Below are 144,179 nucleotides of genomic sequence, written 5' to 3'. Positions count from 1 at the left end.
ATAAACATCTTAATTTTATAAAAGACTTTTAAAAATATGAAAAATGCATATTAAAAATGATTAGAAAATGAAGTAGATTACCATTCAGGAAAATATTAAGCTAATGACAGTAACTTATTTTATACATTAAAAAACCCTAAATAAATGTAATTAAGTAGCAATATAAAGAAAAGAAATTCCAGTCTTAAACACTAACACCTTGAAACAGACAAAATAAGCAGTTTATACAATTGCATTTGCTTTGGCAATTGTATTTGCTCTTTTGAACAAAGGTTGAAACTAGGTGGCTTTTAAGAGTTTATGAACTTATGTTTTTGCAGCAAGTTTAAACTGATTATATTAACTCCATAGAAGGAGACTTCATTTGATAAGTTTCCTTTATTGTTAATATTCTCTTCCCACCAAACCTCAGCTGTAGCTGTATTAAATAAAAATACAGAAAATGGTATAGTAACCTCACCATCTGCTGTACAGCTTTGGTTTTTGTTCTGGAGTTCGAATTGAAATACATTACTTGAAATTGTGGGTTAAGTCGCTGAAATTAGATGGGACCCCTGCAGTCTAATCCATAGGAACTGGCCAATTCTTTTTAGTTTTTGTGTTTGATTAGTTGTACTGTAATTAAAGAAATTACCAATAGTCTTCTGTCTGGAAGTGATTAACCCACCAAGTGCTCATACCTATATTGTCTAAGCATCTTCAAATAATATAAGGCTTCATTTATGTTCCTTAATAAGGAAACAAATGAAAATCGTCTACAGCCTTAATACCGTGGCTTGTGTGTTACAAGCTGTTCTGTCTTGTGCCTCTGTGATGTCTGTTCAATTGTTTCTGATTATGCTGAATTTTAATTAAAGAACTAAAATGCTATTTGTATAAATGGAACGTGCTTCTTGGTACAGCCATTAACCATGGAGAGAAAGAAATCAGATAATGATGAGAGCTACCTAAGCAAACAGAATCCGGCATGTTGACCCTGCACACTCCTGGAGATGTGGATATGATTGCTTGAATTATGGCTAAATTTCTTGTGGGCTCTCCAGAACCAGAGTTTTCATTCATTGAGGTACAAAAAGCTTAAAAAAAAAAAAAAAAAAGCCTCTCTCAATCCTGACGTGTTGGTGATGATAATGATTTTTGCTATTAAAAAAATGCAGATTGAACTGTTTTGTTAGATTTGCAAACTGAAAGAGCAGCAAAACGCAAATTCATCCTTATGTGGGTTCCCACTGGAAGGAGGAGATTCACAGACTCTCCTCCCAGAAGAATAACAATCTTATGCCTCGTGCAAAATTCTCCCTGTGCAGGGGTCTAATCGCTGTGGGCTCACGGGGGGCGAGTTTGGCAGCACTGAGCTGGTCTGCAGTGCCTGGATTAGGAGGTGCAGATCCTAACCGCTGGCCATTTGCCACTGCTCGCTGGGGTCACGCAGAGCCCTGTGCCACGGGCCAGCACGGCCCTGCCATGCTGGGACACGCTCGGCCTCTCTGCGCTGGGCTACCTACCAGTGCTGGAGTTCAGCCCCCAGATTGATTTTGCCTTCCTACTCCCCTTGGACTCTTAACGTCTCTCCAAGTTCTTCCTAAGCGTGAGCAGCGGAAGGCATCAGAGGAAAAAAACCAAGTGAGTTTTCCCTGGGAGAGCGGTGCAGCACCTGGTGGGATAAGGCACAGAGTGCAGCTGCAGCACCGCTTGGTCCCTGCCGGGCACCGGCTTTCCCCAGCAGCCTGCTCCCTGCTGAGAGAACACAACCAGTAACCTCGCGACACATTGTATTAAAAATAATCTAATTTTCTCCAGAACAGGGCAGAGGAGGGCTCGTGGAAAGCAGCAAATGAGGAGGGGCCCATAAGGTGGTTTTGTCTTGTCTGTCAAATATGTTCTAGGAATATTCCTGCGTGTGTTTTCACTGTAAATGAATTTGTGCATGGGCCTAGATCTTGAGCTGTGCCCTGCACGCTAGGGAGGGAGACACAGATCTCTCCTGTGACATTCCGGCACTCTATCATTTAACTGTTTCTACCCATAAAAAATGAGCTAAAAGCAAGATAACCTTTTAGAACATGCAAATTAATACAACTTGCTTAAAATAAGTAGCATCGTGTGTCACGTGTCTATATATAAGAGAGAGATGACATAGGACGCTTCATGAGTTTCTGAAATGTTCTGCACCATTTTGGGTGAGAGCACAAAGTAAAATCCACTGTTATAAAATTCCCACATTAAAAATTCTGTAAGTGGAATTTTTCCTTTTGATTCGGTAAATTGTATTGTTCTCACAGAAGCTTTTCAGTGGTTTCTTAAAAGTGATTATTCTTGTGGAATCTTTATTTAACTTAAAAGTCACCTAAATGTTCAGCCACCTTTATCAAAACTAAAAAATCAAAAACCAACAAACAACACGATTAACAAAGGAAGACTTAAAAGTCGGTACCAAACTGAGTGTGTATAACTAGGTTCTATAGATCTGTAATAAATCAGATGTTAAAAAATTGCATTAAATATGGATACTGACCCTGTATCAGTGTTGCTATTGATGTGTCAACCGGATATCGCAAGAGAGAAACTGCAGAAGTGAAAGCTTTGAAGAGAACCATTTGCTGAGCCAAGGTATTTCATCTGCAGTGTTTCACAGCACAAAAAGGTCTGGGTAGGCTCGTTTATTCTGAGAAATAGGAGTATAAATGCTGTGGGAGGTTTTGATGTACTTTTAGTATTAAGGAAGAGCCCAGAGATGAACCGGGTCCTGGTTCACCCGTACTGGGAACCTAGGCACAAATCCCAAACCTATTTTAACCAACTGATGCATCCCCTTGATTTTCATGGACTTCAGATGGAACACACAGATCCCAAGGAAGTGGCATTTGGAAAGGCTAAGACTTCAGGAAAGAAATAGGCAGTAAAAATGGAAACTGTTTAAAAATGAAAATAGGTTCCTTGCATCTTGCTGTTGGCATGATTGCTCTAGCACATTATGGGGAGAAAAGCAATGGGGGTAAATGAATGCTTATGTACCAGTTCTAGAAAGTTTTTCAGAAATAAATGAGTGGCTTATAAATAGGATTGGATTGCATTTACTATTAGCTACTAAAATAGGTATTAAAATAGTCACTGAGGTATTTGCAGAGGCTTTTATAGTTGATCTCAGAATTATATTTATTACATTTTTATATTTGATCTCAGAAGTTTTCCATGTACAAACCCTATTCTGTCTCACCAAAAAAAAATAGTTGGTAAAATAATCACCCATCTGTGGACAGCAGCAACATTTTCTTGGGATTTAATATATCACACTGTCCACACTTCCATAGCTCCTCTACAACCATTTGCTGCAGTGCATTTTAGTTGCATGCATCAGAATTTGTGTTAGTCTGTAATATGATATATAGTAATGGGCTTTTACAGTAAATAGAATTTATGGCTTCATTTACTGTGGCATGCGAATTAAAGTTCTGTGTAGTTTCATACAGAAAAAGCTGCTTACACGGCGTTTGTCATTGGCTGTTGATCGTCCTCAGGCTGTAGAAATAAGATTAACATATAAGTCAAGTAAATTTGTGTGGTAAGTATTACTATATTGTGTAAGATAGCACATTATGTATCTCCTCTTAGCATTACAATAATTGAAGGTTTGATAGAATTCAAAAACTGGTGGGGTCCTGTAAGGCGGTCATAAGCATTCTTTATCTGCTGTGGGTTTGAGCAACATGTATTGGCTGAGAAGTGAATAGAACAGAGATGCTGTGGAAATAACATGAATTTTGGTGGGCTCTGAAGTCCTGGCGGTGTCAAAACTGGAAATGCGATGGTCTGATTTGCACCACAGAGCCTCTTCTGTGACCACCCAATGGCACCTAATACACCCAAATGCTGGAGAGTGAAAAAATCAGAGGTAGGGGAAGTCGCTATTGGATCTAAGGTGGCCCTCAAAAGAGCTGCAGTTGGGTGCTTTTGCCAAAACCTCCCAGTTCGTAGCAAGATAGTCAAGGCAGAAGACACTTGTGACTGAACAGGGAGTAGAGTTTAAGGTCTAGAAAGACTGATGGCTTGTCCTGTCTCACACAAAACCGTGTGACAAAGCTGGAAACTAGGGAAGATCCCCTGCCTGCAAAACAGACTTCTCATCCTCTTGTTTTCTCTATTTCGTCTGTTTTGATTGTAAATTCTCAGGAGGCAGAAGCTGTCTCTTACCATAAGTTACACAGTGCTTAGAACAGCGTGTCTTCATCATGGCTGGTACTTCTAGGAATTATAGTTTTTCCAAATGAATACACATCACGGAGAAATAATAATAACTCATCCTTACTGAATGTCCTTTCCAACATCACAAGCACTAAATGGAAATAGAGAATAAAGCTACTTTTCTGGTTCTAAAAATAATTCTTCTGGGTCATGTGGAAAATCATTGTGGAGGTTATTTGTGGGAGTTCAAATGTTCAGTTGTTCTGCTTTACTTTTTCTAGGAATTACTGCATGGCTGAGTGTCAGCCTCTGCAATTCTCAAAAAGCTCATGAAAAGAACTGCTGTGTTTCCTTTGGAAAAACTGGATGGCAGTGTAAGGAGAGGAAAAAAAAAAAGTGTTAGAATGCATTACAGCTTTACTGGGATTTGGAAATACAATAGAGAGTTTAGGATGTACCTATTGGTGTCACAACTCAAACTGGACAAGGAATTCATTTGGGGATAGACTTTATTTTTCTTAATGTGTTGTGACCCACTGTGAGGACAGAAGTACTGCTCAGCAATGGAAATGTGTCAGTGGAAAATCATGAGGTTTTCCTTGAGAAACAATGAAATTCCTCAAAGGTTAGTAGTGTGCAATAAAGAAGGTTGATGAGATGACTGTTTGGATCATCTTCAAAGTTGAGGAAAGGCTATTTGATGTGCTTAGCCAAGGGGGCACAGCCATGCGTGAGTGTTTGTATGGGCCCTGGTGACAATAGTAACCTGTAAAGTTTGACTGAAAAAAAGATGGCTTTCCTGAAAGCCGCTGGCAAAGTCAGGATGCTGAAATAGCAAGACTGCTGACCAGCAATTCCTGCACTCTTAACAGTTTGTCAAAATGTAATAATTTTTTTTTATAGTCAAAGGCTGAAAATAGGAAAAAATAAAACAAAACAGTGTTGGCCCGGTGTAGAGTAAGTCATTTCCTGATCCTAAACCCGTTGTCAAACCACAGGTCATCAGTACTACAGTTTGCAATTCCTTCTCTTGAGTAAAAGGAAATCAGAACTGATTAAACAGCAGATTGGTTGCTTCTAAGTACACCCAGACTTTTAAGGGCTACCTTGTTCTTTTTAGCTTGTGTGCCAGTGTATATTTTTATGAAAAAAAAAAAAAAAATCAAGACAGGAGCTTCCATCCCTTCGCCCTCTTTAATCTTTTTTCATCATAAAATGTCCTTTTGAGTCAGAGGAAGTAGTTGTATCATATATGGGAATTTCTGTGTCCGGGTAACAAGGAAGAGAGATGTAGGGAGGACAAACTTAGGAAGAAAGCGAATGGTGGGAAGCTCTATAGGCATTATTTTATTTTCTCTGGCTCCATCCTGTCTGTTGTGTCATATGTTAATAGAAGTAGGGCAAAAAAATTGGTTCTGTAGCCTGTACATTGCATGCCTTGTAATCTGTATGCACAGAAGAGAAAACTCTGATGTTCATGTAAAACTTCTTCATGTCAGATAAGGGAAGAAATCAGCTCACCTGTCAATGCTCATCTTGTTTCAAGATCTAACATCTTCTTTCATGTTCTCTTGCCATGTGGTATGCAAGGATGAGGGAGGAGGACACCACAGCACTGCTCATTTGTAGAAGAATCTGTTGTACAAAAATTGAAGGGATCTTAGCCTGAAATTTTAAAATCTACTTCTTGATATCTGTAAACTTCAGGAGCACAGCATTAACACGTCTCCCTCTCTTCTGTCGTGTCAGCAGACTGAGAAGATGCTGAAATATGAGCTGATTGTCACCTTCTTGAGAAGAATAGAGGCCTAGCCAACCAGTAACAAACACAGAAATCTGAACAACTGAAAAACTGTGTCTTCTGCCTTATTTATCTTACTTGGCTCTAATTTGTAGTCTGCCTTAATACATGTTTAGCAACAAGGCTCACAGAGCTGAAAAATGTTTGCACTGTGAAACATAACTGTCTAACATGATATCAAATCCTGATAATAAATTTAACTCCCTGGGAGGCAGAGGTCTGGGTCAGAGGAAAGATGACTTAATTCTAAGTAGAACTAAATGCTGAAGGGATTTTGGCATAGTAAAACTGCCGTAGGCAGGAGAAAACGAGGACTTTACCGAAGAAATAAGGGGAGAAAAAAGTTTTACTACTGGCTTTTAATCTTGTTGGCTTCTCAAATATATATAGCAAATGGACAATAATTACTGAATAATTTGTAGCGAGAATTGGCTGTGTTCTGTCGCGTTAGATATATGTGCGGCATTTACTTCAGTACCTTCAGCCAAAACTTCCCTTCGTGCTGCTGCTGTTCAGGATGCTGAGTCCCGGGTGACCGCTGTTCATGGTTCCAGGCATGGTCATTTGTAAATGCTATTCTCTGAATTAGGCCCAGTCCTGCTCGAGGAGCTCTGGAAACTCGGGCAACCTCGCATACGAGCTCATCGGGGCCTTGGGCTGGTCGCTGGAAATTCTCGTTTCCATGAGCAGTTTAAATCCTGTGGAAAACTCCCACTGACTTTGCAGGGATTATCCATTTGCGGAAAGTTATTTTGAGGGAGGCGCATTCCTTTGTAAAATGGCTGGCAAGAGGTCTGGGCAACACTTAGGTCTCAGTTCTGGCCGTATATTTTTGTTGGTCTGAATTTGTCCTGTGCCTCGCACAATGGGAATGTACTCCATGACTAGAGCTTGCACTTTCCATTTTAGTCTAATAAAAAGTAATAATAAAAAAAGAAAGCAAGGCTCGAGTGCATAAGTGTTTTCAGATATTGGACCCCTTGGGCTATATCATGTTTGTGTCTTTGAACAACTCTCTATAGAGATCAGAGTGCAATTCTGCTTGAAAAGCATAGACCCAGCATGACCTACCTTTTCTCAGGGCCTTTGGACTCCCAAGTGAGGAAAGTTGCATTTTAAATGGAAAATAAAATTAGGTACAGTGTTTTTCATTAATTTTCTGAACATTGTTATTATTTATACTCTTTTTATATTTTCATACCTTCTATTTCTATTTATAGTTGTTTTGTGATCTCATTTGTTTATGTATTTTCAAAAATATTCCAGTATTTAATTGGAAGGTAAAGGAGAAAAGTCCCCATGCTGGCTTGTTTAAAGAACATGTTAGCTGCCGTCTGGTCAACATATTTTCTGTGATGCTTCAAGAGAGAGAACCCTGCGCTGCATTTAAATTTAAGAGTTTGCTAGTAAAAATACAGTTCTTGCTGAGGTTATTTAAAATGAGGACCTACATTTCTCACATCCTACTGTTGTCTGAAATACAAAATCCCATCCTATATTGCTAAGCCAGAAAATGTTAGTAGATAAAGTGCACAGCAGGTCATGGTATTTCTAATTCAGATTAATGACCCCATTCAGCTTGTCTCCTTAGCAGGAAATTAGAAAGTGCTAGGAAGGAGAAAATAGTGATTCATAATGCGTGACTCTCTGTATTGGCAGTTGCACTCATTAAAAGCTAAGATATTGTTTTGATATAAAATAATTGAGTCTGACTTATTTATGGTATATGGCTGTCTGAGCTCATAGAGGTTCCTTGAGAAGACTGCTGGCTCGATGCCCAGAGCGAGGAAGAAGAGGTGACTGATGGCTGTCAGCAATCCCTGGCCGGCTTAAGTGCACAACTCTCTTCTCCTACTGCAGAAATGACCACAGCTGCTCTTCTCAAAGAGTCTAAAAGAGTAAGCACCTTCAGGAAGGATTTGAGCAGTCAAGGAGAAAGCAATGAGAAACCACCTAGGAAAGCACCTAATGTTTGTTGCATAGTTTGATATGTGCAGTTACGTTTCCGTGCAGGGGTTGTAGCTTGAGGATCGTAGAAGAGACAATTATGTCAGCAGTCAGCATGGCTCCTCGACATCCTGGGCTAGATTTTGCCTGCAGAGGCTGGGGATAAAAGAGGTCTGATGTTCTGTGCACCTCTGGCAGCCAGAGTCCAGGATACAGCTACACACTCAGCTTCACTCACCAGCCACAGCCTTCCCTTCGTTATGGGGAGGCAGCCTTCCTCCAAGTTCCCGCTCATGCAAAATGAATTTGTCTTCAAAAGAAAGTAGAATTTTTGCCTGGAGAAACGGTCCCAGTTCAAGAGCATTTAAGTCCAAGCTAGTATGGAAGTGTGGGATGCGTCTTCAGGCAGCAATATTCGTGCACGTCACATGGGCATGGCGTAGGAAGACGCTGTGTGGGGCAGTACACAGGATTTGCAGCTCCTTCCTTCTGCCTCTCTTCTCTAACCTGTGTGAAGGGCAGTATGACTTGGTTCTTTCTGGAACTGTATAATCTCTGCCCCTGCAATGAAAGCTTTGCTGTTGGGCTGGAGAGACAGCAGAGCTTTTCTGTTGGGTAGGTGAGGTTCTCAGGGGTCACCAGAAATGCTTGAATGATCCTGAGAAGGAAGGACCAAACCTGGTCTCCAGGGGAGTGCTTAGCTCCCTGATATTACGGTTTTGCTCCTGTATTTGAGTTCTTTTCCCTACCCAGGGGCATGGCACCACTTTCTGGCAGATACTGATTTGAAAGGTGGCAAAAAGGAGAAATGATTGTGGCAGTGTCTCTGACATGCTAGGCAAATCCTTAACCGGCAGCCTGTTCAGACAGTGGCACCACCCTCGGCAGTGGCCTCAAGAAGAGGGACCACCAGTACTGTCATTTTGTGAGAAGTTCAGCTCAGTTTGTGCCTGTTAGTTTGGAAATGTGCAGTAAACTGAGACCCGATACACAGAAAAGGACTTCTGGATCCCAGGGGACCAGAGGGTGTGAAATGTTAGGGTATAGGAGGCTAGGCTTGTCAGAGGCTGGGGTGCATAGGATCTTGGATTTTCAGATTTTCAGCACTGACATCGGTAATCTACATTCTGCTGAAATCCTGTATTAGGTGGGGGTTTGTATGCTGGGTTTGGCTTGTAATCTTTAAGAACTGTAGTTACTAGATACTAAAAGGTGGCACCGTGCACGGCTTAGTGTTGTCTTGATTGAAACACTGAGGTCAAAGGCCAGCAGAAGTCAAAGGTCCCTGCAAACTAACCATATGCATGGGCTCGCTGAGCTCTTCTCTCTCTGTGTCATGAAGACAAATGGCATTTTTTAAAATTCTCCCAATGAACTAGCATTCATTTTCTGGCGTCTCTTCCTTCTTTATTGCTTCCTAATGAGCTTCATTCCCATCACCTCTAGCCTTCTGCTTTCCAACCTGCATTTACACCCATGCATAGAAGAGAAGCAAATTGAACAAATTAATTAAGTTGGCCTGTCCAATGAGATGGGTTTGGTGACTTCTGGGGTTTTGCCTCTTGCTTTTTACAGAAACCTTCTGCAAATCTTTGATGGTCACAACTGCCGGGCTTTTTCTGTCCGTAGGGTTGACAAGAACAACAAATTTTCTTTGTCTGGTGTCTCAGATTTAACTGAGAACATTTCTGTCTATATCTATATATATTACATACACGTGTATATTTTTACTCTTCATTTGTATATTTATGGTGGTCGTTTTACTTGCTTATTTTTTTTAGCAATGGAATTTTCATGAAAGTGCTTTTCAGGAGCTTTTTGGAATAACAGCTGTTACCTAGGGGAGGGGTTCTGTGCTATAACAGTCCACAAAACTTCCTCTCAACCCTGGCCTGGTTGGAGTTTATTTTCTCTCCTGTTCTTCCCATGCTGCTTTGTTTGCTCTTGGACAGGTCAACTGATTCAGAATCAAGTGTTAGCTAGATTTATTTTTTTTTAAACTCGCTAAAAGCATGTGTGTGTTGGCTGGCACCTAATATTGCCTCCTGCAATGTTCCTATTGAAATCTGCACCCAGATATAGTTGTGCTTATACTGCTTTTGTTTTTCCCAGCAGTATCACTTCTTTGCACTGGAGGAAGGCAGCTGTCTTAAACTGTAAAAATCTGTTAATTTCAATGAATTGTGGATAAACCGAGGATCTGGCTGCACACATGTTCTTGTTGCTCATTATCACTGCTTTCCTCTTGGCCTCGGGTGAGGATCTTGACCTTTGTGCTGCAAGCTGCCTAGGTATAAAATCCATGCAGCAACTCTGTGTGCAAATACATTATTATCTTTACGTGGCTTTTAGAGATTCTGCAGAAGCGTGAAGGAGCATGGTGAAACTGCTGAACCTTCAAAGGTTAAGTGTGGATCTAAGAAAGGACTTTTCCACTTTTGACCATTTACTAGTATCAGCTGTTGTCTGCAAACACCCGCTGCATATGAAGCAGTGGGTGTGATGAAGCTGTTCTTTCGTATGATATCAGGTGTTACCGTCAGGCAATCCAAGCTTACCCTTGGAGAAGGCAAATAATGCCAGCCACATTTCTGGTTTGTGTCAGGAATACTTTTCATTCCTCCTAACATGTGCCCTTTGCTGCATGTCATTGCAAGGGTTTAATTCTGGTTGTAGATGACTAGGACTAATAGCCTCCACCTGATTTTTACAAGATAGCTATTTAATCTGGAATCTCTAAGTGCTGTTTCCTAACACAGTACTACTATTACCAGATGAAAGTGCTATGGATTCTTTCCAAGGAATATGTGAATAATTTTAAATTCCTCTGCTGAAACTGCTTTTACTGAACCTTTTCCCCTTCCTGTCTGCACTGTGTTTTCACTTTGAAGTAATAAATACATACAGGCTTTTGGTATCTAGATAGTTATCTTGGCCATTTTCTTCCTTTTTATTCCACACTCATCACTTCATTATACCTGAAAAACAGTGATGCTCCTGTGAAGTGAGGGTTATATAAAACACTGTTCTGGTATGGAATAGCACCTGAAACTTCAATAGTGGTTAATGGAAAACCAAAAATGTTGTACGTTGAAATGTCAGTGGGAATCTGAATGTGATTCAGCTTTCAGTGTTGGTGCTCTCTTAACTTTAGTAGCATTATTACACAGTGAGAAATAACATTTTTAAACTCATCCTTCTGCACCTCTTAATTCACTGCACGTAAGTGTGTCCAAGAGGAACAGCACAAGCTTTTGTTCCTGCTTCTTCCGTCACACAGTTTATCATGCAGTATTTTACCATTCTCCAACTAGAATGTGTGGAGATGAATTATTTTAGATGCTTGCTACTGTATAGTCTGGATGATGGGTTTATTTCAATCCCTGGATGTGAAATTGATAGTGCAGTCTCAGAAGGAATGAAGGTGATCCAGAATGAAGCAATCAATTGGGAGTTCATACTGAGAGAAAGAGGTTCTCAGAAATTCCTTCAGCTACTATTCTTGTGGGTTTTTGGTGTCTTTATGTGTTCCTACTACCCCAATGATAGAAAGGCCATAAATGGCTCTCTGTGGGGGATTTAAAATGCCAGAAAGTGCTGCTGAAGGCGTAGGCTTGGTCTGCGTTGCTAACTGTTAGCCTTTGGGAGTCGGACTTGCTCCCTAAAAAGCTGTGTATCAGTGGCATTTTTATTTGTATTTTTTCTGTGCTGAGAAGAGTGGCAAGGGTGACCTCTAGGTGAGATTTTGGACACTTTCATTAGTCCTTCTGCATTCAGATTCACTGGCTTCAGCTTTCATAGTTTGAAGGATGCTCTTCCTGGCTGGAATTTCCTGCGGTCAAGGCAGTAAGAATTCAGCTTATTTTAGAAGGCAAAAGTTTGTTGTTGACCATGAGGATCAGCATGCCTCAGATTGTTGCAGTCCTGACAGAGGAGCTGTCGCTACAGAGATGGAGGGCTAAATTGGATGGGTTCTAATTGTACAGTTTACTTGCAGAACCAGCACATAAAATACATATTAAAATGGCCATGTCGGTTTGTGGTTTTTTAATTTCTTGAATGCCCCACACCATTTTATGTAAGCTACAGTTCTTACAATTTTTTCACTGCTTTGAAATGGACCAGAAGCTTGTGTAAAACTTTGACAGAGCTGTTGCCATTTGTGCTTAAGGGAGGTCTGGATTGAAATTTTGCCAGAGAGAAGGAACAGGGCGGTGCTATCGGAGCAAGCCCGCTCACGCTGCCTTACCAGCGCACCGCTGCTCCACCGCATAGGCATCGCTGTTGGGAATTCTATGGACAATTTTCACATGAACGCAAAAACTGGCACTAGGGCTTAATATAGGAAGCACCTGATGGTGTCTCCTGAGATCAAGGCTACCTCATAACAGAAACAGAGGTGAAATAGCTTGTTTAAAGCTGTACTGCTGGAGTAACGGGCCTGGGAATTACCCTAGGCCAGTGTCTTAATTGCTGAATGATTCAGCCTCGTTGTGATGCCATTTCTTCCCAATGCCTTCCAGTCTAGAAATGAGGGTACTAGACCACACAAAGGTGCATAAATTCAACAAAACCTTCTAGATTTTTTTGCCACATACTTGTCACGCCTGAGGAGAAGCAGTTCCCTCACTTCTGCCTTGGAATGCCTTGGGAAGGGGGCTCCCTAGGTAATGTTATAGTTTTATAGGGAATAATCCAATTCTTTTGGGTTGAAAGATCTCTTTGGATAGTTAAGAAGAAGCCAAATAAGGAGGGAAACAAAACAAGATGTGCAAAGAAACACAAATAGCATGTTTTCTTTGTCAGTTTTCTTCAGGAGAAGCAGCACTGACAACTATATGCTCTACATGTTTGACGTTAATTCACTTTATGGGAGTTGGCACTGCCGAGATTCTATATTTATAGGGAAGTATTCACACGACTTCTGCTTCACACAGACTACTGATTTAGGTGTCTAATTTAGGAGCACAGGCGCTCTCTGTAGTCAGTGGAGCCTAAATTAATGTCTGTCTCTGAATTACCCCCTGAAAGGAGGTACCTTTCTCCACTGAGTTCCGGGCGACCCGGGGCTCCTAATTGAGGCACCTAGGTCACGTGCCCTGTGTATTAGCCTTGTGTAAACAATACTGTGATTAAGTGTTGGCCCTGGCACTGCTTTCTCCCCCCAGGCAGTGAACTCCTCAGGAGACCACTGCTTTGTCAGAGTTGAGTGTGTCTGAAGGACAGGATGATCTTCCCTAGCTGGATGTAGCCAGATATATGGGCCTTGGTGACTTGAGGGCAAAGACATGCTTGCATACAACTGTGCAATACCGAGATACCTTTTAGTCACTGAGGGAAAAGGGAAGAGGCGTGCACGCTCGGCTTCGGGTGACAGGGCACATAGCAGCAGAAACTGCCTGCAAGATAATATGTGCATATAGGAGCTACCGTGGATGTTACCTTAGGGTGAACAGAGCTAAAAAAAAAAAAAAAAGAAAGAAAACCCCACCTCAAAACAAGGCACGTGTCTGCAGAAGTGGAGATCAATAAAGTGAGGACCAGAAGGGGCCTGTGAGCCCCTGGCTTCTACATCTGCCGCTGCCAAGGGCTCTTCCTGTGACCCTGCACAAATTGCGGATCTCTTGCTCATTCTCCACCTCTTTGCAATGAGAATGATTTTATTCACAGGAGGTGATGTCACGAGATTGTTGTGAGGGGATGTGACTCAATGTTTGTATAATGCTTTGAAGATGAAGAGTGCTAAGTATTGTTATTTGAGATGGCAACAAAATAAAACAAAATATGTTCGGTGCAGCTGTTCAAGCCAAATCCATTTTCAGTTAATCTTCCAAGCAGGAATTCAAAATCAAAGTAAAAAGCCTTGCCAACTGGAACTTTACAGCTTGATGGGAAAGTTAGAAAGAGAATTAATTGGGTTTTAAATAGTTGTAACTGTATTGTGATGGAGCGTGATCTGGAGCGCTCATCTACTCCTGGTTGCCAGTCAGTTTGGAACTGTGAATTAAGGCATGCTCAGGGGAATCTTTTTTTCAGAAAAGAAAAACAGTTGGGCCATCTTGCATGGCATACTGTATAAACTGTCAGAAACGGCCTCTCTGCTCTCTGAAAACGTGTGCTTTTTCCACTTTATGCTGCCTTTTTTCAGTAATGCAAAACAGCAAAAGAGGTGGAAAGCGACAAAATTTCCAAACGCCACCACAGAGCACCTCGGAGGGAATCGCTGTCCTCTGCCAGAAGGCTCAGCCTCTGATGCCGCCCCAAAGGGCTGCTCCAGCTAGGGCAAGTGTTCTCCTAGCACCAGGCGAGCGCTGCCCAGGAGAGCTTCAGGATCGCGTCCTGCCGCTTCACGCTCGGTGCTGGCCCCCCAGCATCTGCTTCTGGTTTGCTCACAGGTGTGTCCATTACACGAGGATCTTCCCTTTGGATCAGGGTTCTTAGTAAGCAGACAGTGTTTACTCTCAGTTAGTACAGAAGAATTTGCTCCCCGGCCTTGGGACTCTTTGCGATGGCCTTTAGCCTCTCTCGCCTCAGTTTTGGGAACACACAAATTATTGTAGTGAATCAGACTAACAGTTCAGCATTCCAGCAGTAGCAGTCAGTGTAGCTGACCTGAAACTCCAGTAAGGACAGCTGTGCTTCAGAATTGTTTCTACCTCGTGGCTGATGTTTCAAAATGTGATGGCAAAAATCTCCTTAATGCATGTTCTTATAAAATGGCCATAATGACACCCTTGCTTCCCAGAAGCATGGCTAAGTCTGGATCATTTGCAAAATGCTTTCAAGTCTCATCCTGAAATTAGCAAAGTTCAGCTATTTTTACCTACCAAAGACCTGTCTCTTGTAAGGAAGGCTCTATGTACACTGGATTTAGATTTTTCACCTGATGTTCAAAGGGACTTGAACATGTCTCTCAGCCTGTTGTGTTTAGTGGGATTTGTCAATATGAAGCACCTATATAAGAGGGTTATTCATTGCTTTCTCACTTTCACTGAAGGCACTGTTTTCTAGCTAAACCATACTGTTTGAATTTTGCTGTTCTGTGTAGAGGTATGCCTTCAGATCCTATTTTTTGTTTTCTTAATACTTTTGAAGTTACTTGTTCCTAAAATATGACTCTCAGTAAACATTTCAGCACTTTAATTTGTCTTAAATTTACACTTGAATATTAAAGTTCCAAAATAGTTTTATGAGCAAATAAAAAAACGATGGCTCTGGGAGCCTTTCTTTTCAATATCTTTTAGTTACGCTAAACTATATACACAAGTAACTGCCTTATAAACAGCTTTATATTGCACTCTATTGCAAATCATTGGAACAAGATGCCAAAATGGATTGCAAATGGCATAACATTATATGCCACAGTTTCTGCAGCCAAAATGAACAAGATCATTGGAAACACATCGTGTTGATAGAAGTGGGCATAGAAAGACTAACCTTAAATCTAAACTCTCTATATCACAAGGAATAGAACAAAGGAAAAAAATACAAATATATTTTTCTTCTCAGAAGCAACACAAGCCAACACAATTCTGCTTGCTGAAACACGTTTTCTATCATATTCCAAGTAAAATTTTTATTTCCTTTAAAGCGATGGTTGCTGTGACAGAAATGCTTCTTTGCATAAATCATTTTTGCTCACCTTTGGAAAACTGATTCTGCAAATCAATTAGTTAGCTGTTAGAAGAAAGTGCGTATCATATATTCACACACACTTAGTGGACAGAGCAGTGTTGAAACACGCATGGCAAACATTCATTACTTGAGCTCTGCCAATAGGAAAAGTGCAGTATAGGACAGACATTTATTTTCCCCCCTTCTGGAGAGAAACCTTTATAATTAGTCAAATGCTTATATTTCATTCTCAAGTCTAAATGCAGCGTTGCCATTTAAAACTGTGTCCTATAATTCTTAGGCGCAGCAAACATTGGACTAGCTTTCCAGTTCCTGTTCCCCGAAGTGTTTCTTAGTGGCACAGGTGTGTGTGACACCAAACACAGAGTGCTTGTCCCAGAGGGACAATCTTGCAAACCCTCTGCGCTCTAAATTTCTGGGCTTCCTCCCTTGGAGGCCACTCCGCAGGATCAAGTCTGAGCTGAGTGCTGTGAGGAGAGACCTTTCAGGGAATGGGTGGAAGACAAAAGAGCCAAGGGCTGCAGTCTTGCTGGGGTGGGGCTAGTACGTTCTGCCTGTGCTCTTCTGTCTTGATCATGCTGAGCTATATATGTGTATATACATATATCCTCCATCAACCACATACCAACCCTCCCTTGGCGTTATGGTCAGCATTCAAAGGCTTGACCAGAGTCCTCTGTGTCTCCAGGTAGGCTGGAGAAGAGGATTAAGGGGAGATCAGTGTCAGTTTTGGTGCTACAACTACTGGGCATAGGGCAGGGCACCTGTGATGCTGAGGAAAATTTTAAGCCACTGGGTTCTCTACTATGGGAATGTTCCTTATGTATCCTGATGTAGATGGAGAGGCTCTATAGGCAGGGGAAAATCCAAGTAGAAAACTCTAGCAGCATCATCTGGGATTTTCTGGTTTTACTCAAACTCCAGGAAATCTTTTAGTTTTGTATGAGTGTAGCAATCAGCTACAAAAATGAGAAATAGAGGAAAAGATGGTCAATACTCGTATGATATTTCACAAAATCTTGATCATAAAAATATCACCAAATCCCTAAAAGATACACATCTTTTCCAGTTATTATCTTGACAACCTTGACTTTTCAAGTGCTTTCTGAAACACATCCAGAAACTCATGAGACCTTGTTCCACATGGTGCAGCCTCTTATGCCCAATGAATAGAGCCACTGCCCCCACTCCACCCTCAAAAAAACCTCAACCAACAAAAACCCCTGCCTGAAAAGTTTTGACAGAAAATAAAGCACTATTAACTGAGGGGCATGTGTGCTTCCTTTGTGTCAGTAGTGTTTTGGGTGTCAGCTGTTTGATGATCGTACATGTTAATTAAGGCAGGGCACACTGATGTGTGCAGTTTTATTTGAGCTTGTTCTTCCTTGTAAGCCTAATGAACTTATTCAGCCCCACAAGCATGAACAAGCCTGTCAGGTACCTCTGCCAGCGGTCTTTGGCAGAGATCCCTGTGCAGATAGTGTGAGGCAGCATCATTCAGTAGAGTGTTCAATTCTACAGAAAACTAACTACTATACTTAGTAAAATAAAATACTTAAAGGGGCATATTTTCTTCCTACCTTCCTGTACAGAAGGCAATGCACTGGGGGAGGAGGGTGTTTCGCAAATGCGTTTCTAGGCATAAATGCTTTTGGAGAGGCTGAGATGGCTAATAGCACACAAATTCTGGCTTTCTTGGTGCTTATTTTATCGTTTGCTTTCAGGAGTATGAGCTGTAGCTGGTTGGGCTGTGGCCCTTGCAGGAAAAGTCCCCAAGTATTTCTTCAGCACGGCTTGAGAGTAGTAACCGTGAGTTACTGCCCAGTAATCTTCATAGGGCACTTCACTGGGCAGTAAAGGCAAACCACTCAATTCGTGTTTTTATTTTGATTTGATTGTATTTCAACAGACTTTCCTGATTGTGTGTGAGAGAGGAAGAGAGGAAGGCCAGGTGGAAGTTTTTACAGTGACAGCCCTAACAGAGCAGCAGTTGGGTCCTTTCCCTGCCTCAGCCGTGGCTGCCACCTGAGGCAATTCACTCATCCTTTCTGAGCCCATGTTCACAGGGATTTCTGTCTGAGGAGTAAGTCTAATAACATTGACTCATGGTGGTGCTGGGGGGAAACGATGTCTTGTAGCTAAAGCAAGGAGTCAGAATCGGGGTCCTGTTCTCTTCAGATTTACAGATGCTTGCTCCAGTTCTCTACCTGTAAGCAGTGCCTGAGCTTCTTTGCTCTGTCCAACGACATTGTAAGCTGTGATTTGTACATTTAAGAGTCACTGCAGCAATCCTTAAACTGCGGGCTGATACCTGCATACAGATGCAGGGCACTGGGCCTACGAAGGGGAAACCCTGCAAAATGGCAGGTGATTCTTGGTAAGCGTGCCTGGTACCGATGGAAGCACCTTTTCCGTGTCAGGACCGTGGTTTCAGAGAAGGTGCAGCCCCTTCTCCAGGGCAGGAGGGGCACAACAAGCCCAGGGCCTAGGGGCACCCCCGGCAATCGCTCTCCGAGGGGCCCATTTTCCCCGGCCCTAGGCCCCGGCAGGGGAGGCCGGAGGCAGGCCCGCAGGCCTTTGGAGCTTCCGAAGGGCGGTTAAGAAGCACGGCCTGAGGGGAAACCCCTTTGTCCTGCGGAGATGGAAGCGGAGGAGGAAAGTCTGAGGCAGAGGAGGAGGAGGGCCTGAGGCGGAAGGCCTGAGGCGCGTGACGCCTGTGTGCGGGCGCCACCTGCCGGCGCCGCTGCCGCGCGGCCCGAGGCCGCCGCGTTTCCCGCCGAGCGGCCGCTGTGGGCTTCTGAGGCCCGGGCGTCGTTTCGGGGTGAGGGGAGAGGCCGCGTCGGGCTTTTCTGCTGGATACGACGGCTCGGAAAGCGCGGGTGGGCGGTGGCGGGCCTCTGCTTCTTCGCGGAGCCACCCTCCGTCACCCTTCTGAGGAACACGCTGAGTGCGAGTCGTGAGGAGATTGGCCTGAGGGAGAGACAAACTTCACCACTGGGCAGTCAAGGGCAGCCGGCCGGGGCAGGCCTGAGGTATTTTGAAATGTGGGCGATTTGACCCATGCTGTGTTACATGTTGCACACATTTGTCCTGCCTTCTATTTTTAGAGTTTCTCGAAGGGAGAGCCAAGCTTTCAGGCGCAGATGACAATTTTAGCTGTATGAGGTGGTCCTCTCTACTTTCTGTGAAGAATTTCTCTCAGGTGTGATGCCCAGTGTCGTGGTTTGAGCCCAGAGGGCAACTGAGCACCATGCAGCCCCTCGCTGCTGCTATCCCTCACTGAGTTCATGCAGGCAGGGATTTCATTTGAAGGGAACCTGCGTTCCGTCAGCAGCTTCACTGTTATCCCCACATAGGGCTGGACTGCCAGTGCTCACAGTGCTTGTCTCTGGTTTGTGGTGCTGGAAGTCACACAGTATTTGAGCTTGCTCTGAGGAGAATATACTTTTCCTAAGCTGGAGGAAAGGCCAGTGTTTGCCCCGTCTAACTAGCCCTGTGGGCACAGCTGGCCTGGGTCAGGTAGCCCCTTAGCCCGCTGTCCCTAGGGTTCCGTGTGCTGAGGACGCATCTCTGGCAGAGCTGAGCAATCTCCTCTCAGAGCTGCTCTCTCCCCATGGAGCACACAGCACTGGTGACTGGCTCCATGCGAGTGCATTCAGGTAGGTGGCAAAAACGAAGGAAGATCAGTCTAGGTCAGCATTTTTGATCAAAGCCAGGCATAGAGAAAGTTTATTTAAGCTGTATGTGAGTTAAGTAGATAAAAGCCAGAGAGGAATGTAGCTCTTGGCTCCTAAGTACAATCATATTTTATTTGCTATTTTATTTCTAATTTCTGTAATTTCAGTGCTAACTTATATTAGAGTTATTTTCGAAAATTTCAATTAATAACTCGGTTTTGCTTTTTTATAAAAGTTCTCTAAATAACAAATCCACAAAATTCGCTAAGCTGGTTGAAGTCATCACTCCACTGCTATTTCTCTACTTCTCATGCAGTACCTCTCATGGACAGATGAGGCCGCTATGCAATTGTTTCTTTGATTTTGGGGAGTGATATTGAGGGGACTGTCCCCTCCTTGCTAAATACTCGCTGAGGACTTTCACAAGCTAGATCTCTGTTGTCTCCCAATAAATCGTGTGGCCGCTTTCCTGGCCCAGTGTGTGCGAGGGTCTGGGGAACAACAGTACCACATCCTATCCGGCGAGCACCTTGCTTTCAGCCAGTGCTCCATGTGACATGCAAGCTGAATTTCCTTAGTTCCCCTGTGTTTGTAAGGCTAATGGGGGAGGGCACCCCTAGGAAAGCCTGAGGATATGAATTCGATTTGGAGGTGAGGCATACAGGAGTGAAAAGCACTGGAGACACTGTGGGGAATCTTACCAGCTCCTGTTGTTGAAGAGGTTGCAGGATTCTGCAGTCCTGTTTTGTGATGTTACCAGCCCTGAATTCCTGGATGGCAGCCTTAACCTCAGTGCAGGTACTTCCAGCTTCGATGGGGCAGGGTTTTGCAAAATTTTCTTTCTGATGCAGGCTTTGCTATAGTTACCCCTGCCTGGCTCCTTTTAGACTAGATTACTATAAAGTGGAATAACAGAGGACTGTTTACCTTTGAAGACTGCTTGGTATCTTTAGGTAATGCTGAAGAGGCCCCACCAATTTTATAGGCTGGTGCTAGCACTGTACCACTGCTTCCATGTTCAGCACTGGCTGTCATTCCACTGCCATGGGCCCATCGAAACTTCGGTTTCCATTTAGAGAGCACTGAGTGCCTGAATGTGCCTCAAAGACTGCCTCTCACCTTTTCTGCCAAAACATTCTTGCCTATCTGAGATGCTCCTCCCGTTTCTACTGGAACATTAAGCTTGTAGATATTAGGGTAAAGCACTGTCAGCCGAAATCCCTGGCTCCACAACTGACTGCCAAATTTGTAGTCTAGCCTTAACCTCAGCATAAGCAAATGCTTACTTAGGTTATTTTCCAAGTATATGCTTTAGTGACATCACCAGACTTCTGCCTAATAAAGAATTTTCGAGAAGCAAACAATAAATGGCAGCAAAGCATGTCCTTGAAGTAGGTTTTGGGTACAAAAATCTGAGCCTTAGCACATCCATCTTTTCAGTAATGAGATAAGAAGAACAGAATCAGCTTTTTGGATTAAAAAACATAGCACATGGTATAGGATGGAGATATGTGATGAACAGCACACCTGACACTGTCTGTGGGTGAGCATCACCATAATGAAAATCACTGTCTCCAGGCAGAACTGTTTTGTACCCTTATAAATCCAAAAGAAAATAAGGTAGGTAGTGCAATGTATTGTCCCGGGAAACAGCATCTCGTTACAGCAGACCAAAATCCTTTTTTCTCCAAGGGAACATATTGAATGAACTATATTATTCTCTAGATAATGGACAAAAACATTCTTTATTATGAAAACTTTATGCTCTTTCATAAGTGTTAATAATGCTGGGGGTGTGTGGGTGGGAGAGCAGGTGGGTAGAAATGACAAATGGAAAAGCAAAATGGGATAGCTATGAGGCTATAATTTCTTATGAAATATTTCTCCATATGATATCTCTTTCCTTTAGAACATTTTTATAAAAGAGAAATACTTTGCATTTCCTGCAGCCTTCAGGTTTTTACTGCTTTTTGTAAGTGCAGTACTTCTGAAAGGCAATGGGAAGGGGGTGGCTTAGGAAAGCCGTTATTTATCCAGATGACGTACAGTACTAACAGCAATGGAAATTTCCCCGTGCCTGAATCTTGTTTAAAAATCATCTCTTGGGCTCAGAGCATTATTCCTCTCCAGTGCTCATTTATTCTCCAGCAACTCTCCCAAGCCTACCGAGATGGGACAGATTTGCTCTTCTAAAAATGTTTTCTTGTGCTTTAGAAATTGGGTGGGTTTTCCTCATTATCTGTTTCAGAGGTGACTGAGCGATACAAGCAGCAGTAGTTGCCTGCACACTTGAATGGATTCCTGGGGTGGGCTCCACGTCAGAGTGCCAGGAATCCTTTCATCTTGTGTTTGCCTGGAAAATTCTGTCATTAAATCTGATTCCTACATTGTAGCAATCAGCTGTTTCAGCTTCAGAGTTCTGTCTCAGTGTGGCAGTAATGGCCCTGTTCTTTTTTTTCCTATTTCAACCCGTTTGCCTCACTATTGCTATTGTAGGATCTTCCTCACAGATACTAGTAAGTGTTTAGGACCGTCCTCCTGGTGACAATTACCAATGAGAATTTCCATTCAGGGTTCAGCAAACTTTATTAAGACAGTTCTTTCTTCCACAGTGTGTATGGAAATGCTTTTCTGAAGTGATCAATTGCATTCTGATTGAAAAGTGTTTTCAAAGTTCTACAGACTTTTCATGGCTGAAAGTAAAAGTCAATGAGCTTGAAATATCACTGTGTAGATCTCACCAGCTAGCTTCTCTCTAAATTAAAGAAATATTACATTTTAAAGAATAATTAAAAAAATTAATTAATACAAGAATGGATATATGCAGCCCTATTAGTCAGAAGCAAATGATGTAATGAGCAAGATTAAAATCAGTGCTGGCCTTTCCTGTTAGAAGTTTGTGGGTATTTTATTAATATAAATGAAAAAAAAATAATCTGATAATTGAGTTATTAAAAGGAACTTTATTCAGCAGGGTTTGAGTGATTTCTGTTGGCTTTCACTGTTGTGTTCCCCCTTCTTTGTCGCCTCAACCTGTATGCTGGAAGCATTAGGCCTATATTTATTTATGTAACAGGGAAAACATGAGAAGATTCCCTTGATTGAAAACATGGAACTAGCACCAAAAAACACAAGTTAGAATGGGTACCAGCTGCTCAGAGGCTACTACAGCCAGCTAAAGAGTTAAGACATGAGCAGAGAAGTCATTTGAAAGAGGTAACTGTATCAGGCTGGATAAATGCTTTTGTCCCTCTACACTTACAAGTTCAGATGTAACGCTTGACAATTACACTGGGGGGTAACAAGAGATTCTTACAGGGAACTCTAGCTGGGCAATTTGCATTGGTCCATAGAGAAAGACAGAGAACAGCAGAGCAAACAGTCTCAGCCTACATATCTAGCCAGGAAAATGCTGCAATAGGAATTAATTTTCATTAAAAAAGTGCGTGAAACAGCAGGAGGACAAACTGAAACTCTCTGCAGATGGAGAAGGCAGTGGTAGGAAGGCATCAGCAGGGAGACCCTGTGCTGCAAATTGTTATGCAGAAAAGGCAAATGCATTTACCCTGTCAGCTGAGGGAGGTTTCTTTTTATTGTAGGCTCTGTGTCACAGCTAGTGTATATGGGTGCTTATGGCTTTGGGAATTTTTGTTTTGTTTGCAGTTTAGTACCTGAAACCCCTTGAAAACTATTGAAAAAATCTAACAACTGTGAGTTATCCAGGCACTCGGTCTGACATCCCAGCACACCAGTGGCCTGCAAAAAACCCCAGAAGGAACTTTTCCCTTCTCGAAAAGGTCAATCTGTTACCCACAAAAACAACAGATGTTGAAAGGAAGTAATTTTAAACTGTAAGATTTAAATTGGCAGCAGGGGAAGATGAGTTGCCAAAATGTGTCTTTGTTTTGTGTTTCTGAAAGCCTCAGTTCCTCCTAGTGGAAGACTTCCATGTCTGGCCCCTGCACAGATATCCTTGCATTACATTTAATCTGCTGTGGCGCAATCAGAAGGCTCAGGCTGACAAAAAAAAGGCCGTGGAGCAGGTCCAGGGCAGTTAGCCTATGGCAAGCTCTGTCTCAGCACTAGCCGTACTAGGAGTGGTGATTTTTGAGGCACATCGGTGAATGCTGCAGTCACTAGGAGTCAGGTGAGAGCACTTGCCACATGGGAAGAAGCAACGGGCATTTGGTCCCTGGAACTTCCCAAATCCAGCTTTTGTGTCTGCGCGTGAGCGCTTCAGTTCCAGGTAACGGCAGCTCCAGTGGCTTTTCCTGAGGAACTTCACCTTGTTCCTGGTGTGGCGTAGCTGCTGTAGGATTGAAGTTATGGCACAGAACCCCCTGTGCATGAGCAGAGTTTAAGAAAAAGAGATTGTGTTAATAGGGGTCTGTGGGAATCTACTAGAAAGGCAGAATTTTGAGGAGAATAAGAGAGCAGATGTAATTTCCCATTGAGTGTATAGAATGGTTCAGAAACTATATAATTACTTGGTAATAAGCTGTACAGAATCCTTTTTAATTATTTCACATACATGCAAAGAAATAAGCATTTTGCGACTGTAGTGGTCAGAGAAGGAGAGTAATTGAAATGTTAATTCTAATCATATGATATGCTCATGCATTGATTTTAAAATTCGTATTATCCATTAATTAGTTAATGCCTGCAAAGTGCATTGAAGATAGAAAATGCTATAAATTACTATGTACTGTTGTTACTATTGTTATCCACTAGGTTTAATTAGTTCTCGTACATTTTAATTGGGTTATTGAGATGTAAACTTAGAGAATATGATTTCAGCCCAAATGCTATCCTCAGAATCCTGGTGAAGTGAGCAGCTGCAGTGCCCGTACCTACAAGTAAGAAGACTAGCTTGTTTATGTGGATTGATACATAGATCTTTTTATATTTGTCCTACATGAAGATGTGCATCTGATGGCTTCCCTCTCCTCTGAAACTATCCCCGTCTAAGACTCTAGGCTAGGGCACATTTGGCACAGCCTGGTGATGGCATTTCTACAGAAGGATGCGTGGCAGTGCTAAGCAGTGATTTATGGCCCTGGAAGACTAGAAACAAAAAGATTATCGTACAAAGATGAGAAGATGCTGAACTTTCCCGTGGGGCCAGCACATTTCTGTTACCCTCTGAAGAAGGGGAGTTGGCTTTAAACCAATAGTATCTAGCAATATCTGGTTGTAGATTTTTCTTTTTATTTTCTGTATCTATAATAATGACGAAACTGACCTTGTCCTTTGTGGTTCAGAAGGATGTATGGAAAATAACTGTTTCTTTTCAGCCTTATTTATTTAGAAATAACTGCTTTTGAGGGCAGCATCAGCATCTGATCCTCTTGGAAGAAAACCTTTGGGAGGTTTTTCCTTTCAACTTGGTCCAAACTGCTTCCCCCTGCCCCCCTGCAAGATCAGGGACTTTCTGGGTTTGTGTAAAGTCGTAGATGGTCTAGTTCCAGAACCTGCTTTATTTCCAAAACAGTAATTGGGCAGCTGACAAATCTTCCCATGTCTGCTTGCAACAAGGCTCTGTGTTCTGCATTTTTTCTGAATGTTTTGGTTTTAGTGCTTGTAAGGCCCCCCCTGCTTCAAAATCCCCTCCCCCCCCACCCCCACCCCAAGCACTACAGTGGAAAAAGGCATAAATTTGCTCTTATTATAAAAGACATCTATCAAAGTTAAATCAGCTGGGATTTTATGATACATGGCTGACTTGCAAAATTCTCTTTAACGTCTTTGCATTTTTGGCAGTGTAAGGAAGTACTTACCATTTGGATTACTGGGACTGTACGGGGATTCCAGTTGACAAGAGAAAAAAGTAGGCAATGTGATTTTTATCTTAATTATTTTTTTATTAGCTATTTCTCTTTTCTAATTTTTTGCTATCACTTTCTCCGTGCAAATGTCAGCCTGCTTCTAATAAGAGATCAGGAATAAGGCTGATAGGTAAGTAATTGAGCAGGGTACCAATCCAGTACTTCTTGCAAATAATGGAGAGTCACTTATTTGGGACAAATTCTAAAACATCTAAAAACTGTCTGTTTCCATAACGCTGTGAGTTCTTGATAAAAAAATACCGAGGTTTGTCCTCTTTTTTTAATCACAGCTTTCTGTTAGTCAGTTCTGGTGTCTTAGGTAGTGGCATCTCATCCCCAGTTCTTCAGACTTTGTAGGACTGAACCCAGCTGTCCCTATCTTCAGTAATTAGGAAGTCAAAATCTTTTATTTAACCTTTGATGAATGTTTGCTGTGTCAGCCTAGGAAATCAAGTTTCTGGATTAGATCCTCTTTTATTTCACATGGTGCTGTAGTTGCAAGAACTCCCTGTGCAATGATCCTGCTTTGTACACATTGTTTATCTAAGGTTACAAACAGAGCAAACACTCGTCCCCTGAAGATCAGGGGGGTTTCTTTGGCCTCTAATATTTCCTCATCAGAAGCAATTGTTTCAACTGCAGCCTATCAGTTTACCTTCAGAAACACTTGCTCTTGGCAATTGTCATACCTCAGTTGTGACAAAATGTACAGCAATTTGATTCTCTTTCCTTTCCTCTCCCTGTATATTCCAGACGTTACAGTGTCTGTCATCCCTAATTGCTGGGAATTGACTGAGGTCAGCAAGATTTTACTGGCAGTTCTGAAGCAATGGTTTGTGCTGTACTCAGGTTAAATGTTATTTCTCGGAATTGCCACATTGCCCTCCCTCCCATTTTACCTCTGTTTAAAATTTCCACTATGGTCTGTCGTGCCTGTGGCTCTGCAAGCCATACGCAGGGATCTTCTCTACCAATGAATTCCTGCTCCGCTTAAAAACCCAAACAAGCAAAAACCCCCTCGCCTCAGTGCCCACCTATTAGTGCACCAGCAGTTTCCAGAGTTTGTGTCTCTCCTCTTGAATTGATTAAATAATAATAGCTAAAAGAAGTACGCTTAGATTAGAAATCCTGGTTTGGGTGTTCATTTTCTTTTTGCTTTTACTGTTCATAAGCAAATAGAACAAAATCCCCAATAATGTGCATATCATTGCAACACTGTGTTGTACAGAACGTTGTGATACAGCATGTAATGTTAAGCTAGCACTAGATAGAATAGTTCACTTACCTAATATATTGAACACAGCTTAATTAAATATTTAATGGATTTTTCCTGCTGAGAGGAATCAGCAGAATTACTAAAGGGTGTGTTCATGGAGATGAAAGTTGCGGAGGAAGGTGATCTGTGGGGATCGCTGCTCATTCAATAACCTCGTGAGCTGCCTTTCCAATTACTGTATACCTTTCTTCTAGGTGTGGTATTGCGTGCGTTAATATGTATAGGCATGTTTCAGCAGCCCCAAACCAGTAAAAAATTTCAGAGTATTATTGCATGACATGATGGTAAATGTTACATTGATTACTGCTTGCAGAACTGGCAATAGAGTTGGAAGCCAATACATCATTTGAACACATTCAGAGTCGGAACAGAACATGCAGTGAAGATGATTTTAGCAGTGATACAGAAGCAGATTGGATGCCTGCAAGCACAGGATTCATGGGCCATTCTCTGCACATTTCACCAACAGTACACTTTCAGAGCGTTTTATAAAATTTCACCGAGTGCAGGCCGCAGAAGTGCCGTTAGGAAAGCCCAGGCCAATGCACAGCGTCATTGACAAGGCCACCTCTGGCACTGCTGCACCAGCTAAACAATCCCTTCAACCAGACTGTGTGAGCCCATGTGAGAACACTCCCTGTTTGAAGACAGTCATCTTTTCTCCCCTGCAATCTCTATGGACCCTGTGGCCTCAGCTCCTGAGGGCAGTTGTTTAGGGCAGCATGCCATTCTTCCCTCAACCATTTCTCATTTCACACCAGCAGATCTCCCGGTGGCTGCCCAGGTTGAGGCAAACTTGCAGAAGGACCACCCTTGCTTTGAGGACTTAAATACTTCTACCATTTTCCCTGTTGCATCTCAACGCCTTGTGTCCCCAATAGTTCTAAGGTTTTCATGAAAATCACCTGCCCAGGCATTTTGAGGTAGTTGTTTTGGTTTTGCTATTAAGGACTTCATAATCTTTTCAGATTACATTATTGGGTTTATAACTGTTTGATATAATTCTCACGATTACTCTCCTCAGAATTCTTCTTTGTCTCTTAATATCCATTTTTCTTCTCTTCATTGCAAACCTTACAATCCTCCTGTTTGACTTTTGCTACTTTAGTGTGGTTTGTTCCTTCATTGGTTTAATGTGTATGTAGGTTTACAGTGAAAAATGACTATATATTAAACAGGACAGTCTTATTTAACCAGTTCTGCCCCTTCCCCTGCACTCTGCAGGAACCAGAGGTCTGAGGTGTAGCTCATAAATTCTAGCAATACTGTCTTTTTATGTACTATATTAAGGACAGTCTTCTCATTTTGTGGTTCTGTAGCTCCAACTCAAAGGGTCATGCTCCATGGCTAGAGGTTGCAGATGCTATTGTAGTACAAATACATAAATAACGCTCGAGGCAACTAAATACACTACAGTGTTTATTCTGTCCTGAATGGCATTGTCAGAACTACTAATTAATTGCTAAAATTGCTAGAGCTGTGTAAGGCTCGAGCAAGTGCAGAGCGTATCTGCTAGCGGACAGCTTCCTTCTATGTTCATGTAATTTCTAACCGATGTGAAGGCAATGACCATATGCTGTAGCTCCAGCTTCAGCTTGCAACTTTGCTAGGCACTGTGATAGTTTCACTGACATATCATTAACTCCCCTTTCTTCTCCAACAGTTTTTCTTGTTTTCCTCATAAAAGATAATCTGTGAATAGCAATTCAGGAAAAAAAAAATGGCAAAAGCTGTCTGCTCACCTGTGTTGCTTTCACTTGACAAACTGAGAACCAAGTAATGTTTTGAAGGAGTCTAAAGGGCTCTGAATGGTGGCTTCTTCATCCATATTATTAGCATGTTCCACCAGATCAGTGTGAGGCATTACCAGTGAACTAGAGACTGAGGGTTTGATCAGATGTGTGATATATACTCTAAAAAATATTACAGAATGTTTCAAACTGCTGTAGCAACACAGGGAGTGCATTCAATAGGAAGTATCGCTTTCTGTTAGATAAGCTCTGAATGCCTTACTTCATAGGAGCCCAAACACTGAAGGTTGCTTTTTGGCTTTTGGTGGGGTTTTTTTAAATTAAAAAGGAATGGAAGAAAAAGCCCAGTTCTGAAGAACAGGGAGAAGGAAACAGGAATTCAGAGCTGCAGCTGGTGTAAAGGCAGTGAATGTTATCACAGCCACATCTGCTAGAGAGGTTGTGTTACCCCTGCTGCTTTTTATTAGATAAAAGTTGAATGTTTTTTGTCCTAGAATTCTGTCTTGCAGAAAGAGCTATACAGAACAAAGCACCCCTCAGATGAAGCATGGGTTTGGGGATGGCAATGCAACACTGCAGGTTAACGCTGAAAAATACTCGTTAGGAAATGAACTGTTCCTGAGTTGCTATGGAAAGCGGCACTCTAGGTGCTGTGGTCTGGCCGTTGGCTTTGAGAAGTGCTGTAGATGAACTCAGAGTTGCAGTGAGGACATGAGACTGATACGGACTGAGGTGCAAATGTCTTCAGTGTGGGTTCTTGGGTTTATGCTTTGCTTTCATTACTCGGTTTCCAAATTTGTACTCAAGAAGCAATGCTTGGCTGGAAAGAATGGTTCTGTTTTATCTGTAAGCTAGTCTAGTACTTAAAGAGAATCTAGGGAAATCTTCACAAGAATCTTATTTTAGTTCTCTGTAAATAGGTAGTCCTAGTAAAGACAAGAACACCTCAGAATGGGAAGTCAAGAGAAGTTGGGAATCTCTGGAGTTGTTTCCTGCTGAGCTCCACTGTGGAAGTAGCAGGAGATGGGGAGAAACTGCCTTTGGCGACAGCCTGCTAGCGTCTCTCTGGCAAAGGGTAAGTGATGAATAAATTACCAATGATTTCACAAAAGCTCACCTTATTGCAGACAACAACTGAATTTGGGGGAGATTTGTTGAAACTGCAGAGTCTATTTACAAAATACCGTCCTACCAAGGAAGGGGGTGGATATAAAATGCGTTCCTGTAGCCGTGCGGCAGCCAGAATGTGTGGGTGGGCGACGGATTTAAATATTTGGGGATAAATGAAGATGATTCTAAATGAAAAGTACTGTGTTACAAACCATTGGAGATCTGTCCCATATACTCTTGTTGTAGATTAGTTTTATTTAAGGATACATAGCTTTAGAAAAACCCAATGAATAATCTCTTTTTCCTAAAAAGGGTTTATTAACAAGTAACAATAATGCCACTGAAGAGACAGATTAAAAAGAAGCTTCTAGCTTGAAAATACAGTCTTTTTGTCTCGTAGATTCAGGGAAACAATAATAGAATATGGAGGGTTTCCTCTTCATTAGATAGATAGTTCGGATCCTGGTTCTTAAGACTTAGGAAGGGTGGCTTATTTGGTACGATGGCTCGTGTGAATGGACATGAAGCCTGTGAGTGCTGGTTTTCGTGTGGTTATCAAGGAACCCACTACTCCAGTCAATTTGTATCAATTTTCATTTGTGGTACCAGAGCTTAAACTTGAAAAAAAGACATAGGAAGGAAGAGGGGAGGCGGGGGAAAAAGCTCATGTGAAGTGTTCAGCATCCCTCAGGGCAAGGGATTTTTCCATGTTCCTCCTTCCAGATAGCAGTGCCTGTCTTCCTGGTGTGGTATTGCTTAATTTCCAGAACGTTTAACTTTTTTTCCGAGGATTTGCCTTGATTTCATTCCAATGCTTGTCATACCTTAATCTCATTCCAGTGCTTGTGCTTACTGAGTATGTTGTAAATGCGTAAAGGTATACTTGACTACAGTTATCTTGGTGTCTTAGAGGAGGACGGAAGATCTCCATCTTCATCCCTGTAGATACTGTGCCAGTATTTGCCACTTTTATGGGGTTGGGGGAAGCAAAGGATTATGCTGTAGGGCATGCACCTTTTCTCACTTCCCACCGCACAGTCATCGACTTTAATTCCATCAGCAATAGTGGAAGGAAGCATCTGGCCCCTTATTAACTCACTAATCAAATACGAACACAGAACGAGGTCCAGCGTTACCAAACTGCGACCAGGAGTACAATTAAAACAAACCCACAGATGCTCTGGTTATGCATCTATGTTGGATCCCAGCCAGAACAAACTGTTAGCTGTGCAGAAAAGTTGCCAAGCTCTTCACGATAAAATCAACCTCATAAAAACGTTACAATTAACGATTTCATTTTAACATCTTTGGATGCCTTTAAGTTATTGTTTCAGATACGTTTTCCACTGAGTTGGAAAGGTGCCTGTTTCTATATTTTATTTCATCTCTGAGGATCAGTCATCTAACCACTTGTTTAACCTTGAGCAGTTATAAAGCGTGTTTATTTACATGCACCTCGCTGCTGTTAACAAACGGTTTAGGAGTATCGGCCAAGGCTTGCGAAAGCAATTTCCGAGTCAGTTAGAGTGATGGTACCTTTTCCTGGCACCTCCTGTGAGTAATCTGTGACCTGGGGATCCCAGGTTTGTCCTGGAGAAGGGCCACAAAAGTCTCCAATCACTTTTCCAATTGAAATAAAAATAAGACCTTTCAGGATTTTTCTCTCTGTTAGAGATTCCAAGATTCCAGATTCAAATCTGGAAGCCTGGCTGAGCCCCAGTCACCACATAAACTGGAGCAGGAAGCACTAATTGCCTTCTGCTTCTCTTGTCTGGGGAATCTTTGGTGGCTGTCCTGAAGGCTCACTGTCCCGGCGTGTTTCATCTGCTCTCAATGCAGGCTGCCATCAACAGGGATGGTCTTGCTCCACCACCACCCCTGGGGTTGTGTGTTCCCTCCACCTCTCTTGCATCCCATATAGCTACTGTGAGCCAGATCAGTGCAATCGCCCACTGGAAAACCAGTCATTATTTTTAAGTGGTTGATTTTTTAAATTTTTCTTTTTCGTTGACTCATGGAGCTGATCCAGCTCACCACACGATTGCATGATAGCTAGATCATGCAAAATGTGTAGGTGGCAGTAGGAGGAGGTTCATAGCAAACTTTGTTTCATGAGAAATCCTTAATTTTAAGAGAAGGAGATAAACTTTTGAACAATTGCAAGAAGAAAAGAAGTTTTTATTTCAATTTTTTCCTTACAGTAAATAGAAACTGTTTATCATAGGTAATTAATTGAAGGGTTTAAAGTTGAAACTGTCTAAAGTTTTAAAAAGCCCAATGACTGACTCAAGCTGAGTTTTTTTCCCCTCTCCAGATTGTTAATTTGAAAACATTTTTTCTAGATTTCTTTTACATTTTCTCATAGCTGGGAATACATGAACCTTTTTCTCTCTGAAAAGTCTTTCTGGGATGAGAAAGCTGCATGCTGTCTAGTTTTAAAAAATGCTTGTAGCTGCACTGGAAATTATATTTGTGGAATTGTTTGTCATCTAGGTTGCAATAAAGCTGAAACATCGTCAAGAGGGTTTAAGAATCACACAGTGGGCCCTCGTGGAGCCAGCCTTGTCCTAGGGCTCTGCAGTCTCGGCTGTTTCTGCTCAGCTTTTGCTTTCTGCAGCTGTTACTGGTGCGTTGGCTTTGCTGCAGTGCTGTGGTTGGTGGCCAGCGTTGCTTGGGTGGAAGCCTCTCAGAGTATGGTGAGAGGCCTTCTGAAATGCCAAGGGCATGTGGTACAAGAGCTTTGGAGAACCACCTGGTATTTTTGAGTCACTTTCCCTTTCACATAATGTACTGTCTTTAATCTCATTTAAAGCTGAAAAGCATGCTGGTGTGTCTATACCTGTCACAGATTTATTGAGAGATAATGGTATAAAGAAACCATGCCTAAGCAATGGGTTTAAGCCAGAGAATGTGAGTATAGTTCACATTGAGTTGTGAACATAATGGAGTTTGGGTTTGTTCAAAGCTGGCTGTTTACTTTGAGCTATCCTAAAGTCCAGAGCAAAAGAGGAGGATTCTGTCTGTAAATGTTTTGAATATGTAGGTGTCTGTAATGAAGGGTTTTGCTCCTGGCCAGCTTTAGCTAGATGGCATTATCCATAATACCCCTTGTGTGATGGAAGTGGCTGTGCGTGAAGTAGAAAATACTATATGGACTGACTAGTATTAGTCTATTCATTTTTATCTGTACTAATACTCTATGAACACTGTATGAGACTCTGTTAGGAAAAGTTTTATATTGTAGTGGAAAATATTCTTGTGTGAAGGGGCAGCCAGGGTCTGTGCTTGTCAGGTTGGAAAATGCAGACTCCTGTGACGGTGAAAGGGTTTGAGGAGTGGATGGATCCTGTGGTCAGCGAGTGCTTGCACAGCACAGTGTGTTGACAACAAAGATTTGGCTTTCATGAGTGTGGGACCCTCTCTGAGTGTCAAGGACTGTTAGGAAAAGATGGGATCCACCTGACCAAATTAGGCAAAAGTGTTTTTGCCAACGTGCTGGCAAACCTGGCGAGGAGAGCTTTAACCTAGGAATGGACCTAGGAGAGAGCTGATGACAAAGCATCCAGTGAGTAAATAGCGGACCGGATTGACAAGCGAGGGATGCAGGGTGACGGGGACAAGGGAGACATCCGAAATCGCACACGGGACTGAAGGGCGCCCACCGAAAGCATACACACCTAAATGAGGAGGTGCTGGGGGGACAGCGTTGCCAGGGAAACTCTACTGCTTTTCCTGGGAAAGAGGCCCAGCTGGGTGCCTCTGGAATGCCTGTACGCTCACGTGGACAGCGTGGGGAACAAACAGGAGGAATCGGAGGTCTGTGTGCAGTTGCAGGGCTGTGATCTCACTGGGATCCTGGTGGCATGGTGGGATAGCTGATGTGACTGGGGTGCTGCCATGGAGGGCTTGGGGCTCTCTGGGAAGGCGAGGAGGGGGCAGTCGTCTTTTTTGTTAGCAACGGGAAGGCAGGGAGCTCTGCCTAGGGACGGGTGATGAGCCAGCAGAGAACTAACGGGCTGGGATTAGAGAGCAGCCAGCGTGGGCGACGCTGTGTTGGGTGTCAGCTACAGACACATGAATGATGGGTAGAACATCTAGAAGCAACTGTAACTAAAATTACTTGAACTTTTCATTTTTAAAGCTCTTTCTACTTCCTTCCAATTTGGGAATGACATTTTTCAAGTCTGAACTCTTCTCAAAAATATTTTTGGAAAGTCTGAACAAAACCAGTTTAGCCATCTTTGTGTAAAATGACTGCTATGAAAGTATTCATTTGCTATGACACATTTTTGGCAGAGAGCTATAGAAGAGTTTTATGGCCTTATTGGAAATGTCCAAGAGTGTTTTTAAAGTAATTGTATAATTATTATTGGTTATAATAATGCTTAGAGACTCCGCCCAGTGATCAGAGACTTAAAGATAGTCCGCAAGTGGCAATGAAAAGCCAGTGCTAGCCCTCAAGGACTTGCAAGAGAATTTGCCAGCAACCATGGCTGCGTATCTGCACGTCCAGGGGTGAGCAGGACACAGCAGTGAAAATGTTACTGAGCTGGCAAACCACGACCAGCTACGGACATTTAATTGGAAGCGGGTCTGCATTGCTGCTAGCATTTGGCGCACGGCATGAAAGAATGGAAAGGAAGGGGACCTGCCATCCGCCTCGCCACTGGCCAAAGGCTGCAGCGATCCCAGCACTGCAGTCCCCGAGCTCATTTGCCTGGTCTCTCCACTTCAGCCTGTGAATGAGAATTATCCATCGGAGTAAGACTGTATGGCAAAAAAAAATCAGCTTCAGTGTGAAAAATAAAGTGTTTATTTCAGGGCGATTGTTGTCATCACCGCTGATGCTAACAGCCCAGCTGTAGGAAAGTACTTGGCTTTTGAGCAGTAAGGTGGACTATCTGAAAGTAAAGTTTTAAAATTGCCAGGAAATGGGAATAATTATGTTGCACTTCCCACTCTCGTTTTGATCTTGTTACGCAAGCATGAGTGAATGTGAAATTAGATCCTCTCCTTATAGAAACATTCCAGATTAGTTTCACTTGATACGTTTTTGGTTCCATTATTACAGCTACATTTGTCCCAAACTTTTGAAGTCTGACTTTATGAAACTATTTCTCGTGGCCGTACTTTATGAATTCTCCTTTCACGTTTGCGCCTGTACAATAAAGCTGTGCCTCCTGAAGGCACACGTGTGGAGGCGTTTCACATCGGTGGAGCATGCAGTGTTCCCTGAAGCTGTTCATCTCAGATCCGTGCTTCCCGTGGCACCCCATGATCAAAAGCTATGAAATGCTACTCCTGAGAAACACCGTTAATGTTGAATTGAGGTGAGTGGACATTCTTTCATGAAGCTTTTCGATTAAAAATTTCAGACATTTTCCTGTCAACTGTTTATTTCATGGAAAGCAACACATGCGAGCTTTTAAAAATCTACCGTCATATGACCTTTCAACTAATACACTGCTGAATTAGAAGAATAAGAAAAGCCTTTATTTATTGCTGCCATTTCCCCAAGCTGTTCTTTTTTAGTTGCATTAAAATGGAATATATTTGGGCATAAAAGATGACAGCTCCTTTTCATGGCCTTTTACTTTATTTTTGCTGTGGCTGGTCATCTGCTTTTATCTAAAGCTTTGTTCTTTGTAGTGGAAAAAAATTCAGAGGATTTAAGAGAGAGATACAGTTTTCAGAGAAAATAAAATTTTCCCACAATACTTAGTGCTGATCAGGAAATGGGATTTCATGGTGGCAAAGCTCCATGCTTTGTCGAAAGTCTTGTTGACAGTGATGGGGTTCACATTCACCTTGCAGCTCAGCAAACAGGCCCATCCTTTTGCGCTTCCCTCTGCGGCGCAGGTACTGTTCGTAGTAGGGCTGGCGGGTAGTTCCCCTGCGCCCCGAGTAGCAGCCTGTACCTAGGGTGGCACCTCGAATGCGACTGCCACGCCGGGAGCTCGGCAAGTGGCTGTTAGGGGAGGAAGCTGGCATGGGCTTTTGGGGCTGCCCGTGCTGGGTTGTCCTGGGACCCAGCCGGATGGAACCAGAGGGTCAGGTGTGGCGCTGGGAAACTGGAAGTACAAGAAAAATGGATCAGCTGAAAGAGCATCTCTAAATGGCGCTTGGGAAGGAAAAACGCGGGGGACTTTTTGGCATGGTGAAAACCCAAAGTGTAGCCCACGATGGGTAGAGCAGGAGAACTTCCATTGTGATCAGATAGGTCAAGGAGGAGATTAGGAATAAGAACAAAGGTGTAATGTTTGATTTATCCATTCTTGTGACAACTTCTCAGTAGGACCAGATCAAAACCCAATCCCTGGCTGGTCTGGTCCTGCGGCCTTGGCTGATCTTCCAGCAGGCAGAGCAGAGTTGCCTGAGGCAGCGAAAGGCCAAGGGAGTTGGCTGAGATGGTGATGGCGGCCGGGCAGGGCAGAGCCAGCCCTGCTCGTGGGGCCACAGCCTCGTGATCTGCCAGTGCTGCTATTAAGTACTTCAAATTTTCCCTTCAAGAACGAGAAATCCTCTTTAATGCTAAGCAATTACAAAATTGCAAAATTGGAGGTAGTAAGGGCCTATTAAGTGAGGCACCCTCCTCTGCCTGCAGGGGATTGTTCAGGGGGAACTAGACGATTTAAAAATGGGAATTCAACCATTTATTCACCTAATAGTTTCAGTTCATCCACTTCTGCCACTGAGATATGTCGTATCATCTTTCTTTGTAAGCAGCATGAATGGATTATCAAGTTTCATTCTCAAATCATCTGCAAGGCAGATTTATGTAGAGCCTTTGTATCTCTAAGCAAATGGGGAAATGTAAGCCTCTCATGACACCGCGACTGAATATTCTCGAGGAAGAAATATGAATATCCCAATCTTAATTCCCGTGGGGAGCTCATTTCACGGCATGCGAGCTCCCGCGCGAGTGAAGGGTGCAGCAGGGAGCGGTGTCGTTCCGCCTGAGCGCGGCTCTGCAGGGCTCCGGTGGGGGTGAGGAGAAAGCTGAGGCGGTGCTGGCTTGCGGTGATGTAATGCGGCCTCTCGCACGCTGCCCCGGCGGAGGGGCCGGACCGATGGCGGCGGGGGGGGCTGCTGCGTTTGTCCCTGCCGGTCCCACATGTCCAACTCAAGTGCTGCCTGGACCGCGGGAGGGCGGCCCGCGCCCGGGGCCTGCAGCCGCCTGAGGGGCGGCCTCCGCGCCCACAGCGCCAGCTCCCGCCCACCGGCCCTTCCAAGGGCCCCCCGCGGGGCCGCCCCCACCAGCGGCGGCGGCGGAGGACGAAGACGCCGGTCCCGGGGCGGGCGGAACCGGGCGGGGACCGGCCGAGCCCCCCCCCGCCGCCCGCGGGGGCCGCCCCTGGCGGGCAGCGCGCGGCAGGTGGCGCCCGCGAGCCGCGCGGGGCCAGCGCCGCCCTCCCTCTGCCCCCCGCCCCGCGCCGCCCGCGCGGGCCCGCACGTGGCGCGCGCCCCGGTGAAAAGCCGCGAGCCGCCCCGCGCCCGCCACTGGCGCCGGCAGCGCCCGCTCGCCCCGCGCCGCTCCGCTCCTCCCGCCGCCGCCGCGGCGGAGCCCGCCATGGTGCGCTGGCCCGGGACTCGGCGCCCTCGCCGCTCGGCATCCCTCCGCCGCGGGGCGTCGGTTCCAGCGCCGGGCAGCCCCGCCGCACGCCGCGACCGCTGACCTGTTGAAAGAGCCGGGCTTGTCGGGGCTTCCTTTGTCTTGGTCCGGTTTTGTGTTTTTTTTTTTTTTGGGGGGTTTTTTTTTGTTTGTTTTGTTTTTTTTTGTGGTGTGGTGGTTTTGATTGTTTTTTACGTTCTCGACGGGGGAAGTTTGCTCCCTAGACTGTGGCCCGGTTTCCTCCCCACCCTTTCCTACTCCTCTTCCTCCGTTTTTCCAGGATCTGCTGCTTGGGGCCAGAAGTCATCTCCCTCGTTACCCCCGGGAGCACCGGAGCCGGGCCCGCCCCCCCCCCCCCGCTCCCGTCCTGCCGCCGGCCCCGGGCTCGCCCTCTCCCCGGCGGACGGCGGGGCGGCCCCGGCAGGGCTGTTGCCCCGTGGCGGCGGGGCGCTGCCCCCGCCGGTGCCCCCGGGCTGCCGGACCGCCACCATGTCGAAAGTGGCGGCGGAAAGTTGCGGTGCGGCGCCGGCCGAGGACTTGTCCAAGGTGTCGGACGAGGAGCTGCTCAAGTGGAGCAAGGAGGAGCTGATCCGCAGCCTCCGCCGCGCCGAGGCCGAGAAGATGAGCGCGATGCTGGACCACAGCAACCTCATCCGCGAGGTGAACCGCCGCCTCCAGCTCCACCTCGGCGAGATCCGCGGCTTGAAGGTAGCGGGGTGGGCAGGGTGGGACCCCCGAAGTTTCTGCCGCGGCCCCCCGCCCGCCCCGCCGGGAGCGACCGCATCAGGTGGATGGGCTGGGAGGAGCCGTTACCGAGGCTCGCATGCGAAGCGAGCAGCGACGGGAGTGAATAGCGTTTGATCCCGCTTGAAAATCGAGTGGCCGATTAAGAGATGCCCAACTCTTCAGCCGTGGAGCACGGCCATCGTACGCTCTGCCCCAGTATGCTTTATGCTGACGAAACCAACCTTGTGTTAGACTTTACTGGTCTTTGTTAGGGTTAAAGGATCCTGGCTGAAGCACACGTGAAAGGGAGCGGGCAGTGCTGTAGACATTCAAAAGGGTTTGTGTAGCTTACGCTGTTTTCTGTCACTGTTTTAAGGTGACATACCCATCTGTCAGGCAGTCTGGTGGGCTCCTGAGAGAGTTGGTCATGTCCAGGATGCAGTGCAGAGTGTGGCAAGTGATGGCAAACCCTTGGGCTCGATTTCGGGATGATCAGAACCAATCCCTAGTTTATTGTCTGAGAAAGACGCCTGATAATGCATCTCTGATCAAACCGTCTCCGATTGTACGCTTCTGCAGACTACAGTCAGAGGCCGACCTAGCCTGTAATGATTTATCCCTTCTTAATTTAACTCTTTTGTTGGACGAGAAGCATAGTCCCTAATGTTTCCTTCCCAGTTCCAAGGATTGGGAAGCTAGTGTGACTCTTTACAGATAATTACCCTGATGTAGCATGTACACGTGTGTCATAGCCTTAGAAACTTATCTTAAAGTAGGCATGGCTACAAAATGTTTTCTGCCTCGTTGCTCTGAGAAAGAACATAGTTTTTAGGAAATTTCTTCAGGTTGGAGGGAAGGAGAGACAGAGATGCAGTGTGGGCTTGTGAAGTATTACGTGAGAGTACAGTAGAAAAGAGTTCGTCACTTGTAGAATGGCTTTAAACAACTAAATTATTGAGAAAGTGTCTTTGATAATAGTGCAGCATAAAATAAATAGCATGTGGGGGAAGACTGTTCCTGTCTCCCAAGTTTTCCTGTTCTGCAAAGTACGAGTGTGTGTGTCCTCTCCCTCTTTTTGACAATATATGGTGTCTAGGGGCAAAAAAGACCCATCCATGATAGTACTTCAGTAAAAATAAAGCTTACATTTTAAATGTAAGTTAAATTGCAACGATAGTATCTTTCTCCCAAGTTATGTGCAAAGGTGTTGCAACACCAGATGGATTCATGCATCTACCAGATAAGTAACAAAGCACACCAAGATGTGTAGGAAGGTGTAACAAATTCCTGTCTCAATTCTGAGCTCCTTAAGTGATGTTTAACTTCCACCTTTTGTTCAGATGCCTCAGCTGGAACTTTTTAGAGGAATTTGGGAGAAGGAGGTGTTGAGCCCTGTGTTGGTGTCTGGACATCTGCCTCCTTTGTCCTGTGTGAAATAGCTGGTCCATGAGTGAGAATGAGCAGCTGCGCCTGGTTTCGGTAGCTGGGTGCCTGCTGCTTCTGACTGATGAATTGTGGGCTTCCATAACTTTTTTTTCCACTATGGGGTCATTTTAAATATCTCTCACCAGCACCAGTGAGGATACCTTGTAGCCTCATGGAGTTTTTTCCTTTGTCAAATGTGGATTGAAGTTGTTCAAGTTTAAAGCTATTTTGAGGCAAGGATCAGACAAAGCACGTGCATGTGTGCACACAAATCCAGTGGAGTTACAAAAACTTCCTTTTCTTAAGAAACAGTGCTAAAATGGTCTTTCCATAAGGCTAAATTTTTAACAGTTGTGGCTAATCTCTACTTCTAATATCGTACTTTAGAAGGAGTAGATATTTAGATGGGAGAAAGATAATGACAAGCCGGTTTAGTAAAACTAGGAGGATAAAATGCTGAAAACATTTACTGTGGCATATTATTCTGCTATAGTAATTACTTGAACATTTTTGCTTCAGAGCATTTGCTTCAGACTGTTCCTCACTTAGAGAAGGGCATGGAATCATATACTTCATTTTGTTAGGAGTGAAAAATCTATTAAAGCAGATTATTTAATTTCATAGTGGTTGAAGCAATTCTGATTAAGTGATGACTGACAAGGTTCTCGTGTGCAAATCTGAAACAAAATCAAACAAAACCTAAATTTTTTTAAATCTCTGAAATGTTCTTCTTTATATGTGAGTATGCTTTAGCTAATAGAGAGTATAACTGTGAATAATTAATTATTTAAGTGAGATTACAATTTCTGATGTACCTTGCAGTTTTATTCAGCAATAACTCGCAGGTGAATATTTCTCAAGGGAGTGAGATCATCATGAGAGTGCTTACGATCTTTGCTCAGTTTGGGAGCTAAATTATTCTGATATTTAGCATGAAAATTAATTAAGAACCTGAAACTTTTATGCTGTATCAGAAGTTAGTCTTTGAACCCTTCAAGATTAGCTCCACATTACAGTTACTTTTTACTGGACAGCAGCGTTGTTTGAAGCCTGATGCTATTATAATATGCCAGATTTACACAGGCAATTCCTTATGCCTCAGTTGAGTGCTTATATGATGGGTTTATAGCAGTGCTGTTCACTGGCTTGTATAATGGTGATGGTATACTGTTAATTCTTCTAGACACTTCTCTGTCATGATGATCTTTCTTTTAAAGGATATCAACCAGAAGCTGCAAGAAGATAACCAAGAACTGAGAGACCTTTGCTGCTTTCTGGATGATGACAGGCAGAAAGGCAAGAAGGTGTCCCGTGAATGGCAGAGACTGGGCAGATACAGCGCTAGTGTTATGCACAAAGAGGTTGCCTTATACTTGCAGAAGCTGAAAGAACTGGAAGTGAGACAAGAAGAAGTGGTTAAGGAGAACCTGGAGCTGAAAGAATTGTGTGTGTTGCTGGATGAGGAGAAAAGTGGTGGAGCAGGCAGCCGGAGCTCTATCGACAGCCAGATCAGTCTGTGCCAGTTAACCACGACGAGTACTTACGTAAGAGATGTCGGTGATGGGAGTAGTACTTCTAGCACAGGAAGTACAGACAGTCCAGACCATCATAAACATCATCCAAGTACTAGTCCGGAACATCTTCAAAAAACCCGGGGTGAAGGAAGCCCTGAGCATCAGAAACACAGGAGTATCAGCCCAGAGCACCTGCAGAAGCCCAGGAGTTCTGGCAGTCCTGATCATCACCTGAAAGGACCAAGTCCGGAACATCACAAAACCATTGTCAAAGCACCTGACCAACAAAAGCACAGCAGCGGCAGCCCAGAAACTCTCCCAAAGCACATTTTGAGTAGTAGCCCTGAACACTTTCAAAAGCAGAGGCCTGGTAGTAGCCCTGAGCATCAAAAGCACAGCAGTGGCAGCCCAGATCATCTTCAAAAGCACACGCCGAGTGGAAGTACAGAACATCTCCACAAAGTGAGGGGTACGAGCCCTGAGCATCTCAAACAACACTACGGAGGAAGCCCAGAGCATCTCAAACATCTCAGTGGAGGCAGCAGAGAAGGTACTCTCAGGAGACAAGTTACAGACGACCTGTCACCTCATCACCGAAGTATATACAATGGAATGAATGGTGGGTCAATACATGTAGTGAAAACTCGCTTTGAAAATTACTAAGGTAGTTTCAGTGCTATTTCTGGGAAAGGAATAATGTTTTCTGTGAAATGAAAGGTAGCAAGTCCGGTGTTAGCATTATTCCATTAGCAAGAGAATTAATTGGAGTATATGTGTTTGTCCGTCCAATGGGCGTTGGGTGGATTGAAAAAGTAGAGGAAAAGTGCATCTTGAGTGTTGGTGTAAGGTATCCAGAAGCATTGATTCTACTTGGTGGTTGGTGGATGTAAACTCTTTGTCCCTCGGTGGGTTTCCATTGATGTTGAAGAGGAATTGTGTATGTTACTTGTCTTGCCTATATCTGAGTCAGCAGAGTGGAGGTGAATGTCTCCAGCTTCATTTCCGCTTTCCTAACCTACCCTGTCTGTAGCTTTAAAGATTTAAAAATTTCCTGTTTATTGATGGAAGGCTTCTTACATCCTTTGCCATAAACTCTGGAAAAGACCCCAGATGAAGAGCTAGACTCAACTGAACGAATCTGGTATCTCCTGAAGCTTTTCAAAGCCTTGAGTTTGCATGTGTTTAGTTATAAGAAATTAATCAAGGAATATCTTAAGTGTTGGGCTTTTTTGTGGTGTTATTGCTGCATTTTAGAAAGATACCCCGTCAACATGCCTAGCTTTTAAGAGCTGCGTATCCTCAATGATTGAAATGAATTACTTTAAGATAGTCACAATTTAAGTATTTCTGTATTTTGAAAGTCAAGTGGTTACAACAGTATCGAAATGAATGAAATACAGCAAATGAAATTATTAAAAACAAAGTTCAAACATCCTACTGTACTGTAGAAATAACTTTTTATAGATGTAGCAGAATTTCCATAGTCTACTTTATTTTGTTTCTTGTATGTGCTTTGAGATGTTTTGATGAAAGATACTAGCGTCATCGTTGAAAAGCCATTTCTCAGACCTTTACACTTAGATTTGAAGTCAAGCTCTGAAGAAGGTGAGGATTTTGACTTGGTAAATTGTCTTGGATGGAGTTCATGTGTTTCCATTTTATAAGCAGCTGTGAGAAGTTGTGTTGACACCGGTGGAACTGACCACTTGTTGTTGGATCTGCTTGTGAGGTGGAGGAGACAGTGAGCTCTGTGCCGGGTGCTGTCCTCGTCATTTATCTCATCGCTCTCTCGCATCGGTCCGTTTGCCTGTCATGATTAACTCAGAGAATGCCTTCAGTTAAGATAACCTGCTCTGTAGGGGTAAATCCAGATTACTTTCAGTGAAATGCATGTGCTTGACAGGGCTGAAAAACCCCAAAGTGGTAAGTGTAGAGACTTCTCTTTTTAATGATTTTTAAATGATTAGTAAGTTGACGCTATGACAACTGTATGAAGATCTGTAATACATAAGTTATAGAAGTTGGTCTTAGAAAATTTCCAGTAAATCCTGTAGTTTTTTCTGTTTATAATTTACCTGGCTGTAAGTAGCGTGAAGTGTGGAGCCATTTGCACTCATGATGTTCATCAATCCAGTCACTGGTTATGTAGAATGGTGCTCTAAGGTTTTAAGTATCTGTTTTTAAAACTCACACACAGACAAAGACATGGGTTTTCTGCTCCCAACATGGTGAGCTTTCAGATATTTTTTTTTTTTGTCCAAATAGTCTTGCTGAGAACTCAGCCGTCTTATTAACAGTGCAATGAAAGCAGTTGTTACTTTAAACCTGAGTTGACTGACGGCCTTTGTGCAGAGTATTTCAACTATCCACAATTTGGACTCAAGCCACAAGATGCTGCAGAGGGCAGCTGGTGATTTGGGAGTCTGTTTATTTACTTTAATCAGAGCTTTGCCTGTCCTACACTTTATATAAGCATTTTTGCAGAGGACTTCTCTCACGGGTAAATTGTCAAACCTCTCTTCTTTCATGTTTATCTAACTTGAAGCAAGCACGAAGTTTAGTTCTGAGATTTGTCTGACCTTGGTCATTGGTAAAACTCTTGGCAGCTTTGCTCTGAGGAAGAGGCTTTAAGCTTGAGGAAAAGACTTGGTCTTCACAGCGAGGTTGTATCGTTTTGGGTTCTTTGTGTTTTGATTTTCTCAGCTACTGTAAAGTTGTGGAGAAGAACGGTTAATATGGAAGTGGTACAAGTGCTGACCATTATCACTTGTTATTGTTGTGAAAGTGATGTGTAAATCTGAATTTGCATGTTCTGTGTATACCTGTGTACATGGACCTGCCAATGGAGTATAGATGGGGAACTGTGCATTGAGCTGTAATGAAAATCCTGGTCTTTTCCATCTGTTGTAAGGAATGGTGAAATTGTGAAAACATGAGTTAGAAAGTGGCATGGAAACCTGGCCCTAAACTCTGGTGAGCAATGTAAAAGGATGCTATTCTCAGTTACTATCCCAAAACAATGTAGCAAGGATACTATATCGTGTTGGTGGAACCTCGTTTGTTTTAAAATTTGGAGTAGATGTTTGATTGCACATCCATGTGATTATTTTGCAGGGCACTTGTAATCTTATTGCAGGACTTGTGGACTGTCATTTGAGCAGCAAGAGTGAAGTGTTTGTGATCCCAAGTGCTGAATAGCAATGACTAACATCTTTTGACTCCTTTGTAAATAAAGGAATAAAATAATAGATTTTAACTATGTAATCAGAACTTAGCAGACTCAGTACAAGCCTGTCCCATCTTCCTTGGACTTAACCGGGCTCTGAATCAGGTCTGAGAGGAGGTTTTCCTCTGCATGGCAAACCTCATTTGAAGAATGTCTACCTGAAATTGCTGTTGCTAACTGGAAAGCGTGTTTGTGAACAGCCGAGCTATTTCTGTTGAAATGACAGCTTCCGTATGCTGTTAACAGCTCCCATTTACCCAGAGTTCTGGTCTTGTCAGCACTGGTGTGATCACAGGGAAGCAATGTGTTCAGTAGTGTACAGTTATCTATACCAGAACGCTGACTGTGTGTGTGGGGAATGGACTTGGAGTATTTGTGGGTTTCTGAACAAACTCTTAAGCTAAAGTTAAAGCAGTTGCAATATAATATGACAATGCCATCAGAAGCATGATGTGTAGCTGTCGTCTGCTTTACAGGATATGGTATGTGCATTAATCATTTGGGCTTCATGCAAATTTTAAGCTGTCATGAGGTATGCGGGAAGTTACTGCAGTCTGAAGTCCATAGGCACAGCTGAAGGAATAAAGGATGAGGTGATAACATTTCCTTTCATAATTCTTCTCATTTCCTATGCTCAAAGGTTTGATCTTGGTATTTTTTCTTGTATGACATGTCAGCTTTCATTTATAAGATTTATAAAGCTTTAAAAAAAAATAATTACTTCAGGGTTCTCCTACATATTTTTTTGAAATGGGTGTCCTCAACCTTTGGAGTGACAGCAAATGGGATGTGAGAGCTAAATTTCGCTTGATGTTTGATAATTGAAAACATACGTATTTCATTTTAAAGGCTCTAACCAAATAAAACATGATAATCTTTTGCTGTGATCACACCTAAATGTTCTGGGTAGTGAGTACAGAGGTATTTGGGATAGAAAGATTGCTGGAATTAGAAGAGAAAATAGCACCGGTTAAAAACATTTTAAAGAGAACATTTATGCAGCCTAGAATAATACACGACAGTTTAACTCTGACACAAATATGTGGGGTGTAAGTGCCTCTATATACATAAATGTGCTTTCAGCATTTGCCATCTAAGTAGTGTTTTTTATTCTAAGCACTTTATTGTAAACTTTCTATTTTAAGAAGTCCTTTGTTTTACTCTGGGCTTTGACTTTTGTGTGAAAGGAAAGTATCAGAAGGCTCTTGTACGTGCTTTTCGCTTCCTGCTGAGGTTATTAATGAAGAGAAGCAAAACTGCTGACTAACACTATGTCTGCTGCTGGAGGTGTGAGGATTCTTACGGAACGAACGCAACAGCACCTCCTTGTACAAAGGTACTTGTAGGCTAAATGGAGACTCAGCTTAAATTCTGCTATAAATGTGCCTCTTAGAAGGAAAATAAAATCGGAAAATACTGCGGTGAGGAAAAAGAGGAAACTGCAGTATGATTTCAGAGAGAAAAAACTTACAATAATGTTACTGAGTTAACTGATACCCTCTCTGTGGAATAGCTCACATCCTGCCGGCCAAATAGTGAAATGATGTCATGTTTCGATGTAGGTTTGCTTACATGTTATGTTTCTTAAAGTTGAAATGGAAATAATTTGCCTGTCACTAATAGCAGTGTACAGTACTTTGTGTGTGACTTTCCTGATGGCACCCACCGCTGTACATCTGCTGTTGGGAGCCTGATACAGCATTACTTACTCTTGAGAGTAACCTGTTGTATAAACAAAAGCTACAGGGTTGATAGAATTTTTTGCTTGCCAGTATGAAGTAATCTACTATTTATTTCAGAAGTTTATTATTTTAAGTGTAGAGCTCCTAAACTTTATGTCAGGGTCTTTCAGCTGAATTCCATAGGTTTTATGTCAAACTTGTACATTAGTTTTAGCTATTACACACTATAAGACAGCTGGGGCATGATCTGTGAATATGTATGTGACTAGAGCATGCTGCATTTATTAGCAAACTCATTTTTTGTGGAGTAATTTATCAAGTTGAAAATGTGGCTTGTAGTATCAAAACAATGAGCCTACTAGAAACTCATGTTGTGGGGCTTTTTGGGAGAAGCTTACACTTACATACCCTTAACTTCATGGGCCAAACCAGTGTTGGTTTGAATGTTTTAGTGTAAGGTGGATCATCCTTCCAGCAAAACTATTGACATGTTAATGGGAAGAGTGCTGCCTCTCCTTATAGAGAAACTTGCCTGGGTTCAAACAGTTCTATGGATGTTCCAGCACTCTGATGACTGAAAAGTTCAGCGGATGGTCAGAGAGGCAAACAGGCTGGTGCTGATCGCAGAGGTTTGCTTCTGTCCCTGTCTGTTTGAGGCTAGATAGGCAGTGGCACTGCACGTTTCGGTGGGAAGTATAGGAGGGATTCAGCTGAGCAACCTCTCTTGTTACAGGAGTATAAATACGCCACCGCCACGTGTGATACACAGCACTTTCTGTGAAGTTACTACTTTCAAGTTTTATACTTTCTCCTTTTTTCCTTAGGTTTCATATCCTGCTACACAGATGACTTTGTTCTGCAATAAACACTTGATGCTAATTCAGTCTTTGATGGAAGCAAGAGTCAGGGTAGGGAATATAGATAGATACATGATCTTTAAGCCATCATCAGTATACCATGTATCTTTTAGAACAAGGTCTGTGTTAGTCCATCAGGAGTGTGTGTGTTAATAAGGTGAGAGGGAATTGGTGCTGACTACAGAGCTTCTGCCAATGAGTGGGTTACTCATCCCCCGATGGGTTCGTGTGGCACAGCACAGTCACGCAGAAATGTTGATAGAGCCCACTCAGTAACTCTCCCCCAGACCTGTGAATAGTGCCCTTATCTTCCAAGCATTTAACCAGTATGAAGTGGAGCTTGGCAGCTCTGCTGGCTGGCTGATTAATTTGAGATGGGTGGCCACGTCTCTGGCTTTGAGTGTCTGTTGGAACTTCACTGACATTTGACCAGAGGCCTCCCGAAGCGCAAGCCTAACAATAAATCACAGTGCCCTTATGGGCTGTGTCTTGACAAACACCCTGCAAGCCAGCGCTTGTGTGCATCCCCCGACATTGCTGAGATGGATCTGACGTACTGATTTTTCTTTTGTTTTGTCTATTTGCTTGTGTGTTTTTAAAAATAATGTATTTTCTGAGTAGTGAGTGGGAGTTTTGTTTTGGTATGTACAGAAGACAATAGAAAAGCTTATTTAGTTTTCACAGAGATTGGGTCAAGATGTGAGACATTTGCCTTTACTGCTGAGAGCTCATCAGGGGCTTGCATGGTTGTTAGTGTTGTCTGCCTGAAATAGGTGGGCGGATTTTTATTTTATTTTATTGTTTAGTGCCAGAGTGGAGAGTCCTCATGTTAAAGCCTTGTGTGAGTCCTTGCTTGGAGAGAATACTTTTAACATGAGGACAGGACCTCATGTAACATAGTGCTTTGGACAGCTTTCCGAGTTAGTGTTATGATTTTATAATAGTAAAATATGTTTTTAGAAATATTACAGTGATTAAATTGTCAAATTCTTTGAACTCTGGCAGTTATAATGCAGAGTTAGGATATTATAACTCTTGGTAAGTGCTGCTTGTGTAAGAACTTCAGCCTTGTAGAGTATATTACATGTGTTAATCAGTGTCCTGTCTCTTCTGTCTATTAATGGGATTTTTTTTTTCTTTAGGTTTTTTTATGTTATTAGGAAGTTAACAGAGGAGAGTTGCTGCAGGTTGTGCAGGGTTTGGAGCTGAATTGGCTAACCATTAGGGAAGAGCATAGCAGTCAGTCTAGTGTGGGGTTCAAATTTTGTACTACTATTCACACACCAAGTGCCCAGATGTTGACAGGAGTCAAGGACAGTGAGGCGTCCCAAATTACAGGGTATTTAATGAGGTATAATAAAGCTTTGTGTACATAAGAAAATGACTCTAGCAATGAAAATTCATTGGCTTCTGAGCTAGTAAATCATGTCTTAATTAGTAAACTGAAGCACAGCTTATCTTAGGTCTTATTGTCATATACACAGATATATAGTTACTGAGAGAGCATTAAGAATTATCTTCAAGTCATGATCTTGATATAAATCTTGTGTGCGTGTCCTTCTTGAATAGTTAAACGGTGGGCTTTGTGGAGGGAATCGGCTAGGACTGAAACACTGAACTTTGAATTTTGCGTAATGCAGAAAGTACATCTTAGTATACCACATCCATACTTGTGAGGAGATTAAAAGCAAATTATACAGCGCTTGTGGTATGGTCGGTTTTACCACAGCCTTGTATTTGAATCTGTAGAAGAGTCCACTGTGTAGCCGTCAGTGTTCTTGTCTGTCTGAAGATAACTGCGGTGTTAAGCCTTAGTAAAGAAAAAGGGCTAGGGCACTGTCCCGTGGAATTGGGAGAGGTATTTTAATAGGATGTTCAGTTGTAACTGACTCTTAAGCCGCACTGCCGGGTTTAGCCAGACCCTCATTGCTGTGAAATGACACAGAGCCCAACAACAGTTAAAGTCCTGAGAAGTATCATACATTCCTTCGGATAATGCAAAATGAAAGCTAATATGGGAACCCTTGGTGTTTGGGAGATCTGATTCATTTGGTCTAAGGTAAACATCAGCTTCTAAGAACTAGAAACTGAGGGGGAATTTCACTCTGGTGTTAATGGCAAAAGTTTTTGTGTGCTTCTCTTTAAGACAGCTTGTCCTGGTCCCTGGTGGGGGGGTGGGGTTGGGGGGAGATAAAATACTAATTGCATTGGTCTGATCCAGTGGCAATTTCTCATTTCTGTGACGTGATTCTTTGGGTCATTGTTCACTTGTATCGGGATGCAATTTTTCCACACGCTCGTTCTCCAGCTGTGGCTTGTAATATTCCTGGAGGACTTAATAATACGGTCTTCATCATTAGTGCAAACTTGAAGTGCTGGGAAGGGTTTTAGTAATTTTCTTTGGTTCCTTTATATACATGAATTAAGAATCTTCCATAATCTGTGGGGCATTCACAGTCATGAAATCTAAAAGCATATTTAAGTAAATGAGGAGAAAAATCCACCCTTCTCTCTTTCCCCTCTTTGTGGTTTTTCAAGTTCTTTTGAAATCTCATCCCTTGTGATGGCATTTTCAGACAGTGTCATAACAGAAAGATACCAAAAGAAATGAGAAAAAGGAAGGATTAGCCTGGAAGAGGCCTTGGACAGTGGGACTGAAAGATAGCAAGATATACTAGTAATAACAGTTATGCCTGTCAGAGGAAATTAATTGGCGGGGTGAAGGATATATACTAAAGTTGTCTTTAAAAAAAATAAACACACCAACGATACTAGTCTGTGCACATTTAGTGGTTTGGGGTTGTTTTTAGTGCTTTTAATTCTGCAAGATACACAGGACAGTCAGAATGATGATTTGAGATCTGTCCACGACCATTTGGTGCACAGCATGAAAATGTTTGCAAATTTATTGATTGTGAATGGGAAAGCTGCTATCTTGAGCTAGGCTGTCTTAAAAGATAAACAGTTATGTGAAGGCTGTGAATAACAAATAGTCTGAGTTCAGCTTGTCAGTTTTGCTATAAAACTGCTGGCTTATTTGCATTGTTTCTGTCCATTCCTGGGGAGAGGAAGGAACCAGCAGTTTTGTACCTTTTGTACCAGCAAGTATATGTATCTTTGACCCTTTATTTTTTTATTTGCATGAATTGTGTGAACTTTGTGCTGAATTATTATAAATATTTTGTCAGGTTACAGAGGGGAAAGATGGTGACAAGGTTTGTAATACTGATTTGTAAAAGTCCGTATAATAATTTAAGTGCTTATTTAGACTAATCAAACACGGTAATGTTCAAGCAGCAAAAGATATGTCGTAGCTGAAAAAGCACAGTGAGCATGTGGCAAGAAACAATATTGAATGTCTTCTAAAGGTTTCCATTTTGGTACTTCGTCAAGGTTACCCAAATTATTCCAGAGCTTTTATGCCTGTAATATCAACTTCTCTAATTTGATCAGTACTGAGATACCTCCTTCAAATGTTTGACCTCAAAACTCACTAGTCTTCTTTCACTGCATCTCTTTAAGTTCCCATGAATTGTGAAAATTTGCCTTGATCAATGCTTGCTGTAGGCTTTTGAAGTATGTACTTGTGACTTGGATGCAAAGAAAATATATATATGCTTTCTACAGAAGTTACAGGGCTGATTCATCACTATGTAGCTCACATTTATGTGAAGTTCAGATAAGCCTCGAGAAAAGCATTGATAGGTGACCCACATCCCCTCTTGGTTTTGGAGTCTATTTTTGTTTTACAGTGAATGAATCTTAATGATGTTAAAGGTCAATCTTAGGATTTTTGTGGTCTGAAAACACTACCGATGACATTAAGATGAGTCTCTAAAAATACTGTGTGATTATGAGAGAGAAAAAGCATGTTTCACTGAAGGCAGCTGAATGCATCAAGCTCAAACATATGAATGCTATGAGGTAGAACCTGAAAATTGACTTACATCCTTCAAAGTATTTGAGCACTTCTCTACTCGCTGGCACCTGACTTGCACTGAAATTGGATGCCCAGACAGGAGCAAGTGCTTAAATATCCCTGTTCTTGCAGTGCTCTAAATGAAGTCACTTGTCTGCTATTGTCATTCATCTTGCTTGCTTGTGTCCATTTTAGAATTTTTTGTAACCTGAAGTTAAATTTTGAATTTTAGCTTTTTGCAGTATCCTTAAGTTCATAAAGAAAACATGAAAGCAAAGAGTTCCAGCAATGTTTTTTCTTAAGCAGCTCTCCAGCCACCAAGACCAAAGACTCTGCACTCTTAACTAAACAGTAGAAAATGCCAGAATCTGTCTCCTCCAGGTACAGGTGCTAAGAACTTTTTGATTTATTCCTTGTTGTTGGAACTTGACACCTGGTGTACACTTCAATCAATAATGCTGAATGCGACATTTTGACTGCTTGCAGTCGTAGCATGTGCAAATATTTTGGAGAACTGGGAGGACAAAAGCATTCTGAGCATATCAAAATAAATCTCAGTTTCAGCATTAGGGCATTGATATTTGCGTATTTTACCTTCTCTGCGAATGTAATAAAATGGAAAGATTTCTTAACCTTTTAGAGTGTACTGGAAAGATGTGTTTGGACTGATAAAAATGAATTGCTGGATTGCCTGACAGCACGGAAGTGACGGATCAGACTATGTTGGAAGCCTGAATCTCAGAGTTTTATCCTCTCAAGTCACTCCGTCATCCTGGTTTTGTAAAGACTGAGTAGGGTAGTTCTGACTCCTTGTATTGATCACAGCACACTGAAAAGATACTTGGGGAAGCCCAAAAAGAGATGTAGCACAAGAGGACTTGCTTGATCCTCTTTCATGATAACTCTACAAGAATCCAAATTAAATAAAATGTATTGTACTTAAATGAGAAGTCAGTGCTTATCAACTGCCACCTGGAAATGTGTACTTTAGGCACTGAGGCTAAGAGTCAGTTTCCTGGGCAACATATGCTATTCCACCTCTGTTGCTTCCATGGTGTTTTCCTTTTAATTTGTTTTTTTAACTACAAAATCGACAGAGTTGATTCTCATAGCAGTTTGGAAAACAGATATGTGAAGGATTAGTGAAGAATGTTTGAATGAGAAATAATTTCTGTTTGCTTGTGAGCAAAATACCTGTTGAATTTATCAATATGAGAAGATCTGTACTTTAAATGTAGCGAACCTTGGCTCTGTCTGCTTTGTGTTTGGTAGGGATGTGCTTAGCAGATGCATTTTTCAGTAAATTGATGTTAGCTATTAATCCTACATGTCACTTAAACCTAATGTGAGATTTCTGGATATTTGTTGTCCTTGTTACAGGAGAAACAGGGTGTTGACTGTGAAGATGTAGTCAGGTGATGAGTTCTCACATTTAACATTTTCATTGAGTGCTTTTAATACCACCAAAATTTTGTTAGATTTTAATTTATTTGTCCTTGCAGTGCTGCTCAGAAATAGATAGCATAGGAAGCAAGAGGGTCTTCAAACTCACGGGAAAGGATTTGTAATGGAAGGTGAAAGTGATTAGTAGATTTTCACTGCCCAGAGTGAAAAAAAATCCAGATCATGTTTGTGTTCTGTGTATTAGGAAATGCTGTTTCCCAGGGAACCAGGAGCATCTTAATTTCAAACACTGAGCCTCACTGGTCTGTGTTTTTAGCCGTCAGCATAGTATTCAGGTGCCTCAGGAGTGTGAATAGTCATGCTAGTTAGATGACGAATAAAGCAGCTGGTTGGTTTATTCATCTAGCTAGTAGCAGCACTGTTGATACGCTGCTTACTAAGTACTAAATTTGTGTCCCATCCTATCTGGTGAAACACGGTGGGAAAGGTTCTTTGAGAGCCAGTTTCTTCACTGCTTCAGAAGTCTGATCATCAATCTGGAGAGGATAAAGCTGAGAACATTCTCAATTTTAGCCACATCCAGAGACATTTGTTGCAAATGTAAAGAAACCTATTTCAACAAACAGATTTCTCTATTTTAATGGTGTAAATCAGAAGTAGCTCTTTGACCTATGGATTGCAGCCCCAGTTCTCTTCTACATGTAAACACCATCCCTTTAGCAATCCAAATGTATTTCTAAGTCAGAGCTCAAGCCAGCTGCAGGTCTGTGGAGGTCCAGGGATGGATGAGATGGTAGATCTGGCCTTGGCACGATGCTGAGTAAGCTGTCATCTGTGGGCCTGTCTGCTTTCAACTCCCATCAGTGCTTATTCCCCATGCCATGCACCATGTGGCCTGTAGCTGCAAACCAGTCAGCTGGGCTAGAGGCTGACTGTGGGGAGGTGTTGAGATTTTAGTGATAGCTGGTCAGATAAGGCTTGGCACCAATTTCATTGCATGCGCATTAGCTAATGGCTGTTCCCATAGAGTGGGGGGTATTCTCAGAGAGGTCTGAGCATCCTCTGCCCTCCTCAAAACCAAGGGGTGCTCCTCAGTGCTCAGGTGGCTCTCTTCACCTTCTGGGATGGCATCACTGCAGTGAGGTCAGTAGATCTTGTATCCTGTTATCTTGCTCTGGTTTTCTGAACACATGTTTTTAATTGTGTATTGTGCAGAAAACCTAAGCCTCAAAATCACAAAGCTGAGCTCTGAAAAACCCAAGTATATATCAGATCTGAAAGACGCCAAAATGCATATTCAGTGATATCTATTTTGTGTGTCTGTGGTATGTTTAAATTCTTCTGAATTCATGAACATCTGGCAGAGGGAAAGACTGAGAATCTGTAACATGTTGGTCATCAGACTGAAGACATTTATGGATCTTCTGGAAATTGCCATTGCAGTATGTCTGTTCTTTTCAGGCCCAATCTGTAGGGCCAAACCCCTTTGCTGTGGTTCATGGTGTGTAAGCTTGATTCTGTGTTTCAGTGCGTCCTGTGAGCTTCTGAAAGGTCCAAAGGAAGTCTGTGATCTCAGAGGTGGGGACTGTGCTACCAGCCAGGGGAGCTGGAGGAGAGGATGACATTGCTGGTTTTCTTTGCTCACTTGGCTGCTTGGAAAGCCGTCAGAAAGTCCCCTCCTTGCTCCAGCTTCTAAGTGTGGAGTTGGAGCCTGCAGAGGCTTGTGGACCACTCTTGCGTGACTCTTAGGAGATAAAGCAGCTCTGACTAGAGACCTTTGGTTTTTCAGTGGAAGATGGATCAACTCATGGTAGTTCTAGCCCTGGAGACCTCTTGTGTGTTGACCAGGATAGCATCAGTGTGTGGAACTTGCATGGATTTACATGCGTGAATGCTCTCCTGATTGTAGCCAAAGACAGCGGTTGCACGGTGTCAGGAAAAATGGCTTTGTGAAGTTGAGACCCTGATGTGTGTAAAGAGCTATGATGCACTGTTAACCCAAGTAAACCCTTACATCTCTTAGTAGTGCCTGATTATTACTCAGAGCTTTTTATCAGTAGTTTTCAAAACAATTTACCAGTGAAGTAAATATTGTGATGGTCATTTTGTGTATGAAGAACCATGAGCTAAACAAGTGACAGCACAGGATTAATCAGCTACTAACTAAACCTTAAATCCAGGTTTCCTGAGTTTTAGCTACTGATTATTCCATTGCATCGTGCCACTTTTCTAACAGCTTTTTTCTTTGATTAGTCTGAGTGTGGTGTAAAAACTGGGGCTGAGGTTACTCACATGCCTAGAAAACACCTTTATGAACAATTAGCTTGATACAAACATTTTCAATGTGTTTCCTTTCAAAATCAACTTTTAAGGCAATGTTTCCTTCCTTCCTGAATTTTGTGAATTATGCTAACCAGGCCAGTGGGGAACAAAGCTATTTTTAATTTATTTTTTTGTGTGCGCAGCAGGCATGTTAGAAGATGCTAATGTAACTTTTGCATTTACAGAGGTGCTTAAAAGTGTCCTTGCACATACAGAAAGTAATTTACAATGAAAGCAGACTTGAAGTGCTGTGATAGCTTTACTAGAGAAAGCTCTGTTTTTCTGTCTTGTTTCTTGTGGCCTGTCCTTTATGTTGCAGAATAGTTGTGTAGCTGTAGTTGTCTTCATTTGGGAAGTCAAGATGCCGGTACAAATCGGGAAGCACGGCCAGCTATCAGCTAAGGATTTCAGGTTGCTAACAGTACAATCAAAAGGACTAGTCATTTTCCATCAGAATAAAATTCGAAAATGAAAGCTCTTGCATGCTAAAACAAATGAGATTATTTTGGCAAGATGGTCGTTTGGCCCCTAGTATCAATCAATAGTGTGGCATTTTCTGAATATGCCAGGGAAGTGGTACTTAGCAGGTATAAATCTCCGTGATGAGTCTGAGCCTGAACATCTGTGTGACTTGGCAGATGTGGAACATAGGAGCTTGGTCAGCTAGTGTATCTTGAGATTTTTTGGCTGAATGCTGGTAGACTCGTTTCTGACAGGTAGGTGGTTGCTGCTGGCTATCCGATACTCCAGCCTGAAATGTTTACAGAAAGTCATGTGAAGCAGGGGCTGTGTTTGAGGGAAGACTGGGTAAAGGTTCTTGCTCTCTGCCAAAAGATGGAGGTTTCCTGTTCAAAGTAACTGTAGGAGAGTCATTTCTAAAAACGTTTATGAGTGGCACCGATCAGAATTCAGTCGAGGATTTTCAAGCTCCATCGTAATGTACGCTCAGTGGGGAAGCAGGCTTTGACGTTCAAAAACGACAGCCTAAACATTTGCAGGCAGTGATATGTGATGACAGGGCTACAGTAACAATTCGACTCATGAGTAGAGAGTTACTGCAATTACAGCAGCTTCCTGCCATGCTAAGTAGTGAGGCTTTAATGGCACGTCTCATGATGAAATGTGGTCTGAGTGCAATTTAATGTTTCAAACCTGTGCAGAGATTAAGAAGACATTGGTGCTGTTGCTATTTTTATCTTATAAACTAGAGCAAACACCAGGTTGTGTGTCATGAGCATGATTTAGCAACCTGTTAGTCTTTTAATTATCTCCTTCCTAGTTAGATTGGTCTGATTATTTGGTACTTGAAATAAATGCATATTTTTAAGTTCTCAGGGCAGTAGCTTTTGGAAAAAAATCATTGCTTTCCATTTTACAGGCATTTTGTCTTTCATGCCGAAGTATGGGAACATATGGTGCTACTTCTGATGTAGCACTTGTCTAAATATCTTTGCTTGTAAAATTTTCTGCAGAGCCATATAATTTTCTCCTGTAAAAACATTCCTAATGTATTTAACTGACTTTACAACTACAGCATGGGATTATCATGTTTTTGGCATTGTAAACTTTTACTGGATGCAGGTCAAGTAATGAAACTGTGAATCCCGAATAAGAAAGATGGAACAGTAAGTAGTTAGAAATTCAAAGAGACTAGTAAGAAATACAATAGTCATAATTGCATTAAAAAGTAAACTAGTTTATCAAAACACTTCCCAGATATTTTGAAAGGGTCAAAATAGTAATTTTATCTTTAGGGTAAACTCCTGGGCTATCACTGACAGTCAGTAGATACAGAATCCTCGAATACAATATCCAGAATACTCCAGTGGTAACTGGTTACGTGTCATGTTTTGTGTTCAGTCTAGCGAACACAATTCCTAAGTGATGGTGTTTCTTCTGCCTGAGCCATGTGAAGCTTGAGTCATGAACATGCATTAAAAAGTGTAAAATAGCAACACATTCATCTGTCTGCGATGAAGGGAAACTGAAAATGTTTCTGAGACTGAAGACTTCATCATATCTGGAAAAGTTAGAGTAGAATAACCAGAATACTTTTGTACATTGCTAGGCTGTTATGCAGTATGAGAGATGATTAGCAGGAGGCTAATTGGCCTGTTAAATAAACTTCTTTAGAAATGAACAAAAATATTTCTCTCGGGGGTACGATGCAGATCTAAAACTACTCTTCTTACATAGTGGTGGGAAAGCAGGGATTCTGATTCATCTGATCCTCCTGAAGTTAAAGTAATTTTCCAAGATTGCGATGAGCATCACCAGTATCACCTGCCACTCCAGGGAATGCTCTAAGGGGTGGGACGGGTGTCAAACTGGTGACAGGGTCTTGAGCTTCCCCTCTTGCTTCCCAGCAGCTATGTTATCCAAGAGTCAGCAGCTTCAGCGCACATAAGGATGGAACTGGACAGACTTTGAAAGACAAGCTGCCAGAAAATATCCTAGCATATCTTCTAGGAATATGGGCAGGTCGTATTAAACCAACACCTGAAGCACCTCTTGCTATTTAGAATAAATGACACTTGCCTGTTTTAGAGTCTCGAGTACTGGGTTATAGAAATACGTGTGTGTGTGGATATGTGTGCTGTAATCTTGCTTCTTTTGAAAACAAACTGTCCGTGTTGTTGTGTTGGAGATACTAGTCTAGCTAATGAAATCATTTAGGGTTTGATTCTGCTTTTGTTTATGCAGGTGGCTGACTTTATACAGTCCCATGTTATCACTGAGTTCACAGGCTTTTAGAAACAGGTTGGGCTTTTTTTTGAATAGTGTCATGGAAATACGAGCTGGGTCTTGAAAATTTATTCTACGGGAAGGAGGCAGCAATCCCTTTTTTCCCCATAATGTTCTGATCTGAAGGACATCTTGCAACTTTTCTTTCAACAAGTTCTATTTGTCCACTGCCTGCTTTCAATAAGGCTGGTATTTGACACGGAGACTCTCAGTCCAGCTTTGAAGACAGTCAAAAAATAGCTATTGCCTTTCTCTCCCTGGAGCACTGCCTTCATTGATCCCTCCAGGGCTGAGCTCCTGCCCTCACTGAAGATGCGGTAGGAGCTGCCTCTGCAGCTTTTAGCAGCAGGGGAAGCATGTCAGGCTCCCTCTCTGCTTCACTGGAAACATTCAACCAAGTACAGAGCTCTTGACAACCCATATACCTTGTAAAACACTACAAGGGATGAAGCGTCTTCAGTCTCCAGGAGAGAAAAAGCAGCTCCAGCAGTCGTGCCTGGGGTCTGGAGCATGGAGGCAGAGAGCCCTCTTCCCCAGAGGGGTTACAGATGGAGTAGCAAGTGCACAATTGCTGGAAGCGGAAAGGAAAGAGAAGGACAAACTGAACAGGATCTCCTTTCTCCTCACTCCTGAAACTGGGTTCAGAAGCTGATTGCCATCTCTAGGGAAACGTCCTCAGATGGGAAGGTAGTGGTGTAGCTGTAATGGGAGAAGGCCGTGCTTGATGGAGAAGGTTTGAGTCGCGCCCTAGTGAGCACAGAGGATGAAGTGGGTCAGAAGAGAACTTGGAGTTTCTGAGATGTTTTTGAGAAAAAGAAACTAGATGAGGTTAGACAGATTCAGAGTTATGTTAAGGAGTGTATACGTTGTAAAGTGAGGATCTCTGAAAAAGGGAAGACACCATAATCCAGTTGCCCAAAGTTGGATTATGGTGTAGTTGCACTGTTTTTAACAGCATTCTTGCTTCCAGAAAACTGAGGTGTAGGAGAGCAGAATTAGATTATAGGGGCAACCAGAGCTCTAGCATTTCCAAACTTGAAATGGTAGGAGATGATGTAGGTAATGACCGCTTATATATCACTTTTTTGTGGGTGATAAAAAGAATAATTGAAGAGTTTTGTTAATGACGATGCAGTTTTCTAGTCAGTCACAGATAGTGGTTTGATATCCCACCCCCCCCTTGTTCTGCTGTCAGATGAAAAATAGGAGATTTTTTATGGTATCTGCCAGCCACGGTGTAGCTGCCATCGTAGTAGGGCTGATTGTGACTGACTCACAGTGGGTGCTCAGGACTTTCACCTCTGTAGCATCTCTGAGTTCCCCATGGCTTTTGGTGTCTCGAGCACTTGAAGGTGCCTACTACAAGTTTTACCTTGGGATGGAAAGTGAAATACAGCTGCAGCTACTTTAGCAATCCTAGCAGCTAATAGTATAGAAGTGTAAATTTATTTTTACATACCCTCTACTCTTCTACCAGAGCTTTCTGTAAAGCAGGATTCTTCCCCTGTGTATTGGAAAGCAGAAGTCTTTCATTATTAAACATTTAATTTTTTGAACAATTGCTGCCATGACATCAGTGAAAAGTCTGTGTTAGTTGATGAACTCTGCTACTAAATCTGAGCTTTCCTGTTTGAAAAGAAGGCAAAATATGTTTTCTATCTGCGTTTTACTAAATTAATCGTAATTATTTGTGAAAGTCATTACTGTGAGACCTTTGATTATTATTGCTGTTGAAAAAGCAATTATATTGGAAGACCAACTAAAAGTCTAGTGTGAGATTACCAGCTACAGTGCTAGTTTCTCTTTCCATTACACAGGCAGGGATGGTCTCTTGCTGCATTTTATAAACACAGATTAGACTGTCTGCAGGCAAGAACAGAGGTAATCCGTTTATTTGGATTCTCAGTTTTGCTATTAAATAGCTAAGTTCTTCTCTTTTTATAATTTGTTGCTGCAACAACATATATTCTTAAAGACTAATTTGTCAGCCATCTCCCTTCAAAGTGCAAAATCCACAGCACCTGCTTTAATCTGGTGGGATTTGACTGAAGATTCAGCGATGAAATTGGACAGATTCAGCAATGTGGCAAAAGTGTCAATAGAAGTTGAGTCCAGCAGTACAGAAGGATCTAATAAAGACTTTCAGTGGAAGATCCAGACGGCTTTCACTGCATTGCTTTTTCAGCACTGTAGAGCTGCTTAAAAGCTTAGTGATGTGGATGCAGGCATAATCAGAATGATCCATCAGGCCAGGGACAATGCATGTTACTCTGAAATAAAAAAATAGCTTAGCAGATAGGTTGGCTGCAGTCCTCTTAATGCACTGAAGCTGCAGTTTCAACATGTATAGCCTTATATTGGGCCCTGAATTGTGGTCATTTACAAACAGCTCTCACCTAATGTGCTAAAGTGATGCAGTTGTCTTCTGTAAGCTTTTTTGTGTGTTCCTCATTTTAAGTACCAAAGCAGCATTTGCTGATTTGAGGACTCGGTCTTTTAAAGGGCAAAGTATTCTTCATTAAACTTGGCAATACAAGAAATTATGTGGTTCAGGGAGTCTGATGCACACCTAATGTACAGACCATGTTGATAAGTAAACTTTAATTAAATCTAGGTTTGGAAACTATGCTTTGGGCATTGCCAAAGAAATGTTACGTAGATCAAAGTCATAGATTTTGTTGAGTAGAATCCTCAAAATGAAGAATGGCCTTGTTTTCTTACACATCACACACCCAGCTGGGAGTTGGGTGTGAGTACAATCTGTCTTTGTAAAACACGGTGTCATTCTCCGAGTGCTGCTTTAATGCAGCACTTATTTAATGTTTTCTATTTGGGTTATATTTTGTTGCCTTTTATACATTGGGTGCAGTGTAGTAAGAAATAGGCTTAATTTCTTTTGCATATTGGTAAAAGATGAGTGCGTGTGTTTTCTACCTCTGTGTAATACAGCTTGTCAGATAAACTTGGGATCATATCCAGACCTGACATAATTTTTGTAATTTCAACAGCATTGTGCCTGTTCCCACGAAGGCCAACTTTCCCCCCTACCAACACTGAGATGTATCACTGCAAATCTGCCAGTGACTAAAACGATAAGAGTCTTCTAAAATGTTTGTTTTTCCTTGATTTCTTTTTGATAGTGGGTGATATGTTACTCAGAGTGAGACAGGTATGTAAGAATTCCTCCTGCTTCCTCTTGTTAGTCCTTGTCTAGCAGCTGTTTAAATGATAGAGCGTGCTCTGATGAATATGGCAGCATGAATTTTATGGTGGTATGAAGTTCCTATAGGATCCCATGCTTTAGCACTTGGAAAAAAATCTCAGATTAACTGAATTGGGAAAGAATCTAATGATTCATTTTATGTCTGTCCACACATGGTAGAATTTATTAATTCAGGGCACCACTTGTCTCATTTTAAATAAAATAGAAAATGTTTACTCAACTGCACAAATAGGACTATCCATCTGTATACCTATTATCATATTAGATTAATTAAAGTAAAAAGCAGTGAATTAACTTCACTTACAAAGGCTGCCATGCATTGCTTGATAATCATTTAATTATATATTACATAAATAGAAGGCACCATATAACTAACATGTTAAACTACAGATTTTTGGTCAAACATTATGAGGTTTTTTTGTTTTGCTTTCAAGATTATCAAGAAGCAGCAAAATAGTCTTACAACGACAGCAGGTCTGAAAGCTTTCTTGAATGATTTGTAATGCTTAGTTTTAGCTTTATGACTATTTCTAACTATAGCCTTAAGTACCTTTAATCTCTCAGTTTGTCTAAATGGTAATTCTGATAAATTTAACATGAACCCAAGGTACTGTGGGATTGAAAACTTTCCTGGAAGGTCCCGAGAAGAGAAATGGGTTTTTCTTTTTTTTAATTGCACAGAGCTAACATGAAATTGCCTGCCTTTCTGTTTTTAAAAGTGAAACCTCTGTCTGAGGCAGAGAGAAGGGAGAGTAATCCAATGCAGGTGCCTGGAGACTGCCATCCCACTGCCAGGGTATTTGGTGAAAAGTTAAAATGTTTATCAGAGAGGATTTTTATATTTCCAATTCCATCATAAGGTCATACGTGCTTCTCGGGAAAATATATAGATGTGGGCTATATTCACACACACACACACCCCCCCCCCCTTCCTTCCATGCAGTATATATGCTTTTGTACAAAACTCCAGGTAGGACGTGAACCTATTTGTGGGAACTTTTAAATCTGTTTCAAAAGGAGAGGTCAAGTGCAAGAAGGTACACAGTGTGATAATGGTTATGTTGTAGCTATACAAATAAGCTCAATATTTGAATATACAGGCTGTCTGCAATTCAGCACTAAGAGAGAAAGTAGAATTAATACAAGTGTTGCCAATCTATTACTGTACTGAGGGCAGGAAATTAGACCTGCTCTCTGCAATAAATTAATACTGTGACAGTCTGCGAGACATCCTTGCTGTGCGCTGGGCTATAATGCTTCAAAAGAAGAACTATATGTGAGTAGCACTCAAGCTGTTGTATCATGAACTGTGATTACGTTTCTGGAGATTGGAATAATTTTTTGCCTGTTTCCTTTTGAACTTGCTTTGGTGACAGCCAAGGGCCAGCAGTGTTTGCTTGCTAAATAGATAATGGTAGACTGATAAGATGACTGTTCTCCTTGAGGAAATGCAGATTTTAGTCACTAGTATATTAAAAGTCACAATTACTGTGTATGTGATTTGGGCTCTGGTTTGGAGCTTTTTGCTCTTAAGTCAAGGAATTGCATGAATTATTTCACTGCTTTTTAGGAAAATGGAACTAGGTGGGGAAATGCGATGGAGATGGTTGTTGGAGTTGTGGAGAGATAAAAGTATAGGATTGTGCAGCCTCTGGATGAGGTTCTGCTGTGCCGCGCTATTCCTGTCATCACTTGAGGTGGGGTTAAAGTCCGTGGAAAGACTTGTGTTGACTCCTGATTCTGGCAGCTGGCCTGGGAATAGGCATATGAAGAAAGTCCTATGAGCGGGACTTAGCTAGCAGCAGTGCAGAGCGAAAGGACAGGCAAACAGCAATTTGTGGTAAGTGCAAAGCTTTATAACTCCATATAGATGAAAAAGGCCTTTCTAAATTTATCAGAGACTTTTCGTCTAAAAACTTGTTTTTCTTAATATCTCAGATTTAAAAAAGCCAAGAGCGTTGCCTCGGGTATGCCATGGTAGCTCCCGGCTGTCAGCGTGATGAGCATTTCCAGTCCCAGTGCTGTGACCCTGTGTTCATCACAGTAACAGACGTGTTGAAGCGATAAGCCCAGGATCTTGAGGGTAAATTGGCAGAACTCTGTGAATTCGTTGAACCTATCTTAACATTAGATGTTCTGGTCCTTAAGTATCTTGAATGAAAAGAGCATAATATGCTTTTTCAATTACCCCCTTCTCTAAAGATGTAAAAAAGAAGAGAAATCCCTGTGCAAGTATATCATAGGCTATTTCTTATCCACACGCAAGAGAGAGATTCGAAGTAGAATGAAGAAGATACTGAACTAGCATTGTTGGGCCTGTTTTCTCACCAAACAGCGGAGTCCTTGAAGCAAGAATAACAATTGCCAGGAGCAACAATTGACCTCACCACACTTAGGACACTGTAGGGTAGCAGATGACATGGGTACTTCCGAAGTACTGTTTCCAGCCTGTTTAACTCCAGTTTGATTTTTAAGAAAAATGGAATATCAGAAGGAGAGAGGAAGTTTATTTTGCTGCAAAGAACTGGTCACACAAGAATTCTCTTTTGATTTTATTTTCACAGGAATATATGTTTCATACTTGATAGCCATCTCTTCCCTAAATCTTTGCTTTCCCCAGTAGTTGAAGTATGAAAAATCAGTATGCGTATAGTGAAGGAAACAGGTGGGGTTGGAATAAAACCTTGACACAGTTGGCTGCACATAATACATCCTTTAGAACATAAACAGACGAGAAAATTTATTTTCCTCAAAATAAGAATGGCCAGTAAACCATGGGGAGAAGGGACAGAGGGATTTGGAAAATGCTTCAATTGCTTTAATTTCATTTTTGGTGGGAAGAAGAAATTAATTTGAATGAGAAATTGATCATACACGATTTGATCCTCTTGTAGAGATATTGCCATTGATTTCTAGAGGAGCAGGACATAGCCCCATTGTTTGCCTGTGACTGTGCTTTTCTGTTGGTATAGACTAATTCAGTGACCCTCAAAAAAGCCCCCAAACCAAACAAAAACAACCCTTAACTGCAAATGAACAAACAAAATTTACTTGACTGCATAGAGACTAAATTAGCTTTTTAATCTAGAATATGATTGTTTTGCCAGAGCCATGGGGGCTGAGGAGAGATTTTCGTTGAACTTTGAGTCCTCAGACTAACTGCACGTTTGCCGAGTAGTTCGGTAGTTGAAATGGTTAAGTCATTTTCTAAAAATCACATAGATACATGAAGCTGAGACCTTTTGATTTATTTTGAGCTCTGAGGAATATAATGTGAAAACCTATTCAGGTTCTACTAGCTGGCCAGAGACTGCAGTCAGTTTAATAAGACACAGCTAAATTTACCATGATCAAGTGCTGCTTCATGCATGAAGTAGATGCTGTGGTCCTGTGCTGGTGATTGGTGCTTTATTACCTTCAAAACTGTAGAACCAACATGCAGAATTAATTTTCAGTGGATTATTCATGTTATCATTTGTTTGTACCCCCTGGAATCTTATATGATTGGTAAACATAATTTTTAAAACCCCCAAAACTAAAGAATAAAATCTGAGAGCTTTTAAAATTGTGCTTTCCACAATACCCCACTTTTCCCCCATTAGGTTTGTTTTACAAAGCTAATCTAGCTGCAACAGAAGTTTATAGCTCACTTTATTCTGTTTCCTTATCAAATTACTGGTCTTATTCTTTAAAGCTCTCAGGGGATTGACTTAAGCGCATAGATCATCCTTCTCTGCATGGTCCTTTGTCACCCACGACAGTTTCTGGACTGATCTCCGCTGACAGGCTCAGTTTGAAACCCCAGGCAGCGGGAGACCACTCATCATGAAATGTCCGCATCAGGGCTTGCTCATCCAGGGGAATTTTCAGCTCTAAGTTATGGACCTGGTTTTACCCTCTAACTTCTGGGAAGATAACCTTTTTGTTTAGGCGTAGGATTAGCAAAACCCAGAAAACTGAGAGGAGAGTCCATCCAGCAGAAGATGGAGAGGTATGTTAGAGGCATCCTCTCCTAAAGAAAACGATCAGCTGTGGTATGGTGGTAACTCTGGAGGGTAAGAACAGTTTGGGGGTTTCTCCTGGTGCAAACAAGACTTGGAATTGACTATTGCACCATGGGGATTTGAAAATGTCCGTGCTGCTTCCTGAGTGTGTTCCTTAAACTCAGAGCTACATAAATGTATACAGCTAGCCTGTACTGGAAGTCTCATTTTGGTAATCTCGACTGTATAAAATGAGCTGATGACACGCGTTGGGCCCTGTAGGTGAGCAGTGTGGGTTAGACAGTTGTGCCGCAGTGAAGAGCAGCTCAGCAGCTGAACAACTCGGCAGCAGCAGCCTTCAGGGTTGTACCTGTCTACTGGTGGAAGCATCAGTGTCAGCCACACTTCATACATCCATGGAGTTAGGCAACATAGAATATATGCTCTGACAGTCTCAGTAACACCCAAATGTTGGACTTCGGTGAAATTTTTCAGTTGCTTGGTGGTTTTGGTCCTTGCCCTGCAGAGATGAGGTGAGCCAATGACTCTGCTTTGTTCAGAGGTTGTTTCATAATCCTCCTTTATACACAGGCTCTTGTGCAGTTCCAGAGTGACAGAAGGGCTCAGCAGTGTCTTAGCTAACAAAAGCAAAGACTCAGTGTTTTCTTTAATTCTTTATTTATTTCAGAGGAAAAGAAGCTGTACTTTCGCAAGCAAGGCTCTTCTCGGCATTTGTAAGCTGAGCAGGGTCAGTCTGGGTCATTACCTGGATTTTTAACCTCTGGAAAGAACACAGGTATGTTAGGGATGGAAAAACCATTATCTTTTGAGTCAGTCATAAATACTGTGAGGGTAAAGGTTGAAATATTAAGCTGAGATTCTTTCTACTTGTTATTTGAAGTCCCAAAGACCAAGAGCTTTAAAGTTTTTCCAAGGCTCTCTGCAAACATCGGTGGTGGAATGTATTATCATTCAGTTCTTGTCAGAAACTGCTGTACAGTGCTGCGATGTGCTTAAGCAAACACAGCCCTGTATGCCCGTCTGCTTCGAGTCCCAAAGCAGATTCACTTTCTTTTCTCTCATCACAGTACCTATTTATTCCCTTTATCACAACCCTCTTTTGTCTTGTATCATCTTTGTCCCTCATCCCCACCACTCTTCAGAGTTACATTTTTTGGAAGATAAAATAGATTTAAGTATAAGCAAAAATGCCTGCTGAGGATGGAAGTGGTCCAGGACTAAGCCAAGAAGAGATCATTTCCATTCTGGGGAAAAACTCCCTTCTCTGACCTGTTTTCTTTCTTGGAAATGCTGCTGCCCTTCTGTTTCCCTACACATCTTCAGAAAACTCAGTGCTAAAGAATTTTACAATATATAAGCCAGATTTCTGCCTTTCATGGCTGGTAAAATAAATAACTTATCAGGCGACTCTGCAATCCCCCATACTCTGATAATGTGAGAACAACTGCAGTGCCCTCTGACTCTGAGCTGCTCACAACGGATTGCTATCCATCACAGATACCGAGCCCTGCAGTGCAACAGACCAGTGAGTGTTCTGTTTGGTAAAAATCAGTCGTGGTTATTCTTTCTACACCTCCCTGTTTTATTATCTGTCATCTTGGATTTGTCAGAATGATCAGTATTTGGACTTTTAAACTTACATCTGGCTTGACTGTGGGATGAACAGCTGTAGATACAAAAGAGACAGTTTCCTTAAAGGGCTGTTGGCATCTCAGTCTTCACCCTCGGAAAAATTGTAAAAAGTGAATGAATGTTGATGTTGCGGTAGACGTGGTTTTGTTTTGAAGGACTAAGCTTTATGCTCAGTGCAGTCATAAAACAATGATTTCAAATTATTGACTTCTGGAATGTGAAGTCATCAAACTTCTGTTATGGAAAAATCTTTTTGTATTAGAGAAATGTATCTTAGGTCAAAAATGGCTTTATTTGTCTTCAGCAGCCAAACCTCTGTGGGCTCTTGAGCAGCTCTCAGAAATGATCCTCACTTGGCTGTACTGGTACTATACGGTACTGTCTGAACATAGCAGAACAAACTTGGCCAAATCTGAGATCTGTTTGCTGTTCCCCTTGGTATGGGCTTCACACATCTCCTGTAGGTATTTTCTGCCTTATCATGCAGGATGCTCAAGGCATGAACTCTTTCAGAACCATTCAGCCTTCGTTTTGCTCTCCATGGTAGAATACGGTTTACTGTTTTCTTATGCAAATAGTACTTCAGTTTCTCTTCTGTCTCTCTGGTGTACTCCTCACTGTCTTTACAACATAAGTAATAATAATAATTAAAGGTTTTATTATTTATTATTATGAATAATAAGGGAAACTTTGCGTAATTCTGAATCTCATCATAAGTTTAAAATACCCTATGGTTGCTAACAGAAGAGACATAGAATTTGTTACTATCCTTTAGACAGGATCCTATGATCACTCTATCAAAGTCTAGATGGGTGATGATCAAACTAGCTCTCTCTTGCAGGAAGTGTTAGATGTGACAGATTGAACAGATGGCAGGTTGGGCTTAATTTTTATATAAGGCAAGAAAGATGCTGTGTATTGCAATGCTGGTAAAAGTGTCCCTTCTTTGGACATTTTAGCAAAGCAAAAATGGTTCCGCAGGGCACGTGGGTAGAAAAAGGGGTAAAAAAACCTTTGGTCAAGAGCAGCATATGCATCAAAACTGTTACTTTGGGGGATATAAATAATTAGTAGAATTAAAACTTCTGAAAAGCTAAGAGTGTTGTCAGACAGCAAGGAATCGGAGATGATCTTGAAACAGGATAAAACTCTGGAACAGAAAGCAATGAAGGCCTAATAGCCTGGTCTTTAAGAGAGAGCAGGGAACTAGAGCCATGCATTGGATCAGATGAAGTGGTGTATTTCCAAAAGGCACAGGTATTACTCCAGCTTCTGGTTCTGGCAATTCAGACAACTTGAGCATTATGCTTCTACTTTGTGATCTCGATTAAATCTTTATGAAGTTTTCTCTCTCTTAGATACTTGCAGAAGCTTTATGCTTGCATCCCGAGGCAGAATTTGCATTTGATGTCTACCTGAGGATATATTGCACTTTGTATCACTTGTCCACTTTGCACTATATACTTCACTTCAGCTTTTCCCCATTGAATGACAAAGGAACAGCAAAAATGTAGTAAACAAGGAATGAATATGTCTCGTATGGGAAATCCAAAACAAATTGGGAACAACTCCATTAGTCTGGGTGAAGTCACGGTACTCCTGCACCCGCCGAGGCTGACACACGCTCTAGCGAAAGTTCTGGTTATTAATCTGGAAGCAAATAGAGCTTTTGTACATGAAGTGCCCCAAAATGTTTGCCTGACTAATGAGTAAGACAATTAATTTGATGGAGCAGTGGGGTTTTTTGTTTGTTTTGGGTGTTTTGTGGTGGTTTTTTTTTTTCCTTGCATATTCTTTTCCTTAGAGAAACCAAAATAAAATCCTTTCCCAGAGCTAAGGTTTCCTGGGTAGGCAGCATCAGCAGGAATCATAAAAGCCTTGGAAGGGCAGAAGGATAGTGAAGAAGTGCAGGATGCAGTTTATAGGCAGTATTCCTTACACATAATTCAACGAGAGGTGAAAACGATGAGCAGTTTTGGTGTCAAGTTCTGAAGATACTGTAATAGAGTCAAGAAAAGGGAGAAAGTTAGGAAGCCATGGGATGTGCTGAATGTGATTTTTGTCTAGGTAGACGACATAAGTAGTAGCTGTTTTGAAGGTAAATAGAGGTTGCAGAACACCAGAACTTTAATCTGCTGGTTGAAATTCATATCAGGGGTGCTTTGAGTTATGCTGAATGTGCAGGACCTGGAAACACGTCCTGTGTCAGAGTGTAGAAGATCAGTGTTCTCTCCAAGAGTCAGATCCTCATGCGGAGTACCGGTCTGCAGGGATTACTCAGGGAAAGACATTCCGTCACAGTAACTCAGTAATTGCTGCAACGTCAGATGCCGAATGCCACAGTCTGATACTAAGCTTTAGTGATGGTTTGGATGTCATGTCAGAAGGGATAGATCACAAGGAAAGTGGCCGGGAATATGTTGCAGTGCAAGTAGTCTTGGTGCTGATACTATTTTTGGAATTTTTTCACTTGCCTAAGCAGTATCTTGATGAAATCAAGAAAGACTGAATATGTTTAAGGTTTTGGAGTGGAAAGGGAATAATGATGATGCTTTTCTCGAGGCCAGTTCTTATCTCACAGCCATTTCTTCACTTCTCCTTTCTCCGATAAGAGGTTGGTCTGATTACAGGAGCTAGTTTAATCTTACTTAGTAATAGCCGGAAAACAGTTTTTTGTTTACTGACTTATACATCTTAATGCATCTTGCTGTTTTCACTTTCTTTTTCTTTTCTTCCCAGAATAGTTTTAACAAATGCAAAGATACTGTAATGAGGAGGGAAGAAAATGACTCCTGACTAAAGACCTGTGAAAACTAAATCTCTTGTTTCCTTTAGCAGTGGTAAGAGAAGGACCTTGTGAACTTGACTCCATCCAACCAGCCCCCTGCAGCCATAGGGAATGGGTACCAGTTTGTGTTGTGATCCAAATTAACAAATAAAAGCTTAAAATTTTAAGGGGTGAGATGCTAAATCCTTAGCTAATGTAAGGTGGTGTAGTGCAACAGACTTCTGACTGATTGGGAATTTGGCTTAGATTTCCAGATCTTTAAGCCATTTCATACATTACATCAAATAATGACGGCTATTCTGAAAGCTGCAAAGATTTGGATGGTGGCCATCCCAGTGATACATAAGTTTTCCTTTTACATCTTCCTTCCATACCCTGACTTTACTGTTTAATAAAATAGTTTTAACTGGTAAGCTCAGCCAGTATATTTTATGTAATTATGATACAGGCTTCACTAAAGCTGTGTTATACACAGTAGATGGGGTTACAAGGTGAGGTATTATGTATCCATAATTATTCTGTCACTGTAGTCAAAAGCATAGCTGCTTTAAACTCCATCTGAAAGCAGACCAGTGTTGAACTTCTTTTAAGGAATCCCATGTACCTAACATGGATATTGTTACATTTCCAATGCCTTTTTTTTTTTTAACCACTTCATTCCATTACTGTGGCACCTGGTGTGCATAGTTGACCCCAAACTCTTGCTTTTCTGCCACCTCTATAGAAGCCATGCAAAAAGTATAGTTTTGTGGGTGTGTCAATAGTGCTCTGGCTTTGAACACACCCTCTTTAATACACTGACAGTTTAGGCAGGGCCATGTGTGTATTTTATTGTCTGATGCACAAGGAAGGCATGGTAGCAAATCCAAAGGTGACTGATGCTGCAGCAGAACTTTAAAAATGAAATGGATTTAACTATGGGATAGTTTTCTGGGTCTGACCATTCAGCTTTGGGGTTCAAAGCTAAGGAAATCAAGCTCCATACTATACTTCATAGGCTCTTTTGTTTATAAGCAAGCAGCTCAGCTGGGATCTTTTTAGCCTGACTTGAAATTCTAGCTTGATGGTTCTCTGATAAATAGTCTGTCTCTTGGCATTTTCTGAAGCTTTAGGAAGAAATGCAAGCTGCATGTAAAGCTGCAGGAAGAATAAACTGTATTTTATTACAGGGATTTTTATCAGCTGCTATTTTTATTGCACTTATATGTTAACACAGTTAATTTTCAGTTTTGCTCCTTAAAGATTTAAAACTACAGTTTACTAAAAGGTAACAGATTTTTCAGTATTTCCTGGGAATGATAAAGGAAAATTTTGGGAAGAAGCATCAATACTGGGTTAAAATAAAATTTTTATTTAGCGTTTTACTGCTAGCAGCCTAGGAGTGTTGCTTGTATTTGAGCCTCTCTCTCAGCTGCAGCTCGAGCTTCATAGGGGTCTGGATCAGAAGACCAGTTATCCGTTAACTTCAAAACAAGTGAGGGCATGATGCAGATGCCATAGTGGAGTTAAACAGCAGGACCCATCTCTTACTTAAAACAGCATCTGTATTACTCTGCATTTGATTTGCACGTGAAAGTATGTCTAACAGGTATGGGTCCATGAACTGTTATATACCCTTGCTGGCAGGATAATCCTTACTCTCCTTTTGGAACATTTTAGGTTAAAGAAAAGTAGGTGAATACCTTCATATCTGTATAGACTAAATCATCTTTCCTTTGATTTCAACATTTTACGTTTTGCTATTCACTAATGTAAGGCTGGCCTGTGAACTGTGAGAGCAGGTCTCCCAGCTGGCATCTGTTCCTTGGGGTCACTGGCTCTTGCTATACCAGTGCAGGAGCAATCAGGGATGTAAATACCTCCAAATTCACACAGAAAATGCTTGTTGCTGTTGTCGAAGTGTTGACCTCGCAGGTGAATGAGAGCTGCTTTTGGTTCCTGGCTGGCCTGCGCTCCTGGAGATTAGTTGCGTTTTGTGAACTTGACTGTGAAACGCCAGAAGGCATTGGCATTCCAGCTGAGGAGGAATATTGCTCCTCGCCTGGACCCGACCACAGGCTGCCACCTGAAAATCAGGTATTTATAGTGTATACACCCGTGCAGAAAGTGCTGCTGTTGTATTTGGGACACTTCGGAGCTATATTTAACACTGTTACCTCTAGTTAGAAACCTTACCTTTTGCTTGTTAATTTTCTTAGCTTGCTCTGAGCTCATGCCACATGTCACTTTTCTGCCTCTAGACGATTACTGCCACGTGTGTGTAGGTTCCTAAACAAGAAGAATAAAAGGACTTTGAGGCAAGTGATGAGATTAAATTGACACAATATAGGACTGGAACTGAGAGTACTAGAGTACTGCTATGCCTTCAAGTGCCCTTTTACCAAGTAAGAAAACTGTCTTTAAGTAAATGGTTGGGACACAAAGAGAGAGTGACATTTGAAAGAGAACAAAGGGAGCATCTGCAGAATTCACAACCAAGATGTGAGTGAGTACAGGAAGTAAATCCCACTTAGAGTAGCAATTGAACAAAGATGTTTCTCCAGAGGAGGTCTCAAATATTTGTCCTTCCGTCACTTTTTCAGAAAAAGATTCAAATGTCTTTGGGAGTAAAACCCCATTGTGGATAGTGTTTGCTTAATATGTGAGTCATGCCTCGAATAACAAACTTACTCAAAATACGTTCCATAGCAAAACAAACGTATTCAAGACCAGCTTACTTGAATATAATAAATTTTTCCAGTTCCACTAGAATTTGATGTAAAGTCATCACTGTATCAACCTAAACATTTAAAAAAAAGATACTCTGTCTTGTTACCTGTCTTGCTAGTGCTAGCAACCCTCTTCCATTTTTATATAATTCTTTCCTTGGTAGGATGAGTCATTTCCTGTTACTTGGATTTGTGAGGATAAAGAGCGCAAGGGCCAGTTTGTGGGCCCAGTATGACCAGTGTACTGTCCAGCTAGGGTAACTTAAGTAGGGATATGAAATAACTAAGACACTTTTCCCAGTGCTAAAATGATGACGTTGTCAATACTGGTATTGAACCTGGGCAGTACAGCTGAAAGGAGGTCCTGGGCATGTGCAGCATTGGTTAGAGAAAGCAAAGATGGTGCTAGGTTACATGGGCTTGTGAACGCTTCAGAGAACATGCTGTTGCATGTGTGTTTTGTATAAGCTTTGTTGTAAATAATAAGTGAAGTTCTGGTCATCTCAGGGACAAAAAAAGAATTAATTGGTGAAGGACAATAGGAAAAGTCTTTTTAATCTCTGAGGAGAATAGGAGGAGAAAAATTGAAAATATGTAAACCATGAGTAACTGCGGAAGACAGATAGAAGCTTTATTTTACTTCTGGAAAATGTAGGAGATACTCTTTGAAATACAATAGCAGGAAATTCAAAATCAATGAAAGAAACATGTTGTTTAAATATATAAATAAAATTTACAATCAAAAGAGGTGCTTGATACTTAAAAGGTATTTAGAACTGAAAAAAGACTGAAATGTGGATATTGGGAATGTTCAGGATCGTTGTAATTGTCTGGAACAAACTGTGTTCCACAATAATTACACTTCAAGCTTCTGTTTACTCCTGTCTACTGAAGAACAGGCTATGTTCCCTACTAAAAGGGACAAATTAACCTGTGTCAGCCTGCGGTGGGGTGTTTGCCTGTTGGTCTGCAGCATCTTGAACTAATCACTGAGAAACTAGTCTGGCTTCAGATCAGTGTGGCAATTCCTGTGCTGCTGAAACACCAAGTTGATTTGTTCACTTAAAGGCTGTATTTACCCCCTTATGCTGAAGCTTCATGTCATATTTCAGTCCTATTCCATCAGTTGTTTGCATTACTTTTTTAATGCATATCTCAGTGCACAGAGATGTGATCATTTGATGGGGAACCTTCTGTGAAGAGTCTGCCTGTATTTGCAGTATAGATACAGCTAGCATGCATTGTTTGGCTTGTGTTCCAAGTGAGCCCATCCTGAGGATGCTGTGATTTGAAGTCTGTGAGCATTAAATACTGTAGCTTATTTTAGTGTCAGTGGATGGTTGTAATTAAGGGAAGTTGCAAGTAGAAGCTTTGTTTAGACTGTGTGTGCAGAAATAACCATACGGGTTGAATTCTAAAGATCTACACGCATTTTGATATGAAAGTTGGCTGAACAGTTAGGAGAGAGGCTGAATAGACATAAACATGAAACAAGGTTGAGGGAGAAGCTCTCTAGGAGCAACACTTACTATGTGTTCAGCAGGATCAAGTAGGACAGAAGCCGCAGGACCGAAGAGGAAGAGGTGCACAGTAAAAGAGGAGTTTGGTTTGGGGTTTTACCCGCTCCCTCCCCTCAGTTCTGTACACCAGCGAGGTGATGGGGAGCATTCCACATTGGTGCGTGCCTGGCAGCTGCCCTCTATAGCTTGTCCTGTTTTTACAAAAGGCAGGGCTTTTTCTAGGATTCTGCCTGGCACCAGGTGTGAAAAGGTCAAAACATCACCATTAGGAGTCGAAAGGTGTGATAACTTCAAGTTACATCTTCTGGAGCTGTGCCCTCTGCTATCCTGGCCCTCTTTTTCTGCTGCAGTCACGACTTACTCTGGGTCAAGCCTTAAGAGCAACTCCCAAATCTGTTCAAGAACAGAGAAGACTAAGTAAGTTGGTTTGTACTTTCATCTGCTGCAGCAGATGTTGGCTGCTGCCCTTCTGCTGCTTTGTCTCTTGGCCCTCCTTGCTCTATCTTACATTAGCCTTGTAGGTTCGCTGGGCTGGATTGCAGCAGCATCCCCAATGTGTCTAAGCAGTGTGAAAACACAAAGGAATATTGTCCTTTCCACAAAGGCTACATACATTAGAAAAACAGTAAGAGAAGAAAGGAATGCAAAGAGTGCTACCAGGCAGCTATAATGATCAGTGGGGTGATAAATAGATTGTTTATTGTTTATATGTTTTCATATATTTTTCTCTACATTCTGTATGCATGACTAAAGAGACTAAGTTCCCTTCCTTTTTTCATTAATTCACCCACTCATCTTCCACTCCCCTAGCTGCTTACCAGCTTTGGTTTATTTTATTTACCTTAAAGTGCATAAATTCAAATGAAAAATTAAATAAAAAGGGACTAAGTAAATGATTTTGACTTGCAGTTTCTTGTAGGATACAGAATGGAGTCATTTGAAGGAACTGAAATTCTTGAATAGAAACAAGTGAAAGGTTGGTGTTTGCTTGCATTTGTCATTTTGCTAGAAGTGTAACAAACCCCAGGTAACAGACTGGGATGTTTTTGTTCTCAGATTGATAAAGTCTGCATGGAAAGTACTGTTCAATTCTTTTAAATTACAGAACTGCCAAATTATAAACAGACTCAGTGGAACACAAGAAGTTCTTATGAATTTTATCTCTTCCATTTTATGATGCACAATATCCTGCCCTTTATTAAGCTACTGAAGGGACTGACAGTGAGAATCCAGAAGTCTGTTACTGTTCCCAGCGGCCTACTCCATCCCTCATTTATCCGACTTCTCATTTTTACTAAAACTAGTATCTCTCCTCTAGAAATGATGTCATGCTGTCAGGCACGCACACACGCAGACGCCTGCAGGTAGGTGTGGTAGCTTCTCTGGGCTCACAGTGGATACACAAAGTGCGGCCCCTTTGCTGTCTTTTGAGGGATATGGTGAAAACCGTATTTCTGTGTAGCATGAGAGTTGTTTCCTGTTTCTGCCTATGAGCTCATGTACATGAGGTAAATCTCATCTAGGACTTCACTGTGGGAGAGTTCACGGAGGCCCTGGAAAGATGAGCAGTGCTTTGGGATAGATTCTAGGTCACAGGGTTTTTTAAATTTTATTTTATTTTACTACTTAAGTTATAAATTTAGAAACTCATTAAAGCTTTGTCCTTATGGATTAGACATACTTAAAACAACTACAGGATTTTCTCTGAAGGATATGATGGAATTTGTTGACAAGATTAAGGACAGGCGAAGGGTGTCATCCAAAGCCCACAAAAGTCAATGAGGAGTTTCACTGACTGTTAAGGGCTTTGGATCTGGCTGTCAGAATTTTACAGGGGGGGGAAAAAAAAGCTTATTTTACTTCTTGGATAAGTAATAATTCATGACTACTTCCTAGTAGAAACCATGGGCATTGATTTCCCATAGATTTATGTGTGGTGGTTTATAAGACTAATTTTTATAAATGGTCTCTGTTTGCAGATGTAAGCAATCTCTTACTGCATTGTCTGTACAACTACCATTAAGTAAATGGTTGTTATTAGCAGGTACTGTCGTAAGCTTCATTTTGTTTAAGCATTTTTTTTAAATCCAAGTATCTGTAAAATTGCAAAATGGGAAAAAAAAGTCCCTATCTAAGAGTTCAGATGACTGAGAAATTGAGAAGATTGCTTTAGAAGGCATCTTAAAAAGATGGACACAGCTCTACAGTTTTGACTATGTAATTCTAAATCCTATTAATTCTAAATATAATTGCACAAAGAGAAAAGGAAGATCAGGGAGAAATATAACTGCATGGAATAAATGGGTCTCTTAAATACATACATATTCTGCATTGCACTTACTTGCCCTGTAACCTTATTTTTAGTCTTACCTCAGGTAATAGATGTCTCTTTAGCAGTTTCTTTTTAGAGTAACACCTTTGCCAAGGGAATGTGAAAATTCTAATCTTGAAGCCCTATTTCTGGAGGTTTATAACTCAAACATTGAAACATTTACTCTCAGGTGAAATCTGCTGTGTGAGGTCTCTGGTGTCCTGGCAGGGAGGTTTTTGCTATTCCATTAACTGCTCTTTGGGTTGTATGAACTCCTCAGAGGTGGCTTTTCTGAATTCATCTTCCTGTAGGACGGCAGTAGGGGAGGGTGACAGAATGGCGTACCAGGGATACTGTTGCTTCTCAGGCTTCTCACTGTTCAGATTTCAGCTGAGAACGCAGTTACAGGTGGGAAATGCTGACTGCTGGGCTCAGTGTTCTGCTCTGAAGAATAATTGCAGAAATGCAACGATGTCTGTCCAGCTTGTGCACTTTAAAGCTATGGCCAATTTCCAATGTCATGCCTTCCCCACTATATTTTGTAACGTAGCCTGTTGTCAGGATTTGCAGCAGACAGCAGTTGCTGGGAGCTATTGCACCTGAATAACTCGCACTCAGTGTGTCGCAGCATTTTAAGTGCCCCTGATTTACCTAATACCTTTGTAGAACCTCATACAAGAAATTATGTTAGTGATAATTATTTATTAAATTCTTTTAAGTGTTACTTTTGCCTGAAGAGCAAGGAAGTTCTGTTACTTCTGTGTGAATTGCAGCTGCTGATTTCTGCTCTTTTGAGTGCTGGAAGGGTTCAGGAACCTGACAGAGGCTGCTCTTCTCACCAGTGGTTCTTCTGGACATATGTTACGGCATCTAACTTGTTGGATGTACCTAAATATCTAGGTACTGAGGATTACATGCAGTAGTGATTGGATGGGGGATACTTTTGAAATAAACTGGGATTTCTTGAGGATATGGGCTTTGTCCTGGGAGCTGTAATACACGACTAAACCTTTGTACTCTTAAAGCCAACTTTGAACGTACGTGCAGAATCAGGTCCCGAGTAAAATGAGCTCAGCATGAATAAAGTTAGCAGATGTGGTCCGTCCTTATGTTTAACAAAACAGCTACTTTAAGTTGCCCTTAAGAAAACTGGATATGTGGTAGTTACTGCTGTAAACACATTATAAACATTTATTTATTATAAACTCTTTTGTGAAAGTAAGAATTCTTTCCTGCAAGTACTTTATTGTCTACTACACTTTCAGTTAAGGGTTTTAAAACATGTATTTGATGCTATTTTCATGAAACTTATTATTTATTTAAGCTATCTATTAATCTCTTCTTAATTATTCATGTCATTTAAATTTTACATGTTACTGCCACAAGATATAGCTGCCTTTTCTGAAAGAAACATTGTACTGTCATGCATTATACTTCAGGGCAAGGTTAAGACTCAGTCATTATGTGTTTTATCTGGATTTAAGAAACACAGGAGTCATGAATCTCAATTAATTTTCTTTCCTGCTCCTTTTGGCTTTCACATCTGTTACGACTTTGATGTGAAATACCTACAAACCGCAAAATTTGATCTGATGTAAATGTAAAGAATTGTTTAAGCAGTTTACATTTTTATATACTCACTTTGTTTCCGCAAGCTTTTACATCTCCATATAATTAAGAATTCTTAAAACTCTTGAGTTTTCGTCTGATTCTACTGAAATCGAGAGATTTTTCCTCGTGGCTTCAACGGGAACAGAGCTGGCACTTGGCTGCTGCCTTTGAGAATCAGACCCATAATTTATTAAACAACAAATCACTGTCAGCATTTACAGTGGGTTTACAGTGGATGTCAGCATTTACAGTGGGTATATAGAGCATTTACACTATAAATATACCCATTAGATTAATCATTACACAAGTGGAAGAGTTACTGTTAGCTTCAGCTGGGACACTGCTTGGCTGCCAGCCAGGGCCAGGCTGTTCACTTTTGGCTCATTGTAGTGGGCTTTTTCTTAGGGAATTTGTCTCGGTGGCGTGTGGCTTGCTCGCTGTCTGTATGTCAGAGCAGACACCATTGCAGCTCTGCTGGAAGCGGCAGTCGGTGAAGACGTAGTGCCAGGCAGCCCCTTTTACTGGTTGTCCCTGAAAGAGAGGAAGAGAGAAATGAAGAGGTCCTGTGATTTACAAAGGAAGCTGTGTCTCAACCCCGGATTAGCACCCATGTTTCCTGATGCTGGCGGCAGTTTAGGGTCTGTTCTTGAGGCCAGGTCTCCTGTCACTTCAGTGAGGCTGTGCTTCTTGATACAAACTAGAGTTCCTTTTACAGTTCCCGGAGCAATTATTAATACAGTAGTTGTACAGGAAAATATCAATACATGTACGTATTTTGTATGGTATCTATATAACTTGAAATGAAAATCAAATTGTTATGCAGGTGCTTTGGTAGTGGAAGGAACCACAGAGAAAACCAGTGGATGTGCTGCATCAGGGCTACAAAAAATGTTCTGCCATGTAAAACAGTTACTGTTCTGTGCTGGTGCAATTCACTTATAGAATCACAGAATCCCAGGTTGGAAAGGACCTCAAGGATCATCTGGTCCGACCTGTCTTGGCAAAATCCCGGTCTTGACAAGCTGGCCCAGCCCCCTGTCCAGCTGAATCTTAAAAGTGTCCAGTGTTGGGCGATCTACCACTTCCCGGGGGAGATTATTCCAGTGGCTGCTTAGCATTCTGTCTTATTTGGGGAGCCCAAGTTAGTGCATTTAGAGAAAAGACTATTGTTTTGGATATAGTAGCCTGAGTTCCACCTAAATGCCAATATAGGTGTCTGAGTCTGTTTTAAATCTAACTTGAAACCAGAGGCATATGTAGGTGGTAGAGGCAGACTGGTGTAAGCACACATACATCTCTTAAAAAGCATCGCTTGGCACTTCAAGGGCAAATATGTCAGGTCCAGCCCCTCAGGAAGAGCTGCGGCTCCGCTGTGTTCCTGTATGTTGGAGGCCCAGTGGCTGTGGGCAAGACGTGTTTTCAGATTGTTGACAACTTTGGTGCAGCTGCAACCAAATCCTTAACTGACAGCACATCCTCTGGGACAGCGTCGTGGACAGTCTCTCGTCATTTCAGTTACTGACTTCACATCTGCTGTAATTTAAAGAAGCTTTTATGTTTTTTTTCTAAAAAGTAACCTAGAAAGCGTTCATGATTTTCTGACACAGAAGCCAGAGAGCGAATAAAGAATATGGACCTTGTCCCGTATTTTTAGGGAAAATTGCTTCTCTTCACACCTGCTTGCATTGAATAATTCAGATAAACAAATCGGGACCAAATTTTCACTCAGCCCCTGCACTTTAATAATCTTATCCATGCAGCTTCCCATCACGGCTCTTTAGGATGGGAACGTTGTTTGAACTGTTTTATTACAGGAAATACATGTCATGAACACATTTATCGTCATGTTTGTTACATTTATGACACTTGCAGAATTAGAAGCCTTTAAAATAAAATGCCTTAAGTTCTTTCTTTCCATGGAGGTAAGTCACTGACTGAATAATCTTTGAAATGAACTGAGTAACTAGATATTTTCTCTCTGGAGGCAGGAAGAGACCCCAGGAAGAAGTATGGGCAATCCCCATTTTGAAAGGAGCATTTAAAGGAGGGATCTGTTCTGGGTCCCCGTGCCTACTGCTCGGCCCACCTCCATGATGAGGGTGGGACAGAGGAACATGCAGTGGGGCTCAACAGATATTACCAGTTCCTTGAACTGCAGTACAGGAGACCCTTCATGTCATCATCCTCCTTTTATTCCTTCCACACTCTATAGCATCAAGTGCAATGAGTTCTTGTAACTCCCGTTTGGAAGGGTTATTACTTGCTCCTGTAACAACAGGCATGATAGGAGCAGATACACATGAGCACGATCTCTAAAAATACTCCTGCAAAGCTCACGGGTGTTGGTGTTTCAATGGTGCCCGTGCCCGATGCTCAGTGACATGGTTTTCAACTTAAAACTTACGAGTTGGGCAGAACTTTAGTCTCTGAGAAACAGCTCTTGGGTCCATGGCTGGCTGCAAAGCAGGGTGCAGAGAAACAGTCAAAACAGCAAAAGTACAAATGGCAGGTCAGACAGATAAGGGGCGTGTCAAACCATGTTATGGCCAAATACAGTCCCTTCCTATGCTAGTATTAGTCTGAAAAAATAGCAGCAAAATGAAGCCTTCAGAGTGAAAAGGCATGCAAAGGAGATCTTTAAATGGATCTTGGCTCGGATTATGTTAGTTTTAGTAAAATAATTCATCCACCCTTGGATGTCCTAAATTTACAGCTCTGTGGCAATTTGTATGTGTGAGAGAAAACTGTTGGTTGAAAAGGAAAGTGCTGTGAAAACCCCGGGCTGGCAATACCGGCGTGCAGACGGGTGTTACTTCTCTGTAAGCGCTCTGGTAGGTGCTGCCCCTCGTGGTGAGCTGCACCTTGTGGGGCCGAGGTTGGCATAAAAGAACAGCCTGTGCGGATCCTTAAAATGCTCTGATGAAATCTCTTTGTACTCAGTGTCAGATACTTCATCTTCCAATACTTTTGTAAATGCTGAATTAATTCATGGGAATTGACAGTAGATTTATTCTCACAGCAAATACAAGATCTGCAGCATACTAATATTAAATGGTACATACTTCTTAGAGGTTAAATATAGCTAGCTAAGTATTCAAAAAGTTTCTGTGCGTATGCTAGCACTTTGAAAAAGGCCATAAGTGGCACACTTGAAAATGGACTTTTCTCACTCTTGAAATGTGTCCCCTGACTTTTCTTTGCAACAGGATCTAAATTCATTAGAATGACATTTTTTCTTTTGTATTATTTAAAGAAAAAAGAAGTTTGTTTTGCATAAATAAATCTTAATCTTAAATCTTCATGCATGTGGGCTCCCTCTTGCTGCCTTGTTCAAAGCATATTTGTCTTCTGTGGGTTCTCCAGCTGCAAAAATACACAATGTGAATGTCTGCCCCAGGGTCAAAACCATGCTTCTGAGTGTGAAATTTGACAATGTGCATATTTATCCAGCTGATAAACATGTCAAGTATAAGAGATGTGTTTGACAAGAAGATAGGAAGCAAAATTTGAGGACGTGGAGGCATATGTCCACTCTTACTGTTTTCCGTGGGCTTTCAACTATTTTTGTTGGCGTATCTCTAAGTGTTCAAGCTAATAGTTATGTTGACAGATGATATGACGATGTAAGGAAGTTGCGGCGTAAGGAAAATACTTAGTTATTAATTCTCAGTCTCAGAAATTGCCAGACAAGGACAGTAATGAGAATGGGATAAAATCTAAAGACTTTGTTGTGATCCTTAGCAAGAGTTTCTTCAAGTAAACACAGAGTAAAAACCGAGGAAGTACTCAGGGGTTTGCTAATTGTGATTTGCCTTCACAAAGAGAAAACCTGTTTTCAAATGTGCATACATATTTTGTTCTAATGTAATAAAAAAGCTATATAAAATAATTTTATTGTGGGAGAAACAGTAATTAACTTAGCCTGGTACAGATTTTTTTACTGGAGAGAGTTCTACTGGGGATAGCAATCTTACCTTTGATTATATACTATTACGTTCTGAAAACTACAGTTCAGTCAAACTCATCTTTCATTCAACAGATTTTCAGTTTAATGTAGTATGAGCTTATTGAGCTTAAACTCGGTACGAAGATTGCTAAAGGTGACATTTCAAATAAACATAATTTTTCTGCAGCCTTTTTACAATGCAGCTAGAACAAATGAATGACAGACATCAAATAATCTTACAGTTAAGAAATATGACTTGTAAAATTCGGGTGTTTTGAGTAACAACGTCCCTAATTTCTTTTATGCTTGATTAACTTTTATATTGTGGTTCACAGGGCCAGGAAGACTTAATTATAGTGTGAGGTGACTCACCATGCTCTGTTCTAAGGAAGAAGCATTTAAGGTCTCTTAAAGTCTGTAGCAGCAAGAGCAGCAGGTGAAAGCAAATTGCTGGTGAAAATGTGAACTTAACAATTAGTAGGTAAAGACTAGTGTTTGGGAAATGACTCTCGGCATGATGAAAACATATACCAATCCAATAATATTGATTTCAGGCTGCTGCTGAAGGAGACAAGACTGTCCTGGGAGAACTGACCCCAGCCCTGCTTTGAGGCTGCAACTCACTCTGTGAAGCTTTTTTTACAACTGGGCAGGGGGTGAGGGGAGTCCAAATTTGTCCTTAGTTTTAGTCCCAACTTTGAGTATATAAATTGACTAATATGTAAATTCTGCAAATGTACAGTCATGCCTCCCCTGGGTCTTGGGCAACCCATTGAGGTCTGGGCAGCATTGCCACAGAGAGCAGGGAGTGTGCAGCTGAACTTCTGCCAGCTTGCAGAGAGGGGGTGCAACAGCCTGCCTGAGGCATACGTATCACTATACATAAATAATAAAAATATCAACAGTGTGTAAATATACTATTTATCCGTGTTTCTCTGCCCAGGAGTATAACTACACTTTGAGCAGATCACACCCCACTTTGCCAGTTGCACTGTGTTCACCTGGTTGTGTGCTGCAACACAGGGCTGCTCCTTCCATCCTGCCTTGGCATCATCCGCGCCCAGCTGAGCAGTGGGCTTGGCCAGACCTGTGGTTTGTGCCCCGTTACGCTGCTTCTCAGTTCGTGTCTGCTCCGATATCAGTCCTCTCCCAAGTTATATGACCCATTTTACTGCACTCTAAAAAGGGAAGCGATTAGTGGCAATGCACCCTGCTAGGGGTGGCAAAACGGCCGATCTCAAAGATACACATCAGCAAGGGGAAGTAGAAGTTGAACTCCCTTTTAATTTGTACTGAGACATTAACTGTGAGTTAAGAACCAGCACTATTTAACAAAATACATGGTCTTTAATAGATCGGGGGGGAATGACTGTGCTTAACACGTAGGAAAAAGTAAGTGGTGTATCTGATTGGATTAGTGGCAAATTTAATCTAGTGTGTTACACTGCTGATTCAACAGTCTGTCTTAGTTTAGGACTGAAGTGACTTTGGCTTGATATGTGATCTCTTCAATGCACTAAATGAACTGTAGGCTGTATGGGTTTGATCCATTGTTTCAGTGATGGAAGGAATTTCATTTGAGAAGGTCACAATATACGGTATAAGAAATTACTATTTTATAGTGTGGGAAACCTTTTCTTTGACGTGAAATTTCCTCACATAGGATCCCCAAGTAGTAAATAATAACTTGCAAAGACATTTCTGCAGAATAGCAGCACTTACTACGTAATTTGTGAAAACTTGTGTTTTCCATGATATTTTCCCCACCTGAATCCAAAGGACAAATATCCTTTTTCCTGTAAAGACATTTATCTGAATCAGCAGATCTGACTGAACGTTCTTACAACGTGAAGATAAAAGACTATGGAAATAGGTTAAGTATAGGGTGAATTTTAGTCTTACTTTTGTGGGAAAAGCATCTTGTGACTTCATGAGTATTTTTTAAATTGAAAGTCAAATCATAACTGCCCTGCTTTCGTGCTAGGTCAGTGTGTTAAACCTCTAAACACTGATGTGTCACTGATTAAAGATTAGGAGAGCTGATTAGGATCATAAAGGAGTACGTGTCTGTGATGGGTTGTCCTGTTCCTAGGACAGGAGACAGGTAGGATCTGAACACCTGGGAATTATGGATTAAGGCACCTTTACAAAATTCATAGAAATGGACATTTCTACACGTCCAAATGTCAGCTCTAGGCTCAGTCACTCCAGGAAGCATCACTTACCACTCCTGTACTACTGTGGAGTTGAGCATGAACACTTGCTGATGTGCTTTGGAGAGAGAAACAGAATTTGTGTTCGGTTAGAACCATCAGTTCTGCTGGTAGTTTTATTTATATGTGTGAACATTTATATAGAAGTGGGGGAAAAAATGGTTTGCAGATGAAATTTCCATATTGATCAAAATGCTGGAGATTAAATCTGGCTAATGCTTACTGTAAACACATTGTGCAGTTGCAGAGTATATAGGGGTTTTTTTTCCTGCTTTCTATATGTTATTGTGAGAACTCAGTTATGATGGAAGAGTCCCAGACTTCTGGTTTTGACACTGTCGCCTAGAGTTGTTAAGTATCTTATGTGCTAACACAAATATTTCTAATAAAACAGAGTAAAATGTCACTTCTGGCAGTACTGCATCTATTGTTGCAGTCAGTATGGTACTTAACAGATGTGCAGTCATAAGAGCTTTCAACAAAAACCACTTTCAACTTATTTTAATGCATTTATTGTATGGTTCTGAAATGTACGTAGTTACCAGCTGAGGAAAGAAACTGGTTAGGTGGCACCAGCAGTGGATATTATTTTGACTTTGACAAGGGCTAGTAGAGAAAAGTAGGAATTGACATTGTATAGTGAGCATTTCTGAAACAAAATTGGCTGTTGCCAACATTTGACATGTTCAGTCGCAAATGCTTTGATGCTTAAGGGATTGTGGACTTTCTTTGGATGTAATGGATAACTTGAAGAAAACTGTCTAGGAAAAAAAAATCACTTCTTTTTAAGTTTACAGGGAATTCTTTACCATAATACAAGAAACATTGTGTTCATGTTAAGAATAAGGCACTAAAGATAAGGTGATTTTCTGAAAATAATTTTACTGATTATTACTTACTTCCTCTGATTTTACTTTTCCAAACAGGTCTGCATTCCTCTGACTTCCACAATAAGAGATTTGTCTCACTTGTTAGTTCAAGCTGAGGTCAAGTTTCCTTTCTCCAACTCTGCCTCCTTCTCTTTCTCTTTTTCATTCTGAAAGCTTCAAATCCAAGTGTGAGTCTATCCTGTAATCTTTTTCTAACCAAAAGATCCAGTCCTTTTGAGACCTGACCCTTTACTCTTGTATTCTTCTAAGACAGAGCAATGACTTGCACGTTCCTGATTAACACAACTATAAGCATTTTAATCAAAATCTAAAATGTCCTTGGTAAGGATGATAATCAAGCAACTCTGGCAGTTGACAGAAGGCTCTTTTCATTATTGGTATTTCTTGTAAGGAAAGCTGGTGTCTGTTCAGTGGCCAGTCTGAAATAAAAGGGTGGTCTTTGATCATTTATTGCCCTGGAGCAGTGTCCTGGTCACAAGATCATCACTGCATTTGGTATCTATGTTGAAGTTCTTGTGAGGTCAGAGCCAGTTGAAGCTCAGGGGTAGATCAGTCTTAGAGAAAATGGTGTTGCTGCACATTGTGCTGCTTCTCCATTCAGCTGGAAGTGCTGCCCTCAACTGCAACAGCGTTCAGTCATGTTTAGATGACTCTTGCATAACGTTCTTGATGTTTAGCTGACAATGATAAATACTTCATTAAAATGTTGGCCAGGCAGCTCTAATTCTTTTTCACAGCGTGGTTACCAAAGTCGTAAGTCTGATATAACATTGTTGTTAAATCCTGGGCTTTTCCTTTTCTCTCATCTTGGGAAGCAGCCCTTGGAGTCAGGGGTCCTGGGATTGTGGGTATTACTGAGAAACCCAGAGTTTGCCTCTTAAAGCAAGTTGAGTTAGGTGATAGAAAACCAAAGCAAAACAGTGAAATCAAGAGCTCTCTCTGCCTGTCATAAGAGCAGGCAACAATTCCCTTTGTGGGGAATACAGAACCCCAGTCCTGCCCATCTCCAGTATCAAATGCCAGCTCAGCACTCTGTTCAGTGAAGTTAACCCTTTATAGCATCCTTGTATCATTTACTAAATGAAGTACTTGATTCAAACCAGAAAAAGTCTGTGGCCTTTAAATACCCTCCCTCTAACTACCACACATATTCTGTGACTCTAGCACTTTTTTTGCTGTCCTATACAGCGTAAATTGTTCCTGCGTGCTGTCTGTGGAGCCAGGCCTCTGGTCATGATATCACAAATACTCTCAGCAAAACTCAGCCAGCTGCGTCGGCTGCCCCTGCAAGCATTCCCTTAACAAAGAGCAAAAATGAAGTTTAGGAATATTGTGATTCATTGAAGTGGAGGACACTTGTAACAAGCAGGTATGGGAACAGGAGGAGACCGAGGTGGAAAAAATGCCAACTCACTACCACTTTCTGGTCTATGAAGTGGTTTAGAGATGTGTTAAATGCCTTTTTTACTTTTGTCTGTAACAGTGGGACAAAAAACCCAACAAACCAACCCCACCCCCCCCAAAAAACCCCAACCTAAACCCAAAGCAGGCAGTTCCCATTACTACTCTTCTAGCTCCATTTGCCGCCCAAGTGCTTTGATCTACCAGATTCTGTTTGTCTGATGAAAAATGATGAAACTTGCCACTCCACTGGAAGAGTTCAGTTCTGGGCAGCGTTGGATCCTGAGGACTCAAGAAAAGGTTATCTCAGGTGTGTGAGAAAATGCTGTTTTCCTTGGAAAGTAGAGCCTGTCCCAGCTGTGGTGGCGGCTGTCAGCAGAGAAGCGTGTTGCCTTTAGCTGCTGCTCTGCCTGATAATGCTGCTGCTGTTGTTGTGGAGCTCCATTGAAATGTGTTTATGCTACAGGAAAGGCAAGCTTATAATTTTCCTGAGCTCCTGGCACATTTCCAGGAAGAAGTTGTTTTGTGTGTCAACTGTTCCTGGAGTCAGTATGTTGTAATTGCTGCTATTAGAAGAATGGGAGGAAAGGAGATTCCTTTTACTCTCCAATCCCATGCTTTTTAGATTATTTTTCTTCTACTCTTCGTTAAGGCTGGAAGTTTCTGTTGAGTTTGTGAGCTAAGGACAGTTCTGGTAAACTCTGATGGATGCCAGACAGTTGTTACCATCTAGGAAATGCCAGTGGGTTGCTGGCAGCCATCTTCTGTGTAAAACCTCTTGCCATATTTAGGGACTTGGGTGACACTTAACTGTAGCATGACAAATCTTGGTGCGATGGTACCTGGGGCGAACGGGTTTCCTTCTTGTGCACAAGGTGATGTAAATAAAGCGATGGAAACTCAGTGATCAAGGGTTTGTCTTGCCGTTTCTGTAGGTGAACATGAAAGCAGGGTTGTCCTGATGAATGGCAGGAAGTAATGCGGGTGGATTGGAACTGGTTGTCAGGCTTTGCAAAAACCACAGAAATGGAGAATGTAACCCTCTTGTAATAATTCATTACTACACATCTTATGTTTATGTCCTAAGTCACATGAAAAATGTTCTTCATAAACTTAATTTTGGTTAAATTGTTTTTCTACTTTTGCCAAAATTTTCTGTAGAAGCCCACAGCCTTCTTTTGACCGTATCCACTTCCAGCAGCGAAAAGGAAACGAGGCATTCCTGGGATTATTATCAAAATTCCTTTGTCTCTGCAGGGCAGGAAGCCAGACTGCATTGTTTTAATGGCATTTTTCTAGCCTTAAACCTCTGAGGCTATCTATATTTTTCAGTTTCCCTCAGAAATTTCAGGATGCTGTCTGCATTTTGTTACAGCAGCTACCCTGACAGCTCATTTATACACTTACTCTACCTTCCTTGCCCTCAGCACTATAGTATCTGAGTTCATCCCTGTGTAACAAAGTAGTAGGTAGTCTGGTTTTGTTGTCTTTTTAATATGACTTGCGGTGGTCCTATGTAAGTAACATAATCTGATTTGTAATTCCCCCCTGACTGTTTTACTTGTAGGTTTCCTTCAGTCTGTAGTTACAGTCACGTCTGTCTTTTATTGCCCAGAACTCTGTGAATAATTACGTCTTTTTGTCTTTGTTCTAAAAAGTCTCAGGAGATGATGTCCTAGTTTGCAGCTGCTAGGAGAGTAAAATGTTGGTATTTTTATTTATTATATTTCACAACATTATTATATTTCAGTTTCAGTATTAGCATTAATCAGATAGACATGATAACTGTAACTGTACCGTACCACCTGCTCAGGAAATGCTCAGCTAAGGAGCAGAAATCTCTCTGCTCTCTTTTTGCCTGCTGAAGGAGCAGATTTTTAGTCCTTGTAATCCTATAAAAGAAGCTTTCAGAATGTGTCCAGAATGAAATCCTAATAACTCCAAGGCGGGTAGTGAATGAAAAGACCTTCACCTCACGTGCAGGTGCACACGCAAACATGTGCAGTCTTGATTTTTGATGTCTGGCTCATTATTCTGTGTGCACTGTGTAGCGTGAGAGGGACCTGATGCTGAACAGGGCAAGGAAGGGCCTTGGGAGGTCGCGCAGCCCCTCTCCTTGTGCCGGGGGCAGAAGGATTAGTAATGAACTGCTCTGTGTAAATCTCAGCGTGAAGGACATGACAGTTTCCAACCGCCTTCGTAACCAAAATCCTTGTTCAATTATTTATATGTTTGGGGAGAGGAAATACGTAAATTGCTTTCCCATTAGTGAAGTAACCAGGAAATAAACAGAGGAGACCTTGTTTAAAATATTTGTTTTGTTCCGATGATGTAGATAAGCAGCTGTGAGAGCTCTCAAGTTTGACTGCTCCGTGAGTCATTATAAGCTTTGTCTGGATGTCAAAGCCCCTTGTGCAACTGAACAAAGTACTGTATCCCTGCAGATGAATGCAGATGATTTAAAAACTTGCAGAATTACTGCAACTGTTATTTACCATTTTCAGGTTCTAGAGTACTTCCTATATTTGACTGATTTCATCCCTGTTGAATTAAATGGTACTTGAAACATAAAAGGAGAAGGTGCAGGGGCAGCCAGCAGCAGTGCCATCATTTCATATGGTTAAGAGACAGCTCAGAGTGGGACGTGCAGGTTCGGAAATGGCCTCGCAGGGTGTCTGATGGCCGTGTTGGCAGCAAAGATGTACAGACGGTACTGTCCTTTAGTTAGGGCTGCTTGGAGATACATCTGGGTCTTTCTCCTAAATGCGTAGAGTGTGGTAAAGTGAAAGTACTTCATTAACCTCTTTGATTAGGAAGATGACCACATCATATTAAAGCCCAAGGATTAGCTTCACCAATAAAAGCCACATCAGTGGAGAGCCTGCCACATCTGCTGCCCTGGGACCTGTGCAACCTATATGGCATCACTGGAGAAATCTGTTATGCTGACCAGGAAACGGGCAGCTGGTTATTGAACATGCTGGCTTAGGAAAGCTCAGCTGGTTTTGCTACAAAGGCGTTGCAGATACACGACTAGCAGAAAGGGAAAGAGAGCACAAAGGGCTCAGCCATCGTTTGCTGGGTCTGGGAGGTGTACCGTTACACAATCATTGACAGCTTTAAAGCAGACAAATGTATATAGTGCAGCCTATCAGTAATGATACATGCTGTGTTTTGTTACCTGTGTTTGAGATTACTTTTAAATTCTTAATGCCTTAATCAGCATCATGTTAATTTAATAGTAGCATATTATGACTGCGGAGAAACAACTGTGAAAAGGGACTGAGAAACCAGAAAACTGTGTTTATGTGGTGCATTTGGTTTCCTCTGAAGACCTGACAAAACATAGGTTCCTGTGTTTTATGCCTCTCACAAGTGTTATTGTTTTGAATCACTTAATGATGTGGTTTTATATCTGTATACTTTCACAAAATAAAATGCAGTTCTTTGATTAGTTCTAAAGCCCAGCAGCAGTGTAGGATACAGCCGTAGTAATCTCAGGGAAGGCAGGAAAGGCAGCGGGGCAGGGAAAAATGTGGGCTCAGGGTAGAGAGAACCATATGTCTGACCATGTGAATGGGAATATGTGTAAAAGGTGTCTAAACCCTGTCCCTGGGAGAGCTTGGATGCCTAAAAATGCCATGTGGCAGGGTTCGGCATGCAGCACCCAAGTCCCCGCTGCCTGACAGCCACCGCCTCGGCTGTGGTTCTGAAGAAGCCGTGGCTGCTGAGAGTCTCACTGGAATCATTGCATAATCTCAGCATTGTGTCAGGACCCCAGAGATAGTGGGTCAGCTCTGCAGAAATTAAGGAAATAAGGAGGTGAAGCTGGGGCTGCATTAGGTGGGTGCCTGCTCTGCTCTGGTACAGGCATCTCTATGCCCCTGAGGTCAGGTTTGTTTGGGGTACTTAGAACATGCAGGGGACACCTGCAGTTTTCCAGAGTGCTGAAGCAGTGTAGAAAGGTGCTGATTTCAGCCAGAGCTGGACATTTAGACTGATTCCTGATCTCTGAGATCCCTCTTGGGGCTTTCCTCTCCCAGGGATTTTGTCTGGAGACATGGGTGCTCCAGCTGAGGAAGAAGCAGCTGAGGCTGTTGTGTTATGTGACCTGGCAAGACAGGCTATTGGAGATGTCAGTACCTACAGATAATGACGTACTTGCGCTGACAGTTTTTTGGCTTAAAAGCCATGTCATTTGAATACTTCTTTTTACTACTGCCTTGCACAGTCAGCCCAAAAAAATCTTACAGAAGAGACAGAGGCTATACAGACAGCCTTCTCCACTGCTATCGTATCGCTGCCAGCATGAAATGGATAGTTAATTTTTCCTCAGAATTAGGTTCTGTGCTGAGATTGCCGGTGGAGTAATTTTACAAAATGGTCATCTTTCCTGCTTCGAATGTGACCAGGGTCAGTAGGGACAGGAAGGCGTTATTATATGAAGGCTCTTTAATGGGCTGTGGGAAGCAAGAGGGTGGTTTCAGTCTTGAGGACATACTTAATCTTGCAACATCTTTTACTAGATTTAATAGCCTGTCCTACATCTTAATCGCTCTGTGTAGAGAAATTAATCCAAAAACCCCTTTTGTCCTGGTAATTTTAAATCTTCACTGTGTTTGCCCACATTAGCCTGTCTTCCTCTGGCAGGTCCCCAGCTTCTGCTCTCGCCTGATCACAGGAGTGCTCCTCATCGCTCATCCATAGAGATGGGTAATTGTATACACCTTGCTGCTTTTTCCCTTAGAGACCTGCTGTTTTTGTAGTTTTCCCCACTGTGTTTTCCAGAAAATGTCCATCCTGTAATAAGACGCTCAGGATTTTGGGGAGGACATTCTCCTACTTCTTTGTGGGTGGGCGGAGTGTCGCCATGCTGCGGTTGATCCCTCTGGGATGAGATGCCGCACCACTGTCAAGTGCTGATCGCGATCCCGGATGGATCTCTCGGCCACGTGGGCAGCCTGCCCTGGGCCAGAGGATGCCTGCAGCCATGTGAGAACGCTGGAATTTTTGATGCCTTCGTTTCTAGAGGCAAGAGGCGTGGGCGTCCCCCATTGCCCTCTCTTTCCATCTGGCAATGAGGTCTGGCCCTCGCGGCCCTGGGCTCCGTGATGTCTTCCCGTCGAGTGCTACCTGGCACGCCCCGTGCACAGGGCGGGGGGACTGATGGACAGGTCCGAAATTCCAACTTAGATCTCGTGTTCATTAGAAAGTATGACTCATTATTCCAGTATGGAATTGTATATTGGCAGAGCTTGTAACACAGCTAGTAAGACATTCTGAGTTTAAGAGTGAACGTAAAAGACTCCTGACCCTCTCAGCAGCTTTTCCTGTACCCCGGGACAGCAGAGTCTTGGAGATACTAGCTGAATTAAATCCTACTATCTTCTTGGGTTATTGTTACGTGATACTTTTCCCCTGAAGGCTGGGTGTGCCGGGCATTGTTCTGCACGTAGGAGATGCTGTCGCCACGCTGGCTCTCGGCAAGGCTTCGTGCCTCTGCCAGCACACCGCACTTCACTGCAGGATGCTTCTATTGCAGGAAACGGAGCGGCCGCAGGGTCGGAAGTGAGCTAAGGAGCTAGAAACAGCCTGCGAGAGTGGCCTTACTGACCCTCTTGCTTTTGTGGCACTGCCAGCTGCCCAAATAGCTCTTGAAGCTGTGATCGGATGGTTGTCCGGTTCTCCCAGCGGAGACTTCCTCACGGAAGGCCTTTCTGAGCAGGGAGAGAAGTAAGGAGTGAGGGAAGGACTCCCTGACACAGCTTGCTGTGTGCCGTGGGCTGCAGCCTGGGGATGGTAAGATACAGTCAGCTGCCGTACACTTGCAGTTCGTGGTGTCCAATTTATTTAAAGGTGTATGCAGCTACGGGATCCTTCCCAGCCTTTGCCTCTCCATCCACACTTGCCCCACATAAACCCAGAATGGGGACTGTGGGTTTTACTCGCCCAAGGAGATGCCTTACCAGGGAGGAAGAGCGTGGGTTGGTTGTTCCTCCGCATATGCGTGTGGCTATCAATCTTTGTTGTGAGTTTTGGCATCTGTTTTGTAGTTGTAGCAAGAAAAAGTGTGTGTGCTGTTGTTCAGTGGCTTCAGTAATGTGAAAGCTTCTATTTCTGCTCTCCCAAGAACATAATTTGAATTTGGTTTTGAGTCACACAGATAGTAACCCATGAAAAGGGAGTTTACAGGCTGGATAACTGCCTCCTAATGAGGCAGTAGATGAGCATAAAAATGATTCATAGGTTTGATCTGATGCAGAATTCCTGGAGATGCAGTTTTCAGTTTTGGACTGCATTGCAATCTTCCAAGGGGAAGCCAATATAATAATTAATTAGAGCTTGCTGTACCAGTACTAAAATTCTCAACGAAACTAACTTTTCTACACTATGTTTCTTCAACATCTGATGATTGGAGTCTGTGAAATACAATTCTGTGTGGTAAGAAAGGTGGCTGTGAGCATCTGAGGGGAGTTGCAGGGATGATGAGAGACCTTTAGTGCACGTATTCAGCACCTCGGTCAGTTTGACCCTCTGATCCTCTGCTTTTTGCACTAATATTGCTGTCGCTGGGAAGCTTTATATTTTCATTTATTGGTTGTTTTTTTTTAATTTCATTTTGTGGTACTGCAAATGGTCATTTAAGGTGGGCAGAGCAGAACTGGGAGAAGCTGGAGGCAGCTCTGTGGATGCACGGGGCCATGTAAGCATGCATGGTTTCACACTGGCCATGTGTTTGCAGGGGACCCGGGGCCTTTTCAGCAAGGGATCACTTCACAGATGCAAACCAGCATGATCAGGAGGCACTGGTGTAAGGTCAAAATATCTTTTTGTATATTTCTTTCTATGTACCAGTAGTGAAACCCTCCCTTATTTATCCCTGCGAGCCAGTGCCCTCATCTACCTTCCTTCCCTAAGCAAGGCTATGCTGAGGCTTGCCATTTCCAGGCTTTCAGTTGATCTCGCACAGGAGCCCACTGGACACCCCTCCTCTGCGGCTGCTGCACGTGCCTGCAGTTGGGGGACGCTCCTAATGAGCAGATGAGGGCACGGTGGCATAGGGACAAACCCGAGCAGTTAACTCAGTGGAGCTGATAAGGATTTTACCAATCATAAAACACAGAAAATCGATACTGGAACAAGCTAACAGCCAGTGTGAAAGGCTTTAGCAATAGTGTAATGGGTTTGATTTTCTCAGTTTTCATCAATAATGTGGCAAATGCATTTAGCACAGGCTGAGGTGGAGCTAACGGGATATCAAGCAGACCAGCAAGAAAAGCTTTGCTGTTGTCACCTCTAGCACCAGAAAAACCCAAACAAACCAAGGTTAGTGTTACAGCAGACCACTAGCATGACAGTGTTACCCAGCTGTTAGCAAGAGTATTATGGGTAGCTTCAGGAAACAAAAGCTTACCTTGTCTGACATCTGATAGCATTTTTTGGTAGTCCTGTAGTCGAATCCTTTTCCTCTGAGAGTTTTTTAAACTTTTTTTTAAGCTTTTTTTTTTTGCTAGACGAATTCAATTGGAAATTTTGTAGCACCCTAAAGCTAAACATGCAACAAAACCTCCAATAAATGCCAACCTAAATCAGTAAAGTTCTTAAGTGGAATCCAACCCTATATTTTTAGTAGGTTGTGTCACAGGCAGCATTTTGGTGACCTCGGGCATTCCTTGGGCGCCCTCAGCAAGAGTGAAACCCCCAGGTGCTGCCACAGCAGAGCAATGCCTGAGCCTCACGACGTGGAAGCGTGTGCATGGCAGCCTGGTCAGCCCAGACCTGCTCTCTGCAATTGCATAATCCACAGCATCAAAGTGGCATTTAAATCCAGACAAATATGACTGCATTGGCAATCTGAGTCAGGCAGCATTGATGAATCATTAAAGGCATTGCTAGGGCTGCCTCGAGACAATAAGAACTGTTTTTTCTTGTAATAATTTGTGATTAACAGCTGTTGCAACTGAGAAAACACTATTTTTATATGAAATCTGTGTAAAAATGTCTGATTACAGAGCTAATGTAATTAGCACGTGTCTCTGTGTAATGTGTGCTGAAAAGGGGAAATGTGGCACATGTTGCCTGAGAGATAAAACTAAGTGGCAGCGGTAACGTTGCATTCTGGATGTTTGAACTAGCGTATGTAAGCTTTTCCCTTTTCTAGGATTCAGTTTTGAAATACTTGGTGAACTAGCTAAGCTTAGTTAATTATATTTTTAATTACAGGGAGAAGTCAAGAAGTGCTGGATCTGTAATCACAAGAAATCTCAGCTTGGGGTGGGAGAATTTCATACAACAGCGATACTGAGAGCTGCCAACCCTAATTTAATGCTAACGCTATGGTGTTTGCTGTCCCAAAACTTTCTGAGAATATGTGCCTTAGTGGTAAATAGCTCCTAAACATTCTGGTGAGCTTAATAAAATTTTGCCTTAGGCAAACGTCTTTCTGTCTACATGATAGCACTAATCCTGATGGGGGAATTTGGCTGCACTTTAATAAGAAGTTCTCCAGCACTTACTCAACAAGAGCGTTATGTAAGATGTGCAACCAGAGTAGAAAATCATAGAAGACAGGGCTAAAAATGACCTTCAGAGGTCATCTAATCCTGCCGCTGGGAGACTGGAGGCTGCCAGTGTAAACACTGAGCAGCTTCACCAGTTCAGAGATGCAGGTGGTGTAAATGTGCGTCACTGTAAATCCAACAGTGTGATGTATTTTTTTCTTATATTCAAACAAGGTAGCTGAAAGGGGATAGATTTCGGTAATAACGTATTTTATCATGAATATTAATACTGAAGTAATTAAATCAGATGACTAGGAATTATAGGACAGGGAGCTACTTTGCGTGTCATTGGATCTGCTCCCCAGTTAGCACAAGAGACCTTCCATAAACGTATGGAGCTGTCAGTTAATTACAGGAGGGTTTAAAGTAGCCCTTGCACAGCCTTGTTTTTCATCTTCCATTTATTGAAAGATTATTTAGTTTTCATTGCAGGATGCTGGGTGTGGATTTGAATGACCAAAATCTGATTTGATATGCAATTATTATATTCCTGCCAACACAGTGCAGGAAGAGCAGCATAACAAATGACTTTCCCCGCTGAAGTTGAATATACCTTAACTGAACCTTCATTGCCATACATCAAAGTATCACTACACATAACAAGCTGAATTCTTTGCTGAGGTAAATTGTTGGCAGTTTCCTTCATTTATACCGTAAGTGTTTAAAATATGCATATTGGGATGTGACAGCTCTCCAGATTCTGGTGACCTCCTTTAGGAACATGAATACCAAATAGAGCTGAGCCAGTGGAAGCAAAAAATGTTGATGTTAACAGAACCAAGGTGATGTTTGCATTATCATGAAATTGTGTTTTTCCGTTTTCTGTCTGTGAGGATGTAAGGACTGTCTATTGCTGCTTCAGAGCAGCCTTCTGTCCAGTGTAGCACCTTGTCTTCCTGGTGGCCCTAACTTAATGGCTAGGGATCAATGCAAACAGTATTACTCTCTTCTCCTAATACCTCTACTCTTCTGACTATTTTCAGCTTGGAGGATCTTGCTCTGCTTCCTCTGGGATGTCTGCTTTACTCATCCACTGTATTACCAGTTTTCTCCAAAGTTAAAAGATTTTCTACATTTTTTTTCAACTTCCATGAAACAAGTAGCATCTTTTTCATCGATGGGTTTGTCCTTTAAAGTTAGTCAAAAGGAGGTCTGTGGAATCCCCGTGCTCAGTTTTTGCAGACAACTATTGTAATTTGGAATCAGTGTTTTTTAGAAATACAGAAAAATGGAATTTTAGTCATTGAGTTAAAGCACTTCTTGTGTATTACTTTCTAGGTTTATATCGGTACTAGAGGTGTTGCATCTCCTACTCTTTCTTTACCTCAAATACTCCCCTGGTCATTAGCAAAAATCCCTTCCACCTGCTGTATTGTGCTTATTACTTAAGCTCATTTGAACAAGTAGAAGTGTAGGTTGAACCCTTGAGTTTTTGCTTTCTGTGGGGTTGTGATCTATTTGCTTTGCAGGGAGCTAATAGGAGGGTAAAGGACCTCTTTAAGAAGTTCTCCAGTGCAATATCACAGTTGCCTGTGAGTTGCAACCCTCCAGTCTCTGCAAAAAAACCCCAAACAAACCCAGAAAAAAAAAGTATCAGAATTTAACGTGGCATCCTCAACCATTCTAAAGTAGCAGAGGATAATCTAGCTTAAAGAACATTATGAATTACTTGGTAGACTGAGATCAGCGACAGTCACACAAAAATGGATAAAGCCAAGGCACAAATGTGCCTTTGGCAGCAACCTAAGAGTCTGATAGCTTGACATAACCCCAGAATATCTACTGGCTTCAAGAGTGTTGATGTCAAAAGAAGAAAGAGATCAGCTACGTAAATATTGATGTTCTGTAGTAACATGTTAGAGCGACAGATGTGGAGAAAGGGTGGATTGTCACTGAATTTCCCTAAAAGCAAGATATTACTTTTTCTCTAATGATTTGGAAAAGAATTTTAGTTTCAGCCTTGGAACGAAGCGCCACATGGTGATCACATTTTCAGTGATGCGAAAAGCACGAGAAGCTCACGTAAGCTCAAGTAGGGAAGCTTATTTGGTAGGAGACCATTCCTGAGAAGGGGAATTGTTCAAAATTGTTGCTCCTGTAGAAGTGGGAAGGAGAGGAAGTAATGTAACCAAGAAGCCCACAGGTGATGATACTGGTAGTTTGGCTACTGCAGTGTCACATCTCTGTGGTCAGATCTTGTTTAGATGTGGGCCCAAAGTAATTGTTTGTCTGTTTTTATTTGAGTATGTGTTTGAGCTCAACATAGTTAACAGTTTCTGAACTATTACCCAGAACATAGTAGTTGAGCTTTTAGGGTGTTAATACAGATGCTGCTTTTCCCTGGTTGTGTTCTCCGTAGAGGGAGCTCGCCAGATTTGTGTTTGGAAGTTTATCTATAAGCAGTCTACAACTCAAGTTTAAGATTCTGCAAATAAGGGAGGGCTTTTCTGTGCACTTGCAGCTCTGTGAAAATGAGCAATGTGAGATAAATCTGTTTGGGGAAGGATAAAACACAAAAAGCTTTTATGACTAATGACATCAGCTAGGGATCATCTTGTTTGCGCAGGTTATGTTTCAGAGCAGTGGTTGCCTGACACATTGTAGCATCCTATTAAATGCTTTATTATAAGACAACAGTAATGTTGTGGAAGTGATGCTAAGTTTCTGTACTGCTTTCCCTTTGGGAGACATTTGTTTTCAGCTCAGATAAAGAAGCTGAAGCATTACTATCATCAGTTCATTCTGCTTCAGTTTTAAATTGCTTAATTGTCTTGTGAAAATTTGCCTGGAATGACAATGGGAGTGGTAGCAGGTAACTGTTTTCTGGATGGCATTTTAAGATTTGCATTTATTTAGAGCTCTTTACTGGTCTCCAGGCTGATTAAGAATAGATGGATCGTATAGGCCTTCTCATAAATACTTTTAAAATGCAACTTTTTTGTTCGGTTGGTTTTTTTTAAGTTTGGTGACACTGTTTCACTTTGTGTATTTTCAATTCCACTGTCTCTTACGTCCTTGACTGCCTTTTCTACTCTTTTTTCCCTCTAAGCTCGTAGCATCACAGCATAAATATATTAACAGATACTGAAATATATATGCATCTAGTCTATGTGTCAAGAAGACACACATAAATAAGGATTCACTAGATCAAGCCTTTGGTAGATGACCTAATTTTCTGTTTTAATCAGATTACAGAAGGAGATTTAAATAACTCTTTCACACTTTAGAAGGGTTAACAGGCCCAGATTTCAGCCCAAATCCTCAGCTGGTATGAACTGGCATTGGTAAATTGTGAACTGTCAGTGGAGTTGTGTGATTTGAAGCAGCAGAGATCTCGATTCTAGACTCCCAACATGTGAGTGAAGGAATAAAACTGAGAAGCAAACTTTTCCAAGAGGTATACATCACATGAGGAGCTAATTAGTGGTAAAACAGAAAATCACAAAAGACCCGGAGCTGAAGAGGAGAATCCAGAAGAGAGCTGGCGTGAAGTGGGCTGGTGGGCACAGCTGGGAAGTTGGACTTGAGCATGAAGTCTGAGCCCAAACTAACAGAGAAGTGGACTTGTAACCAAGGAATTTAGAGATGGCTAGTGCCAAAGAATGCACCTGCTTCGGTCCCTCTGAAAAGATGGCTCCACAGAAACCATCTGATGTAGAAAACAACAGAGAGAAGAGATGAGATGTGCCGGGAGCTGTTGCCTATGCTAATGGCCGTAATGGTGAGGGAGCTTCTGTGGCTCCTCCCAAAAGTGCTGCTGCTGGGAAGGAAGCTGATTTGATGGGCGGGACCCTGTCATATACAGCTAATTGAATAAGCTGTTCATCTTCTAAGTGCTCATCTGAGCTAGGCTTAGCGGCTCTCCAGAGATGCACCCATCACTAGCTATGAAAATCCTTAGGCAGCAGAGCACGCAGGACCTCAGATTACCTCTTTCCCTTTTATTGTACAATGCTATTTTTAATCCGGTGCCTTGCTGTGTATGAATCATTTTTGACAAATTACTGTCTGTTGTCTTCATGTTGTGTAAATTCCCGTGCACTATCTGGGTGTGCATATTTTAGCTTCTGCAGTCTCGTAAGAGCAGTAAGTGATACCTCACTTCCCATCACCTTTATTTTATGGGCAGACTGCCGTGGTGATTAGGTATCAGAGGAAACTGGTGCACAATTTCATCTGTCCGTTCAAAGCAGTGAACAGCTCTGTTGTCAATGCAGCTTTTCAGGATTATATCAACTGGCAATACTGCCCCAATACCCGTGGATTCTGTACCATTAATCATCAGAGAGAGAATTTTACTAGTTATGTGGTAGTTTGAGTACAAATATGTTACTGGAATTGACATCTCAGAGAAAGTTGAGTGGATTGTTGAGTCAGGAGCACGTACGTGGTGAACTTCCATCTAGATACAAGGAGGTACGAGAGTCACAGCAGTGTTTCTGCACTGAGAAGACGTCTTTTCTCTTCCAGTTGAGTGCTACTTTCTCAGGCGTGTATTTCTCTTAGACACAGGACTTCAATACCAGAAATTCAGTGCGACCCAAGACGTGCATGGTGATAAAGCTCTTGGATGCTTTTAGGGATGGATCACTGCTCTACTCTTCTTACATAAAGTTCTTGGGAACAGAGCAGACTAGAAGTGCTTATATTCTTCGTTATCAACCAAATTATCTTACAAAGGTCAGTGAGGTTACTTGTGAATAGAGTGGGCAGTCTTTTGCTCTTCAGCCAAGCCCGCACAGCGCAGCAGTGTGGCAAGAGCATGTCCTAGTAGAGCACTGTCCTGGTGTGCGTGGGGTGAGGAGAACCCGCCGTGAGCAGCGCTGTGCCGGGCTGTCATGCTGTCAGCCAGGCTCCAAACCCTCTCAGGGCCCTGGGGACACACGTCTGCTTTCCAGCACCAGCTCAAGCCCTGATAACATGGCTCTAGCAGAAGCTGAGGCTTGAGCCTTCGTGCTGGCAAGCGGCCGTATTCGCCGCAGGGGAGATGACAGCTTGTGGGGGGAGGCTGCCTGTGTGCCACCAGACCTCCACCGGGCTGTGTGGAGGGGCCTCTTTGACCGCCTCATCCTGCAGAACACTGTCTTCTCTTTCTGGGCTTTTCAGTGGTGACTTGGTGGGATAATGTATTACTCTCATGGAATATTTCCAAGATACAGTACAAGCTCACAGAGCTCAGGGCATGGGTTGGAAGAGCTTAAGTCTGTGTTGCCTTTCTGTTAGATACCCTGTGTCTGAGAAGGGACCAACTTAAAGCGCAGCAGTTTAGAATGAAAAGCGCGGAGGAATTGGATTAATTCTAGTATCAGCATTATCTGCACTGCCCTAGAGAGGACCAGAGCTGAATGTTTAATGGACATTTGAGAGAGGCCATCTGCTGTGAGTACAAGTCAGAATGTAGCACAGGCTCTGACACTAGTAAACACAAGCAGATCTCTGTGGATAATATGAGTTTTTTTCTTTTTGATTTTTAGAACCAACCTTGTCCTATGTTAGGCAGCTGGAGGCAAGAGTAAGACAGCTGGAGGAGGAAAATCGCATGCTGCCCCAGGTGGGTGACTTCTGTTGGTGGGAACAGTAGCCGGCAGGTAGACAGCAACGCTTGAGTCTTCGTACTTGAGACAAAATCAGTATTGTCATTTGACGTTACTGCATTGGAACACCCAGGCTCCTCATTTGGATAACCAAAGGCACTCACATCTGTTTGTTCATCTTGATGTGATTGAGTGGGGTATTTATTTAAGGCTATGACAATGCTTTCATTAATTTTTCTCCTTTCCAGGTGTTGATACCTTGGTAAGAAAAGTTCACTGGAAGCCGCTGCTTATAATTAATTAATTTAAGGGTTGAAAATCGCAGTGAACTGACCCTTTACATTCTGGTTTTATTCCAAGAGCTTCTTGTTATTAAAGTATCAAGTACTTTTTGTAGTTAACTAAAATATTTTGCTCTAAAAATGCAAATGTTTTAAGTAATAATAATAATAGGATTATATTTTTCTCATATTTTGAGGAATATATTAGATACATAAATGCAAGATTGAAATTAAATTGAATAAATAAGCAAATATACAGTTAAAGGTTTTCCCAATATGTTTTTAAGAATGAAAAATTTTGAAGTTCATTAAGAATGAATCAAAGACACTTTTAATTTTTTATATATACACATACATACCAGAGCATGTTTCTATTATATTTTGTTAAGTAATCCCTAAAAAAGTCCATAAAGTCTCCAAATGAAGCTGCCACTGGAAGAAAAAAGAAGTTGCACTTTGCTAAAATCAACCACTAGTTTAAATGAAGACATTGGTCTGAAGAAGAAAAGCGCTTTTTATTGAATTTAGCACTGTTATTTGAATGTAATGATCCAAGATAGCAGTGAAATGTAGTAAGAAATAAAATCCACTGGCTCAGATTTATGCATTTGTATAAGCTAAGATCAGCTAGAAGATCTCAGTCCCAGGTTAACAATTTCCTTAAGACAGATTTTAAGTAAAGTGTGGTGGCTTTTTCCCTCGCCTATAATATGACAGTTGGAAGGGCCTCTAGAGCTTTCGTTTAGCTCTTGACTTATTAGGTGACCTTGAGCAATTTATGTAACTTCTCTGTACCCTAATTTTTTGATCTGGAAAAGAAGGACAGCAAGAATGGTTAAATGTCTGTCCGTTAACATGTATACAGTCTTCAGTAGGAAAGACAAAGGTTGATCTTCAGTGATAAAGAATATTATTTTCTTGTCCAGAACGGCATTCAAGGAAATGTTAACAAACCTGCCTGAAAAATACTGTCGTGGTTTGTCTGGAACAGCACTGGAGGTTAAACTGTGCAGAACATTCTTTGTGGGCAAAATCTTTAGAAGTGGCCGTATGTTTTATTTGCCTGGGGTTTTGAGGCACTCAGGTGGAGACCCATGAACTGCATTGCCAGATCTTGCCAGGGACTGGAACACCCACATTGTGCATGTTGAGTTCATTGAAAATATCTTAGATGGGGTGCCAAAACCAGAAAATAGCACTTGTGAAAATAACACCTAAGTCCGTAGCTGTTCCAAAAGTAATTGTAACAAAATGTGCTGATTGTGGGGTTTTGAAGGGGAAGAACTAGGTGAGCAAGCCTGCAAAGGGCTTTTTGTTTTGAAATGTACAGGTCAGAGTTTGTTTTATGTTTGGTTTTGTTGGCACAGGGATCTGTAGCAGAGTTCTGAAAAATCTCCTAATATCTCTGGATACTTTAAGAAATAATGAGTGACAAGGATTCATGTTTCCTGGTGTATCTTGTTCACCTTTCCTCCTTAAGAAAGTCATTGCTTTGAGGAGAGAAGGGAAACGTAGACACCAAGCTTATTCCGACTTAGCATGAGTTCATTTGGGGGGTTTGTTGTTCCTGTGAGCAACACCTTGGACGTGCTGTCAGTGGTGATCAGGCCCCGTCACAAAGACAAGGATGCAGGATGGAAATGCATAAGCTCCTGGCACTGGTTCGACTCCATTTAATGGGAGGAATGGGAGTTTGTTGGGCATTAAGCCAAACCAAGTGCTTTTGACAAATCAGCTGAAAATATACAATGAGCTCCACAACTGATGAAGGTTTTTGGCACAGCTCTTACTCAGTTAAAGTGTTGTGCCTTAAAATTTCAGCTTCAGTAAGAGAGTGCCTTTTGCTTTTTGCATAGCACCTCTTTGGTGGCGTACTGGAGCACTGGGAGGGTTGGGGAGTTGCAGGACTGCACTTAGTATGACAGAGGTGACGACTCGTACTCATGAGTGCAACGCCTCTGCTAGGTCTTTACTGAAGAGTCCTTGCCTTGCTTTCTGAGGCTTTTTTCTCTCTTCCTGCCATGCTTTTCTTGTTTTTCCTCTCTGCTTTCAATATCCTTTCTTTTCCCCCTTTTCTGCTTGTGTCACTCATGAAAATGCACTGGCACATTTGTTGACACTCTCTTCAAATAAATCACTCCTTTCATCTATCACTTAGCTGTGGTTCTTTTCCAATTTCTTTTGCTTTGCTTGTCTCCCTCCATACATATTAGTTTTCTTTTCAAAACCTCACAGACCTCTAATGTAAAGGTTTTATTAATATTTAGTGGCAAGAACATTTCCAGAGAAAATGGTTTTAAGTGCTGCCATCACTGTTCAAATGGAATCCGAGTTTTAGTTCACTCTGCTGCACTGAAGGGCTTCTTTGTCAGGGGAAGTGCAGTACCACCACTGAGTCAATATTCGAGTTTGATCAGGTAATAGGAAAGGTATAAAAAATGTGCATATTCACTTAAACCTGTTAATGTCTCTTGCTGTGCTGCACAGTTGTTCTGGTGGTGGTTTCTAGCATAGTAGTGGGTTTAAGAGTTCTGAGAAGCCATGGATGGGTTGTAAGGTTTGCTGTGTTGGTGAGAGCTGTAATTAGCTGGGGTTTTTTTATAGTTGTTGTTCTTGTTTTCCTTCTCTCAGATAGCATGTAACAAGATATGATCCAGGCCCTTTTAGTTTCTGGCCACAAATAGGATTTTTGTGCAAGAAAGCAGATACTTTCCAAGATTTATGGCATGCAGCTGGGTCTTCCATTGAGAATGCCAAGCTGTGCCGGCTGTGCCCGAGACAAGGGGCGTGCAGCCTGCACTGGTGCATCTCAAACGCTCGTGTAGGTAAGGGTGTGTGACAGCAGTGTGTAGAGACAAAAGGATTTGAGCAAGAACATTTCTGTTTTTGCTAGATGGATTTCGGGACGGAGTAGTTCCCCTGTGGGGCTGGGACAGGAAAGCTCTCTGCAGCACATGGACTCTGGCAGTGCCGCTGCCTTCTACTGCCTCAAAATGGACATGAAACTACAGCATCACTGGGGATGGAGTTTTGCTGCTAACGTAAAAAAGCCCCAACGTGATAGTATGGGCAGTGCTCTAGCCAGAGCATAGTGCCTGCGCATGTTGTAATGAAGATACTCAGCAGTAATTAAGAAAATATGTAGGGACCGAACAATGGATTTGGATCCTGGTTACAGCTTCCTGGGCTGGGACAGATCTGTTATGTCAGTAGTAACTCAGCTAACTGCAAGCAGGAGTGTCCTCCCAGACTTGATGTGGTGTCTAACTGCTATCCCTGCCTTATGCTGAGGGAAGCGAGATCAGGATCTGGCATCCTCATGTCAATTAACTGAAGATATCCCTGAATTTTCACAGGGGTAGTATTTCAGGGCTGATAAGCTCAGCTGAAGTGTTATGGGAAAGTGGGCATCTGTCATGTAATGACAGTGAATGCATTTGCAAAAGATAAACTTGGCAAGGCACCCAATTTAAATGCTTTAGTTTTTATTTGTTTCATGGGAGGAGGGAACAAGAGGCAGAGATGGAGAACTGTCAGACATTCTTCCCCCTCCAACTCTTTGTCCTTGTAATTTAGCTTTACCTTTTAATGACGGGGAAGGGAAGTATTGCCAAGATGCCTCTTTGTGAGTGAACAAACTGCATGGGTCAGTGGGGCCGAAGGCTGGGTGCGGGGAGCTGAGCTCCCAGCTTCCACCACATGCAGCACCAAAGCCACAAGGCAGGTGTGGGGCAGGGCTGAACGGGAGCCCTTCTGCTCCCTCTCACATGGGCTTTTCTGCCTGTTTCCTCATTCTTCCCTTTACAAGTCTTTCAGTCCTTTTCCATCTCTTTTTGTTGTTTTTCTTTCTGTTCTGCTGTTGCTTCAGGCACTTTTTTGGGTTTTGCATCCTTGCTAGCCTTTTCCAGTCCTCGTACCTTTAAGTCTGAAATGGCAGGCATGGCCCTTAGGCACACACTAGTATATTTTTAAGCACTTCCAACACTTTCCATTTCCCTCTTTCTTCCCCCTTCCATTGGAATATCACATTTTATTTCAACCCATCTCCAAATCTTTCAGAAACCTTTTTGCTGAGATCCGCGATTTTTATTTTCCCTTTGCATGGCATGGTTTTAGTTATAAATCTAATTAGAAGACGAGAACTGTTTGGTTAGTATTTCTGTTGTAAAATCTGTGTCACTCACAGTCCAACAATGTTTGTCTCCTCCTTTCCATAGTGTGTAGAAGAATGGGGAATCCTTCAACCAAATGTAATTAAAACCCATTGAACAAACCCGTGTTACCTAATCATGTCATCAAATATTTGCTGAAAGTAAATCAACAGCATCCACCCGCCCGGTTCTTTCGTGTACGCTCATCCTCAGTTTGAATTCACAGGTCATTAATGGAGTTCACAACAGCTGAGGTTCTGACCAGAGTCTTTGTCTCAGGGTGTCTTGAGCGTAGCGCTTCCATCTTGGTTGGCGTAGGCAGGCTGAATGGCGAGAGCTTATGGGCTTGGTGTTACCAAGATACAAATTCAAGAAAAGCCTGGTGTACAAAAAGAATTGCAGGTGAGAGAGGAGGACAGATTTATTTCTTTTTTTTCCCCAAGTAATTTCCAAAAGCCTGGAATTACTTTGTACTCATGATTTTTTAGTAGAGTCCACGGAATCTTCCAGATTTTAAATAGCGGGGGTCTTTATATGTGTGGCCTCCCAAGATTTGGAGGTGCTGCAGCCCAGGGCCTTTTTCTCTTACACGCTCATTAGCACAAGAGGTTTGTGAAGGGCTTGCCACAAATAGTTGTTTCTGAAGGTGTGTAGCCAGCAATGGTTCTGGCCACTCAGAAATCTGAGCGTGCCTCCAATATGCTATGAGGATATGTGGATTTTGGCTGCAATATGCAGAAGTAGAGGTTTCTGCTGAGGTCTTTGAGAAGAGGAATTATGGTGAATAACTGCAGCATTTTAAAATTGTGTATTTTAATTGACAGGAATGTTCCCTAAAAAAATTGTTGCCATTTTGTTTAGTGCATTATTATTCCAACAGAGCAACACACTGCAGTTTATTGCTTTCTGTTTTTCCTTTCTCCTGCCTGTTTGAAACAAGCTGACAAACACAGCCTGTGTTTTCTTTGAGCTAATGGGGAAATTGAGGGCTGGGGAAATCAGAAAAGAGCTTTGACAATCAGGTAGTGATTGAACTGGCATGGCAGTTCCCCAGCAGGAAGGATATGCTTCCCACTAAACCACTTGCCTCTGGGATAAAAGGCTGCTGGAGAATGAGGTCTTGTGCATTTGCTGAGGTAGGTCTCCGATGGTGAGTGAACAGAGCAGTGCCCAGTGGACAGGAAAATCGTGTTCGCTCAGAAGCTTTAGTGAGGTGACTGCAAGTGTCCTTGGGCAGAGATGGACTGTGTTTTTTTTTCTCTTCGGCTATCCCTGCGTGCTGTGGGGAGGTTGCAAGTCAGGCAGCAAGCAGCATGCTTCCTCCGGAGGGGCTGGCAGATAAACTGCCACTGACAAGCTGTACAGTGTGCTTTGCACTACAGTGCTTTTCATTCATGACTGTCCTTAACAGTATGGATTGAAAAAATGATGTTTTCTCCTGGCTCAAGTACAAAGGCTCATGATTAGCTTTCTCCATCAAAGAATACCCTGTTGTACACAGGGGTCTTTATTCTGAGTGTGACCAGGGTACAGGGCAGGGTTTGCCTCTGGTGCTATGCGAGAATGGCCTGAGTATCCTTAACATTTTGAAAGTGAGGGAGATACTAAATTTCCATTCATCTCGGTTTTTGTTATGTGATATTATGGGGTTGAGTCAGATTTCCTGTGCTTTGTATTCACTAGAGTCGCATGTTGGCATTAGCTGTTTTCTAGATTTACTTCCAACAGAAAATGGATCTGCACATTTAGTGATTGCACTCTCATCTTTGTAGCAAAATGTACACGGGATATTATATGGGTTTTACCTGCTTCAGACAACGTGCTTTCTGCAGTGGTGTAATCAGCACAGAGTATGCGTTAGATTCAGAGGAGGCAGCATGCAAATTGTGCTTTAGCTTGGGCACAAGGGCTGGGAGGGGCAGTAGGGAAGGTTGGCAGTGCCCGATGAGCAAAGTAGTAAATTATTTCTCAGGTGTTGAAGTTGTGCAGCACTGTTTATTCAAAATTACTCAAGATGTTGATAGTTAATACAGATTTCACCACTGTGGAGCCATGACTTCATCCCATCTGTCTGACTTGGTTCCACTTTCACAGCTTTGTTACTGGATAATAAATGAAAAGATTTGTCCAAAACATGCGGACACACGAGATGCCTACTTGGAGTGGCTGAATGCAAGTGCTGTGCGTGGAGCTAGAGAAGAGGAGGACAGGAACAGGATTTCTCCTCCCATCCTCAAGGTCCTGCTCGGGATCCAGTTGTAAAGTGGGTTGGGCAGTGGCAGAGAAGGGCCTCAGAGCAAGGTTTTGGTAGAAGATTAAACCTTGCCATGCTCCACAGTGTCAAGCAGCAGCTGTGGTGATAGGTCTGAAAAGCCCACTTTTCTAGTCTCCTCAGGCACCTTGTTTTCAGACGCTGCCACTTTGGCAAAGTGCCTTTTGCTCTTGTTTTGCTTCACTGCCTCAGAAGCTCATAATGCAGTCGGTAGTGCTGGAGTGTCTTCAGGCACACAGGACTTGCTGAGGAACAGGAGGCTGGTCCCATTCAGGCTGGTCCCATCCCCATCGTCATCTGGGATAATCTTCCTCTAAAGAAGGCTGAAACTCTACTGCTTCTGTGGACTGGCCTCACCTGAGATAAGTTCCTAAGCTGGAGGATGGGGCTTCAGGGCTGTAAAACCTGCCTTATTTTTTAAGAAAAGCTTATGTCTCCTATCAAGGACAGAGGGAGGAGGGAGAAAGATGTCCACAGGGCAAACAGTAATGTTCAGTTTCCTACCAAGATGTGTTGAGAACGCTGTCTGCTAAAAGCAGTGCGTTCCCAACAAGTTTCTCATTCTCATGAAGGGAGACAAAAATGTGCTGCATATGGCACAGATGAGGCTGTGGAGGACAGCTACCTGGAGGAAGGCCTGAACTTGGACAGCAGCACAGTTTGCAGGACTCCTGGATTTTCTCATAATCAGGAGGCTTTAGATGTACAATCTCTACTAATTTTCCCAGCCTTTTAATAGCAGTATTTATATTTTACCATTCAGAACTGACCAAAATCTTTGCTGGCCCCGGAGTCAGTAAAGAAACAGAATACTTTGACTAATAAAAAAACCAAAGCTGACTGAAGGAATTTACCCCACACCAGAATTGCTCCAATCTGCTTTATTACCCCTTTTCCTTCCTCTTTCATTAACTTTCCCAAAGTACAGCATTAAGTATGCCCAGCCAGTAAGAGATGTATAAATTCTTTCCAGAGAGAAAGAAAGCTTAAACCTCCCCCCATACATAACAACAAACTGATAATAGCCATTGCTGCGGAGAGTGGTAGGACTGCACCCTGCCCTGAGTGCGTGCCAGTGTTGTCAGCCTGGTTAGGAGACCCATTAGTGCCCAGCGTTGCGGTTTACGCTGCATCTGTTGCTCGGCAGGAGGGCGGCCCTGGAAGACGAGTTCATGTACCATATGGGGTTTCATCTTCAGACTCAAGGTACCTTTTCCGTGGGCTTAGCAGATGCAGCATTCTCATTGTTTTAAATTGGCTTGGGGTTTTTTTTTGAAGACGTGAGGTTCAGTCCTGCAGACGATTGCTGGGATCGAGTCTAACGCGTTCAGTAGTCGCAGGGGTTCTCTCTGCGACGTGCCCCTTGGCACGGCTGTGAGCTGCGCAGCGTGGGTTACCGAGGCCTGGGCATATCCTGATGAAGTCATGCACAGCATATAAACTTGCTTTGGAACAGGGTAATTTTCAATTAAACATTTTCAGGCAGACTGGATCTGTGAAGTTCAGCCTCATGTCATCTCTCTGTGCCCTTTTTCTCCCACACCCACCTTCATCTTTCCTATTGTTTAGATTATAGACACCCCCAAAAAGACTGCAGCGTGCTGTGTGCTTGCTCAGCAGGGCAAATTAGTGCACATCAGGGCACTGATTCTGATCAGAGGCTCTTTCCACTGTCATTATTTTTCCTTCAGAAATGCATTTCCCACACATTCCAGCAGGAATTACTGCTAGATTGTTTCTTAATGTTTCCTACAGTGTTTCTTACTCTGTAAGAAGGGAACTTTACATCTGTGTCTTTGAAATGTTTTTCTTCTTTGTATTTTTTTTTTTTAAACAAAATTCGGCATGGAGAATGACAGTGAAGAGGAGGTCAGGTTGAAAGCACCTGGGAAATGTCTACTCAGGCCATCTCTGTTGCTGCAGCTATCACATTGCTGTCCATGAATGCAGCAGGGGTATTTTTAGCACTCCTCCAAAGCAGGCTGCTTGCTCAGGTTACCTCGGCACTGCAGTTGCTCCAGGAGATGCTTTACATCCTGCAAAGTTTGAGGTGACTGAGCTGTAAGAGTTTAGGTGGCTTGCATTTGTTTGGCAGTGTCCCGAAGAACCCTTCCAGGTGTTCACTGGGAGGAAAAAGCCCCTGAGATTGTCACTGTGTGGTATAAATTGAGATCTCGCAGGCAAGCGGGGGGACATGCCCTCACTCCAGAGCAGCCAGAGGCAGGGAAGGAGCGAGCTGGCAGCCCAGAGCTCCTGCCTCCTTCCCTGGTCAGCTGCAGCTCAGCTTGTGTTGCAAACCATGCAGCAACGTTTAGAAATGTGAGTTTTGTTGAAGGAACAACCTCCAGAATTACTGGGATAAAATTAGACACTCTGAAGACCTTCGTCTGGAGTTAAAATCATCTCTCTGAACCTCGCAGGACTTTTGGGAAGCGATGTACATACATAAGAAATGTTATTACTAGATCCTGATTTTCCAGATAGACACCCTTGAGGGCCAGAGTGTTTGGGTGACACTCAACAGTAGCACTTGAGCTGCCTCACCTGGATCTTGATTACTGTGGCACAGAAAGAGGGGGACTTTGGAGTAAAACATGCCTTTAGTGCTTCTCAGCCTTTTAAAACAGAACAATAAATAATTGACATCTGTTTTAATTAGTTACCAACCCTTTTCTTTATTAAATAGTTTTCAATTTTTTGCGAAGGATCCCATTAGGATGCCAGGAGGGGCGGAGGGGAGTTACTGCTCTGCAAACGAGCCAGCTAGCGTCAGTGGACATGGCTCAGCCTCTCAGCAGTCTGACTCAGTGGTAAATGCTCTGAAGGTAACGCTCCTCCGGTACAGTCCATGCAAAACGTCGTGTCTGTTCCTCAACACGTGTCGTATTGTCCTGGCAACATTCCTGTGGACACCACTGGGATGTTACTGTCATGAGCGGGATTGTTTTTCTGTTTGTCACTCATTGCATCTGTGGACTGTGTGTTTCTTGGGGCACGGATCCAGCCCTTACGATGGGGGTGATGCCAGCTGTAGCTGCTCTCCAAATTACTTACACTTGTACAGTTTTTCTTTGAAGCTGAAAGTGGTGTTTTTCTGAATAAGGAAGTCTTTCTGCTTCATCTAGGATGCATATTTGTTCTCCAGTGGAATATAATGGATTCCTGTAACCCATGCAGAGATAAATACTTTAATGCAAAGTTAAAGACAATGCACATGGTATATTTGTAATAAAATAGCAGAACTTTGGACTGAAGACCATGCATCGTGATCCCAAGGTCAGTGTTGAAACTTCTTTGAGAGCAGATGTGATTTACTCTGAAGTCAGGGTTGGATTGCCAAGACCTGTGTTGCATTGATAAACAGCGTTTGACACAATCAGAGGGGCAAATTTGCAAGTTCTTACCTGTGTCAACAATGAAACTGTTACAATTGAAGAAACTCAGAAAGCTGTTACAAAATGCAGTGGATTGTCAGATGGTCGGAATCAGCGAGTGGCTGAGTTCATTGTCCCACTGCAGCATGGGTGTCAGCTGTGTCCGTGCCCCTCCGGAGAGGATTAAAAGCTGATGGTGAGCTGAGCAGAGAGCAGGGACTCTGTATTCCTGTCTCCTAATGCTGGCTCTGACATGGTTGCTTTCTGGTGTTTTGTGCACGTCTTCTCTCTTGTACTTCACTCATTAGGTAAACTGCTTTAATATTAATTTGGTTAAGTGGATGTTATTCCCCACCTATAGAGATGCTGCAGGGACGCACTGGTTACTTGGCAGGGGTAGGTTTGCACTCCTTCACGGGAGATCTGGAAGGGACTTTTGTAGACATTTGCTCTGGTTTTGAGCTTCGTGGAGATGCACGGAGCTCAGTAACGCTGTTGACTTGCCTGGACATCAGAGTTTATGCGCAGGGTGATTATCTTCCACGTGGTTGAGTGACATTGACTTCTCCTCCACAAAGCCTGAGGAAGTAGGTTTATGCAAGTGAACTGTGCACAAATTACAGCAATCAGATCCCTTCCTGTAACGTAAAACCTGGGCGCAGCGCTTCACCACAGCCACCCCGCCTGTTTTTCTGGCATCCGAAGGGGGGAAGCAGCAGCAGGGTGCTTGAGCCCCTCTCTACGTGCACGCAATTGCAGGTCCCCTCTGTAATTGCCACCCTGGCCACGTCCCCACCGGCAGCGCCCCTGCCCCTGCGTGCGCTGGCCTCGCCCTTGTACAGGAGCGGTGCTGAGGCGCGCCTGCTTCAGCAGCGCTGAAGGTCCTGTGCCCATCTTCCGTGTCCTTCACCTGCTGCCCTCTAGAAAATAAAGCTATGCCAAGTAATTCTGTCAAGAGATCATGCATGATTATCCAAAAAAGTCTTTTGTAGTTCTCTTAAAATACCCACTGGCAAAGGCGCTTCCCTGAATGGAACATTTAACAACGTGCATTTGACAACCTGTAATAGCTGCTTGGTGTGAGTGAAATGTTTGAACAATGGCCGATACCTGAAATGCTGAAATGGATTGATCAGAAATACACAGAATTTAGTTCAATATGATGTGAAAGCTCAGCTTTAAGTTTGCTAGGAGGTGTTGCAGCAGGCAGAAATAGATATAAATGATACTGTTATATTCAAAATGGAAAGTGAGCTGTCAGCTAAACAGACTGCCCAACCTTCCCCATCCCCAGCCAGGGAGCAGACCCTGCTGTTTCCCAGAGTGAAGCATATGGGTTTGATCCTGCCTTTTTGGGGAGTGAAGAGCTCTCACTTGCATCACTTAGCAGAATCAGATGCAGGAGGAAGAACAAGCCAAAGTAAGGAGCCTGCTTTTCTTTACAAATTTGGCAATTTGGAATTCCTGCAAAAAGAAATTAGTCTCTATTACAAAATCTCACTGTTAGTGCAATCCCCTTCTGCACAGCAAGAAATCTAAAGAGCAGGAATGTATTTTAAAGGGAGAGATCCATAAGAAAACAGCAGGAGGTCATTGCTAAAAATAGCCCTGTTTTTTTCCTGAGTAATGAGGAGACTTTTTAAAAAAAAAAAAAGTTGCCTGTGAATCTCCCACTGGTGGAGACAGTGTGAAAGAGAGAAGAGCTTTGCCATGCAGCTGGTCTGATAAAGGCTCTCCCGTGGCCTGATCCGTCGTCCAGGGTGGTTGAAAGAAGAAGTTGCCACGTGTGTCCTCCGCCATGCCTGGGCCTTGGCGATCTTCCCCCCCTCCCAGTGGGTATGGGATTATTCCCTACGGGCAAGTGGCATCACTAGGGATACAGAAGTAGTTGTTTCATATGGCAGGATGCGTTTGTTTCTTTTTGCAAGTTGTATATGACCTAACTGCACGCTTGTGCATGGAGCTGTGCATATTCGACATAGGTTTGCTTTGCAGACCAGGGTTTCTCTTTACGGAATGACGATCCTTACCTCCTCTGACTGTCTGAATAACCAAGGGCACAGGCTTACCTCTGAAACTTGCACTGGCTTTTCCTATCCTGAGTTTAGTGTCACCTACTGGAAGCTCCACTATGCCATCTACTAATTAAATTGAGGTATGCTTTAATCGAAGACCAGGTCTGAGGCCAAGTGTAGGAATCGCTGCAGAAAAATAAGTGTTCTGTGGTAGCCAGGAGGTCAGGCAAGAAGATTTAACAATCCCTCCTGCCCTGAAATCCAGAGCACTGTAATCAGTCTAATTATCTGTAAATGCAATCGGTCAGTTTTATATGTATGCCCATACTCAGGAAGGACCCATGAAAGCTTAGATATACTGCTGTTCTTATTTGTGGCTGCTAAAACAAATTTGAAAATAACATTTCCTCTTTTTTTGGTTTTTTTAAACATACTCTTGTCTTGGAAGCTCAGGAAAATATAAATCAGCAGGCTGTTAAAGACTGACCACTACCTTAGTGAGGCAGAAAAACCTGTGGCTGGAGAAATGTGCAGTGTTAAGTTTAAGGTGCTTAATTTTATATTCCATATTGAGCCTGGAAACACCTGAGGATGCAAAGTACTTTTTGTTTAAATGCTGACAACATGCCCTTGAAGATTTGATATGGAAATTGTCAATTACTGTTTCTGTAATGCAATTACTGTTTTATTAGGAACACTATAATTTTAACATGTTGCTCGGTATTGACCAGAAAAATCTATGTATGATAATATATCTGGGATAAAATACTGTATGACTCAGCTGACCTGAATTTATCCTTCATAAGAATAACGTTTGGCAGTATGATGAAGTCTGGCAGCCTCAGTTTCCCTGTCAGTCCAATGGCACCTATGTGTGTTTTTGCCAACATTATTGCTTTGCAATTTATGGATAAAAAAGCAGTTTCTAACTAATACATATTTAATAGTAATCCATAAAAGTTATCGTGATGTACGTAATGCCACTTCTAAAATGTGCTAACATACTAAATTTGTCATCAATTCATTTTTGTAAATCCCAAATATATACTTGTATTCTGCCTTGTCTCTTTGTTCCCCAGCCATTCAAAGCTCTGCTGCTGGCATTGGAATGCTACCTTTTCTTCTGACTTTCATGATCTGTCTCTGATTTGACTACTGATACATTATTATACTTTTAAAATAGTTGGTTATTTCCTTTCTGGTTTTACTTTTTCTTACATTCATCTAGTCCATGTTAAAAGTACAGTGGATTTGTGATAAACTAATTATAATGTTTCTTTTCTTCTGCATTCTCATTGCAGTTCCTGCCAGTTTGTAGCTCTCTGTTTTGCTGCAGCTTTATGCGCTGTGGGTGTTTTATATGAAACATTTGCCGTGGCATCATTTTGCCTGTGAAAACAGTGGAATGATGACAAGCTTCATTTTGGGCTCTTACAATTTTGGTGCATAGTCCTGATTGGTACCAAAATGCAATTTGGATGTATAATTGACGTTGTAGGAATTTTATGGTGTTACATGATCATGTTGATATTTTATTAAGATAATGGATGTGAGAATTCTCGATGTACATCTGGTCTTGGTACCACCTCATCAACAACGTCTTTGGGAATGTTTTTGCTTTGTATTTATATATTTGCATTGCCTTAGGAGAACGTAGCAATATGTAGCAGCGGGTTTGGAAGTCATTTATGATGTATTAGTGAGCTTGGAGGTAATTTCAAAGCACAAGAATGTTTGGATTAAGTCTGGAGGGGTGTTCTTCAGGATTTTCCTCAGGCTACCGGTAAGTTTTGTTCACAGGGCTGCAGCACGCTCCGGTGGGCTGGGAGCCAAAGGCAGGATGGGATGTGCCGTGTGGGGTTGGTGGGGTGGCTGGGCAAGAGGGGTCAGGGACCCTAGAGATCTCCATGAGTATTTCATGCTGCACATGAAGTATCACGGGCCTCGAATGCCACCGCAGCCGGCTGGTGACATAGCTGCTCTCGTCTGCAGTTAGGGTGCAGGTTTCTGCCTGGCTTCCAGGGAGAAGATTTATCCGTCCTTTCACTGCGGCCTGTCAGAAGTAAGCTAGAAATGAATCGCCATGACTCTATGGTGAACCTCATAGCTGTCTTTTATTCAATCAAGGTTTCTGCTTAAATTTTGAGTGAAGTTTTTGGTACTGGGCTTTTTACTTTGTAATAACTATTCAAAACACATTCAGGAATGCTTAAGTATTACATTTTCTTTTGAGTGCTTGTAAACGCAAAGTAATTCTATTAGTGCTACGTGTGACAAGTCAGTGTTGAACTAGTGAACTGAGGAAAAAATAGCCCTATATGCGAATCCAAAATGCAAATACAATGCAGAGGGCCAAATAAACATGTGCGCAGAAGGCAGCAATGTGTACAGCTATCATGACTGTGCAAAGAACCATACATATGCCAGCACAAAAGGAGAGTGTGGTGATAAATCTGCAGAGATTTAGTCTGTATCACCCTGTGTTTCTGAAAAGGAGGCAAATAAAATTACTGCGATGCCTTCGAGACCCAGGTATCTGTTGCACTGTATGCACAAGCAAAAGTGGTTGCTGATAAAAGATTTCTCTGCTTCCCACCCATAAAAATAGCATGAGTATTCCTTGTCGATTCCCACCTTGTCAATTCTGCTTAGGATGTCTGCTTTCCAGGGCTGTCTTGGATGTGTTTGTCCCTTCCTAGCAATAAGGGGTCATTTGTTCAGCTAGAAATAAAGGACTTTGGGAAGTGTCACCTTTTAGTTTATTACTGTCTCAGCATTAGCTGCTTGGTAAATATTGTCTGATGTTTATTGACCAGAAAAATTGTTGAAAGGCGTATGTAGGTACAATGTGCCTTCTCACAAAAGCTATCCAAGAGACGTTTCTTTTTGATAATATTAAGTTAGGAAAATCAGCAACCAAACATTGGAAAGAAATGCCTGTCTCATCATATCCAGCCCTCCACCATTTCTGATGGCTCAGCCATAGGCATCTGATTCGGGAGGTTTCACTGAAAACCCATTTTTCATGCTTTCCCCAAGGCACAGTGTTTCACAAAACAGCAAACATAGCTAAAACACATGCATATTTTTATGATGATAACTTCTGATTTCAGGCTGCAAGATTCTGGTCATACGGAAAGTTTGCAGGGTTTGGGTTATGCCCATCCATTAGTATTAAAGACAGTTCTCTTCAAAGGACTTTAATTTGTGTGTCCCTGTTTAATGACTGTAGCCTTATTGCTTCCAGTCTGGGAGTATTTCTGGTTTTCATTATTATACTCAGGTTTTTTCAGCAAAGGCTCAGAGGAGCTGGGTTATTTTCCCATCTCTTGCACAGAAAAACAGTAGGACCTTGGGGTTGTTCTACCTTTGCTCATCAGCTGTAGGAACTGTCTTTTCAGGCTGTCGACTTCCCAGGATCCAGCTGCTTTGTGTTTATTTAGTTCCAGCTAATGCAATCTCTGTTCACTCCTGGGCTTTAGGCACTGCTAAAACACAAATAGTAAATGATGACAATGGAAAGCAGTTTTTGCCTTTTTTGACAGTCATATCATTATTGGTCCAGAGATTAATGAGTGGTTTCGTAGCAGTTATACTTTAGCTGGTTGCTAGTTGGTTGTTATTAAACAGAAATAATCTTAACTTGCAAAACACAGTATGGTGGTAGTCGCCACTCTTGTTTCTGGTGGCCACAGGAAGAGATGCCTGGTGATACGACACAAGCTACTGATTCTCCTGCTTATAATTGGTCAATCTTTTTGTAAATCATTATAAAGTACTTTCCTAAGGTTTGGTTTTTTGTTTTTTTTTTTGGGGGGGGGAGCTATAACTTCTCTGCATTTTCAATTCCATAACTGTAACATGGATGTTACGCCATCATGAATGGGAGTAGATGTGAGTATGAGGAAGGAAACCTTTATGACATACAGTCCACACTAAGAAAAGAATTGCTGACTTCTACTAGTTGTAGATTTTGCTCTGGTTCAATGAAACACACAAGCACATACAGATCAGCAACTACATGCACAAGCCATCTGAGCTCAAGGAAGAACAAATGAAATAAACACTTTTAATGCCTTGCTTGATTTTAAGAGAACAAGTGAATTCTTTGAGAAAGAGAACTGCTGTGTGCTTTTTAAACTGGAAATGTTTAGACTCCTGGTCTGAGCTTTGAGCTTCTGAATTGTGTTCTGCAAGAGATGGGGTTTGGGAAATGGTTGAATGGAGTTTTAGTTGAGACCTTCTTGAAGGTCTTGCATCTGAAGCATAAAATATCCTGGTGATGCACGCGCTAGTTCATTTGTCTCTGTTTTTGATCATTTTTACCTAGAAGCATGTGCTTTCTGTGTTCAGAAGGAATGTTGTATCCCTTGAGAAATATTCTCCTGTTGTGTGTTGCTCCCCTCTGTCCTACTGTGCTGCATGGTCTGTGTAATGAACGCGTGGTGTTTCCAGATGCACGTCTACATGAACGCCAGTACATCTGAACTGGTGATAATGAGATCTCTTTCCATCCCTCCCTTTAGGTTGTGTGGAGGAAACTTGGAGATGCTGCAGGGTCGTGCCCTGGAATTAGACAACATTTGTCAGGAAATCAGTATAAAGGACCTATGTAAAAGGCCCTGAGCAAGTCCTCTCTCTGAAGAGAAAGAGTTTGAACTGCCAATGAGAGAGAAAGGACTGACTGTGTCCCCAGCGCCTTCCCAGCTGACAGCGGGGTGTCTGTATGCACTGCAAGAGACTTCGTTGGAAACTAGCCGAGGTTCTGCACAGAGGTCTTTAGAGGAGCCGTGTTGTCAGTGTTCCCCAAATACTGCTCTTTCGGTGTACTGGCTAGTGAAACGCTGCTGCCGCATCATCACTTCAACACACCATATTTAGAAGCACTGAGGTATTTCCATCCTAACTAAAAGATAATTGGGATTCTGCAGAAAGTTACATGAAATAGGTTTTATTTTGGTTAGTTAACAGTGAATTTCTAGTAAGTCTGAATGAGTTTTCCACTGGATTTAACAGAGGTTTTTCACCAGACTGGAGAGACGTTGATAAACTGTGCCTTTGGTCTCCGCAGTTTTGAGAAAGTCACTTCTTAGTAACTCACACTTCAGTCTGTAAAGTATCAGTTAATGGTGCTTAGGCAATTTCCAGATGATTTTTTTGCTTTGGTAGAATACCTGCCTTTGGAGGTGCTAAAAGACCATAAAGTCTCCTAACCAGCCAGTAGTGTAGCATAACTACAGTACTTGTAGTGAAACACAATTTCTTTCTAAATGAAAGTAAAGATAGCTTTCTTTTCAATTCACTTTGATGCACATCTTCTGAAGACGTGTACGATGTTCGCAGCCCTTTAATGAACAGAATACTTAGGTGTCACTATTACAGGTCTCAATTCAGAATTCCCATCAGAGTTTTTTTCGGAAAGTATTTTCCAGTTGTCAGGATGCTAATTTCTACTCCTTAATTTAGAGACATGCTGGTTTATTTAACAAGAGTCTATAAGGATCTAAAAGATTGCACTGCATTATAAAAAAGCTTTTCTTGCCACTGTAGTGTTCTTTCAAAGAAAATGGTTTTATTACACTCAGAGCATGTCTTTCATTATTATGAGGCAGAAAGCTCTTGTTCAGATTGCCTGAGATTTGACCAGACGGCGCCGTAGATGTGCTTAGTTTATTTTTATCTATGTGTATGATACTAGTTGTGTGTATTGAATTGCAATGATAGGTATTTTGTGTATATCTAAAAGCAATGATAGTTTCATGTATGAATGTGCAACAGGCTTGTGACTGAATGCTGTTGCTTAACTTTTTACCATAGCTGAGCATCAAAAAGACTAATAAAAGTTTAAAAAAAAAAGAAATAAAATAGGAATGCAACAATTCCTGTGTTTCTGGTTTGTTCTTGGTTACTAAGATTTGAGCCAAAGTCAGAACCTCTGTTTTCTCTGAGCTTGCAACATGCTGTATTCGTGGGCTATTTGCAGTGGAATGTAGCTTGGTTGCTGTACAATCTTTTGTTATATAGGAGTATGATGTAAATCTGCTAATTGTCTTCAGGAAAAGTGTGTTAATTTGCAGCAGTAATTATATTGGTTTCTGTTGTTATTTTTACTTGGTACCATTCAATGTAAGGCCTCTGATCCAGCCTTGCTTTCTTGGGCAAAACTCCTCTCACTCTGTCTCCTTGAGTTGGAAATGCAGAATCCGGCCTTCCATTTTGAAACATTGCACTCTTGCATTATTTCTTATATATAACCCAGCTCAAACAGTTGTCTGTTATCTTTACATGTTGTTTTCTCCCATACATACTGTTTGCATAGTTAAACTTCGATTGTTGTATTCCTATATCTCTCTCTATATATATATGTATGAAAAAATGTAAAACATGTACTTGTGCCTGCAGTATGTATGTGCAGGGGCTAATTTGAGGGACACTGGTCTTTTGACACTACACTTGTGTAAATTTTGATACTGTATTAAAACTATTTTTTTACAGTTCTGCATACAATTGGGTATCAAGTATCTGTGTTCATCTTAGCAATGGTAATAAATTATAGAATCTCACTGTTGTTTGCTCTCCTTTAATGATCGAAGCCACGAGGTGCTTGGGCTCACATGCAGCTTGCTTTGAAGGAGCCGCTTGAAATGTTTCCTTGCATGTTGGGGATTTTTGTTCAGTTTCTCTCCAGTTGTCTTAAAACATCCTGGATACCTGGACTTGCTTCTCTTTGGTGCTAAAGGAGGTAGCTACTGTATGTATTCTGTATAGACAGCAGGGTGCCATGAGGCAGCTCCAGGTTGCCAGTAACCACTTGCCCCAGGTGTGATGTGTTAAGTCCTCAGCTGTGCTGGCTGCAAGGGCAGCCCCACAGCACCTGTGCGGGGCCCTTCCCTGCCTCTTCTTCAACAGTGCAGCCTGGAAGCGAGGACGGGGTGAGATGGAGCTCCTGGAGCTGTTTTACTCAGGTAAGAGATGTAGGGGTGTTTGTAGTATGGGGGGAGGCTGGTTGTGTCCTATTTGTGTGTTGGTGGTCTCCTGTGGTCACCACATCTCTGCCTCAGGACCAGGCTTCCTTGTCCTTCTGTGTGTCAGGGAAAAGGCAGCGAAAGGGCTGCCTGTTGTTGCTTGTGCTAGAGAGCAGAAAACTTGCCCTAAATTTTCTGGAAAAATAAATACTTAGTACAATCAATATCTTGAAGCTAATAAATCCTAGGGGGGCTCCTAAAAATGCAGCTTACAAAGAGGAGAAAGTGGGCAGTGTGTGGAGAAGAGGGTCAGTGCTCTTGAGGGATCCTGTAGCCTGCTGATATGTCTCTGCACTAATGAATAAAAATTGCTGTAGTAGTTATGGACCTTCATCTCGTCTGTCTTGCTTTCTGCCCACATGGTTAGGCATTTTTCAGTAAAATGTAATTGTGCCAAGCCTCATGGACTCCTCATTCAGTTGTTTTTAGCATAACTCTGCTTCAGTAGAAAATTCGTACACGTTGTTACGGGGCCATTCCCAGCTTCTGAGCTGAGCATGAATGAGCTGTAAAATTCACCATGCCAGTGAATTTTAAATAGCGCTCGTGTAGTGCATGTAGTGAGTGGATTTTACATTATGGAGTGGAGAAAAGCTGCTTTGCTGAAGGGTTGGAAGGTAAAGAATGGCAGTTTGTTTTTCAGCAAGTGAATGGTTTCAGTAGAGCCTGTTCCCCAAAGGTTGCAGTTGATGGACATGTTTATGAACAGGGCATGAAGCCAGTGTGCCCTGTTTTCATGTTTTGAGCACAGCCAGCCCAAACAGCCTCTGTGGTGCGGGGACAGCACCCGGCCCCACCCTCCTTTGTGCTGCCTGAGCCTCTCAAACACCAAATGCCCTGCAGGCTTCCCATGTGGCTGGCGGGTGCCTCCCTAACAAATCCCACTCTTACCAGGGCACTGGTTTGTCTAATTCTTTATATGTTTTTGAGATAAGACCTAGTGTGATGTGAATTCTTTGTACTGATCTCACCAGTTTGATACAGAAGAAAGTGGCTCAGCCACCTTTTTCCCTATCTGAAAGTGGGGAAAAAAGCTTGATGAGACTGTCCTTTATTTTGAATTCCTGCGAATGGACTAGCAAATGCAGCTGCCAGGTATATAATGCCAAGACCTCCTTCTAACTCCACACTTGTGTTTTCCAGGCTCAGGTGAACCATGTACACAGGGACCCCAGCCATGAACATCCCCAAGCCAGCAACTAGCTCTGCAAGTCTGGCTGTCCAAAAACCTGGAGGTAAGAACAGCTGGCTCGATAGCAGCTCTGCCTGGATTTAATAAACAGAGGTTCTGCATTATTTAATCAACCAGCGAACAGGCATTTGCTGGGCTGCCTCGTGGTTATGGCACTTTCTAGCACATGCAGTCAGGCCCAGAAGTGAATCACAAGATAGCGTTTGCCAGAGCTGGCAACTCACATCTGATCTGTGCAGTATTCGGAGCGAGGGGGGAGGACAAACTGCAAAAGGAGGAAAGAGCAAGTAATCTTGCTAGTAATTACTTTTAAAAAAAAACCAAAACAGAACCAAACACCAAACCTCTTCCCCTCCTCCTTGGTGACTTCAGACTCTTCATGTTTGGTGCTTTTTCATCCCAGAAATAGCATGGTGTGATTTTTTCAGTCGCATGGCTGAGATTTTCAATATGCGGAAGAGAAACTTTAGTTGTTACAAGAAGCCAAATAGTGGGGCCACTTCACAAGAATATCAGAGAGGAGGGGAAGACTTATTAACACTACGTGGGATGCTCTTGGGCACTTCTGCTGGCTTTGGTGGAGGGCTAGATAAACCAAAAATGGTAGTGTGAATGAAAATGAAGTTTTACATAGTCTTAAGTTTTTAAAACATGGTATTTTTATTCAAGAGATAATGTGGATGAGAGACGTAAACCTTACTTGAATATATCTTAACTGAGAAAACTCAGACACATCTAAAGGAGTAATTAGAAAACTGAGGAATATTCACAGGTGATGATGAAAAATAAATAAAAGCATAGCATCTTACGATATTGTTAGGTCTTTGCTGGCTGTGCTGGAGCCAGGCTCTGGGTAGCTCCAGCCTTATCCAAGTGTTAGTGGTTCTTCTCATGCTACTGGCTGGTGGGGAAGGACCCCAGGGACTTCATTACATGCTTCTGTCTGAAATGGCTTCCTAAACACCTGATTCACAAAGAAATGCCAAAATAATAATAATAATGAGTTATTTAATATATTTGTTAGAACATGATAATTACTATCCAGTTGAATAAGATCTTCAGTGCACTGGCCATGGCCCTGAAGTTTGAAGTTTCTTTGGTGGGTTTTTTCCCCACTACTGTGAATAGGTTAAAGTAAATTTTTAAAATAATTTATGTGTAAGTCTTCAGATGGAAAAAGATTCACATTTGGAATCCATCCCCAGACTCTGTAAAGAAAAAGGACAAAGAGAAGGGGGGTGGGGACTGGGACCTGTCTTGCCATGATCCAGGCTGCAGGTGAATCTTCTTGAGCATTTAGGTGACTAGTGGTACAACCCATTTGTTATGCAGCTCACCTGGGTGTGGGGCAATCACAGAGGCATGAGAGAAAGGCTGTGTGAGGAAGAAGGTGATTTAACATGTTCACATGTGATTTGGTTTTTATCTTATTTTTAGCATTACTCTTGATAAATGCCAGGAGACAGTGTTGGCCCATGGGCAGTTGTTCCCTGGGTCTGAACACCTCAGCTGTAGAGCAGGAGGGGGTTGAATGCATGGTGTGTGGTTTTTTTTTTCCAAGAAGTTTTGAAAGTCCCTTGTGACACAAGGACATCTTGACTCAGGCAAGCGTGCTGAGCCCTGTTAAACCGTAGCATCACTCAGGCCTTAAATGTAAAGGGCAGAGAGTGAAAGGGAAACTCTCTTGGGTTTTGAGGTGGCCTTTCAAAATAGGATCTGTTTTGTTGTCAGAGTGGTGGGAATTGGCCTGAACATCAGTCTGTGGTGTGGGGCTCTGGAGCCGCTCTGTTTTCACAGGCGTTGGACTTCATGAGAGAGGAAATACACAATCTAAAAATACATTATTTTTCTCCACCTGCTGAAGGGGAAGTGTTCACAGACTGCTGTATGTGCCCATTTAGAAAGCCCCAGAGCACCTCAGAGCCCACCCTACACAACCTTGAAAATCCCAGGAAAAGCACACCATGAAACACGGAAACGTTTCCATGGGAACTGTTCTGCTAATAAAATGGACCTATAACACAAATGATAACAGGTCCCAATTTCTGCACCGAACTACAAATGGTGAACGCTACAAAGGGAACCAGTAAAGAGCAGAAGTGTAAATCACCAGAATTGCTAAATTAGGCTCATGTGTACCTCTCCACAAAAAGCACAAGCAGATAAACAAAGCCCTTGGGGTGTGGGGGGAGAGATCATTGTAATTATAGCACATCCAGCCAACATAAACCCCATGGATTGTGTGAAATCAGGTTTGTTCTTCTGATACACAGCAGGAAACCCTGTAGCAGATCAAATACATTCAGGGAGGCTGTCTTGCTAATTGCCACTCCTGGCTGAGCCAAAGCAAACTATTTAGACAAAGGAGAGAATTCACTTTTGATTTAGTATTAATTATGAAATAGCATGTCTGGATGGGCTTCACAATAACGCTACATTTCCTGGGGGGGGGGGGGGGGGGGGAAGTAGTTCTAATCCTGTGAAATAATTGGAGAATTAACCCCTTGCTTCAGGCTGGAACCCCAGCATGTGCTTACGATTGAGTGCAAGATGAATAATGTCTTGAATAAGGCCTTTCCTTCCATCACAGCAGATTATGAAACTCATTTTAAAGCCTTCTTTACAAGCATTCTGGTATGTTCTCACCTTAACACTGATGTTAAAGCAATGCATTCTTTTCTTTCTGTTGTGACTTTCACACTTCCTCTTGGTTTTTATTTTTTTAAGCCTGTTAGGGCCATTTTGCAGCATCCCTTTGGCTTCTCACTAAAGGTTCTGGAGTTTTGTACTGGGTATTTTGAGGCTTGGATGCATCACTTGGGCACTCTCACTTTGTGCTGCCAACAGCCTACCAAACATTGACTGGAGTTTTTATTTGCCTCCTGTGCTCTTTTCCTCCAGTATGCAAGTGGTGTCTCAGAGCAGCTTAGCTGAATATGATAATTTGTAGCCATGGAAAAATAAAACTGAAGTAGCATGGAAGAAGTTGTGATACTGAATGCCAGACAGGAGTTCTTCTCACACTTGGTTAACCACCTTGCACACTTGGGCAGCAGGACTGGGGTCACTGATGTTCAGGCCAAGTGGTTGCTTGGACCAATAGAAAAGGGGAGTGATGATGAACTTAAAAGTGTGTGTGGTCAAGTTTGTAGGAAATAGATGAAAAGATGGAGTAGGAATTGGCTGGGGTTGAAGGCTGCTTTGTACCGTTGTGTAACAGGTCCTAGTGATTGCTCTGGTTTAGCTTTCTTTTACATCCAGCTTTGCATATGTGTAAGTGCAAAAACTGCTTCTTGGAGGCCTGCTCTGGGTGGAGCCATCTAGAAAGACAAATCTTCCACAGCATGGGAAGAAATCTCTCCACAGGAACGAGAGATCACAAATAGCGCAAGGCCCTCTAAATCACAAGCGTTGTGGTTCAGTTTCTGTCTCGCCCAACCATGATCCCTTGGCTGAGCTCCCGGCACCCCGTCTGTCAGCTCCCTGTTGAAAACATTAGTTGGTTGGTGTGCACAGTGTCACCCTCCCGTGCCAGGGCACCGTGCCTTGCTGGCAGGACTGGTGGCAGCCTTAGACGGCTAACAGGTCTCTAGGGCTGGAAGGAGAGCATATGTTAGATGCCTTTTAATGCTGAAAAAGCTTTAAAAAAGCTCATCATAGCCACTGAGCCTTTCATAATGATGCATGAATTAAGAGCTGCCACTGAGCTTATGCACAGGATAGTAAGAGAATAGTATATTTTATTAGTTTCCTAGTTGTCCAGATCGATACATAGCATGGTACGGCCTCCCTTTTGCAGAGGTGCTCCCACATGCTCTGTGGGTACTCACATGTGCACGCCAGGCTTTATTTGAAGGTCAGTGAAACAAACAGGACTTAGGTTAGCTTATGGGTGGGTGCATGGGTGTTGCAGGTGGATCTTACGCTCCTCTGAGTAAAGTCTGCTCTCTTCTATAATGCCCAAAAGGCAGCGTATTTCTCCTGGTAAGGCTCCCAGCAGTTTCTCAGCTTTCCTGATCAGGGTACCAGTACCAAACAGTTAAAAGGAGAACCCAAACTAAAATCAAAAAGGTTTGTAGCCAAACTGCTTATTTGTACCTTGGCATTCAGTGGCATCTGAATGAGTGACTTCAAAGTAAAACGTGTTCCTTTGGGATGGTCTGCTCCCTGCAGAGGTAGAGCATCTCACGTTCCAATGAGGTAGCCTGTAGCTAAGAGGACTCCAAGCATCTTCACTTAATCACAGTAAATAAATTATGTGTACATGTTAAACAGAACAAAAGATTTTGCCTCCCAGAGATTAATTACACCTAGGAACTTCTGATAAAATGTTCATCTTGTTTTGCTATTAACTTTGAAAGGGGGGAAAAAGGGTAAAATGATGAATGATTAAACCTTGTCTCCATAAATCCCATTAATAACATTAGGGGAAGAACGAAATAGATGATGTTGAAGGCAGTATACTCTGAGAGATTTTCTTGTACAAACAGGAATGTGCTCATTATATAGCTTAGCTCTTCCAGGGAAGCTATCTACTCTGTATCCAGAGGTGCCACAGACCATCGAGAAGGGCCAGCAGTCCTGACTGCTCAGGCGCACTGTGTCCCATTGGGAGAGCCTGGCCAGCTTGTCCCTAGACCGAGGGCTCGCTATGGCAAAGCAGAGCTGTCACCATCCTTCACCGGCTTGGAAAGGGCTGTTTGGGCTTGGTGCATCGCGTGGGGTTTGCAGCCGTTTGCATCACTGGGCACACGGGGAGAAAGGCAGGAAGGCACCGGTGTATTTCTGTAATCATAAATTATGCTGTGTGTTAGCTGGAGTTGGGTCTTTAAATTCTGTCTTGACTCCAAGAGCATGTGGCTGTGGTTAAGCTGTTGGCCAGAGCAGGTCTGCCCGGTGATGACATGTCGGGGCCTGTTTGCATGTGACAATGGAGGAGAAGGGTCAGGCGCCTGAGCACCTTGACAAGGCGCTTGTGAACAGATGAGTAGTTACCACAATTTTAAGCGGGCTCTGGAAAACATGCTGAAACAATTCATAACAAGTAAACAGGATAGGAGTGGCCTGCAATCATCTGCAGGGAAAGCTGCTGCTGTTGGCCGTGGCATGTGCCAGTGGGAAGCTGTGTGGACCAGACTCTTGGGCTCGACCATACCACATCTGCAGGGTTCATTCCTGCACGTTTGTCACCCCTTACCAACTGCAGTGTTACTCTGTGCTTGATCCTGTTGGATCATCCTCATGGTTAAAAAGTTTTCTTTTTATCTGCCCAGAATTTCCTGCGTTCCCATTTGTCTCTCATCCTTGCACTGGGCACCTCTGGGGAGAGGCACACGCCTTGTGCTCCAGCGCCTGGCTGTCCTGGTGGCCTCCATGGACTCATTCCAATGTGTCTGTGTCCCTCTGGGGAGCCCAAAACTGGACCCAGCATTCCAGATGTCTCACCAGTGCTGGGCAGAGGGGAAGGATCCCCTCCCTCAGCCCTATTTTATAAGCCCTGTAATACCGTGGCAAAAAAGGCTATGTTGGTACCCTGACAGAATGGAAACTACAGGAATATTCGTATATAGCATCCATAATCCATATGTGCTTATCTTAAGTAGTAACTTTATTGTGTCCAGCAAAATGTTTCTGCAAGCACTAATGGAAAATTGAGATTGATGTAAAGGCAGGTATGTGCCAGCAGCGTGCAATGAACATGCTGCTCCAAAGTAATTTTGGAGAAATTTTCAGATTAAAAAAAAGATAGAGAGGTTGCCTCAACAAAAAAAAAAAAACACCACACCACCAACAAAAAAGTTACAACTTCAGACTGAGTAGCATCCCTCGGCCCTTTGAAGCTCTTCCTTTTCTCAGATGAAAGGTCCATGTGACCATATACTTGGCTTTTTCCCAACTAATATCCCTGCCTTAGCAGGAAGAAGGGACAATAGAGAGAAGATGGCTTTTGATAACATTCAGTGAGTGATCTTGTCTGCTGCTGAGCGGTGCTGAGACTAGTGCAGATAAGGTTTTATCTTTGATCTTGATGAAATAATTGATGCTCAGCATCCTTCAGCGATGCTCGTGTGTCAGTTGAAAATTTCCTTGTCTGTTTTGGTTCTGTGCTGTTGCTGAAGGGACTGAGGGGCTCGTTCCTGCCTGTATCTCTGTCCCAGGGAGTTGTTAGAAGGCCCTGAGGACTCTTGCTTCCCAGGGTCAGCGCTGCAGGGTGGCGGTTTTGTGGTTTTGGGACCAGCTGGTCTGTCTGTGCGGCTGGTAACTGTGTCTTGCTGCCTGTCACCATGGGGGCCAGCTCTGACCTGGCCATGCTCACTTTGACCTCTTGTGCTTTGTGTGCCAGAACTGAGGAGGACAGCAAGGCTAGCTCTGCTCTGCTCTCACAGGGCTGTTTCTCAATTTTTAATTGTTTTCCCCTCATGCCTCGCTGCTGGCGGCCATTTTGTCTGTTCATAACCCGCTTCCCCTGAGGGGCCCTGGCCTGGGGCTGCTGGAACCCGCCGGAACCATCTAGAACCGCCTGGAACCGGCTGTAGCCAGCAGGGGGCAGCCTCCGCCTCCCCTCACAGCCCGGCCGGCGCCCGGGCACCCGCCCCTGCTGCGTGTACTGGCGATAGAGCAAAATCGCACCGAATTTTGACATTGAAGAGTAGCTGGAGTCTCCCAAGCAGCTCCGCGTTCTCCGGGTGGGCTGAACGACCTCCCCGTCCCCTCAAGGCAGGCGTGGAGGACACGGCGCCCGGCCCTATGGCGCTGTGGGCAGAGCCAGCTCCTCCCTCCCCAACTGCCCCCCCCTTGCAAGTATTTCTCCGAGGTAGTGTTAAGATTTGGGAAGTGCTGAATCCTCTGTAACTGTGCGTGTGAGGGCACAACCCTGTCCCCCTGCCAAGGGCGGGTTTAAAGGGAAAAAAATTCGTTTGAATGTGGAGATTTCTAGTGATTTTGTGTCATAGAGGGAAAAGACTGTTTCCTTGGGTGGACAGCAGCTGTGTAAGTAATTTGTTCCTCCGCTTACTGCACCGGTTAACTGTGCCTGCTCAGGAGCCGTTGGTGCCAAAGACTGAGGGAAACTTTTTGAATGCACGTTATAAAGAAATGTGTTCTAAGTGATATTTGCTGCATTTTAGTTTTCTGTCATCATAGAAACTGTATAAACAGCAAAGTCCATAAATCGGAGCGATTGCAGGAGGGAAAGATATTTAGTCTTAATTATCCCATGCTATTCATTTGGATGGGGAGGAAATATTAGGCAGATTGTTTTTTGGGTTTTTTCCCTAGGAGTAATTAAATATATTCCCTAAAATGTTTCTGACTAAACTGCCTATTAACCACATTTGTGATTCCTATCTCACATGTTATTATGCTCTTAATTCTGGTGGCCTGAACAATAGAAGCTGAAATTATATAAATTAAGGGATGGTATTAGAAGAGAGCTGTAATGCTCTGGCTTGGTCTCTGTTCAGATGTGTTCTGCAAGTTTTCATTCTTTACAGAGAAATAAAGGTGACCAAAGGGCAGGAAAAAATACGACTGCAATGCTGGAGTCTTAGCTGAACTATAACTACACACAAACCCAGTTTTTTTATTGTTATCCATACAATATTTAAACCCACCAGGAAGGGTAGCACCAGTTTAGCTGGGCGGATATTCACTGAAAAGAAAGGACCTGATTCCTTTCACATTTTTGCTGCTGCTTTTTGGACACAGTCCTGTTAACTGGGATTTCATGGATATAAATGACTGGAAAATTACATCAAAATAATGCATTTTTTTATTCTCGGTTTGGCCTGTCTGTTGCAATTTCCAGAGGAGTAGATAAATTACATGGAAATTGTCAAATTTACTAATTAAAAAGGTTTAAAATTCAGTTTAACCTTGCAAGCCTTTTCTTGTGGTGAAAACACCTGAAACAGTTTTTATCTTGAAGCAATGGTAGCACCTCGGTGGAAACACATGTCCATCATTTGTGACTACTGTAAATCACCATCGTTAGTGGCTGCTGGGAATGGCCTGAGGCTCAGGGAAGGAACCAGACACTGTAAACCTGCAACTAGGGTGTAAAAATGAAAGGAAGAGACAAAGCTGTTCCAATAAAAGATAAATACACTAGGTAAGCTCCTGAACTAATGCCATTTGATATACCTCAGCTGTAAGTAGATTTCCCCTCTCTGAACCTCCTAGGAAAATTTGCATTAACAGTAAAAATCTAATTGTGATTAAAAATGGTTGTACTTTGCAGGTGCTCTTGCTCTCATAAATAGCTATAGTAGAGCTTAGTAGAACAATTAGGTATTTATTGAAGGGATGTGGCAATGGTACTCGACAAACTGTACAACTCTATACAATTCTAGTTGAATTATAACAGAATATAGCTAAATTGTAAAAAAAAAAAAATCTACTGGGTGAAGTGCAGTGATCTATACTTGGCAATTAAAAATCAGCTTAAAGGAGTTTTAAATGATGTTTCCTTCATTTTGAAGTTTAGACTTTCAAAGGGCTTCGGGGAATTGAGGTGATCTATCAGATATCTCCCATTCCTGTTCACTCCCGTGTAGCTAATTGTGCAGCTCAGAACAACTCGATGAGGGAGTGCAGATCTAACAGGGATAGTTTTACGTGAATAAGGCACCAGCCTGGACGAGGTGTGCCTCTCTGCTCATGAGAAGTTGAAATTCGTTTCATGTTGGTCTGTGATTCACTGGATGCTTTTCTAAAGCTTCTTGTTAGAGAGGAATCTGTCATGTGGGATGTGTTAGTGCCTTTGAAGGATAACCCTGTGAGCATGCTCAGTGACAGTGCTTTGTAAACTGTTGGTAGGGACAGGTGAGTCTGCACGGGTTTTACTCTGAGTTTGTGGAGCCTGGTGCTGAAATGCATGCTTAGTTTATTTGGTCTCAGCTTAGTGTTTATCATAGTATGTGACGTGGCATCATTTTCTGTGGTACCACTGGGAGATACGTGTGAGTGCCTGATGGCCTTTCCTTGGCAGCACTGCTCAGAAAAATACGGCTTTTAAACCCTGCTCCTGGGGGAAGGTCCCTCCAATCCGATTCTAATTTCATCCCTACTCCTTCAAACTAATTTCCAAAAAGCAAGGCAGATCCCAAACAACCTTATTAACAGCATTATTATTATTATTTTCCTCTATTTTAAAAATTCCAACCGGTGCTGTTGGGTTTTTGTAAGTCAATCCAAGTTTTTATTTACATGAGAAATGCCTTCATCTATTTGACACACATTTGGTTTGCACGTATTACTGCTGCACAGAGGAACATTTGCTGCTGATTAGAGGGGTAAGGCTCAGTTTGCAAAGCAAAGTGTTTGTACAAACCTGTTTCTCCCCTTTGCCTTGCGGTCTCCCTGACTTGAGTTTTCCAGGCGCGGAATGGTCTTCACTCAGAGAAAAGACCATCTGTGTTTTGTTGATGCTCAGAAGAATAACGCTTTGCAGGTGAGAGCTGATTTCAGCCCTTCTCCTTTCCTGCCTTGATCCTGGAGTTGGTTTTGTGGCTGTGCCAAGCAAATTGGCAGAGAGGGCTGGGCCTTGCAAGATCATGCTGATCTGTGACCGGAGCAGCTCTCCACTCCTTTTATCCTGCAGGAGTATCTGCTTATTTTGTGTATGAATTTCAGTCTGACAGAGAAGTACCATTTATCCTGCAGACAGTGACAATAAAGACGTTGCATTGCGTGATGCTTTAGCTGTAAGTCCAAGTGACCGCCTCCCAGCCTCCGCTGTCAGCGGGGCATCTCTGCTCAACGCAAAACTGCGGGACGGGGGGAAATACTGTACAAAGGAGGAGAATTTTCTGAACGCCTTTGCTAATGTCCCTTTGGTGGGTGCTGCAAAACTCCGTGTGATGTAATTGCAGGGGTGGTTTTGATCACTGTGTGCGGTGAACCCTCCCAATCCAAATGTATATGTAAGCATGTCCCCCTCATGGCCACGGAGCTTGTAGCAGCCAAAAGAGGTTTCCCTCAAAACTCAGCAATGCCCATTTGTTGACAGGGGGAATGAATAAGGACTGAAGTGTAATGCCTCGGAAATGGCATCTGGGAGATTTTGGTATTGGGCAGTTCACAGCTCTGCAAGAACAGTGTGCCGATGTAAAAACAACACTTTTCTATGGTTTTTGCAGTGTCTAATTACTTGCCTTGTGAAAGGAGAACTGCTATCACTGGTCTGTAAACCTGGCCTAATTCTTTGACACCCCGTTCTTAAACAGGAATGCTTCCTCTGAAGGCCACAGTGCTGCACCGAGAGGAGCGATACACCCAGACGTTGTCACGGCTCTGCTTTGCTGGACTGTCACCGTGGCTCTCGGCAAGAAGCAAAAGTGAGTAACCATTTCCAAAGCACTTGAGCACGTTTCCATTTGCAAAAGCAGCTCTCCGCTGGGGTCAGCAAGGAGGCCCCTGCCAGAGGCTGACTGCCCCAGCGCATCTGCAGGTGGGAGGTGGCAAAGTTCCTCAGCAACTGATATGCTTTAGAAAGATACATATTTTAATTTTAAAGAATGCTGATTCTTATCTCATGGTTTGTGCAATATATCAACTGTTTGCACAAATAGATTTTTACCTACTGTAAGACTTGTTATTAATTTTATTGTGGCAGAGGGTTTAATAAATTACAGGAGACGAGAATAAAGAGGAAAGTCCAACCTTTAACCAGAGCACAAAGGAATCATGTTGATGTGGAACTTTACTTTTCCTCTGTAATGAATGTACAGTATTTTTCTCTGTTACTAGCTGTTGGCTGTGGAAGTGAAAACATAGAGGCTGGTGACCCAAGGCCATAAAAATGAGGAAATGCTAGTACATAAAACCTTTTGCACTAAAATATTAAACTTGTCCAGAAGATAAATAATGGTGTTTATTAGCAGCGGTAGGAGAGTGATGGTTTGCTATCAGCCCTCGTAGTTTTTCCCATGCAGAGCGTTGCCTGTGGACTAAGGGTTTGATAGATGCTCTCAGCCACCTGCTGTAGCAGGAATCAAGATCTTGTGTTTCACACTTGATGGATCAAGAAAGACAAGCTAAAAAGCAGAATGGATTGTTAATTTGCTGAGTGTGCATGTTTTAATACTGCTGCAAATCTGTATGGCTTAATCCGCTTCAGGATTGTATGGTGTTTAAGGACTAATGGCATGTGCTGCAGCACTTGTGTCTGCTCGCTCCAGAGGAGCTGATATGTTTTAAAAAAATCTACATTTGAAGTTTGAAGATTTGTTTAAAGAGAGCCCTTCCTTGGGGCCCACAGGGTGGGCAGCTGGGCTGTGGCTGAGCTCGGGCAGCAGCTGCGTTCAAAGAAGAAGGTGGGCCCACCGTTAAGTTTTATTGTTCACGCTGTCTCTTTCTCTGTGCTGCTGCCTTGAAGCTTGCATCCCCCGTGGTGAGTTGCAACACACACACAAATCCTGCAACTGTTGTCTGCCTCAGATGGATTGTCATGCCCCGTGCGATGCATGGTGCGATGCGACGTAACCTGGTACCAGCCTGTTCCCATCTTTGTACTGACTTTTCCTTCCTTAATACGGGGTAGACAGCTGAAATGCAATTGGTACGGCAGCAGCTTCTCGGGGGTGTGATTGATCTGTTTTTTGCAGCATCACTTTTGTAGTACCTAGGGGTGAGTGTGCGCTGGGGACAGCTGGATGTGGTGTTGCCTTGTCTGAATCCCAGTGGGTTATCGTTAAGCAGTTTTGCCAGCATACTTGAGCTTAAGTGGATGTTGCTGAACACGCTACAAACTTTTACAAGTGAGTTTGCCAAATTAATACTGTTGTAGGGCAAGAAATAACTAACCAGAGGGTTTGCCTGCCGTCGGCCTTGCGTGGCCATTTAGAGCTGATGATGCAACCACCGGTTGTTAAACAATTTTAAGCAGACCCGTTCTGAACCTTATAAAACCAACATTTAATGGAGCGAAACACGGATCAATGGTAAATTTTGTGCAGTGGCTCGGTCATATTGATTGCAAGGTTCAAAGACTTTTAGTATGGACCTGTTAAATGCCTATAACATAGGGTTGAAATGATGCTTGGCAAATGCTAACAAGGATGCACAGACTGTGTGGGTGTGTTTGCTTCCTGCTTTCAGATAATCTGCTGCTTTTCTGTCAGTGAAGAGGGGTGGGGACCGGTTGGTCACACAGGAGATGCTCCTGGATCAGTTTAGGTTGCAAAGAAAGGGGTTTCTGTGCTAGTGCAGTGGCCGAGGCACCACTGCAGCAGTTGGGGCTGCTGCTCTCCCTTGGCACTGTGTCGTGTGACACTTGTCACTTGCTTCCTGGAGTGGTTTTGGCTGTTCTGTGTGTGCATGCACCGGTGCAAGGGCTGAACTGGAGCTGGGCATGTCAGGCTGCAAACAGGGTCTCCCTCCTGTGGCATGGCCTCTCCATGCTGTGTGCGGGTGGCCACGCAAGGTGGCCATGGGGCGAGGACATGCTGGACACCACATCTGCCACAGTGGCTGTTTGGTGAAGCAGATGAGAGTATAATTTAGCTGTATTTGGCTTTGGCACACTAAAAGCTGGATCCTGGCTCCCATCTGGTCCCCTAGTGAGAGGTCTGTAATTTGTAACCACTCAAGGATGCCGGTGGCTTTTTCTCTGCTACGTAGATCTATGCTGCGCTCTGCGGTCTCAGCCGAATCGTGCACCCCCTCCTGCCCAGCAGCGGGGTGGAAATGGGAAGATGTATGATCAGGCAGACAGGACTGCAAAAATAAAATCAATACAGATCAACTGAAGAGTTTTAATCTTGCCTTGTAATAACTTTGTATCTCTCCATCCCCCATATACATTACAAATGTTGCATCATTTTAACACTGCTCACTTGCAAATCGATATATCATGGGGCAATACAGTATGTATAAATATGTGTGCACACATCAGAAATGCCCCCTTTCTGTGTGGCTGGGTGCACTCACAGAAACAAAACCAACCCATTTTCATGGCAAGTAGAGCAGAGCAGTGCCTTAGGCAAATAGCAGGGTTCAGGTGCAGTGTTTGACCCTGACAATTCCTGCTCCTGTTATCTGGTCGGATGACAGTCACAGACTTAACACCTGGGTATAAAGGATTCTTATTTCGTAAAACAGCAGCTACCTCTCCTGCATATATTCTGACAACAGCAATTAAAAACATAGCAGCGCACCAGGGAACTGCTAAATATAGTATGGCCTGAAGTGACAAGCTTATGTTTCCTGGATTTTTTTGTTGTGATTTCTTACACACACACACACACCCCCCCCCCCTCTTTATGGATGATGCAGGAGAATTTAAAGGTCAGGTGAGCAAACCAGCAGTGAGGCAGGAGGAGAAAGAGAGGGATCCCTACCTCTGCCACCGCAGCATGAAGAACAGAATTGGAAGTAAGGAAAGTCCATAAGGAAATCAAGGACCATTAATTCAAAATGAGGTTTTGCTAGCTTATGATAGATAAAGGTCGTGCCAACTCTGGGATAATGCTGAACTAAGGAAGTGTCAGGGCTTGAGCTCAGCAGGACGTTGGCCCCGTGCTGGGAGCTCAGGGCTGGGTGACTCTGCTGAAGCTCAGCTCTGGTGAAGGCCCTCCAGCCGGGCCAACAGGGCTCCAGGGCATCCCAGCTCCTGTGCAAGAAATACTGCCTTTAGGAAATTCTTTCCCTTTAGGAAACTCACAAAGAGGGAAAGCTTTACTTGTGTGTCTTAATTCAGGGTGACTTGTTGTCACGGCTGCCATAACACAAATTTTGCTCGTGCGTAATATATTATTTATTTTACAGAGGCTGAATGAAGGAGAGAGCGAGCTTTCACTCTGTGGTATGCAAACGTTTATGGATGGTTTGGTGCTTGGTTTAACAGCTTATGCTTTTAAAGACTTGACATCTTGTTTGTACCACCTAAATAGATATATGTTATTTCCGGGAGCTGTTGCTACTCCTGGGCTTTTATGACAGTCTTTATACACAGTTTAATTTTTAGCGTGGGAGAGGTCACAGCGTTTCCCTAACTCAAAATACCTGACACTGACAAGAGAAAACAAATTTCATTAAATAAAAAAGGGGTCAGCACTGTACAGACTGATTATTTATAAATAGTGCAGCCAGTCAATACCTGACGGTTTATTGAACTTAATGAAACTCCTGGTAGCCAAATGTATATTTTAAGAAGGCGTTTGACCTTGGGCATCTACCCTGCCGGGGGGGATGCTGTCTGCTGCGTCAGGGGTTCAAAATCAATAACCTCCAGCACTGTCCTGTTGAGGGCCCTTGTGTTTAAGGGTGATATTGTAAAGTGTGACAATATTCTGCTGATGAAGGACTCGATACTAATATCCCTGTGGTGAAGGGTGGGCAGGGTTATGTGGTGACTGAAAATGCACTGATAATGAATGAGGGAAAAACTGCTGGGGATGCCATTTTATCCGTTTAGCACTTGGGTCCGCTGCCCTTGTGTCAACCTTAACTAACACAGGCTGTGGGTGCCTGAGCAAAATCTGTTTGTCTGTTGTATTTCACAAATTTCATAAGATGGTTAGGGCTGTGGAATTCATACTCTGTTGTTCTCCCGCTTTTAACAGTGTTAGCAGGAGAGAGACCTCTGTGTGCAGAAATTATTCCTGTCTGACTTGTAAACAAAACTGAAGCTGTAGCCCAAAAATCAGTGCTCAAGTCTCACTTTTAGGGCTGGCTGGGCATTTTATGCTGTTGTCTATAAATAGATTGAGGGTGAGCACCAGAGAGGGAGAAGAGCTGCCTGGTGCAGGAGCAAATGGGGATAAACTAGCAGTGGCTGCATTTACCATCTCAATTGGAAGAGAATGTCAAGCTAGCCTCCTGTAAAGGCTGAAGGAAGAAGTTGGATTTCTTTTTAAGATTTGATAGGCAGACAGTTGGTTCATTGACTTGCGAAGGGATTTTTCTGTGCTTTAAATATTTAAGGCTCCAGACTAACTGAGATTCTGCACATAGAGGAGCTTCAGTACTTGGCATAATTTTGAGGTTGTTGGCACTATTCATGGCCTAGATGGAACATGGATTTTCTGGGTTCTTGCTTTTGGAACTGGGGTGTATATTGACTTTGAGATGCTGTATAAACTTAATATGAAATAGTTGGACCAATATACTTACGCCAAACAGCTGCTCTGTAACTTGGGTTTCAGAATTTATAGCCTTTCAGAAGAATAATACTGTTACTTTCTTGTAAGGATGCTTATAATGGCTCCAAATGTCCATCTGTGTAAACAGACTCCTATGTCTTTAGCTTGACACAGACCGACAGTAAGAGAAGCAATAAATGCAAGTGTACAAATAGATGTGTAATTGCAAATTTCCAAAATAACTTTTCTAATAACATCTTTTAAATGCTTTATGTACTAAAGAGCTCAGCGGGTCTCTTCATAATATACAGTGTGATTAATTCAAATGAGAAAACACAGTCATGCAGACAGGCTTTACAGCTAATGAACAGGATGCATAAAATATGCTCTGCCTCACGAAGGTATTATTGTCATCTGACATTTTTGCAAACTCCCATGGAATTTATTTTGCATTAGCTTCTGGTAGTGCTCATGGAGTTGGTGAATTATTGCCTCTTTGTCTTGAGACTGGAACCAAATCTGTGTGCAGATTTTTTGAAATTTCTTTTGCACAATTCTAACTTACGCACATTATTAAGAGAATTGCACATAGGAAAGGTTATCCCAGCAGCCTAGGCAGTACACAGTGAATGCCATTCCTGCATCGCTGTGGGTCAAGTTGTCAATCATAAGCAAAAACATTGGACCTGAAGTCCCATTTTCTCTGCTGATAAGTCTTAGATGTTTGTTGCCTGTTTTAGTCCCTTGACCATTATTTGTGCAATTTTTTTTAAAATATAAATCCTGGACCTTGACAAACGAGGCTGGCTGCCTAACCTGAAGGAGCCTCACTGAGACACCTCTAGATGGTAAGTGGTAGGGACTTTCTGATGAGGAGGAGCTACCTTCTGGTAGAGGCTGGGCTGGTGTCTCCAGAAAGAAGACATCCCAGAGCATTACCTGTTTGTAGAAGGCTGGGTGCTTTGGTCTTCCAAATTAAAATCTTTGTGCATGAAGAAGAATCAAGTCTCCTTGGCTTTTGTATGTGCTTTAAGTAATCTCTTACTTAAAAGAGACCACGTAGTTCATAACTATGGACGGTTCTGGACCTGCCTGAGTATTTCCCAGGACTTGGGTATGTAATCAGAACCAGTGTCCCTTTATCTATTTCAGACATTTGATATGAATTGTTGTGCTGAAATAACAGACAACAAGCTATACTTAGCATATGTAAAAACCCAACTCCTTCCCCAACCTGAACAACAAATCTTGCTGGGAAAATATCTTGAAGGGAAATCCCTTAGTGAAGCCCTAGTATGTGTTTTTCTTCAATGAGCTTTGACACTGTTTCAGTATGTGCCTGTCTCGGGCCATGTGCAGAGCACCTCCCGGTATTTCTACCTGAACCTTCAGTAAACTCATTTAGCGGGGAGCACTTCGTTTCCCTTGCTCAATCAAAAAGCATTTTTTGCTCTCTAGCTTCTAAAGTCATCCTTTTACTGAAAAGATTTGCTACTCTGAAAGAAAACAGGCAGAAGAAAACAGAAGAGGAGTTGCTAGAGAGATAAATGACAGACTCAGCCTTAAACCCTGCACTTGCAATTTATTTGAAGAAAATGTTCAGGGAGTGCGAAGACAGGACATCTGTTTCATGTTATTCCCAAAGCAACCTGCTTATTCAGCTGCAGACATCCCCACCTGCTCTTCTAATGAGCTCAGATCTCACAATATTCCCCATTCACCCCTTCGAACCTGGACAGAGCTGTCTGAAGCAGAGAGGCACTGCCTAAAACTTAGCATAGGGTAAACCCTCTGCACACGTGCTGTTGTTGGAGTCTCTTTAACTCTCACACTGCTGGAGTTGTGATAGCTAAATTAGGCATTACTGTACATGGTCCTAACGTTGGATGTTGTATGTGAAATTAGCAGTCTTGGGGCTGGCGAGGAGTTTGGGCTCTGGCCTTCAAGAGAGAATTTTCCAGTGTGATCCTTTTCTAATGCACCACTGGTGTTTGACATTTACAATCGACTGCTTATGCAAACTAAGGAATAGCAGAAAGAAACTGATTTCTTTTGCTCCCTGTGCTTTAATTTTATAAAGTAAATATCACAAAGAAATGCTTTGCAGGTGCTTTTTAGCACAGTGAGCATAATGCTTGGGGAATGCAGTTGAAATCCTTGGCCAAGGCTGCAGAGTCACTGTGTTTCAAAATTCATATGACTTTGGTGAAAACTCCGGACCAAGTACTCGCAGCCTGCAGAGATGCCCGCAGCAGTGGAAAAAGTGCTCCAAAATGGTGCAGTCTTCTGCACAGGCAACCTTGTTTGTACCATGCAGAGAGAGGAAGGGAACGCCCTTGAAGACGCTGCAGGTCCTGGTCTGAGCCCCCAGGTCTGAAGGTGTCCATGGCAGCGCGGTGCCCGTGCTCCTTCGGAGACTGGTGATTGAAAAATGTCTTCAGTTGTACCTGAACACTCTGAGCTGACTTCTGACCTGTACACCAGCATACTAAATGGGGCAGCAGGTGAGGCAAAAAATGCATTTTGTAGGCTCCCAGGGAAAGATTCCTTCTCAGGCAAGAGCATTCCTGAGAGCCTTTCTGCTCGTCCTTCCTTATACCATACTGGTTTTTTTCTCTCTGCACAGCCAGATACGATTTCTCAGATATGCAGATGCTCTCATTCAAGGAGAAGGACTTTGGGGTTTTTTTTCTTATGCTAAACACTGCTATTAATTTGCCACTTACTTTGATGGCTTTTGCCTTTTACTGGCTACTGTTTCCTGGGCTAGTCTTGACAGGGGAGGACGTGTCTCTGATGGATTCCCATGAGAGCTCAGTGCAGGATCCTTAGGATGCGGGCAAAATAAGTGAAAAACTGAAATTTCTTGTGTCTGCACCCTCCCGTGAATGTTCTCAAAGAATTTAAAGAACGTGATAAACGTAATGTACCAGGCCTTCCAACTGTCTTTCCAGCAACAAATGACGCCTTCTCCCCCAAAACCCATAGGGATGCAGATGCATGTGGGAAGTGGTGGGCAGTCACAGTCCAAACCCAGAAGGCTTTGGAACACGTGGCCAGATTCAGGCACAGGGTGAGGCAGCATGCTGGAGTTGTTGCAGCCACTTTGCTGTCATACACACAGCTTTGGTCGTGTAGGAACTGTGAGATGGGATAGCTGTATCTGACAGCACTGAAAGCATTGTGTGTAGTCACAGACCAAAAAGAGCATCTCTGGAATAGCGGAAATGGCTTCTCAGTGTCATTTAAAATATCACCAGCTGCGAAGGAGACAGATTTACTCTCCTGATCAAATAACCTTCCTGGTTTTGTCATCCTGAGCAAACAGAGACTCTTATTCCTCGTTGGTGCTTTGTTTCCTTTGCCACTAATTTTTCAGAGGGCCAGGGTAAATATCAACAGCGCTTTTTGGTGCCAGCACAATCCTGGCTGTGAGACCAGGATGAGCTGCGGTGGTGGCTGCAGACCATCCTGGGTGATGGCTGGAGGCACCGGAGCTGCTTAGAGGCTTTGCTGGTGCCTTTGCTCCCCCTGCCAGGAACCCTGCGTCATGCTGTCGGCCCCCTGCCACGTGCCGAAAGCAAGTTGTAGCGAGACTGTAAGCTGTATGATCAGCTATGATGTGAAATCTGATAGCTCTCGCAGAGGACAGATGATTATCAGAAAGCTTTTATATAAATGCTGGGGTGAAGGAGTCTGTGGGATTTTCTGTAACAGGAAATTTTGTGTCTGCATGTTGGACCTGACTAGATGAAACTCAGCAGCAGTAACATTATGAAGGATGTGTGAAAATGGGATTTGCAAAAAGCAACCAGAAATTGTCTATAATGAAGGGGGATCTGCAGCTAAATGTTTCAATAAAGACCACTGTGCAAATTGTCCTTTTCCTAATGGTAAAAGGCAGATCCTCTCTGCTGCTGTCTCCCAGGAGCAGCAGATCCAGAGAACAGAGCTATGACTTTCTCTGCTGGAGTGAGCGGGAGCAAATAGCTGCTTTCTCCACAGGAAAAAAAAAAAATTGGCAGTCATTTGTTCGCCTGATGCATAGTGCTCAGTGTGGAGCACTCAGATTGTATCTAACTGCAGCGTTTCCATTTGTAAAAAAAAAAAAATCTCATGGTAATTAGTTTTATTAGGTTTGGCCAAATGCCAGGTAAAAGGCTGGATGCTAAGGCAGATAACACATAGCTGTTGGCATGATGTTTCACAGGTCCAGATATGCTCCATTTCCAATAGCTTTTGGTGTCTTTAGTGACTTGTATTACATAACCGGTGCATATACTGAGTCAGTGCAGACAGCACGGTACATAGCAAAGTGTCTTTTCCAACGCCCAGTGTTACAATCTATGGTATTTAAGTTGATATATCTGTGGAATTAAGTATAATGTTTTTTTCTTTGTAAATGGGGTGGCTCTTTCCTGTTATTGGCAGTTAGGCTTGTTGGGGCAGAAAAGTAACTGAGAACAGGGAATTACAGAAGGTTATAAACTCAGTTTAGCACCAACTACATATAATTATACTTAAGAAATGGCAATAATAGCTGGAAACTGTGGCATGGTAGAAAAAATTTGAATCCTCACTGGAAGAATGCCTTTGCTATTTGTAGCCAATTTCACATGCTTAGTAACTTAGTTATACATTGATTTCTGATTTCTGTAAATGGTACTTTAGCTCACAAGATGGTATTTAGCATATTAAATCAAGTAAAGAGAAATGTTGGACCAAGGGCTGTTGGAGCGCACAGGGCAGTCACAGCTCTGTTCTCGCTTAGATGTTACTGGCAGTGATCTGATAACTCTTGACTAGGACCATGAGAAATGGGAGGCTATTATAAAAAAAAATCTGCACACCATAAAAACTAGCTTCTTTCTTAGTGGAAAAGGCCAAAGCACAACCACTTGTCTTGAACCCAGAGATGGTCCCTTCAGTCTGGGACTGAGACGTGCTTCAAGGGGACATCATTAGGGAAGTATTTATCACTGCTGTATGTATTTCACCTCTTCCGTGAACGAGTAGGCATCTTCTAGACCCACTACTGTAGTTTTTCCTCCAGTAAGGAAAAAAAAAAAGGATATATACACAGCAGATGCTGAGATCCACCGAAGCACTGATCCTAGTGGTTGAGGGCACTAAAGAAAGATTAATAGCAAACTAACAGAGGGTTAGAAATGACTGAATTTTTCTCCTTCCTCCTTAATGACTGAACGGTTTATTCACTCCTAATTTAGAAATAAGAATAAAAAGGGGGCATCTTCAAAAAGACTGTTACCATTGAGGTTAACAGTGGCTTAGGAATTTGTTCCCTTGTGTTGCTCGCTAACCTTGCCTGCAAATCTGACTTTAATAACATGTGGCTGCAGGATCTCACATAATAATAGCTGCAGGTTCACAGCATCTGTAACAGGTCAATACCCTGCATCCTACAGCTAATATCCATCACGAGCAAACCAAGTGTGGAAGACGCAAAAGATCAGCTTATGCCTGTTAATTACAGGACACGCTGTAAAGTAGCTTCACATCCCCACTTAAATTCTGTCCCATTTAATTCACTCTCTCTATTACTTTCAATAAAACAATTGATTAACTCTTGTTGATATTGTTATCTCTACCAGTCAATATATTTGTCTCAATCTAGTCTTTCTTTAGGGACAAGACAGTTCTTGACACCTCAGCAGACTATTTGCAGGTGTCAGTTTTGTTTAAGCATTGTGATTACTGGCTTTAACAGGCTGATTTCATTCCTGTAATATTAATGTTAATAACAATAACTTTAGAGAAAGCCATTAAAAGTCTGTGATGGTAATTTCAAAGAAAGGTCAGATACACTGTTCCCCATTCAATTATGATCAAGTTAGTAACTTTTGATGGCTACATTAAATGATGCTGTCATCCCTGGTCATATCACAGAATCAAAATTAGGGTCCTATTTCATTCACTGTGTAAGTAACACCTGCATTGAAATGGTCTTCTAGCTAACACAGGTGTTTTCTACAGAGGGAAGGTTTGCTGTTTTAAACTGCATTCAGCCAGTACTGTGGGTGTCTGCCAATAGACAGCAACTCATAACCTATATATAAATTAAACAAAACCCCTTCATGACAAGAATATTTTTAAAGCTGCAAAGTCAGACACTTGGAGGTGAAGAAATGCCAGCATCAAAGTTTCCTGGGTGACCTCAGTTTGTCCTCTCCTTCCGTCGTGCACATGCATGATGATGCAGCTTATAATTACACAGCCAGAAGTTACTACTTCTTTATGCCATACCCCTGTATTCAGTACCTGAAATGCCCTTGCTCTTGCACCTATGCAGGGCTGGGGGCTTGGCTCTGACCATTATTACCTAAAGGAATAAGGTGGTTTATGGAATAACACCAGATTTGTGCCCTGGAAGGAAATGTGTTAGAGGTGTTGGGCTTCTGCAGTAACTTAAATACCTCATGAAAGTCGGACTTGCCACCTTTGCGCATAACGGTGTGAGAATGGGGTTCCAGGGGCTGTGGGCTTCGTATACAATGCTGTGAGGAAAAAGATACTGGAAATCTTTTTGGAGTTTCCCCTGATGTTATGTGGCTCTGTGTCTGTGAGCATATGTGTGTCTGGTGAGCCCTGGAGGGATTTAAAGCTCATTTAAAAATAACACTTGTGCTTTACAAGGAAATACATTTCTTGGGGAATTTGGAGCATCATTCTGGCAAGAACAAACAGGACAAGTTTCACCAGTCATATGCTTCTGCATTTAAACTACTTTCTATGTGGTTTTGGTCCTAGGTAGTATGTAAGATTTTTTTTTTTGGCGGGGTGGGGGTGTTAAGTGCATGGCAGGAGTGTATTGTTCTGATTTTGGCAGAAAACAAGTGGCAATATTTGCAACTTCCAGGAAAAAACTGAATTCATAGGGTATGATTTTTTTTTTTTGATCTCCTTTAAACAGACTTAGCAGCAATGCAGCTACAGTGACTGATGGTGGTTGCGTATCTCACTGGCCACTTCAACACATCTGTTCCTCTATCATCTGCTACTTTTATGCCCCAATCCCTGCCACGGGCATGGAGCGTTCTCAGCATGGCTGGAAGGAGCTCAGCCTCCGCCTCTGAGTGTCTGTAAGGGGGCAGACGTCTCCATCACCCTGGGATACCTCTGCTGGCTTTAATACACCTCTAAGTTTTTTGCTCAGTATTAAGCATCTGCTAGCAGCGGAGCCAAATGAAAATTGGGACTGGTATAATATGTATGTCTGCTGTGCTCCAGTCAGAGCTTCCAGCAGTGTTGAGGGCATGCGATCGGCTATAGGTCAAGGCTGTGCTCTGTCCTCAGCTTATCTTTTCATTCTAGACCTTCTCATTTTGGTTTGGGTCCCTATTTTCTCATTGTTCGAGCTGAAGGTTGACTTCATAACTGTCCTTGTACAGTTTGGGCCAGAGGGTATCTCAGCACATCATGCTCATACAGGACCTGCCTACCCGCCACACAGTGTTTGCAAGTGCTTTTCTGGTCTCTGAGAAATAAAAGTGCAATATAGATATTTAAGCATGAGAGAAGAACTCAGGCCCAGAAAATGAATAGAAAACCAGCTTTTCAGTATTAACTCTTCAGTTGTTATAACTCTGTTATATTGTGTGTGTGTGTGTAGTTGTCTCTTGTTTTGAATTTATTCACTGTAAGGAACAAAAGGGGGAAAAATCCAGTGTGATTTTTTTGTTTAGATAGAGATGTTAGAGATGATAGATTAAGTTTAAATTTCTGGAACAAATGTGTACATTCACACATGAAAAGTTCAATTGTTTTCTTTTTAAAGAGAAGTTTTTGTTTAATACTTGAGTTTACTCCTGCTTCAGAAGGCAAAGGAAATCCTGGTATTGAGCCACAGACAGGGAGTCATAACAGAAGTTAAACTGAAATTAGACATGAAAGATGTTTCTTAATCTTTTGTCTCTGGAGCCTGAGAGAGTGCTCCCTCTCCAGCAGAGGCATCGTGAAAAGGGAAATTCAACCTCATTGAAAAATGCTTTATTCCTCTGAGACAGAAAAGAAAGTTTGAGCAGAAATATTTTTAAGCGCGTCAGTCTTTCTTTCTTGGGTCAGGCTGTGCAAACCCATCACTTCTGGTTTGATTTGTGAGTTACTCTGCAGTTTTAAGCAGCTGGCAACAGATGGCCCAAATATCAGCACAGACTCCAATCAAACCCAGGAAAATCACCCCTTGAAGACAGGGGGAAGAATACAAATTGTGTATGACTTTATTCATTGAATAGTCTATGTGAATGTACAATGAATCTAGCAAAGGTCGGATCCTGTCATGAGAAGTTTGCAGAAATGGAGCAAAAATATTAGGTTATGCTGGATCTCACCAGTAGCCAAAGGATTTGCAGATCAAAGCGAGTGGTGCTCACTTCCCGGGGCAGACTCGGCACAAGAGGGTCTGCTCTCTCCGATGGTTTTCCTCGGCATTTAGTGATTCTGTGTGAATTATCCTTCAGACTGGTTTCTGGAAGGGAAATGTCATTCCCAGAGGCAGGATCCAGCTGCTAAAGGTTGTTCAGAGAAAAAATACCACTGGTTTTATTTACAGAGACAGAACTTAGCCTGTGAGGTTTGTAGCGTCAGCCTCAGTTTTCATACCTACAGTAACAGCTGGAACCAGGGGTGTGCGGCTAGAATGAAAATGCACTTGGGCTTGTGTTAGGTGGATCTGTGTGTTCACCATTTCGCTTTTATTCTCTTTGGTTGTGTTTGCTCACATAGGGCTGTAGTCTGGTAAGTCTCTGTTTGGGGTAGTAATCTAAAATCTGGAAGGACATGCCTAAATTGCATAGATCTGAAAAGTCGCGTGGAGGTTTGCTTCGCCAGACTAGAATATCATTAAGCTCAGCAGAAAAGTGCTGCAAATATAGTGCAGGAGATAGCCACGTCATACTCGTGGTGTAAAGGCTGTGTTTGAGACAGATGTCTGAAAGGCAACGAATATATGCAAGTCACACTTGGCAGCTAAGGAACATCCTTACACCCTTGTAGAAAAGTTTATCATCTTTCCAGGCTTGTAAGGTTGGCGGATTTTTTTCCTGGGTTGGGCTGGTGACTGAAGGTCACATGCTTGCAGTAGACTAGCTTGCTGTCATCTTGTTGGTGTACTGGTTTGCCATTTGCAATTAAGTCTGAATGTATATACGTGCATTCCCTGAAAGACAAGAATCTGCTTGCAGTGAGCTTCCCGAATGACAGGAATCCAACTTCCCTAGCTCATTCGCTTGATTTGACCTTTTGAGCGTGGAAAGTTACATGATGCACCAATCTGCAGGGACCTGCATGCTGCCTCTTAATTGTGCACTGTAATCAGCCGCTTGTTTGTAACCCTCTGCAATGACTGAGCTTTGTCCTCCAGCTGAGGGCAGGACAGGAACCGACACTGCAGGCAAAAGGCACGAAAGAAGCTGAAGTACTGCTGAAAGCCTCTGCTTGGATGCTGTGAGGCTGATTGGGCTTGCGCGAGTGTAACTTTGTGTAAACTTTGGCTCTCGGCATATGCCTCAGCAGGTATTTTATAGTGTCTTGGTTGGTAAAGGAAGCATGAAATACTGCATAAGCCCATACTCTCTTTGGCAATTGCCATTACCCAAGGCAAAACTGGACCCAAAGGGCTGTGATCCTTAAAAGCTTTAAATCCCCAGTAAAGATGTGTATGACCCTGGATTAATTGGAAGTGAGGAGAAATAGGTACCAGGCAGTGTTTCACAGGAGTTTGCAGACTCACAGGAACGAACCTGTGATATATACCACAGTAAAGTTCTGCAGGGGTTACACTGGGTGAAGC

At 42.5% G+C, this 144,179-nt stretch overlaps 1 protein-coding gene and 1 long non-coding RNA gene across 4 annotated transcripts; one reads left to right on the top strand and one right to left on the bottom strand.

The window, feature by feature from the left end:
* The first annotated feature begins 36,892 nt into the window (after positions 1 to 36,892).
* Positions 36,893 to 117,634, top strand: CCDC85A (coiled-coil domain containing 85A). Of its 3 annotated transcripts, XM_074864505.1 has the most exons (5): positions 36,893 to 37,524; positions 40,185 to 41,100; positions 98,919 to 98,995; positions 108,388 to 108,507; positions 115,598 to 117,634. In XM_074864505.1, the coding sequence occupies exons 1-5, from the start codon at positions 37,306 to 37,308 to the stop codon at positions 115,685 to 115,687; spliced, it is 1,422 nt and encodes a 473-aa protein (XP_074720606.1). In that variant the 5' UTR covers positions 36,893 to 37,305; the 3' UTR covers positions 115,688 to 117,634. The 3 variants fall into 3 exon arrangements, with proteins under 3 accessions (XP_074720606.1, XP_074720605.1, XP_074720604.1); XM_074864504.1 differs by lacking the exon at positions 108,388 to 108,507; XM_074864503.1 differs by lacking the exons at positions 98,919 to 98,995; positions 108,388 to 108,507 and having other exon boundaries at positions 37,189 to 37,524.
* LOC141941567 (uncharacterized) lies at positions 76,600 to 92,652 on the bottom strand. Its single transcript, XR_012628382.1, has 2 exons — positions 92,298 to 92,652; positions 76,600 to 76,964 (listed from the first exon to the last, which is right to left on the bottom strand). It is a non-coding gene; the product is annotated as an uncharacterized LOC141941567 (long non-coding RNA).
* Positions 117,635 to 144,179: the final 26,545 nt, after the last annotated feature.

The sequence above is a fragment of the Strix uralensis genome, chromosome 3 (genome assembly GCF_047716275.1).
Source record: "Strix uralensis isolate ZFMK-TIS-50842 chromosome 3, bStrUra1, whole genome shotgun sequence".
In the NCBI taxonomy this organism is placed as follows: domain Eukaryota; kingdom Metazoa; phylum Chordata; class Aves; order Strigiformes; family Strigidae; genus Strix; species Strix uralensis.
Note: the sequence above shows the minus strand (reverse complement) of the source record. Positions and strands in the feature narration are given on the sequence as shown.

What these genes read in the sequence shown, in the direction of transcription:
- CCDC85A (XM_074864505.1), top strand. Translation starts at nt 37,306, where the DNA reads ATGTCGAAAGTGGCGGCGGAAAGTTGCGGTGCGGCGCCGGCCGAGGAC. An exon ending in GCGAGATCCGCGGCTTGAAG is followed by an intron (nt 37,525 to 40,184) that starts GTAGCGGGGTGG and finishes TTTCTTTTAAAG; the next exon opens with GATATCAACCAGAAGCTGCA. An exon ending in AAAATCGCATGCTGCCCCAG is followed by an intron (nt 98,996 to 108,387) that starts GTGGGTGACTTC and finishes TTTTTTGCGAAG; the next exon opens with GATCCCATTAGGATGCCAGG.